This window comes from Talpa europaea, assembly GCF_964194135.1.
Source record: "Talpa europaea genome assembly, chromosome: X".
In the NCBI taxonomy this organism is placed as follows: domain Eukaryota; kingdom Metazoa; phylum Chordata; class Mammalia; order Eulipotyphla; family Talpidae; genus Talpa; species Talpa europaea.
The window spans coordinates 36574515-36718693 of record NC_140081.1 but is presented as its reverse complement, the minus strand read 5'-3'; the positions used below and the strand labels follow the sequence as shown (position 1 = coordinate 36718693).

The 144179-nt window shown below is 40.4% G+C and overlaps 1 protein-coding gene across 2 annotated transcripts; it reads right to left on the bottom strand.

Moving 5' to 3' along the window:
* Positions 1-47383: 47383 nt before the first annotated feature.
* GNL3L (G protein nucleolar 3 like) lies at positions 47384-112316 on the bottom strand (the record flags this gene model as incomplete). 2 transcript variants are annotated; one of them, XM_084258480.1, is made up of 15 exons in its annotated part: positions 47384-47466; positions 48964-49183; positions 63293-63420; positions 65492-65628; positions 65929-66071; positions 66148-66322; positions 66819-66906; positions 68885-69029; positions 84461-84564; positions 88384-88519; positions 88820-88903; positions 89655-89771; positions 90521-90628; positions 91448-91488; positions 112275-112316. In XM_084258480.1, the coding sequence occupies 15 exons, from the start codon at positions 112291-112293 to the stop codon at positions 47384-47386; spliced, it is 1728 nt and encodes a 575-aa protein (XP_084114606.1). The 2 variants fall into 2 exon arrangements, with proteins under 2 accessions (XP_084114606.1, XP_084114605.1); XM_084258479.1 differs by having other exon boundaries at positions 91427-91488; positions 112275-112293.
* Positions 112317-144179: the final 31863 nt, after the last annotated feature.

The window sequence follows — 144179 nt, the reverse complement described above, 5'->3', positions numbered from 1 at the left end:
ATACAAGCACTGGGTACAGTCAGAAGCGCGGGAGGGTGAGAGAATTCACCAGAGCCAGAGTGGGGAGCAGAGCAGGCAGAAGGACGGAAGTACACTGCTGAGGGGAGCAGCGGGCGGCAGGAGAGGTCTGCGCGCCAGGTGGGACCTTCCTCCAGTGGCCAGGGAGGAGCCAAGGATCCAACCGGCGCCGCAGAGGCCTCGGGCAGCTTCGCAGCCCAGCACTCAACCGCTGCACCACAGGGGAGGCCCTTGCTTGCTTGATTTTGATTGTTGTAGGCTGTTTCCATGCCTTAGTGATATTTTTTTTATTTTATTTATTTATATATTATATTATTTTTTATTTTTTACATCATTGTTTGTTTTTAAACAATATTTGCTTCCTCCCACCTCCTCAGGTATAGTCCCCATAGAGTTTCCTTCACCAATGCACCTGTGCACCATCACCACAGTCCCCTGTGCTCCTCCCTCCCTCCCTCTGATCCCTCTTCCTCCTCCTCCCCTGCAGCATGTCTCTGATTTATAATTGTCCATTTTTGCTTTTTTGCGTTTTGTACTGTTAGTATTGTTTTTACACTGATGTCTTATTTGGTTCCCCTATATTCATGCTATTAAGTAAAACCAACCGATATTTTTCTTTGTTCTTCTGGCTTATTTCACTGAGTCCATACCTTAGTTATAAACCCGCAATCTTCTCAGAGTTATTTTGAGCCTATACCATTCTTTGAATATAGGCAGTGACTTTAAGTGTGCCTATATCTGATGTTGATTTTCAATGTCTTCTTCTTTAATGTCTGACTCTCAAAAGGAGAAAAAGAGGAAAATAAAGGTAGGTAAAAGGGGATGTTGACCATGTAGATACACTGGGAGTGCTTCCGTTGGAGAGGAACCTTCAGGGTCAGAGTGCGACAATTACTCCGTCTCTGTGTTTGCACCTCTTGATAAAAAACAATCAGGGCCTCCCTGGTGGCACAAGGGGCTAAGTCTTAACACTATGAAGCTATCTGCAGCCACTGCAGCACGAGTTTGATCCCCACCCAGGGAGCTAATCCATCTGGCACAGCAGACCTCTCCTCTTTCGCCCACTGCTCCCCTCAGCAGTGTATTTCAGTCAGTCCCCCTGTTCTGTTCCCCACTCTGTCCCTGGTGTATCCTCTCACCTGCCCTGGCCCACACCTCTGGTCCATGCCTCTGGCCTACACCCCAGCTCTTGTATGCATAAATAAATAAATATTTTTAAAAAGAAACAACAATCAGTGATCATGAAACAGGAGCAGAGAGGGCCACAAAAGAGGCCACAGGGCAACAGGCCAGATGGAAGGCAGGAACAGCTACCTACCTGGCCAGACTCTGAGACCAGAGAGCCACCAAAAAGCCCCAAAAGGCCAAAAACCAAAATCAAGAGCTATAGCCTAACAAAGGACAGTGCCCAATAAGAGGACAGGACACTGTGGGTTCTCACCCATGTGCACAATTGCAAGAGACCTTAGGCTCCAGGAACAACCATGGGGTTTATTTTACAAGCAGGGGAAACAAAGAGCTTACTGTATCCACAAGTGGCGGCTATGTCACCCAAGCAGCATCAATGATGGTCGCCACGAGTCACCAGGAGTGCCGGACAGCACTAGCCAGTAGTGATGGACACTACTGGCCCTGCAGAGGCGGTGTCAGAGACACCCAGTGTTAACAGCTCTTCATGAGTTGTTGGGTTATACCAACAACAAACAGCTCTTTGAGACACTAGGCCCAGGGTCTTTGGTGTTCCTCTCAGGCAATGTCAGAGACAGGACCGAGGCCCAGTCCATGCCAAAAGTCCTTCAGCTTCTCTTCCCTCCTCAGAAGGCGGCTGCTGGATGCTTCTTTCTTCTTTCTTTGGAGGCTGGAACCATCTTCTTTTCTTCAGGGGCTGGTGCCGTGTCATCTCTTGTCTTTCTTCAGCTCCCTCCACCCTGGCTTATATCCTCTTTCAGGGTACCCTGCCCACAAGTCTGATTGCACTATTTCTCAATCCTTTCAATCCCATAGCACCTGATTGGTCCATTCCACAGTCCAGGAAGTGCACTGTACATAAAAAGGCTCTGAGGAGCAACTGCCACAACTGATTTGTGGTGAGAGGCTGGGTCCAGGTAACAAAGTCTGATTGGACCATTTAGCACCAATCAACTCATAGCTTGCACCTGATTGGTCCATTCCATGATCCAGGAAGTGCACTGTTACATAAAAGGTCTCTGAGGAGCAACTGCCACAACTGACAAAAAGGCAGTTACTGAGCTCTGAGGAGCGGCTGCCACAACCGACTTGTGGTGGAACAGCAGGCTGAAAACACCACTGCTCCTGCCGGCTCCCACCACTGAGACGGGTGGTTTCTAGTAACAATCAGAACACAGATTCATGGTATTTGAAGAACAGGATACTTATAGCCCACTCTGACTCCCTCAAGTGTCATGCAGCTGCTTCAAGTACAATTGACAGCTTCTTGCCATCGCTTTAGGGGATAGGGTATAGGTTTTGGTTGCTAAGAGCTGAACTGAACTGAATTTACCATAATTTGCAATCCACTTCTTCTGCCAGAAGACTTAAGCTTTCACTAAACTTCAGAGTTCTAAAGTGATTACATAGGACAGATTCTGCTAGTACAATTGTCTATGTGGATAGACAGATTCCTCGTGCTTCCTCACCTGCCATATTTCCAGTTTTAGTGAAACATTTTTCTGATTTGTTACTATTCTGATCACCTTTCCTTTGCACATCTTGTTAGGTTATTTACACATATATTTGACATATTATTTTAAATAATGTGATTGTAACTCACGTTATTAATTTTCAGTTGAATATGTTTTCTTTTCTTTTTTTTTCCCCGTGTTCTCTTCTCTTTCTTCCTTTTCTTCCTATCTACTGACAATAGCCATTTACTTTCCCAAGGTCATATGGCAATAACCTAATATACATCTATTTTTCCTAGTGACCATTTAATCGTGCATAGATTTATAAATATATAGATATGCATGTTGTCTTTGTTTTATAAAAGCAGATCATATTATATACAATTATTTGCATCATTCTCATCATGCTCATCAGTAAATTATGAAAAACATTTATCAGTATACCTAATTTATCAGTATACCTCTGATACATTAAAGTGTAAGCTCATGCTAAGAAATGTGCAGTAAAACATCCTTATCCACATGTATTTTTTATGCCCTCCACCAAACCACTCATGCCCATACCCTATCTGCCTCCCTCCTCCACACCTTCCACCCTCCCAACACTATTTATTGAAGAGGGTATAGTTGTGCTAGTGCATTTTCTTGGCCCCTTAGTCATAAATTAACTGTCCATATATACATGGGTTTATTTCTGAGTTCTCAATTCTATTCCATTGGTCTGTAAGTCTGTTTTTGTTCTGGTTCCAGGCTGTTTCAATTATTGTTGCTTTATAATATAGTTTGAAGCCTAGCAGTGTGATACCTCCATTCTCTTTCTTCTTTGTCAATACTGCTTTTGCTATTTGGTGTGTTTTGTGCTTCCACATGAATTTCAGTAGTATTTGCTCCAGTTCTTTCAAATATGCCATTGATATTTTTATTGGGATTGCATTGAATTCGTTATTGCTTTGGGTAGAATGGCCATTTTGACAATGTTTATTCTTCCAATCCATGAGCAGGGAATATTTTTCCATTTCTTTGTATCTTTTCATATTTCTTTCAATGATGTGTTACAGTTTTTCTTTATGTAAATCTTTTACCCCCTTTGTTAGGTTTACTCCTAGGAATTTTTTTTGGTGTAATTGTAAATGGGATCACTTTCTTAATTTCTTTCTCTTCTATCTCATTGTTTGTGTATAAACTAACTTATGTGTGCTGATTTTATACCCTGCCACTTTGTTAAACTGATTGTTTCAATTAGTTTTTCCATGAAAACTTGAGGATTCAATATGTTTATTATCATGCCATCAGCAAATAATGATAGCTTTACTTTTACTTTCCTGATATGGTTTCTTTTTATGTCTTTCTTTGTTTAATTGATCTAGCTAGAATTTCCAATACTTTGTTGAGCAGCAATGGTGAGAGTGGACATTCATTTCCTGTACCAGATTTTAATGGAAAAGCTTTCAGTTTTTCAACATTGAGACTATTAGGTAGGTGGTTGTAGTAAATGGATTTTATGTTAAGGAATGTTCTATTTATCCCTTTTTGAGAGTTTTTAACATAAATGGATGTTGGATCTTATCAAATGCTTTCTCAGCATCTATTGATATGACTATATGGTTTTTATCTTTCTTTTTGCTGATGTGGTGAATTATGTTGATTATTTTTGGATGTTTAACATGTCCTTGTGTTTCTGGTATGAATCCCATTTGGTCATTGTGTAGACTACATTTAATGCATTGTTGGATTTGTTTTGTTAGGATTTTATTTAGGATTTTTGTGTCTTGTTCATTAGAGAAATTGTAATTTTCTCTTTTGTGTTGTCTTTGTTTGGTTTGGGTTTTAGAGTAATACTGACCTCATAAAAGGTTTTTTTTATGAGAAGAAACTATTCCTTCTTTTTTGATATTTTGGAAGAGTTTGAGTAAGTTAGGTATCAGTTCATTTCTGAAAGTTTAGTAGAAATCACTTGTGAAGACTTCTGGTGTTGGACTCTTACTTTGATTACTGTTTCGATTTCTTTGCTTGAGATTGGTTTGATCAGAGTTTCTATTTCTTCCCTATTCAGTCTTAGTTTATTGTATAATTCTAAGAATTTGTCCATCTCTTCTGGGTTATTGAATTGTTAGCACAAAGATGTTCATAGTAGTCTCTAATTTTCCTCTGAATTTCTGCATCTGTCATGATTTCTCTGCCTTCATTTTTTATTCAATTTATTTGAGACTTCTCCCTTATTTTCTTGGTGAGCCTCATTAGAGGTTTGTCTATTTTTCAAAGAACCAGCATTTGGTTTATTTGATACTTTCAACTGTTTTTTTCAATTTCTATTTTACTTACATATTATTTGATTTTTATTACTTCTGTTCTACTGGCTTTTGGATTTGTTTGTTCTTGTTTTTTCTAATTCCTCAAGTTGAAAGAGAAAGTTGTTTGTTTGATCTTTTTCTTGTTTCTTGATGTGGACCCGTATTTCTATGTATTTCTCTCTTAGTATTTGCCTTTGCTCTATCTGATAGGTTTTGCATGGCATGTACTCATTTTCATTGTCTTGAGTGGTTTTTACTTTCTCCTCATTAACCCACTGGTTTTTCAGTAGTGTGTTGTTTAGTGTCTATGTATTAAATTATTCTTCTGCTTTTTTGATTCTTGATTTCTAATTTGATGCCTTTATGGTCAGAAATGCTAGGTATGTTTTTCATCTTTGTGAATATGTTGATACTTGTTTTCTGACCCAGAATGTGATCCTTTCTGAAGAATGTTCTTTGTGCACTTTAGAAAGGTGTGTATTCTGCTTTTTGGGTTTGAAGAGTACAGAAAATGTCTATTAGGTCCATGTGGTCCAATTCTTTGTTTAAGGCTACTGTGTCTCTGTTCACTTCTGTCGAGTTTATCTGCTCATTAGGGAGGGTAGTTGAAGTTGCCTACCACAAGTATGTTTTTTCCAATGTCTGCTTTCAGGGTTGATAATAATTGCCTAATATTTTCTTTATAGTCTGGATTTCTTTCTTTTTTTTATTTAAATTTTATTTTTATATTCCCCTTACAATTATAACCCCCTTATTTTGACCCCAAGCCCTCCTTTCCCCGCCCCCCAGCCCCCATAGAGTATCTCTGGTTCATAGTTGTTTATTGATTTTGATATTTTCTATTTTTTGTGCTCCATTTGGTAAATATACATTGATGACTGCTTTATTTTCTTGGTGTATTGTTTTCTTAATCTTATGTAATATTCATATCTCTTGTTACCATTTTTAACTGGAAATATATTCTGTCAGGTGTAAGTATGGATGCCTCTGCCTTAACTTTGGTCCAATTTGCTTGTTGGGATATTTTTCCAACCTTTTACATTTATCCTATGTTTGACTTTGGAGTTTAGGTGTGCTTCTGGGATACAGAAGAAGGTTGAATTCTGTTTCTTAATCAACCATGAACTCTGTTTTTTAATTGGTGAGTTCAGTCCATTTACATTTAGAGTTGCTGTTGATATATTAAAGTCTGTTGCTGCCATTTTATTCTTAATTTTCATGGTTCAATATATTTCCTTATTCTGTTGTTCGCATATGTTTCCCTTTTCCACTTAGATGTATAAGTTCCTTTCAATATTTTGGTGGGATGATCTAGTGTTCACAAACTCCTTGAGTTTTTCTATATGGAAAGGTCTATATTTCTCACTCATCTCTGAAGGAGAGCCTTGCAGGATAGAGTATTCTTGGCTGGCAGCCAGTTTTATCTTTAACTATTTGGAGCATGTCATTCATTTTCTCCTTGCCCATAGTGTTTCTAGAGAGAAGTCTGATGTTAGCCTTGATTTCACTTCTAAGGATATTCATTTTTTTTCTTAGTTTTCTCAGCATGTTTCCCTTTCTTCGAACTTCTTTATCCTGTCAATTTTGAACTCTGTATCTGATATGAAGTACATGTCTTCCATATCTTTAAAGTTGGGTTTTGAACTTTGTTCTCTGTGTGTTGTATTATTCTCCTGATGACTCATATGGCCATTTGTCTGCCTTTTCCTTCTCCTTAGTATTTGCTTTGAGGCCCAGCTGCTGTAAATGAAGCTTCCTCTGGCATGGCTACTCACCCTTCACTGGTCAGGGGTGTCTCACCAGGCTAGGTAGGTGGCTGGTGGCGTCTCACATGAAATCATGTGTCAGAGGAACACTCTGACTCTTCCATTGGTGTGGGCTCTGGTCTCACTTATCTGAATGGATAGCTACTGGAGTCATTTGGGGGGGTCTTGAAGCCTGTAAGTACTCTAGCACCTCCTCTGGTTCATGCGCAGGGTCTTCTTAGCTCCCTGGGTGGGCACTGGCAGGGTTACAGCAACATTTTATATTACTCAAAGAAAAAATGCCAACCTAGCATTATATGGCTGGCAAAATGTCTTCCATAAATGAAAGTATGGGACAACAGATGTATTTTTCCCTATTCCTCCCATTATGGACAACTAAAAACCTTAAGAGTGTGTGTGTGTGTGTGTGTTTAGTTAGCATAACACTCTAAAAAGTGGATAAAAGAGAGCATATCAACTAAGAACACTGAAATCAAACAAAAATAGTCATGAGTTCCCTGGGTATTTTATTTCTTATATGTTGTTATATTTATTTATTTGTCTTTGATATATATATAAATAATATACAAATATACATATGTTTATATATATAAATATATACAACAAATAATATATATATAATAAATAAATACACACAAACACACAAGAATGAATACTGGGGCAAATAACAACCGAGAAACACCAATGGACACTCCCCAAAAAAGTACCAACAAAAACCTGCTTTGGGGTCGTGTGTTCACATCTCTTCAGATGTGTATTACAACACCATGGTCCACTACTAAACCACCCATAATCCTTCACCATATTCCATTCTCATCCCAGCTCCCTACCACAGATTCCTCATCTAGTAATTTCAGTTCTACAATCAGATTTCTAGTGTTTGTACTTGATTAGTTTTTCTGTTCCTTTTCTGACTTCATTCTTTTACAAATGGCCATCCATTTCCTCCAGCACCATTTGATAAAGAGCTTCTCCTTTCCCTATTGTATAGTCATGGTTCCTTTATCATTATTTAAAGTATTGATATATTTGAATTTATTTCTGAGCTTTTGAATCTCTGCCAGTGTATCACATTTCTACTATTATTGCAATATCACATTTCTTAATCATTGTTACTTTATAGTAGTCTAAAATCAGGTCATGTGATGCCTCCATTTCTCTTTACCTTTCTCAGAATTTCTTTTACTCTTTGAGAACTTTTACGGTTCCATCTAAATTTTAATACTTTTGTTAAACTCTTTGATGACAAGAACGTTAGCAGCCATCATAAAAATGTTTCATTGTATTTTTTAATTTCTTCTTTGATCTCCTCATTAGGCCGGTGGACTTCCAGTAGTGTGCGCTTCAATCTCCATGAGGTAGGAGGGTTCCTTGCCTTCTTTTAATGGTTTATTTCTAGTTTGATGCCTTCATGGTCAGAGAAGATGGCTGGTATGATTTCCATCTTGGTGTACTGTTGTTTCTGTTGTGTCCCAGTAAGCGATCAATCCTGGAGAATGATCCGTGTGCGCTTGAGAAAAGTGTGTACTCAGATTTTGGGGGGGTTTACTGTTCTATAGATGTCTGTTAAGCCCATGAGGTCTACATCCTTATTTAGAGCTTGAATGTCCTTACTTATTTTTTTTTTTGTCTCATTGATCTATATATTGTCAGAAACACTGACCAATGGAACCAAATAAAAAATCCAGAAATAAACCCATAGATTTACAGGCAACTAATCTTTGACAAAGGAGAAAAGAATGTGCAATGGAGCAAAGAAAGTTTGTTCAATAAATGGTGCTGGGAAAACTGGGTCGCTACATGCAAAAGAATGAAGCTTGACTACTACCTCACACCATGCACAAAAACCAACTCAAAATTGATTAAAGAACTAGACATAAGACCTGAAACAATAAAATATTTAGAAGGAAATATAGGCAAAACACTACATGACATGCACCTCAAAAACATCTTTACAGACACATCACCCAAAGCAGTGAAAGTGAAGGCAAAGATATCAGCTGGGACTACCTACATCAAATTAAAGAGCTTCTGTGCAACAAAAGAGACAATAACCAAAACAAAGAGAAACCACACTCACTGGGAGAAAATTTTTGCACACAACACTAATGATAAAGGACTGATCACAAAAATCTACAGAGCTGATGAGACTCAACAAAAACAAAGTAAATAATCCAGTCAAAAAATGGGCAGAAGAGCTAAAAAGACACTTCTCTGAAGAGGAAATGCAAATGGCCAACAGGCATATGAAAAAATGTTTAACATCACTTATAATCAGGAAAATGCAAATCAAAACTACAATGAGATACCATCTTACACCAGGGAGAATTGCACGTATCAAAAAAACTAGCAACAACAAATGTTGGCAAGGATGTGGAGAAAAAGGAACTCTCCTGCACTGCTGGTGGGAGTGCAAACTGGTCCAACCACTATGGAGAGCTGTGTGGAGATTTCTTGACCTACTAAACATAGGGCTTCCATATGATCCAGCAATTCCACTCCTAGGTATTTGCCCAAAGGACACAGAAACATTTATTCAAAAGGGTACCTGCACCCCTATATTTATAGCAGCACTATTTACAATAGCTAAGCTATGGAAACAACCTAAATGCCCAAAAATAGATGACTAGATCAAGAAGATGTGGTACATATACACAATGGAATATTAGTCAGCAGTCAAAAAAGATACACGCATGCAATTTGCAGCAACATGGATGGAGCTGGAAGGGATCATGTTTAGTGAAATAAGCCAGAAAGAAAAAGAAAAATACCAGATGGTCTCACTCATAGCAGGAATTTAGAAAACTTAAATAAGGGACCAGGAAAAAGACTAATTTATAATAAAGAAAAAAGCAAAAGCAACAAGCAACTATAAACCAGACACACAACGCCAGGGGAGAGGGGAAGGGAAGGAGGGAATAGGTTCAAATAAGGGGGGTGGGAATTGCATGGGGAATATAATCAAGATGAAAATCCATATATTGTGCAAAAATGAAAAATGCCTTATAAAAATATATAAAATAAAATAGAGAAGACTCTAAAAACATAAAAAAAAGCAAAAAATAAAAATAAAAGTCCAATCTGGGGCCTCCCTGGTGGCTCAGGCGTTTGAGCGCAGCCTGTGAAGCTGTCCTCAGCCTCTGCAGTGCCGGTTTGATCCCCGCTGGTCCAGAGCAACCCACATGGCATGGCAGACCTCTCTTGTCTCGCCTGCTGCTCCCCTCAGCAGTATATTTCCGTCATTCTGCCTGTTCTATTCCCCGCTCTGTCTCTGGTGAATCCTCTCACCCTCCCACACATCTGGCCTGTACCCTGGTTGATGTATAAATAAAATAAATCTGAAAACAAAAAAAAAAGTCCAATCTGTTGGTCATAATACTGTTATCCCCCTTTTCTTGATTTATCCCCTTTCCCCCCCTTCCCTTCTGGCAATCACTTACTGGTATTATATTCTAAAATTTTATATTTGTTTCATTTAGTTGATCTATTTGTTTTCTCTGTATATGTACATCATATGAGTAAAATAATATGGTGTTTGCTTAGCTTGGTCTGACTTATTTCACTAAGCATAATACCCTCTAGGTACATGACCTTGTTGAAAATGGCAAGATTGCATTTTTTATAGTTAAGAAGTATGACATTGGCATATAGACAACATATTCTTTATCCAATCATCTGTGGACGGGTCCTTACATTTTATACAGCTCTTGGGAAAAATAAATAATGCTGCAATAGGCTTGTTGGGAGGTTATCATTTTGTCCTCAATTCACCAATTATTTTCTTTTCTGTTTGATCCACTGTGTCTTTAAACAATTTTATTGAGGTTAGACATTTTTGGTTATTTTTTTCTAGTTCAAAAATTGCCATTTTTTGCCTTTTTACCTTCTGATACAATATTGAGACTATTTCTCTGAGATATTTTTATTCTTCCACTTGTGTGTTTGTGGTTGCTCATTGAAGCATTTTTTTTTTACATTTCAAATTGATATTTAATAAACCAATAACCACTCCATCTGTTACCCCTCTTTAAATTGGTATCTAATGTTATTTTATTTTATATATATTTTATTTTATTTCATACGATTCTTACATCATTTTTCATTTTTGCACAATGTATGCATTTTCATTTTGGTTATAGTCCCTGTACAATTCCCAACCACCTTATTTTGACCTTAATCCTTCTTCTTCTCCCCCACCCCTGTTAGTGTGTCTCTGGTTTATAGTTGTTTGTTGATTTTGCTTTTTTCTTTGCACTCCCACCAGCAGTGTAGGAGAGTTCCTTTTTCTCCACATCCTCACTAAAATTTGTTGTTAGTTTTTTGATATGTGCCATTCTCCCTGGTGTAAGATGGTATCTTATTGTGGTTTTGATTAGCATTTCCCTGATTATGAGTGGTGTTGAACATTTTTTCATATGCCTTTTGGCCACTTGCATTTCCTCTTTGGAGAAGTGTCGTTTTAGCTCTTCTGTCCATTTTTTGACTGTGTTGTTTACCTTGAGTTTGTTGAGTTTCATCAGTTCTTTGTAGATCTTTGTGGTCATTCCCTTATCATTAGTATTGTGTGCAAAAATTTTCTCCCAAACAGTGGGGTGTCTCTTTGTTTTTGTTAGTGTCTCTTTTGCTGTACAGAAGCTCTTTAATTTGATGTAGTCCCAGTTGTTTATCCTTTCCTTCACTATCTTTGCTTTAGGTAATGTGTCTTTAAAAATGTTAATGAGGTGTATGTCATTAACCTATTTTTTTTTTATGTTTCAGGTCTTCTGTCTAGTTCTTTAATCCATTTTGAGCTGGTTTTTGTGCATGGTGTGAGGTAGTAGTCTAGCTTCATTTATTTGCACATAGTCCAGTTTTCTGAGCACTATTTATTGAACAAACTGTCCATGTTCCATTGCACATTCTTTCCTCCTTTGTCAAAGAATACTTGCCCATAAATCTGTGGGTTTATTTCTGGGTTTTCTATTTTGTTTTGTTGGTCTGTGGGTCTGTTCTTGTTCTAGTACCATGCAGTTTTGATTATTATGGCTTTGTAGTATAGTTTGAAGTCTGGGAGTGTGATACCTCCACTCCTTTCCCTTTTAGTCAGAATTTTTTTGTGATTTCATATGAATTTCATCAATATTTGTTCTATTTCTTTGAAGAATGTCATGGAAATTTTTATTGGAATAGCATTGAATCTTCAGATTGCCATTGGTAGGATGGCCATTTTGATAATTTTAAAAAATATATATTTATTTATGCATACAGGAGCCAGAGGTCCTTCATCTCTTTTGTTAGGTTTATTCCAAACTAGTTGATTTTTTTGTTTCAAGTATAAAAGGTATAGCTTTCTTGATTTCTTCTTCTTCAGATTGATTGTATGCATGTGGGAAGGCTACTGATTTGTATGTTGATATTGTAGCCTGGTTCTTTACTAAACTGGTTGATTATTTCATTTAACTTTTCTGTGGAGTTTTTGGGTTTCTCTATGTATATTATCATATCATTTGCAAATAGTGATAGCTTTACTTCTTCCTTCCCTATTTGGTTTCCTTGTATGTCTTTCTCTTGTCTTATTGCTCTGGCTAGGACTTCCAATATTATATTGAAAAGCAGTGGTGTGAGTGGACATCCTTGTCATGTTCCAGATCTTCAGGGAAAGGCTTTCAGCATTTCATCATTGAGAATGATATTGGCTATTTGCTTGTCATATATGGCCTTTATCATGTTAAGGTATGTTCCTTCTATCCTCATAATTTCGAGGGCCTTTATCATAAATGGATGTTGACCTTGTCAAATGCTTTCTCACCATTAATTGATATGATCATATGGTTTTTATTTTTCTTTTTGTTGATGTGCTGAATTACATTAATTGATTTTTGGATGCTGAACCATCCCTGTGTCCCTGGGATAAATACTACTTGGTCATGGTGAATTAGCTTATCGATGCATTGTTGGATTCTGTTGGCTAATATTTTATTAGGAATTTTGCATCAGTGTTCATTAGAGAAATTGTCCTGTAGTTTTCCTTTTTTGTGTTGTCCTGTTAGGTTTTGGCATTAGTGTAACACTGGCTTCATAAAACATGTTTGGTATTATACCTTCTCATTTTTTTTTTTGAAATTGTTTCTGCAGGATAGGCACTAGTTTATTTCTGAATGTTTAGTAAAATTCATTTGTAAATCCATCTTGTCCTGGCCCTTGCTTTTGGGGACGGTTTTGATTACCATTTCAATTTCACTGCTTGTAATTTGTTTAGGTATTCTATTTCTTTTTTATCTGGCTTTGGACAATTGTAAAGTTTTAGGAATTTGTCCATCTCTTCTATGTTGTTGAATTGTTTCCATATATCTGTTCAGGGTAGTTTCTGATTATTCTTTTTATTTCTGATGTGTGAGTTGTGATGTTTCCTCTTTCATTTATGATCCTATTTATTTGTGCTTTCTCCATTTTATCTTTGTGATCCTGGCTAGAATTTTGTCTATTTTGTTCATTTATTCAAAGAACCAACTTTTAGTTTCATTGATCTTTTGGAGTGTTCTTAACTTCTATTTCATTTATTTCTGCTTTGATTTTTATTATTTCCTTTCTTCTATTAGCTTTTGAGTTTTTTGTTGTTCTTTGTCTAGTTTTTCAAGGTGGAAGGTTATGTTGTTTCTTTGAGTTCTTTCTTGTTTCTTGATGTGAGCCTGTGCAGCTATATATTTTCCTGTTTAAAAGCTTTTGCTGTGTCCCATGTATTCTGGAGAGTTGTGTCCTCATTATCATTCATCTCAAGGTATTTTTTATTTTCTTCTTTGATCCACTGCTCTTCTAGTAGTGTGGACTTCAACCTCCATGAGGTCAGAGGGTTCCTTGCCTTCTTTTCATGGTTTATTTCTAGTTTGATGCCTTCATGGTCAGAGAAGATAGTATGATTTTGATCTTAGTGTATCTGTTGATGTTTGTCTTTTGTCCCAGTAGGTGATCAATCCCAGAGCATATTCTGTGTACACTTGAGAATAATGTGTATTCACATTTTTTTGGTACAGTGTTCTCTAGATGTCTCTTAAGTCCATGAATTCTAGGCTCTTGTTTAGAACTTTATTGTCCTTGTTTATTTTTTGTCTTATTGATCTATCCATTGTTGAGAGTGGGGTGTTGAAGTCTCCAACTTCATAAGTATTTTCTCTAATGTCTGTTTTCAAAGATGATAATTGTCTGATATATTTTGGTGCTCCTTCATTTGGTGAGTATATGTTGATGAGTGTTGTGTCAACTTGATGTATTGTCCCCTTAATATAATGCAGTGACCATCTAGGTCTCTTTTTATCTTTCTTAGTTGGAAGTCTATTTTATCTAAGTATAGCTGTTCCTGCCTTCTCTTTTGGTCCATTTGCTTATAGGATTGTTTTCCATTATTTTACCTTCAGTCTATTTTTATCTTTTGGTGTTAAGCATGTTTCCTGAAGACAGCAAAAAGTTGGGTACTGTTTCTTAATCCAGCCTGCAATTCGTTGTCTTTTTATTGATGAGTTTAGTCCATTTGCATTTAGAGTTAATATTCATAAGCTGGCATCTGTATTTGCCATTTTTTTTGGAGATTTTTATTTTTCTTTCTTTAAAATAAATTTTATTTTATAATAAATTTTATTTATTATTTTTTAAATAATAAATTTTACTATAAATTTTATTTTATATTCCCCATACAATTGCAAACCCCCATTCTGACCCCAATTCCTCCCCTCCCTCACCCCACACCGAAAAGTGTAACTGGTTCATAGTTTTTTGTTGATTTTGATTTTCACTTTCTTATAGTTATTCATTTTCCTGGTCCCTTATTTAAGTTTTCTAGATTCCTGCTATGAGTGAGACCATCCGGTATTTTTCTTTTTCTGTTTGGCTTATTTCGCTGAGCATGATCCCTTCCAGCACCATCCATGTTGCTGCAAATTGCATGTGTTTATCTTTTTTGAATGCTGAGTAATATTCCATGGTGCATATGTACCACATCTTCTTGATCCTGTCATCTATTTTTGGGCGTTTGGGTTGTTTCCAAAGCTTAGGTATTGTAAACAGTGCTGCTATAAACATAGGGGTGCGGGTGCTCCTTGGAATTGATGTTTCTGTGTCCTTTGGGTAAATACCTAGTTGTGGAATTGCTGGATCGTAAGGAAGCTCTATGGGTGTTGCACTTTGTCGAAAGATTTCTCAGCATCGATTGATATTATCATATGGTTTTTATATTTCTTTTTGTTGATGTGTTGGATAACGTTGATTGATTTTCAGATGTTGAACCATCCTTGTGTCCCTGGCATGAATCCTACTTGGTCGTGGTGAATTATCTTGTGGATACATTGTTGGATTCTGATAGCTAAAATTTTATTAAGGATTTTTGCATCGGTGTTCATTAGGGAGATTGGCCTGTAGTTTTCCTTTTTTGTGTTGTCCTTGTTCAGTTTTGGTATTAGTGTAATGTTGGCTTCATCGAATGTTTTTGGTATTGTCCCTTCCTTCTCATTTTTTTGGAAGAGTTTGTGAAGTATAAGAACTAATTTGTCTCTGAATGTTTGGTAGAATTCATTTGTAAATCCATCAGGTCCTGGGCTGTTGTTTTTGGGGAGGTTTTTGATTACCATTTCAATTTCGCTGCTTGTAATTGGTCTGTTTAGGTGTTCTATTTCTTCTTTATCTAGCTTTGGGTGATTGTAGAGTTGTAGGAATTTGTCCATCACCTCTAGATTGTTGAACTTGTTTCCATATAACTGTTCATAGTAGTTTCTGATTATTCTTTTGATTTCTGCTGTGTCCGTTGTGATTTCTCTTCTTTCATTTATGATCCTGTTTATTTGTGCTTTCTCCCTTTTTTCCTTTGTGAGCCTGGCTAGGGGTTTGTCTATTTTATTTATTTTTTCGAAGAACCAGCTCTTGGTTTCATTGATCTTTTGGATTGTTTTTTTAGTTTCAATTTCATTTATTTCTGCTTTGGTTTTTATTATTTCTTTTCTTCTACTGGTTTTGTTTTTTTTTTTTGTTGTTGTTGTTGTTGTTCTTTTTCTAGATCTTTGAGCTTCGAGATTAGGTTGTTTCATTGAGTTCTTTCTTGTTTCTTGATGTGAACCTCTATTGCTATATATTTTCCTCTTATTACTGCTTTTGCTGCATCCCATACATTTAGGATATTTCTGTCCTCCTTGTCATTCAGTTCAAAGAATTTTTTAACTTCTTTTTGATCTCCTCATTAGTCCAGTCTTCCAGTAGTGTGGTTTTTAATCTCCATGAGCTAGGAGAGTTCCTTGCCTTCTTTTTATGGTTTATTTCTAGTTTGATGCCTTCATGGTCAGAGAGATGGTTGGTATGATTTCAATCTCGGTGTATCTGTTGATGTTTTTCTTGTGCCCCAGTATGTGATCGATCCTAGAGAATGATCCATGTGCGCTTGAGAAAAATGTGTACTCTGTTTTTTTGGGGTTTAGTGTTCTATAGATGTCTGTTAAGCCCTAATGCTCTAGGTCCTTATTTAGAGCTTTAGTTTCTTTACTTATTTTTTGTCTTGTTGATCTATCCATTGTTGATAGTGGTGTGTTGAAGTCTCCCACTATGTATGTGTTTTCTCTGATGTCTGTTGTCAGAGAGGACAACAGTTGTCTGATATATTTTGGTGCTCCTTCGTTTGGTGAGTATATGTTAATGAGTGTTAGTTCTTCTTCAAGTATTGTCCCCTTGATCATAATGTAGTGACCGTTGCTGTCTCTTTTTATCTTTTTGAGTTTGAAATCTGTTTTATCTGATATAAGTATAGCTGTATCTGCTTTCTTTTTTGGTCCATTTGCTTGTAGGATTGTTTTCCAATCTTTAACTTTTAGTCTCCTTTTTTTTTTTAAAAGATTTATTTATTTATTTATTTATTTATTTATTTATACAAGCACTGGGTACAGTCAGAAGCGTGGGAGGGTGAGAGAATTCACCAGAGCCACTAAGGAATGAGCAGAGCAGGCAGAAGTACCGAAGTACACTGCTGAGGGGAGCACCGGGCTGCAGGAGAGGTCTGCGTGCCATGTGGGACCCTCCTCTGGTGGCCAGGGAGCAGCCGGAGATCGAACTGGTGCCACAGAGGCCGCAGGCAGCTTTGCAACCCAGCGCTCAACTGCTGCACCACTGGGGAGGCCCTTTTGAGTCTACTTTTATCTTTTGTAGCTAAATGTGTTTCCTGGAGACAGCAAAAGGTTGGGTTTTGTTTCTTAATCCAGGCTGCAACTCTGTGTCTTTTTATTGAAGAGTTTAGTCCATTTACATTTAGAGTTAATATTGATATGTTAGCATCTGTATTTGCCATTGTGTTTGTCTTCCTTTGATTTTATTTATTTATTCTTTTATTAACTCTTTTTTGGCCTTCTTTTGTTGTTATTCGTTCCTCTGAGGTTCTGGCTTTAGGATTCCTTGTAGTATTTTTTGGAGTGGGGTTTTAGTTGTAATGAAATTCCAGAGTTTCTGTTTGTCTGAGAAGGTCCTTATTCTTTCTTCATAGAGGAAGGAGAGCTTTGCGGGATAGAGTATTCTTGGTTGGCCTCTGTTTTCTTGGAGTCTGTTGACTATGTCCCTCCACTCTGTCCTTGCCCGTAGTGTTTCTTCAGAGAAGTCTGATGTCAGTCTGATTGGTTTTCCTTTGAATGTTATCTGTTTCTTCCCTCTTGTCAGCTTCATTATTTTTTTCCTTGTTCTGGATTACTGGGAGCTTTACTTTTATGTGTCTTGCTGTATTTTTCCTTTCGTTGTGGAAATTTGGTGTTTTTCTTTCTTCTTGTATATCAATTTCCAGCTCCTTCTTCACATTTGGGAAGTTCTCTTCAATTATCTCTTTGAATATTTTCTCTGTTCCTACAATTCTCTCCTCTCCTTCTGGTATTCCTATAACTCTTATATTTCCTTTCCTCATGGAGTCAGATAGTTCCCGAAGTCTTTCTTCTCTCTTTTTCCTTCGTACTTCTCTTTCCTTTTCTGTTTTGGTTCTTTTTATTTCTGTGTCTTCAAGAGTACTTATTCGTTCTTCCATTTCATCTTTTCTGCTTTCATTGCTTTTCCCAGAGTTCTTGTTCCTCCATTAATTCTTTGATCTCCTGCGTTTCATTTACTTCCCCCTTTAGGGACTCAGTTTCATTCTTCTGATCGTTGATTATTTTTCTCATATCATTGTTTTCCTTTATGAGTTCTGTCACTTTTTTAATCATGGCAATTTTAAATTCTCTTTCTGGAAGGCTCAGATGTTCTTCCAAGTTACTGTCGTTGTAATCTGGGGGGTGGTTTTCTTTTTGTGGTGTGCTTTTTTCCTGAGGAGTTGCTAGGTTGCGTGTGGTTCTTCTGCTCCCTACTGTCTGTTTTCTAATTGGCCGTATGCACTGGGACACTGTGTTGCTGCGACTGGCCGGCATCTTGGGTGAACTTCTCTGCTCCCCTCTGGCTCCACCCGGAGCCATCTGTGGGTTTCAAGCAGTCTTTACTGAATAAAGGTCCCTGTTCTAAAATTCCGATGTGGAGACACACTCCCCTGTGTGCCTGGTGTGCCCTGGCGGTGGTTTCCCGCTCCCACTCTGGGCTTGGACTGCAGTCCAGAAGGGGCCTGGCATGGGCGAACTTCCCCGCTCACCTCTGGCTCCTGAGGGAGCTTTCTGCTGGTTTCAGGCAGTCTTTATTGAAGAAATGTCCCTGTTCTAAAATGGCGATGTGGGACGTACTCCCTGCTTGTCCGGCCTCAGGCACACTCTTCTGCGTGCCAGGTCTGCCCCGGCCATCGTTACCTGCTCCCCCTGTGGGCTCAGACTGCTGATCGGAATGGGCCTGGCATGGGCTAACTTCCCAGCTGGCCACTGGCTCCTCCAGGAGCCTTCTGCCGTTTTCAAGCAGTCTTTTCTGAAGAAAGGTCCCTGTTCTATGGGGTGTTAGTGATTTTTTTTCTGGTTGCTATGTGGCGCCAGAGATCTTTCCTAATGTCCTTGCGGAGCTGTTTTTTTCACCCCGTGGGACAGGGAACAGAGCAGGAATGGTAGGGTAAACCTCAATGGCTTTGGGGTGCTGTGTCTGCCTTGTGCCCCACCGTCGTGGAGAACCCACGCCCTGAATTTCGTGCCCCAGGTCTCAGTTCCAAAGCCCTCAGGTCCAGGAAGCGGGCTGGAGCCCAGTTCAATGACCACAGAAATGGCGCCTTTTGCACCCCGCTCCTGTGCCTGGGCGCCTGGTTCCTGATTACTCAGTGAAGGACTTTCACCTCAGTGAGGGCCCCCGCGCATCTCCCCGCAAGCCTAGATTGCAGGCACGGGGACCTGGGCAGCCACGATCTGCGTTTACGTTTCAAGTGCACCGCTTTCCTGCGCAAGCTTACCGGCCGGCCCTGGGCTGTGTGTAGATCTCCGGGAGTCTCTGTTGTTCTCTAATGGTGCCTGGAGCCACTTGCTCACCTCTGCGGCGAATCTTGCAGGGTTCTCCACAGCTCCAGTTCACGGGGTGTGGTGGCTGAAATAGTTCCTTTCCACTCACAGTCCCGCTTGATGCATAGTTTGTTCTTGTTGGTCGTTTTAGTTTGTTTTTTTCCTCCTTTCTGTTGTTCGGAGAGTGCCGACTTTTTGGGTGGGGGTGGGTAGAAGGGTTCTGAGCTTTCCTCCCTTCTAGTCCTCTTTTATGGCAACTTTCCTCTTCGGGTAGTTTGTTAGAGTCGTCCGTTTATCTTCCGTGTCCCAGTTCTCACTGGGACCTGCCCCTTTTCCTCCTTATTAACTTTTTTTAATGGGAGATCTTACTTGCAGAGTCTCCTCACTGCCATGTTGATCCGCCTCCTGTATTTGCCATTTTGTTTGTATTTTTTTATTTTACTCCTTGTCGTGTTTTGTTCTTCTTATTAATTTCTCTGTGGTTTTGGCATTAGGACTTCTTGTAGTCTTTTTGGAGTGGGGGTTTAGTCTTAATGAATTTCTGGAATTTTTGTTTGTCTGAGAAGGTCCTTATGATTTCTTCATAGAGGAAGGAAAGCTTTGCAGGATATAGTATGCTGGGTTGGCATTTGTTGTCTTGGAGTTTGTTGAATATGGCCCTCCACTCTCTTCTTGCCTATAGTGTTTCTTCATAGAAGTCTGATGTCAGCCTGATTGGTTTTCCTTTGTTATCTGTCTCTTCCTTCTTGTCAGCTTCATTATTTTTTTCCTTGTCTTAGATTCATGTGAGCTTTACTATTATGTGTCTTGCTGTATTTTCCCTTTCATCATAGAAGTTTTTGGTGTTCTTCTTGTTTCTTGTATGTCTATTTTCACCTCCTTCTTCACGTTTGGGAAGTTTTCTTCGATTATCTCCTTGGATATGTTTCTGTTCCTGTGACTCTCTCCTCTCTTCTGGGATTCCTATGACTCTTGTATTTCCTTTCTTCATGGAGTCAGATAGTTCCCGATGTCTTTCTTCATTCTTTTTCCTTTGTACTTCTCTTTCCTTTTCTGTTTGGTTCTTTTTATTTCTGTGTCTTTGAGAGTACTGATTTATACTTCCATTTCATCTATTCTGTTTTCATTGCCTTTCCCAGAGTTCTTTAGCTCCTCTAGTAATTTTTTAGTCTCCTGCATTTCTTTCCCTTCCCTCTTTATGGACTCAATTTCATTCTTCTGATTGTGATTATTTTTCTCATTTCATTGTTTTCCTTTTTGTTTGTCTTTCAGTTTTTTAATCATGGTGATTTTAAATTCTCCATCTGGCTGACAGAAGAGTTCTTCCATGTCATTGTTGTTGAGTTCTGGTGGCTGATTTTCTTTTTGTGGAGTGTCCTTCCCCTGAGGACTTGCTTGGTTGTTAGTAATTTTCATTTTCCCTGTTGTTTGTTTCCTAATGTGTCCTATGCCTTGGGACACTATGCCACTGGTACTTGTGGGCATCTCTTTGGGGTACTCTACATAGATATACTCCATGACTTGCAGTAATTGTTTCAGGGCTGCACTTCCCCAGTGCCTGGTGCCTGCCCTTGATCTTTGTGGGGGAAGCTCTCTCATCTCCAATTCACAAAGCAATATGGGGCCTGGCTCACATGCTCTTTTCAGCTCACCTCCATCCATGGGATCTGCCTATTCTTGGTACCACAGAGGTTTCCTGGGGGCCCAAACCTGAGATCTCTTCCTTGCCACTTCAGTGCTGGATGCTTGTTTTCCAAACAATGTGTATTTCCGGAATCCACCTAGACTGCATGGAACTGAGAAAGGGCTGCCCCCACAACCAGACGTGAGCTGAAAAGCCCCCACAAGCCAGGCTCCATCTGGCCACCAGTTGGAGCCTGGAGGGGGACCCAGCTACCATCCAGGCAGACTGAGGGCGCAGGGAAGTGCCCTCCTGACTCACCATTTTAAACCAGCTATCTTTGCATCTGGAATCCACCTAGACTGCATGGAACTGAGAAAGGGCTGCCCCACAGCCATAGGTGAGCTGAAAAGCCCCCACAAGCCAGGCCCCGTCTGGCCACCAGCTGGAGCACGTAGGGGGATCCAGCCATCCCCACTGTCAGCACAGACTGTGGGTGCAATGATGTGTCCTCCTGACTCGCCATATTAGACCATGTATCTTTGAGTCCGGAATCTACCTAGATTGTGTGGAACTGGGAAAGTGCTGCCTCCACAGCCAGAGGTGAGCTGAAAAGCCCCCACAAGCCAGCCTCCATCTGGCAGCCAGTTGGAGCTCAGGGGAGGGGATCCAGCCACCATCAGGGCAGACCACAGGTGCAGGGAAGTGCCCTCCTGATGGCAGAAATACTGAAATACACTGTTGAGGGGAACAGCTGGTGAGAAAGGAGAGGTCTGCTGCACCATGTGGGTTAGCTCCCTGTCTGGGAATCAAACTCATGCTGCAGTGGTTGGCCATAGCTTGATAGAGCTGACACTTTAACACCCCGTACCAATAAGGAAGCCCCAATAGATTTTTTTAAATAGGGAAATCTAAAGCATGAAAATGGGCAGACAGCAAACATCAACATGTGGTCACTTAAGATATCAAGGGAATATGACATCACAAAGAGAGAACCTGCCAAAATACAACTACAGAGACATAGATTTTATCTTCCTATCAGAGTTCAAAATTGGTATAAGAAATGAAATCAGGGGGCCTCCCCAGTGGCGCAGCGGTTGAGCGCTGGGTTGCGATGCTGCCCGCGGCCTCTGCAGGGCAGGTTCGATCCCCGGCTGCTCCCCGGCCACCAGAGGAGGGTCCCATATGGCGCGCAGACCTCTCCTGCCGCTCGCTGCTCCCCTCAGCAGTGTACTTCGGTCCTTCTGCCTGCTTTGCTCCCCGCTCTGGCTCTGGTGAATTCTCTCACCCTCCCGTGCTTCTGACTGTACCCAGTGCATGTATAAACAAAACAAACAAACAAATAAATAAATAAAAACATGCCTCTATAAAAAAAAAATGAAATGAAATCAGGGCCTCCCTGGAAGTGCAAGGGGTTAAGCACAGCACTGTGAAGCTATCCAAAGCCCCTACAGCGCATGTTCGATCCCCGGGTGGCCTGGGAGCTACCCACATGTTGCAGCAAACCTCTCCTGTCTCACCTGCTGCTCCCCTCAGGAGTGTATTTCAGTCAATTTGCCTGGTCTGTTCCCCCACTCTGTCTCTGGTGAATCCTCTCACCCCCTGCACCTCTGGTCTCTACTCTAGTTCTTATATGTATAAATAAATAAATCTTTAAAAAAAGCAATCAAAGAGAAGGAAGTAAACAGTGAAAAAGGAAACAATGTTGAAGGTGGCTAAGAAAAAAAGAGGTAATCCATAAAAGCAAGTCAGAGTAATATAAGCAAACTCTGAAAAGCAAACCAAAGAGATAAAACAAAATTCAGAAAAAATAAATTAATGTCCTGAGAAACAGAATTAATGATCAGATAATAAAAACTGAAGCTTTAAGTTAGGCAATATAAGAGGATCAGGATGATAAAATGCAATAGATAAGATAAAAATATATGAAGCTATGAAAGTAGAGTAATCTAAATGAACAAAGACTGAGATGGAAAAGTAAGAAATATGAACAAAAACTTTTAAGAAATATCCAATTCTGGGGCCTCCCTGGTGGTGCAAGTGGTTAAGACACAACTTAGGAAGCTGTTCGCAGCCACTGCAGCACAAGTTCGATCCCAGGTCAGGGAGCTACCCACATGGTGCAGCAGACTTCTCCTGACTCACCCACTGCTACCCTCAGCAGTGGATTTCAGTAGATCCACCTGTTATGCTCCCCACTTGTCTCTGGTGAATCCTCTCACCCCCCCCCCACGCACACTTCCGGCCTGTACCCCAGCTTTTTAATGCATAAATAAATAGATCTTTAAAAAAAGAAGAAATATCTAATTCCTTCAGGAAAGGCAACATACATATAATAGTTGTACAAGAAGGGGAAGAAAGAGAGAGAAGTGGGGCAGAGAGCTTATTCAAAGAAATAATGGAGGAAATTTTACAAACCTGGAGAAGGAACAAAATATACAAGTCCATGAAGCTAAAATAACAGCTGAAGATCTGAACATAACAAGACACAGAGTACTAAAAATACCAAGATTTCAAAAAAGGAAAAAGAATAACTATAAGAAAGTAAAAATCAAAATCAACAAACAACTATGAACCAGAGATACTCTATGGAGGGTGGGGGGTGGGGAGGGGAGGAATTGGGGTCAAAATAAGTGGGTCGCAATTGTATGGGGAATATAAAAATAAAATTTATAATAATAAAAAAAGGAAACAATGTTGAAGGTGGCTAAGAAAAAAATAGGTAACCTATAAAGATTCTCCCATCAGGCTGACATAAGATTTCTCAGAAGAAATGCTAACAGTATCCCCACTTTCCTTCAGGACCCAGCATCATGATCGCCCATACCCAGACACCCAGAGACTGGAACCCAGCCTGGAAAAGATTAAGGTTGAGGTCCCCAGAAACTCAATTTTCCTGGACCCATGCCTGCCCAGGCCCAACCACTCCAGTGAATGGACACCATCCCAGAAGAGTTACTGGGGAGATCCCAGCACCATCCCAGACACCACAATGCCCCAGCTTCTGTGCCCACCACCTTGTATATGTTCAGAACAGTGTGAGAGGCAGACCCACCACAACAGCAACCTCAAGAGCAACAGAGGAAACTGGAAAGCAAACAATGGCCAAACAAGTCCTCAGGGGAAGAATACACCGAAGAGAGAAAACAAATCTCAGGAACCCAAACTCAAAGACAATGAAGAACTTTCCTTCCTATCAGATAGAGAATTCAAAACTGCCATAATAAAGAAAATCAAACAATTGAAACAATAGAAAGAAAACTCACAAAAACAATTCAGTGATATGCAGGAAAACTAAGAAAAGAAATGAATGCTATGAGAAACACAATCAATGAACATAAGTTCAAAATTGAAATTGTAAATAAAAATAATTGAATTGTAGAATGTAAAAAGATCAATGGAGATGAAAAATGTGGAGAAAGCTGAGGAAATAGAAAAGACAAAATACAAAATAAAATCAGTGATCTCAAAGATACAAATGGGGTAGGAATCAAAATAGGATAGGAGAGATACAAAATAAAAAATGAAGAAACACTTTAAGAGTTATCTGACTCCATGAGGAAAGAAAATATAAAAAACATAGGTATCCCAAAAAGAGAAGAAAGATAGAAGGGAGCTAAAAATGTTTTTGAAGACATAATGGAAGAAAACTTACCAAACTTGAAGAAGGAACTGAACATAAAAATACAGGAAGCTAAAAGAAAACCAAGCCTCCTAAATAAAATGAGACATATAGCAAGACATATACTAGAAAAACTTACAATAATCTAAGAAAGAGAAAAATAATGATGTAGATGAGGGAGAAGAAACACCCTATAAAGGAACCTGATTTGACTAAAATCAGTCTTGTCTGAAGACACACTAAGGGCAAGAAAAGAGTGATATATTCAAAATTATCCATGACTAGCCTTGAAAGTGCTACAAGGATGCCAACCCAACCAAACCCACCCCCCATCCAGCCTTGGATGCCAAGATACTTGGATCCCAGCCCTGACCAGGGTGAGCTCCCAGCACCACAACAAACCACATGAGGCCCAGCTGCTGTGTCAACCAACCAGTGAATGTCAAAAGAAATGAGCAAGGAGGACGCTCACACAACAAAAGCTCCAAATATAGCAGAACAAACAAAAGCAAACCATGGGGAAAAGAAAAATACAAATGGCCAAGCAAGTCCCCAGGGGAACAATACAACAAAAAGGCAAAACAAATCTCTGGAACCAAGTCACAAGGATGTTGAAGAGCTTAATTTCCCCAATCAGATACACAATTCAAAAAATGCCATAACTAAGGAAATTAAACAATTGGAACAATAAAAAGAAAACTCAGAAAAACAGCTTAGAGATATGCAAGAAAACTAAGAAAAACAAATGAATGCTATGAGAGAAACAACAAACAGAAGATCAAAATCGAAATTCTAAGAAATAATAGAAATGCAAGAAGTAGAAAGATCTACTAAAGAGATGAAAAATTCTATAGAAAGTCAAGGAAGTAGGTGCATCCACCGCATCGCCAATTTAGAACAGGGACCTTTCTTCAGTAGAGACTGCTTAAAAGAAGCAGAAGGCTCCCAGAGGAGCCAGAGGTGAGCTGGGAAGTTCACCAAGATGCCGGCCAGTACCAGCAACACAGTGTCCCAAGGAATACGGCAAATTAGAAAACAGGCAGTAGGGAGTAGAAAAACCACATACAACCCAGCTAGTCCTCAGGAAAAAAGCACACCACAAAAACAAAACCACCTACCAGATTGCAACGACAGTAACTTGGAAGAACTTCTTAGCCTTCCAGAAAGAGAATTTAAAATTGCAATGATTAAAAAACTGAAGGAAGTCATAAAGGAAAACAATGTTAAGGGAAAAATAATTAACAATCAGAAGAATGAAATTGACTCCCTAAAGAGGGAAGTAAAAGAAATGCAGGAGATCAAAGAATTAATGGAGGCACTAAAGAACTCTGGGAAAAGCAATGAAAGCAAAATAGATGAAATGGAAGAACGAGTAACTACTCTTGAAGACACAGAAATAAAAAGAATCAAAACAGAAAAGGAAAGGGAAGTACGAAGGAAAAAGAGAGAAGAAAGACTTCGGGAATTATCTGACTCTATGCGGAAAGGAAATATAAGAGTTATAGGAATACCAGGAGAGGAGAGAGATGTAGGAACAGAGAAAATATTCAAGGAAATAATTGAAGAGAACTTCCCAAATGTGAAGGAGCTGAAAATTGATATACAAGAAGCAAGAAGAACACAAAATGTCCACGATGAAAGGAAAAATACAGCAAGACACATAAAAGTAAAGCTCCCAAGAATCCAAGACAAGGAGAAAATAATGAATCTGACCAGAGGGAAGAACAGATAACATTCAAAGGAAAACCAATCAGGATGAAATCACACTTCTCTGAAGAAACACTACAGGCAAGGAGAGAGTGGAGGGACATAGTCAACAGACTCCAAGAAAACAGATGCCAACTAAGAATACTCTATCCCGCAAAGCTCTCCTTCCTCTATGAAAAAAGAATAAGGACCTTCCCAGACAAACAGAAACTCTGGAATTTCATTACAACTAAACCCCCACTCCAAAAAATACTACAAGGAATCCTAAAGCCAGAACCTCAGAGGAACGAATAACAACAAAAGAAGGCCAAAAAAGAGTTATTAAAAGAATAAATAAATAAAATCAAAGACAAACAAAATGGCAAATACAGATACTAACATATCAATATTAACTCTAAATGTAAATGGACTAAACTCTTCAATAAAAAGACACAGAGTCGCAGCCTGCATTAAGAAACAAACCCAAACTTTTGCTGTCCCCAGGAAACACATTAAGCTACAAAAGATAAAAATTGACTCAAAGTTAAAGGATGGAAAGCAATCCTACAAGCAAATGGACCAAAAAAGAAAGCAGGAACAGCTATACTTATATCAGATAAAACAGATTTCAAACTCAAAAAGATAAAAAGAGACAGCAACGGTCACTACATTATGATCAAGGGGACAATACTTCAAGAAGATCTTACACTCATTAACATATATTCACCAAACGAAGGAACACCCAAATACATCAGACAACTATTGTCATCTTTGAAAAAAGACATCAGAGAAAACACATACATAGTGGGAGACTTCAACACACCATATCAACAATGGATAGATCAACGAGACAAAAAATAAGTAAATACACTAAAGCTCTAAATAAGGATCTAGAGAGTTTGGGCTTAACAGACATCTATAGAACACTAAACCCCCCAAAAAATCTGAGTACACATTTTTCTCAAGTGCACAAGGATCATTCTTCAGAATTGATCACATACTGGGACACAAGACAAACATCAACAGATACACCAAGACTGAACATATACCAACCATCTTCTCTGACCATGAAGGCATCAAACTAGAAATAAACCATAAAAAGAAGGCAAGGTACTCTCCTACCTCATGGAGATTGAAAACCACACTACTGGAAGATCACTGGACTAATGAGGAGATCAAAGAAGAAATTAAAAAATTCTTTGAATTGAATGACAAGGAGGACACCAATTTCCTAAATGTATGGGATGCAGCAAAAGCAGTAATAAGAGGAAAATATATAGCAAAAGAGGCTCACATCAAAAAACAAGAAAGAACTCAAAGAAACAACTAATCTCGAAGCTCAAAGATCTAGAAAAAGAACAACAACAACAAAAAAAAACCCAAAACCAGTAGAAGAAAAGAAATAATAAAAACCAAAGCAGAAATAAATGAAATTGAAACTAAAAAAAAAATCCAAAAGATCAATGAAACCAAGAGCTCGTTCTTCGAAAAAAAAATAAATAGAATAGACAAACCCTTAGCCAGGCTCACAAAGGAAAAAAGAGAGAAAGCTCAAATAAACATGATTAAAAATAAAAGAGGAGAAATCACAATGGACACAGCAGAAATCAAAAGAATAATCAGAAACTACTATGAACAGTTATATGGAAACAAGTTCAACAATCTAGAGGAGATGGACAAATTCCTACAACTCTACAATCACCCAAAGCTAGAGAAAGATGAAATAGAACACCTAAACAGATCAATTACAAGCAGCAAAATTGAAATGGTAACCAGAAACCTCCCCAAAACAAAAGCCCAGGACCTGATGGATTTACAAATGAATTCTACCAAACATTCAGAAATGAATTAGTGCCTATCTTTCACAAATTTTTCCAAAAAATTGAGAAGGAAGGGATAATACCAAACACATTCTATGAAGCCAACATTACACTAATACCAAAACCAAACCAGGACAACACAAAAAAAGATAACTACAGGCCAATCTCCCTAATGAACACTGATGCAAAAATCCTCAATAAAATTTTAGCTATCAGAATCCAACAATGTATCCATAAGATAATTCACCACGACCAAGTAGGATTCATTCCAGGGACACAAGGAATCCAAATAGGAAAAGAAGAAGTCAAACTATCACTATTTGCAGATGATATGATAATATACATAGAGAACCCCAAAAACTCCACAGAAAAACTAATTCAACTCATCAATCAGTTCAGTAAAGTGGCAGGATACAAAATCAACACGCAAAAGTCAGTAGCCTTCCTATACACAAAAAATAAATCCAAAGAAGAAGAAATAAAAAAAAATCCCTTTTATTATCAAAACAAAAAAAAATCAAATACTTCGGAAGAAATCTAACAAAAGAGGTAAAGGACCTATACAAAAAAACTATAAAACACTGTTAAAAGAAATAGAAAAAGACACAAAGAAATGGAAAGACACCCCCTGCTCATGGATTGGAAGGATAAACATTATTAAAGTGGCCATCCTACCAAAAGCAATATACAGATTCAATGCTATTCCAATAAAAATTTCAATGTCATTGTTCAAAGAAATAGAACAATTATTGCAGGAATCTAGAAAACTTAAATAAGCAACCAGGAAAATGAATAACTATAAGAAAGTGAAAATCCAAATCAACAAAAATCTATGAACCAGGGACACTTTTTGGGGGGTCGGGGGCCGGAGGGGAGGGATTGGGGTCAGAATGGGGGGGTTGCAATTGTATGGGGAATATAAAAATAAAATTTATTATTAAAAAAAAGAAATAGAACAATTATTGATGAAATTCATATGGAATCACCAAAAACCCCGAATAGCCAAAGCTCTCGTGAAAAGAAAAGAAGGGAACGGAGTCATCACACTCCCAGACTTCAAACTATACTACAAAGCCATAATCATCAAAACTGCATGGTATTGGAACAAGAACATACACACAGACCAATAGAATTGAATAGAAAATCCAGAAATAAACCCATAGATTTATGGTCAACTAATCTTTGACAAAGGAGCAAAGACTATGCATTGGAGCAAAGAAAGTCTGTTCAATAAATGGTGCTGGGAAAACTAGGTCGCTACATGTAAAAGAATGAAGCTTGACTACTACCTCACACCACACACAAAAAATAACTCAAAATGGATTAAAGAAGTAGACATAAGACCTGAAACCATAAAATATATAGGCGAAACACTACATGATATGCACATCAAAGACATCTTTACAGACACATCACCTAAAGCAGCTGGGACTACATCAAATTAAAGAGCTTCTGCACAGCAAAAGAGACAATTACAAAAACAAAGAGAAACCCCACTGACTGGGAGTACATTTTTGCATACAACACTAATGATAAAGGACTGATCACAAAAATCTACAGAGCTGATGAGACTCAACAATGACAAAGAAAATAATCCTGTCAAAAAATGGGCAGAAGAGCTAAAAAGAAACTTCTCTGAAGAGGAAATGCAAATGGCCAACAGGCATATGAAAAAATGTTCAACATCACTTGTCATCAGGGAAATGCAAATCAAAACTACCATGAGATACCATCTTACACCAGTGAGAATGGCACATATTAAAAAAACTAGCAACAACAAATGTTGGCGAGGTTGTGGAGAAAAAGGAACTCTCCTGTACTGTTGGTGGGAGTGCAAACTGGTCCAAACACTATGGAGAGCTGTGTGGAGATTTCTTGACCTACTAAACATAGAGCTTCTATATGATCCAGCAATTCCACTCCTAGGTTTTTACCCAAAGGACACAGAAACATCAATTCCAAAGAGCCCTTGCACCCCTATGTTTATAGCAGCACTGTTTACAATAGCTAAGCTTTGGAAACAACCCAAACGCCCAAAAATAGATGACTGGATCAAGAAGATTGTTACATACACACTGTGGAATATTACTCAGCATTCAAAAAAGATAAACACATGCAATTTGCAGCAACATGGATGAAGCTATAAGGGATAACGCTCTGCGAAATAAGCCAGAAAGAAAAAGAAAAATACCGGATGGTCTCACTCATAGCCGGAATCTAGAAAACTTAAATAAGGGACCAGGAAAATGAATAACCATAAGAAAGTGAAAATCAAATTCAACAAACAACTATGAACCAGAGACACTATATGAGGAGTGGAGAGCAGGGAGGGGAGGGATTGGGGTCAAAATAAGGGGGTTGCAATTGTATGGGGAATATAAAAATAAAATTTATTTAAAAAAATACAGGAAGCTACCTAAACAAAAAGAAAACTACAGATAGACATATGGTAGTAAAACTTCCAAGATTCCAAAATGAAGAAAAAATAATGAAGTTGATGCAAGGGAGGGAACAGATAATTTGTAAAGGAACCACAATATGTTTAACATCAGACTTCTCTGAAGAAACACTATAAGCAAGAAGAGAATGGAGGATCAGAAGGAGGGAGGGATGAGAGGATCAATATAGCAGCGGAGAAACACTAAGAGTAAGTTCTCCCATGAAAACGATTAATAGGGAGGAAAAGCAGCAGGTCCCTGTGAGAACTGGGATCCAGAAGATAAACTGGTGACTCTGGCAAACTTCCTGAAGAGGAAAGTTGCAATAAAAGAGAATGAGATGAGAGGAAAGCATCAGAACCCTGTTACCCTCCCCCACCACAAAGCCAGCACTCTCCGACCAACAGAAAGGAGAAAGGAAAAAAAAATCCCAACAAAAACAGAAAACAAGAGCAAACTGGAGATCAAGCGGGACAGTGAGTGGAAAGGAACTATTGCAGGCACTGTACCCCATGAACGGGAACTGTGGAGAACCCTGAGGTTATCACCACAGAGGTGAGCGACCAGCTCCGGGCTCCATTGGAGAAAGATAAGGACTCCAGGGAGAGACCTGCAAATAGCCAAAGGCCAGATGGTAAGCTCAGGCAGAAAAGCAAACCCCTGGGAAAAAGCACAGCCCTGGAAGGATACTAGGAAAGATCTCTGCTGCCACCTAGTAATCAGAACAAAATCACCAACTTCCTAATAATTGGAAGCCAGGGTTTCCCAAACTACCCTCAAGCTCTGGGAGGGGGTGGGCCATGCAAATGGGGATAAGAAGGGAAACAAGGCGCGGAGCAAGATCACATTCTCAAACTGAGAGCCAGGCTTGGGACACGCCAGAACAGTGGGCACTACACAGGGTGACAGCAAGCATTTTGGATCTGAGACCCTGGGATTGAGAAGTAGAGCTCAAAATTCAGGGTGCGGGATCCATACAGCACGGGCACAGAACAGGATAAACACAAGGCAGACAGACACAGCACCCAGCAGGAGCAACAGCCCCTGTGCCTAGGTGCACAGGTTGGCAAGTACAGGTCTCTAGCACCACCTAGTGACCAGAGAAAAACCACCAACTAACTGATTCCTGGCTGGAACTGGGTAATTACAAAGGGAGGGAACTGTAAAAGACAGTGCCCGGCAACACAGGCATAGCATCAACACCCTGGTGGAGTTTTAGCCTACCAGTGCTGATCTCAGTCTGGTAAATAGTTTCTGACACCCCTGAAGGAGCAATCCAAAGAGATGCCCGCCAACACCAGTGGAACATCTCAATGCATAGAACAAATTAGAAAGCAAACAACAGGGAGAAGAAAAAATACAAATAATCAAGCAAGCCCACAGGAGAAGGACATACCACAAAAAGAAAATCACTCACCAGAACTCAACAAAACTGACACAAAGACAAAACAAATCTCTGGAACCAAGTTGCCAAGATGTTGAAGAGCTTAATTTCCCCTATAAGATACAGAATTCTCTGCCAGTAAGATAGAGAATTAATAATCATCATGATTAACAGGTACAATGAGATGGGACAAATAATCAATGAATTGAAGAATGAAAATGGGACCTTAAGAAAGGAAATAAAAGAAAAGGAGGAGACTAAAAGATTACTGGAGGAGACAAAGAGCTTTTGGAAAAACATTGAAAACAGGACTGAGGAAATGAAAGAATGGATCGGACTCTTGAAGATACAGAAATAGAAAGAACCAAAAGAGAAAAAGAGAGAGAAGTGCAAAGGAAGAATGAGAATACCCTTAGAGAATTATCAGACTCCATGAAGAGAGGCAATATAAGAGTTATAGGCATTCAAGAAGGTGAGGAGAGAGACAAAGGATCTGAGAAATTATTCAAGGAGATAATAGAAGAAAAATTCCCAAGCATGAAAAAGGAGAAGGATATAGACAAAAAAGAAGTGAGAAGAACACCCAATTACCACAATGAAAAGAAAACTACAGCAGGACACATAATAGTAAAGCTTGCAAGAGTCCAAGACAAAGACAAAATAATGAAACTGGCAAGGGGGAAGAAACAGATAACCTATAAGGGAAAATCAATTAGGTTAACCTCAGACTTCTCTGAAAAAACACTACAGGCAAGAAGAAAATGGAGTAACATATTCAACAAACTTCAAGACAGCAAATGCCAACCAAGAATACTTTACCCTGCAAAGCTCTCCTTCCTCTATGAAGAAAAAATATGGACCTTCTCAGGCAAACAGAAACTCCAGAAATTCATTACAACTAAACCCCCCACTCCAAAAATTTATACAAGAAGTCCTAAAGCCAAAACTAACGGAGGAATGATCAAGAAGAACAGAATAAAGCAAGGAATAAAATCACAAAAAAGACCCAAAAATGGCAAACACAGATGCCAACATATCAATATTAACTCTAAATATAAATGGATTAAACTCATCAATAAAAAGACAGAGTAGCATGCTGGATTAAAAAACAAAATCCATCCTTCTGCTGTCTCCAGGAAACACATTTAACCACAAAAGATAAACACAGACTGAAAGTAAAAGGTTGGAAAGCAATCCTACAAGCAAATGGACCAAAAAAGAAGGCAGAAACAGCTATACTTATATCAGATGAAATAGACTTCAAATTACAAAAAGCAAAAAGAAACATAGATGGACACTACATTATGATCAAGGGGACAATACATCAGGAAGATATAACACTCATCAACATATACTCACCAAATGAAGGAGCACCAATTTAGACAGTTATTATCAGCTCTGAAAATGGACATTAAAGAAAATACATATATAGTGGGAGACTTCAACACCCCACTCTCACCAATGGACAGATCAATGAGACAAAAATAAATAAAGACACTAGAGCCCTGAATAATGACTTAGAACTCATGGACTTAAAAGACATCTATAGGACACTGCACCCAAAAAAAATCCAAGTAAACATTTTTCTCAAGCGCACACACCATTCTCCAAAATCGATCACATACTGTTCCACAAGACAAACATCAATGGATATATGAAGATCAAAATAGTTCCAACCATCTTCCATGATCATAAAGGCATCAAACTAGAGGTAAATCACGACAGAAAACAAGGAAAACTCCCACTTCATGAAGATTGAAATCCACACTACTGGAAGACCACTGGACTTATGAGGAGATCAAAGAAGATATTAAAATATACTTTGAGTTGAACAATAAGGAAGACACCACTTTCCAAAATGTATGGGATGCAGCAAAAGCAGTAATAAGAAGAAAATATATAGCAATAGAGGCTCACATCAAGAAACAAGAAAGAGCTCAAAGAAACAACCTAATCTCACATCTTCAAGGGCAAGGAGAAGAACAACAAAAAAAACCTAAAGCCAGTAGTAGAAAGGAAATAATAAAAATCAATCCAAAATATCAACAGAACCAAAAGTTGGTTCTTTGAAAAAAATAAACAAAATAGACAAACCTCTAGCTAGGCTCACAAAGAAAAAAAAAGGAGGGGGGGAGAAAACACTTATAAATAGGATTATAAATGAAAAAGGAGAAATAACAGACTCAGTGGAAATGAAAAGAATAATCAGAGATTACTATGAACACTTATATGCAAAAAAATTCAACAATCTAGAAGAGATGGACAAATTCCTAGAATGATATAATCATCCAAAGCTGGATAAAGAAGAAATAGAGCACCTAAACAGAACAATTACAAGCAGCAAAATTGAAGCAGTAATCAAAACACTCCCCCAAAACAAAAGTCCAGGCCCAGAGGGCTTCACACATGAATTCTACCTAACCTTCAGCAATGAATTAGTGCCTATCCTACACAAACACTTTCAAAAAATTAAAAAAGAAGGAATAGTACCATATATGCTCTACACAGTGAACAATACACTAATATGAAGCCAAACAAAGAAAACACAAAAAAAGAAAACTACAGGCCAATTTCCCTAATGAACACTGATGCAAAAATCCTCAACAGATTACTTGCCAACAGAATCCAACAATGCATCAAAGGGATAATACACTATGATCAAGATTCACCCCAGGGGCACAAGGATGGTGCAACATATGAAAATCCACCAGTGTAATCCAACACAGAAACAAAAAGAAAAATAAAAGCCATATGATCATATCAATAGATGCTGAGAAAGCATACGACAAAGTTCAAAATCCATTCATGATGAAGACACTTGAAATTCTCCGATAGAAGGAACATACCTTAACATGACAAAAGCCATATATGACAAACCCACTGCCAATATTATTTTCAATGGTGAAGTGCTGAGGCTTTTCCTTTAAGATCAGGAACAACACAAAGATGTCATCTCTCACCACTGCTCTTCAATATAATACTGGAGGTCCTAGCCAGGGCAATAAGATAAAAGAAAGACATACAAGGAATCCAAATAGGGAAAGAAGAAGTAAAACTCTCACTATTTGCAGATGATATGATAATATACGTAGAGAACCCTAAAAACTCCACAGAAAAGCTACTTGAAATAATCAACCAGTTCAGCAAAGTAGCAGGATACAAAATCAACACGCAAAAGTCAGTAGCCTTCCTATACACAAACAATAAATCTGAAGAAGAAATAAAAAAAAATCCCTTTTATTATCGAAACAAAAAAAAAATCAAATACTTGGGAATAAATCTAACAAAAGAGGTAAAGGACCTATACAAAGACAACTATAAAAGAATAAATGCAAATGGCCAAGAGGCATTTTAAAAATGTTCATCACTTAATGTCAGGAAAATGTAAGTCAAAAACACAATAAGAAAAATTAGAAATAACAAATGCTGGTAAGGATGTAAATAAAGAAAGCACTTAAATTGCTGGTGGGAATGTCAACTGGGTCCAGCCACTATGGAAAGCTGGGTGGAGGTACCTAAAAACACTAAAAATGGATGTACTGAATGATCCCATGATTCCACTCGTAGGAATCTACCCAAAGAACACAAAACCACTAATTTCAAAGGATACTTGCACTCGTGATTATTGCAGTACTTTTTACAATAGCCAAGCTATGGAAACAACTTTAATGCCCCAAACAGGTAAATGGGTCTAGAAGATGTTGCATACATGCACAATGGAATACTACTCAACAATCAAAATGATAAACTCATGCCATTTGTGGCAATGTGAATGGAGCTGGAAGGGATTAAGCTAAGCAAAATAAGTGAGAAGGAAAAAGATAACTATCAGATGGTTTCACTTATATGTAGAATATAGAGAAACCAAATAAAGGGTCAGAAAAAAAGAAGAAGCCTGCAAGCTGATCATACATCTGAAACATATAGAAGTGAAGGAGAAGGGAGAGGAGTCAAAACAGGGGAGGGAACAAGACAGGGGATGGTGAAAGTTGATCATGGTTGCTGTGGTGTGGGGAGAATAATAAAGACTATTCCTGAGGGGAGAAATCAAATACTTTGTTTACAAGAGACTCATTTAAAACAGAAAGATAAAAACAAACTAAGAATAACAGGCTAGAAATAAGGACATTTATTCTAATAACTCAGAAAGGAAAAAAAGGTAATCAGGGACAAAGATGGATACTATACAATAATCAGATGAACAAAAAAAATGAACAACTCACCACAAATATATCTCTTATTAATATTTATGCCCCAAATATAGGATCACCTAGTTATAGAAATCAAGTATTAACAGATCTAAAACAATATATCAACAAAAATACAGTTTTTGTTGGAGATTTCAACACATCATTGACCAAATGGATAGATCATCTATATAGAAAACTAACAAAGGAATAAAAATCATAAATGAAGTATTAGATCAGATAGATTTACTGGACATTTACAGAATTTTCCATCCTAAAAGCAATGAATACTCTTTCTTCTTCATTGCACATGGAGCATTACTACGGCATAAAACAAGTCTCAGAAAATACATGAAAATGGAAATTACATCAAGCATATTCAAGACCACAATTCTATAAAGCTAGAAATTAACATTTAATGAATCCTGGAAAAAAAAAAACAAAATATGCGAAGACTAAACAGAATGCTTTTGAACAACCCTTGGGTCAATGAAGAAATCAAAGAAGAGATAACAAAACAACTAGGCTTAATGAAAAAGAATGAGGCATGCTACCAGACCTTATGGGATGCTTTAAAAACAGTACTACACAGGAAGTGCATAGCAATATAGGACAACATTAAAAAAAATAAGAGAGATCCTAATTTAATAATCTCTTAGTTGAAGAAACTAGAAAAAGAACAACAAAAGCACACAAAAACAAGTAGAAGGGAAGAAATAATAAAAATTAGTGTAGAAATAAATGAAATAGAAAACAAAAAGTCCAAAAGATCAGTGAAACCAAGAGCTGATTCTTTGAAAAATAAACAAATCAAAAAAAAAGATAAAGTTCAAATTAATAGAATCAGAAATGAAAGAGCTAAAATTAAAACAGATACTGGAGAAATACACAAGATCATATGCAAACAAATTGGAAAATCTAGAAGAAATGAACAAATTCTTAGACTCATATAACCTCCCAAGATTGAACCAGGATGAAACAGGCAAAGTAGTCCAATCCACAAGTGCTGAAATTTAAAGAGCAATAAAAAGCCTCCCCAAGAACAAAAGGCCAGGATCAGATGGCTTCACCAGTGAATTCTACAAAACCTATAATGAAGATCTAATACCTATCTTATACAGAATCTTAAAAAAAACTGAAGGAGTGGGGCCTCCCCGGTGGCGCAGCGGTTGAGCGCTGGGTTGCGAAGCTGCCCGCACTCTGCAGCACCGGTTCGATTCCCGGCTGCTCCCCGGCCACCAGAGGAGGGTCCCACATGGTGCGCAGACCTCTCCTGCCGCCCGCTGCTCCCCTCAGCAGTGTACTTCGGTCCTTCTGCCTGCTCTGCTCCCCGCTCTGGCTCTGGTGAATTCTCTCACCCTCCCGCGCTTCTGACTACCCAGTGCATGTATAAACGAAACAAACGAACAAACAAATAAATAAAATAAAAACATGCCTCTATAAAAAAGAAAAAAAAATTAAAAAAAAAAAAACTGAAGGAGTAAATCTCCTCAATATGTTCTGAGGCCAATATTACCCTGATCCCAAAAACAATCAGTACAAAAAAATTTACAGGTTAATATCTCTGATGAAGGTAGGTGCAAAAACTGTGAACCAAACCCTAGCAAACCAAGTACAGTAACATGTCCAGAGAATCATCCACCACAGCAAAAATAACGATCATCTCAATAGAGGCCGAAAAAGAATTTGACAAGATCCCACATCCATTTATGATAGAAAACCCTCAAAAAATGAAAAAAAAAAGCCATATATGACAAATATGCAACCAATATTATACTCAGTGGTGAAAAGCTGAAAGCATTTCCAATAAAATCAGGAACAAGACAGGGATGTCCACTATCACCAGTTATTTAAGATAGTCCTGGAAGTCCTAGCAGAAGCAATTAGACAAGAAAAAGTCATAAAAGTAATCCATATTGAAAAATAAGAAATGAAAATGTCACTATTCACAAATGACATGCTAATATACTGAGAAAAAACAAAAGATTCTACAAAACAAATTACTATACAGGCAGCAATCCCTCTGCCCACCTGTGATTATGCAGTTGCTTCTTTTCACCAATTCTCCCTCTGCAGGACAGCTTTCTGCCTGCCCTTGTGACCTGTACCATGCCAAGGATTCTCTTCACTGACCTCCCTCAGTGGAGGCCACCTGCCTACAACCATGAAGGCCTCTCTTAGCAAACCTGTCCCTTTCAGGGCAGCTCTTCCTGCCCACTTGTGTCTATGCAAGTGTCTTTAACTATTCTATCCCTTTTCTAATAAACCTGCTCTTTAAATATATAAAAAAAATTGGGCCTCCCCGGTGGCGCAGCGGTTGAGCGCTGGGTTGCGAAGCTGCCCGCGGCCTCTGCGGCGCCGGTTCGATCCCCAGCTGCTCCCCAGCCACCAGAGGAGGGTCCCACATGGCACGCAGACCTTTCCTGCCACCTGCTGCTCCCCTCAGCAGTGTACTTCGGTCCTTCTGCCTGCTCTGCTCCCCGCTCTGGCTCTGGTGAATTCTCTCACCCTCCCGCACTTTTGACTGTACCCAGTGCATGTATAAACAAAACAAACAAACAAATATATAAATAAATAAAACACGCCTCTATTAAAAATAATAAATAAATATATATATAAATATATAAAAAAATTACTATACACCAAAATTAGTGGCTTTTCTATATGTGAATAATGTATGAGAAGAAAGGGAAACAAGGAAAACAGTCCATTTACAATCATACCAAGAAGAATAAAATACCTGGAAGTAAACATAACAAAGGAGGTGAAGGACTTATATGATAAAAATTCTAGAGTTCTGGGCCTCCCAGGTGGCACAAGGGTTAAAATGCAACCTATGAAGCAATCCACAGCCACTGCAGCATGAGTTCAATTCCCAGCCAGCCAGGGAGCAACCCACATGGTGCAACAGATGTCTCCTGACTTGCCCGCTGCTCCCCTCAGCAGTGTGTTTCAGTCAGTCTGCCTGTTCTGTTCCTCACTCTGTCTCTGGTGCATCCTCTCACCTCCCACACCTCTGACCTGTACCCCAGTTCTTGTGTGCATAAATAAATAAATCTTTAAAAAAAATTCTAGAGTTCTATTATGGAAATAAATGACACAAAGAAATGAAAAGATATCCTGGGCTCATAGGCAGGAAGAATTAATGTCCACATTACCCAAAGCAATTAACAAATTTAACACAATACCCAAAATACCAATGACTTTTTAAAAAGTAGAACAATTATCAAATCTATATGAACTACAAAAGGCCCTGAATAGCTAAAAAAAATCTTAAGAGTAAAGAAGAAAATTGAAAGCATCACACTTCCTGACTTCAAACAATACTACACAGCAACAGTAATCAAAACAGTATGGTACTGGAACAAAAACAGAAACTGAGAACAATGGGACATAATTGAATACCAAGAAATAAATTCATATAAATATGGATAGCTAATTTTTGACAAGGGAATTAAGGGAATTTATTTAAAAGGACGGCCTTTTTAACAATGGTGCTGGGAAACATGGATAGCCACATGCAAAAAAGTAAAGCAAGACCAATATTTAACACCATACACAATAGTCCACTCAAAGTACACTAAACATTTGGACATAACAACTGAAACCAGGGCCTCCCAGGTCGCACAGAGGGCTGAGCACAGTGCTGTGAAGCTGTTTGCAGCCTCTGCAGGGTGGGTTCCATTCCCGGCCGGCCAGAGACATACCCACATGGCCTGGCAGACCTCTCCTGTCTCGCCCGCTGCTCCCCTCAGCAGTGTTTTCGGTCGTCTGTCTGTTCTGCTCCCCGCTCTGTCTCTGGTGAATTCTCTCACCCTCCCACACCTCTGGCCTGTACCCCAGTTCTTGCGTAAATAAATCTTTTTTTAAATTATAAAAAAAGAACTGAAACCATAAAGTACTTGAAAAAAATATAGGGGACACACTACAGGACATCTACCACAAAAATGGATATGAGAGGCCTTCCCTGGGGGCCCAGGCAGTTGAGTGCAGTGCTTTGAACCTGTCCACAGCCTCTGCAGCGCAGGTTCGATCCCAGCCAGCCAGTGAGATACCCACATGGCACAGCAGACTCCTCCTGTCTCGCCCGATGCTCCTCTCAGCAATGTATTTCAGTCAGTCTGCCTGTTCTGTTCCCCGCTCTGTCTATGGTGAATCCTCTCACCCTCCGCACATCTGGCCTGTACCCTGGTTCTTGTATGCATGAATAAATAAATATTTTATTTAAAAATTGTATATGGGAATATAATCTCAGCAAGGGAAACATAAGCAAAAATAAATAAGTGGGACTGTATCAAACCTAAAAGCATTTGTACCTCAAAAGAAGCCATTACCAAAACAAAAAGGCAACTTACAGAATGGGATAAATATTTACATACCATACATCTGATAAAGGGTGAATCTGCAAAATTTTTAAGTACTTACACAATTCAACAGCAAAGAAACAAATCAAATTAAAAAGTGGGTGAAGGATCTCAAGAAACTTCTTTAAAGAGGACATTCCAGATGAAAAATGTTCAACAACACTTATTATAAGATAAATGCAAATTAAAACCACACTTAGATACCACTTCACCCCTGTGAGAATGGTCCATATAAAAAAGAATGGAATTAACATACGTTGGCAAGGTTGGAATATTACACAGCCCAGCCCTGAAGAAAGATGAAGTGGTGGTATTTGGCACAATATGGATGGACTTCAATTACATTTTGTGAAATCCCAAAAAGTGAAAGAAATTCCAAAAAGTGAAAAAAAGTCATCTTCAGTATATAAATTCCAAAACAATTATGCACAAACATAAAGAAATAAAAATTTGAACTTAGCAAAAACAAAACAAAACAAAAAGACAATTTTTACCAGAGGGAATAGGAGAAAGGGTGTAAGGAACAGGGTACAGAGGTAGATGAGGTATGGCCACATATGGTTTAGTGGAGATAATAAAAAAAAATCCTTACATGGGTTGTAGACCTAAATATAAAACCCAGAACTATAAAACTCAAAAAAGGAAACATAGGAGAAAATCTGTGTAATATTATGTTAGGCAAAGATTCCTTAATTATGACACAAAAAGCATGATCTATAAAATAAGAAAATGATAAATTTAACTTCATTAAAACTTAATTAAAAATTTAATCTTTAGGGGGCCTCCCTGGTGATGTAAGGGGTTAAGCACAGCACTGTGAAGCTATCCAAAGCCTCTGCAGCACGAGTATGATCCCCTGGCCCGCCTGGGAGCTACCCACATGGCGCAGCAGACTTCTCCTGTCTCACCCACTGCTCCCCTCAGCAGTGTATTTCAGTAGATCCACCTGTTCTGCTCCCCACTCTGTCTCTGGTCAATCCTCTCATCCCCTCCCACACACACACCCCTCTAGCCTGTACCCCAGTTCTTATTTTTTTCTTTAAACCATAGTACTCTTTTTTTTTAAGATTTATTTATTTATTTATACAAGCACTGGGTACAGTCAGAAGAGCAGGAGGGTGAGAGAATTCACCAGAGCAAGAGCGGGGAACAGAACAGGCAGACTGGAAATACACTGCTAAGGAGAGCAGCGGGCGCGGCAGGAGAGGTCTGTCGCACCATGTGGGACCCTCGCCAGGGGTTGGGGATCGAACCGGCACTGCAGAGGTTGTGGGCAGCTTCGCAGACCAGTGCTCAACCGCTGCGCCACCAGGGGAGGCCCCTGTACCCCAGTTCTTATATGCATAAATAATAAATCTTTAAAAAACTTTAATCATTAAAAAAGTTAAGACAACTAAATAGTGTTGGGAAAACTGGATAGCTACATGCAAAATAATGACATATATACATATGTAAAAATTAACTGAAAATAGGGCCTCCCTGGTGGCACAGCACTCCATCTGCCCACCTGTGCCTGTGCAGGTGCTTCTTTTCACCAACTCTCTCCCTCCGCAGGGCAGCAGCCTCCTGCCTGCCCATAACCTGTATCTGCCAGAGCTTCTCACTAACCCACTCAGTGGGGGCCGCTCTCCTCAAGGCCGCCCTCCTGCAACCACACAGGTCTCTCTCAGCAATCCTGTTCCTTCGGGGCAGCTCTTTCTGCCCACTGGTGTCTATGCAAGTGTCTTTTACTGTCCTACCCCTTTTCTAATAAACCTGTTCTTTATGTAAATAAAAAAAAAATTCAGTACAATCAAGCTATAGGCAGCCACTGCAGCATGAGTTTGATCCCCAGCCAGGGAGCTAACACACATGGCATAGCAGACCTATCCTGTCTTGGCCACTGCTCCCCTCAGCAATGTATTTCAGTAGATCTGCCTGTTCTGCTCCCCACTCTATTTCGGGTGAATCTTTTCACCCCCTCACATCTCAAGCCTATACCCAAATTGTTGTATGCTTAAATAAATAAAAATAAATCTTTAAAAATTTAACTGAAAATATATCAAAGATCTCAAAGTAAGAGCTAAAACGAAAAAGCTCTTAGAAAACACATGGGGAAAAACTTCATGACTTTAGATTTGGCAGTGGTGTTGTTATATAACAAAAAAAAAGAAAAGAAAAAAATGGACTACATCAAAATTTAAAAATGTGCATTAAAAAACACAATCAACAGAATGAAAAGGCAAGCCATGGAATGTGAGAAAATACCTGCAAATCATACATCCAATACGGAAGGATATATAAAGAACTTCTACAACCTAAAAAATCAGATAATCTAATTTAGAAATGGGCAAAGAAGGTATTATCAACAAAGATATACAGATAGTCAATAAATACATGAAAAGATGTTCACCATCACAAGTCATGCTGTTTTAATTATTAAACAGCTTTGTAGTATAGTTTGAAGTTTGGGAGTGTGATATCTCCATTCTCCTTTGTTTTTATCAGTAGGACTTTGGCTATTCATGGTTTTTTGTGGTTCCATATGAATTTTATCAGTATTTGTTCTATTTCTTTGAACAATGTCATTGAGATTTTTATTGAAATAGCATTGAATCTGTATATTGCTTTTGGAAGTGCAAATTAAAACCACAATGGGATATCACTTCACACCCATTAGGTGTGAAAAAGTAGAAAAAAAAAATGTTGGCAAGGATGTGGAAAAACAGGAACCTGAACAGACCATTAGCGCAAATGTAAAATTGTTCAGCCAATACAGAAAAAAGCATGGCAGTTCCTAAAGAGTTAAAAATAGAATTAGCACATGATGCAGCAATCCCACTTCTGGGTATATACCTGTAAGAACTGAAAGTAGGGACTCAAAGAGATATTTGTACACTTAGCTCAAAGCAGCATTGATCACAATAGCCCAAAATGGAAGTAACCCAAGTGTCCATCAATGGATGAATAAACAAAATATACAATGGAATATTATGCAGCCTTTAAAAAGTAAGAAATGCTGACACATACTACAGCATGGATGAACATTAAAAACTATGCTACATGAACTAAACCTGTCACAAAAGGACAACACTTCATGATTCCACTTATATGACATTCTCCAAAATATCACTGTAAAAACAAACAAAAAATTACGGCACTGCCAGGAGTTATGTGTAGGGAAGATTTTACTAGAAAGTAGGAGGATTAAATATGACAGGAGAGGCAGGGGATAATGGAACTTCCCTGTATTTTATGTTCATTACACACTCTGTTCTTTGAAAACCTGTTAAAGCTTACAGAACTGCACACCAAAAGGAATTTTCCATGGGATATTTTAAAATAAAAATGTTAAAACTTATAGGCACAAAATGACTATTTATATAACATTGAGGCTAAAGCAAAATTATAGGAATGCAAAATAGTTCAGTTGTTGCCAGGATCAGAGGGTGGGGCTAGATGCTTACTACAAAGGGGCCCAGAAATTTGGGGGAGAGGTGATGTAAGTATTCCTAATCTTGATTGTGACAGTGGTTCACTATTGAATATCTTTATCCAAACTCACAGAACTTATTAAAAAGTGTAAAATCATATAATTTTTTTCAAAAAATAAAGGTCTGTTTTTGTTCCAAAGCCATGCTGTTTTAATTATTATTGCTTTGTGGTATAGTTTGAAGTTTGGAAGTGTGATACCTCCATTCTCCTTTGTTTTCATCAGTAGGACTTTGGCTATTCATGGTTTTTTGTGGTTCCATATGAATTTTATCAGTATTTGTTCTATTTCTTTGAACAATGTCATTGAGATTTTTATTGGAATAGCATTGAATCTGTAAATTGCTTTCAGTAGAATGGCCACTTTAATGATGTTAATTCTGCCAATCCATGAGCAGGGGACGTCTTTCCATTTCTTTGTGTCGTCTTCTATTTCTTTTAACAGTGTTTTATAATTTTCTTTGTATAGGTCTTTCACCTCTTATTTTAGGTTTATTCCCAAGTATTTGATTTTTTTGTTTCAATTATAAAATGGATGGTTTTCTTGATTTCTTCTTCAGATTGATTGTGCACAGGAAGGCTACTGATTTTTGTGTGTTGATTTTGCATCTTGCTATTTTACTAAACTGGTTGATTATATTGAGTAGTTTTTTGGTGGAGTTTTGAGGATTCTCTATGTATATCATCATACCATCTGCCAATAGTGATAGCTTTAGTTCTTCTTTCCCTATTTGGATTCCTGATCACAAAGATATACAAAGAACTCACACAACTCAACAAACACAAACTAAACAATCCAGTCAAGAAATGGGCAGAAGAACTTAAAAGACACTTCTTCAAAGAGGAAATGCAAATGGCCAACAGGCATATGAAAAAAAAAGTTCAACATCCCTTATAATCAGGGAAATACAAATCAAAACCACATTGAGAGACCACCTTATACCAGTAAGAAAAGGCACCTATCAAAAAAGCAACAACAAATTTTGGTGAGGATGTGGTGAAAAAGGAACTCTCCTACATTGCTGGTGGGAGTGCAAACTGGTCCAACCATTATGGAAAGCTGTCTGGAGGTTCCTCAGTCTACTAAAAATGGAGCTATCATATGACTCAGCAATTCCACTTCTAGGGATCTACCCAAAGGACACATAAACATTGATTCAAAAGAACACCTGTACCCCTATGATTATTGCAGCACTATTTATAATAGCTAAAACCTGGAAACAACCCAAATGCCCAAAAATAGATGACTGGATCAAGAAGATGTGGTATATACACACAATGGAATATTATTCAGCAATCTAAAAAGATAAACTCATGCCACTCGCAGCAACATGAATGGAGCCAGACGGAGTTAAGCTCAGTGAAATAAGTCAGAAAAAAAAATATCGGATGATTTCACTTACAGGAGGAATATGGGGGAACCAAATAAGATATCGGGGGAAAAATACAAAACACAACAAAACAAAAACAAACAGACAATTATAAATCAGAAACATCCTGCATGGGAGGAGGAGGGAGAGGGATTAGAGGGAGGGAGGCAGGAGCACAGGGGACTGTGGTGATGGTGCATGGGTGCATTGTTGAAAGAAATTCTGTGGGGACTACACCTGAGGTGGGGGGGGAGATAAGCAAACATTGTTTGAAAATGAACAATGATGTAAAACATATATAAATAAAAATAAATATTTAAAGAAAGAAAGAAGGGAAGAGATCCAAGGATCAGTATTTAAAACAAAAAAACTTGTAGCTACGAATCTGGAGCTCCAAATTCTGATCCTGACATAACTAATTATTTTGATTTGGGTCAAATTATGTTCCCATGCTACTTCTTACACATTGAGATGCCGCTTATTTCTAGTACTGAGTTAACATTATCTCTTAGGAATCGTATAAAATAAAGTGCTAAATAAAGTGCTAAATTATGAAATACACATGGTTGTAAAATGACCTAAGCTACCCTGCTATCACTGTAACACTATTATCACCCAGGAGAGTTTGATAATATAGAGCGAAGTTGGACTCGACCCAAGAAGACTCAAAGTGGAATTTTAGCAAAAAATCTATTTTTCAATACCAGAAAAACAAAGAAAATTAAAAGACTTGATAACACAGGCTGACATCTAATATATGTTTAATCAATGTTAAGGAGACAGTATATACAGAGGAAGGGTCTGCATAAAGGTTTTATCACACCTAGGTACCAATCCTGGCACCACCACTTCATATGTCATCGTGGGTACATCCTGACAACTTCCTGCACCTGTTCATCTTTCATATGAGGAGACCAAATCCCTTACTGGCAGAGCTGCACTGAGAATTAAAGAAAGTAACAGGCTTCCAGGGTTTGATACAGTTTGTGCTCAACCAGTACATAATCTCTCATTTGGCTGCCCCAAAATGGAGTAGTCTGTACGTCTCTGCCAATCAGACTTCAGCCAAGCACTTGGCAGTCCCTCAAGTGGTTCATCTGTCAAGATATGAATAGGTAAATTAGGTAGTAATAGCATGAGAGGCAAGACTAAGTATGTAGATATGACTGTGGATCCAAAGATGTAGGAAATTTTTGGTAGGGAGCAGACAGAAGCAACCTAATGCCTACTCCCTTCAAATGTATCCAATCTCAAGTAGATTGCTAGGAACTGAGGTGGTACACATAACCCAGCCCTTGGTAAAGTCATATTGGTGCCCCTGCTGCCATCATTTACCCCAGTCCCTAAGAGTTCCTGACACTTGTTTTGGCCATTGCCCTTATCTGATGGGCTAGGCTCTCCTAGATGAGGTTAAGTAATTATATTTTAATGGATTATAATGGCTTCCAGACACCAGAGTTGGATGCAGTATCCCACAATATAACTCTTTTGAGGATACAATTTGTGAATAGGTAGTAGTAGAACCCTTTTGAATCATGGAATTCAAATGTTGGTGCTAAAAGAGACATGGTCACACAAAGGTAGGGTCCAGCCAGAGCTCTTAATTTAAAGGAATTCCTCCAATTCAGTCTGAATAGAAATGCCCCAAGACAGTGCTTCCCTAACATACTTAGTAACCCTACCAACAGGTGTCTTAATTTTCCTTCATGCAAGGGAAATGCCTACCACACCATAGCAACAACCAGGCTTCTGAGTTCTCTTCTTCCCTCTATTCTATTCCCAGACCTTTCCAGAGATGTAGGAAGCTCATCACTGTTCCACCACCCCAAGTCCCATTGGTCCCCAGATGAGATCTGTGAACTTGGAAGGAAGATGAATAGCTTTCTGGAATGGCTTGCAGTTTGACCTTTTGTGGACTGGTAAAGAAATCATCACCCTCCCTGGGATCCCAAGGTGTACCAGAAACTTAGCCTCTGCTTGTATATTTAATTCTCCAAGAGGGAGCTGTGATAGTTCAGACCTCTGACCAGTCCAACCACAGAGTAAGAGATAAAGTGTTAGCAGCATCAGGTATCTGCTGATTATTTCTTTTATTTCTCTTGTAAAGCACAACAGGGGTTAAATAAAGGATTTGCCAGTTAAATAAAGGTTTGCCAGTTCCAGCCACTTAGGACTCATGCTTTTATTCCTCCTGGAGAATGAGAAAAGAAGTTAGGGGGTCTATTAATATGCAGGTGCTTCAGGAAGATGCAAATCATTTATTTTCTTCTGTATTCCCCCATTTCACTGAATTTAGATGGGCGAAGGAGGTAGGAACAGCAGATCAGTCACTGGCACTGTCATCAGCATTGCCAGAGAGGTCAAGGGCAGACATCATGGAATCAGACAGCTTGCTGGCGAGTTTATCTGCAGATGGAAAAATATATGCAGTCACTTTGTGGATAGCTTGCCAACAGGAGGCCTGCAGAAGTCGGCATATATCCACCTTGGTCTGCACTGAGCGGAAACTGGCTTGCTTACCTCTCAACACTAAAGAAAACACTGGGGAGCTGTCAGTAGCCTCATACGTAGGCCCATCTAACTCTCTGTGAAATGATCACTTCAACATAGTTGCTATCTCTGAGTGTCAGATTCACTGGGCTTCAAGTACTTTTATCCCTTCCTAGTACCAAAACAACAACTTTCTTTTTACTGTATTGAACTTAGCACTCTGCCATTACCCTAAAAGTTCTCACAGCAAAGGGACAGCATGGTTGTAGGGGCTTTGAGCCTGAATGCTCACCTCACATCCTCCAGTCACACCCTATCGTTCCTCAGGATTCCCCTCAAACAATAGTATCTCCAGGATGCCTTCTCTTGTCACCAACACAATCTGCAGGCTACGCTAGGGTCCCTTGCCATGCTTTCTGTGTCTTCATGATTGGTCTGTGTTGCCAATATCTATTCTCTTGTCTCCTCACCACTCCTCAGTAAGTCCAAGAGTTCAACAGCAATTCATCTCTAGATTACCAGGACTCAGTATAGAGCCAGGTCAAGAGCGAATGGTTATAAACAGAGCCTAGTTTTCAAAGAAGATGACTTATGGAGTCAGTCAATCCTAGATTCACATATGGTCTCCATCTAAGTATTACCTTGAGTATGTCCTTAATATCTCTGGGCCTAAAATTCCTCACATACCAAATAAGGATAAGACGTTTACAATGAGTTAATGAAGATTAACATAGCAAGAAGACTTAAATGGGCCAGTCACCTAATGGACCACCATTAAAATGAAGGAGGAAGTTCTTTTGTGAATTGACATGGAAATACCCCTAATATATATTTAATGGAAAAATAATATAGCAAAACTGCTTGGTCATTAGACTAGCATTTATATGGAGAAAAGGAACAAAAAATACATAGATATTTGCCTGTGTATCTTAGGAATGAGACTAAAGAAATTAATTGGTTGCCTCTGAGGGGAGGCATGGATGACTGGGGGATTGGGACATTTTACTCAACATCTGTATTTTCTACCTTTTGGATTTTGAGTGTACTGGCTATCGATAAAGTAAACATTACAAATAGTCTGTAAGTGCCTTAATACATAGAAAGCAACTGATAAATAAAAGGTGGCTACTTTATACACAGAGTAGGACAGTGGTCCCCCAGAGGAGCAGCATCAGCATCAGTTAGGAAGAGGTCAGAAACACAAATGTTGAGTCCCCATAACCAACCTATTCAATTAGAAACTCTGGCCATGGAGCCCAGAAATCTGTTTCAACAAGTCCTATAAGTGATTCTAAGATAAAATTTTCAGGACCACTTTGATAGTGGGTAAGACTGCTGACCCATTCCCTGACCTAGAGCTAGAAAACCTTAGGTGAGCCTTTTTGGAGCACAGAGTGGTTAAACTGCCCCCACCTGTACGCTTCTGCATTTTTTTCTTATTCTTCAAGGCAGATGCCAGAGCCTGGCCCTGCTGTAGGGGGTCCGTTTCCATGATCCTCTGCAGCACTGGGCGACGGTCTACTGGGCAGGTGTGCACTGTGCTGTTGTTCCTGGGGCAGTGGTCCACATTGCGCTTATCCCACCCCATCTGATGACGGTTTGGGTTGGTGCAATACCCAGTGAGCTCTCCAATCTGGTGAGAGAGAGAGGACAATGGTGAGGTCTTGGCCTCCAAAGTACTTCCAAGACTCCTGCAGAGAAGGAAGGGGCAGACTTGCATAAGAACAGAGAGCCTTAAGCCAGGTAGAATAAAGCTCCAAGTCTGGTTCCATCAAAGACTAGTAGATTTGACCTCTCAGCCTCAGTTTGTTCATCTGTCAAATGGGGGTAGACAAAGGGTGGCTTGCATGGCTTTTACAAGAACAAAACGAATGGTTCTTTTGTCAAGAGACCTTTCAAGGTCTTACTCTATTTAACAAATAGTTTCTAACACCTATTAGAAATGCTGGATAAACAAATCAGATGCAATACCATGTTTGGAAACAACTGAGTTTAAGATGATACAACCAAGTCAGAGCATGGTAACTGCCCACCAGAGAGTTGCAGTGATAGAGACTGAGGGGCTGGGGAGGGTTAACATACATCTAATGATGGGAAGGTGATTTCTGACTGAACCCTGGAAAAGCACAGAGCATACTTGAGCACCAAAAAGTGTCTCTGTCTGGCTGTGTGGAAGGCGTATGTAGGTAGTAAGAGCTAATATTGACAGAAAGAGCACTGGGTATCAGGTACCATTATAAGCACATGTGTGTATAACAGGTACACACTCATACATATATATTAACTCATTTAATTGTTATAACAATGCTACAACAAACAAGGCACTTAAGGTCACAAAGCCTAATAAGCAATAGAGTAACCCCAAGCACTCAGGTTCCAGATCCATATGTATGACAGCTTACCACACCCATAGGTATGACCAACTCACTACACTATAGTGCAGGAAAGGCAGGCTACCATACTGTACAACTCTGGGATGTGGAGGTGGGGTACCATTTCACAATATACACACCTACATTGTATCACCCAGAGTTGAGCAATGAAATGGCCCCAGTCAGGGCTCTGAACCTGAATTTGGAACTTGTAATACAGAGTAGGGAACTACTGCAGGTCCCCGAGGAAAAATGGTATGTTCTGGGGCTAATGGGCTCAGTTAGAAATATGCAGAGGGGTGAGGGGGAAAAGACATTAAACATACAATTTTACACTGATGTTCTTATAAGCAACCAGGGAACCTGTGAATCTGTGAAGATGGGACCTGACCTTTACCTCCAGCCCCCAGCCATACTTGGGAAGTGCAACCATCCCAGCATTCAGCCACCAGCACCTCAAGAGCAGACAAATGCCCCAGTTTGAGTCTCACAGGACCATGCCCTACAGGATCTTCAGCAACCCTCAGGTAAGTATCCGTGACCCCAGGCTCAGATAGCAATACCTCAGAAGTAGACACACACCCCATTCTGGGTTGTGTAAGCCCTTGCCCTTCACTGCTGGCCCCTAGCCATCTTCAAAAAGTACAATCATCCTTCAACTAAGACACCAGCACCTTGGGAGCAGATGCACACTGCAGTTCAGGATGTGCAGGTCTTTGCCCAACATCAGGAAAGCATAGTTAACCTCCAGGAAGCACATGTGAACATAGGACAACCCACCAGCGCCTTGGAAACAAGTGTAGGCCCCAGTACAGGTCACAAGGGTCCTGCCTGAAAACAGCAAACCCCAAAAAATACTTCACCTAACCCTCCCAGCCACCAGAACCAGGCCAAGAGCTGCTGCCACCAGGCAAGACAAGGTTTCAGCAACTCGAACCCTCCACCCAGCAACTGCCAACCTGGCCAATGGCCAATGAAACTAGGACAGGAAGTGCTTTGGGGGAGGCCTTAAGACCACTCATATCCTAAAAGGCCCCAGCAGCTGTGCCCAACCATTAAGTAAATGCCCAAAACAGTGGGCGAGAAGGATGTACACACAACCAAAACCCCAACTACAGCAGAACAAACCCAAAGCAAATAATGGGGAGAAAGAAAAATACAAATGGCCAAGCAAGTCCTCAGAGTAGCTATACCACAGAGAGAAAATTAAACCCCAAAACCAAGCCACAAAGACATGGAAAAGCAACTGTAAGACATAAAATTCAAAACAGCCATGATTAAGAAAATTAATTGGAACAATTCAAAGAAAACGTCAAAATAAAACAAGAGAATTGCATGATGTAAAAAGATCAATGGTGGAAAAAAAAATTTAGAAGAGATGGACACTATATAATGATTAAGAGAGCAATACAACAGAAAAACATAACACTCACTAACATATACTCACCAAATGAAGAAGCACCAACATACATCAGACAACTACTATCAAATCTGAAAAGAAATATTATAGAAAATAAATACAGTTGGAGACTTAAACAACCCACTCTCACCAACAGACAGATCAACAAGAAAGAAAATAAACAGACATAATAACCATAAAGAAAGAACTACACCACATGGGTTTAGTAGACACTTATAAGAGACTGTACCCCAAAAAAGCCAAATACATATTTTTCTCAAGTACACATGGGTCATTTTCCAGGACTGACCACATACTGGGTCACAAGAGAAGCATCAACAAATTCACAAACATTGAAATCATACCAAAAATATCTACTCTGAATATAATGGTACTGAATGAAAAATAAACTACAAAAAAACAAGGAAATACTCAATACACAATCACTGGGTTAATGAGGAAATCAAAGAAGATATCAAAAAATTCCTGGAGAAAAATGATAATGAGGACAATACCTTTCAGAGCATAGAGGACAAAGCAAAAGCAGTTCTAAGAGGGAAGTATATAAAAATATAGGCCACATTAAGAATCTAGAAAGAGAGACCAGATCAACATGACAGTGGGGAAATGCTGCGAGTAAGACCTCCCATAAAAAATAAAGTTAACAGGGAGGAAAAGCTCCAGGTCCCTGCGAGAACTGGGACACAGAAGATAAAAGGGCATCTCTGGCAAGCTGCCCAAAGAAGAAAGTTGCCATAAAAGAGGACTAGAAGGGAGGAAAGCTCAGAACCCTGCTCAGAACCCTCCCCCACCCACAAAGTCGGCACTCTCCGACCAATAGAAAGGAGGAAAGAAAAAAAAACAAACTAAAACAACCAACAAGAACAAACTACGCATCAATCAGGACTGTGAGTGGAAAGGAATTATTTCAGCCACCGCACCCTATGAATTGGGTGGAGAACCATACAGGAATCACTGCAGAGGTGAGCGAACAGCTCTGGGCACCACTAGAGAAAAACAAAGACTCCCAGGAGACCTACAAATAGCCCAAGGCCAGCCAGTAAGCTTGTGTGGAAAAGCGGTGAGCTTGAAAAGCATACGCAGGTGGCCACTTCAAAGGTCCCCGCGCCTGGGTCCTACGCTTGCGTCCTAAGCTTGCAGGGTGACGCGCGTGGGAGCCCTCATGGAGGTGAATGCCCGGACACCGGAGCAAGGTGCAAAAGGCGCCATATCTGCGGACATTGAACTGAGCTACAGCCCACGTCCTGGACCTGAGAGCTTTGGAACTGAGACCCGGGGCATGAAATTTGGGGCGTGGGATCCCCATGACAGTGGGGCACAAGGCAGACACAGCACCCCCACACCGTTGAGGCTCTCCACGCCACACCCACTCTGTTCCCCAGACCCACAGGTAAAATAAAGTTCCCGAAGGACACTAGGAAAGATCTCTGGCGCCACCTAGCGACCAGAAAAAAATCACCAACACCCTATAGTTGGAAACAAGGGATCCCAAAAACACCCTCAGGCTCTGAGGGTGGGCCACACAAATGGGGGCTAGGGGGGAAATAAGGAATGGAGCAAGACCCCATCCTGGAACTGAGAGCCAGGCACAGGATCTGGGGTGTGGGACACACCATAGCAGTGGGCACTGCACAGGGTGACAGCCAGCGTTTTGGATCTGACAGCCCTGGAACTGAGACCTAGAGTGCAGAATTCAGGATGTGGGATCCATACACCTGCTGAAACAACATTGGGTGAACATGGGGCAGACACAGCACCCAGCTTGAATAAGAGCCCCTGTGTTGAGGTGTTCCCCTCCGCCCCCACTCCACTACTCCGAGAACCACTGGGGAAAAGCACAGGTCAGCAAGTACGGGTCTCTGCAGCCTCCTCGTGACCAGAACAAAATCACAAACTAGCTGATTCCCTGTTGGAACTGACTAAATGCACAGGGAGGGAACTGTAAGGGACAGAGCCCAGCAACACAGCATCAACACCCAGGTGGAGTTTTGGCCTAACAATGCTGGTCTCAGTCTGGTAAACAGTTTCCGACACCCCTAAAGGAGCACTCCAAAGAGATGCCTGCCAACACCAGTGGCACAAATCCCAACGCATACAACTAATTAGAAAGCAAACAACAGGGAAATGAAAAAATACAAATAACCAAGCAAGCCAGCAGGAGGACATACCACAAAAAGAAATACAGTCACCTGAGCTCAACAATGACATGGAAGAACTTCTCAGCCTCAGATAGAGAATTAATAATCATCCTGATTAAAAAGCAGAAAGAAAACGAAAAGGAAAAAAATGATTTGAGACAAATAATCACTTAACTGAAGAATGAAAGTGAGACCTTAAGAAAGGAAAGAAAAGAAACACAGGAGATAAAAAGATTACTAGAGGAGATAAAGAACTCTGGGAAAAGAAATGAAAACAGGATCTATAAAATGGAAGAATGAATCAGTACTATCAAAGATATAGAAATAAAAAGAGCCAAAAGAGAAAAGGAGAGAGAAGTATAAATGAAGCAGTATGAGGAGACTCTTAGACAATTATCAGACTCCACGAAGAGAGGAAATGTAAGAGTTATAGGCATTCCAGAAGGTAGGGAGAGAGACAAAGGAACTGATAAATTATTCTAGGAGATAATTGAAGAAAACTTCCTGACCTGAGCATGAAAAATGAGATGAATATAGACATACAAGAAGTGAGAAGAACCCCCAATTACCATAATGAAAAGAAAACTACAACAAGACACCTAATAGTAAAGCTTGCAAGAGTCCAAGACAAGGAAAAAATAAGGAAACTGGCAAGGGGGAAGAAACAGACAACTTATAAAGGAAAACCAATCAGGTTAACTTCTGAGTTCTCTGAAGAAACATTACAGGCAAGAAGAGAATGGAGTAACATATTCAACAAACTTAAAGACAGCAAATGCCAACCAAGAATACTTTACCCTGCAAAGCTCTCCTTCCACTACAAAGAAAAAATATGGACCTTCCCAGACAAACAGAAACCCCAGAAATTCATTACAACTAAACCCCCACTCCAAAAAATTCTACAAGAAGTCCTAAAGTCAAAACCAACAGAGGTATGAACAAGAACAGAATAAAGCAAGGAATAAAATCACAAAAAAGACAAACAAAATGGCAAACACAGATGCCAACATATCAATATTAACTCTAAATGTAAATGGATTAAACTCATCAATAAAAAGACACGGAGTAGCACACTGGATTAAAAAACAAAATCCAACCTTCTGCTGTCTCCAGGAAACACATTTAACCACAAAAGATAAACACAGACTGAAAGTAAAAGGTTGGAAAACAATCCTACAAGCAAATGGACCAAAAAAGAAATTAGGAACAGCCATACTTATATCAGATGAAATAGACTTCAAATTAAAAAAAGTAAAAAGAGACATAGATGGACACTACATTGTGATCAAGGGAACAATACATCAGGAAGATATAACACTCATCAACATATACTCACCAAATGAAGGGGCACCAAAATATATTAGACAATTATTATCAGCTCTGAAAACAGATATTAAAGAAAATACATATATAGGGGAGACTTCAACACTCCACTCTCACCAATGGACAGATCAACGAGACAAAAAATAAACAAAGACACTAAACACCTAAATGAAGACATGGAACTCATGGACTTAACAGACATCTATAGGACACTGCACCCAAAAAAATCCGAGTATACATTTATCTCAAGTGCGCATGGATCATTCTCCAGAATCAATCACATACTGGGCCACAAGACAAACATCAACAGATACATAAAGATCAAAATCATTCCAACTATCTTCTCCGATCATAAAGGCATCAAGCTAGAAATAAATCATGAAAAGAAAACGAGGAACCCTCCCACTTCATGGATATTGAAATCCACACTGATGGAAGACCACAGGACTAATCAAAAGAAGAAATTAAAAAAAAAACACTTTGACTTGAATGACAAGGAGGACACCACTTTCCAGAATGTATGGGATGCAGCAAAAGCAGTAATAAGAGGAAAATATAATAGCAATACAGGCTCACATCAACAAACAAGAAAGAACTAAAAAGAAACAACCTAATCTCACATCTCGAAGAACTAGAAAAAGAACAACAAAAAAATCCTAAAGCCAATAGAAGAAAGGAAATCATAAAAATCTAAGTAGAAATAAACTAATTAGAAATTAAAAAAAAAAATCCAAAAGATCAATGAAACCAAAAGTTGGTTCCTTGAAAAGATAAACAAAATAGACAAACCTCTAGCCAGGCTCACAGAAAAAACGGGAGAAAACACATATAAATAGGATTATAAATGAAAGAGGAGAAATAACAACAGACTCAGTAGAAATCAAAATAATAATCAGAGATTACTATGAACACTTATACGCAAACAATTTCAACAACCTACAAGAGATGGACAAATTCCTAGAATGATACAATCATCCAAAGCTGGACAAAGAAGAAATAGAACAACTAAACAGACCAATTACAAGCAGCGAAATTGAAGCAGCAATCAAAGCACTCCCCAAAAACAAAAGCCCAGGCCCAGACGGCTTCACAAATGAACTCTACCAAACGTTCAGCAGTGAATTAGTGCCTATCCTACATAAACTCTTTCAAAAAATTGAAAAAGAAGGAATACTGCCAAATAAGTTCTACGAAGCCAGCATTACACTAATATCAATACCCAACAAAGACAGCACAAAAAAAGAAAATTACAGGCCAATCTCCCTAATGAACACTGATGTAAAAATCCTCAACAAATCCTTGCCAACAGAATCCAACAAAGCATCCATAAGATAATTCACCACGACCAAGTGGGATTCATTCCAGGGACACAAGGATGGTTCAACATCCGGAAACAAATCAACGTAATCCAACACATCAACAAAAAGAAATATAAAAACCATATGATAATAACCAACGATGTTGAGAAAGCATTCGACAAAGTACAACACCCATTTATGATAAAGGCCCTTGAAATTCTCGGGATACAAGGAACATACCTCAACATCATAAAGGCCATATATGACAAGCCCACAGCCAGTATCATTCTCAATGGTGAAAAGCTGAAAGCATTCCCATTAAGATCTAGAACAAGACAATGGTGTCCACTCTCACCACTGCTTTTCAACATAATACTGGAAGTCCTAGCCAGAGCAATAAGACAAGAGAAAGACACACAAGGAATCCAAACAGGCAAGGAAGAAGTCAAACTATCACTATTTGCGGATGATATGATAATCACATAGAGAACCCCAAAAACTCCACAGAAAAACTAATTAAACTAATCAGTTTAGTAAAGTGGCAGGATACAAAATCAACGCACAAAAATCAGTAGCCTTCCTATACACAAACAATAAGTCTGAAGAAGAAGAAATCAAGAAAACCATTCCTTTTATTATTGGAACAAAAAACAATCAAATACCTGGGAATAAACCTAACAAAAGAAGTAAAGGACATATACAAAGAAAACTATAAAACATTATTAAAAGAAATAGAAGAAGACACAAAGAAATGGAAAGACATCCCCTGCTCATGGATAGGAAGAATTAACATTATCAAAGTGGCCATCCTACCAAAAGCAATCTACAGATTCAATGCTATTCCAATTAAAATTTCAATGTCATTCTTCAAAGAAATAGAAAAAGTATTGATGAAATTCATATGGAGCCACCAAAAACCCCAAATAGCCAAAACTCTCCCGAAAAAAAAAAAGAAGGCAATGGAGGCATCACTCTCCCAGATTTCAAATTATACTACAAAGCCACAATAATCAAAACTGCATGGTATTGGAACCAGAACAGACACACGGACCAATGAAACCGAATAGAAAACGCAGAAATATACCCACTGATTTATGGTCAACTAATCTTTGACAAAGGAGCAAAGAATATGCACTGGAGCAAAGAAAGTTTGTTCAATAAATATGGTGCTGGAAAAACTGGGTTGCTACATGCAAAACAATGAAGCTTGACTACTACCTCACACCATGCACAAAAACCAACTCAAAATGGATTAAAGAACTAGACATAAGACCTGAAACCATAAAATATATAGAAGGAAATATAGGCGAAACACTACATGACATGCACTTGAAAGACATCTTACAGACACATCACCCAAAGCAGTGATAGTGAAGGCAAAGATAAACAGCTGGGACTACATCAAATTAAAGAGCTTCTGCACAGCAAAAGAGACAATAACAAAAACAAAGGGAAACCCCACGGACCAGGAGAAAATTTTGGCACACAACACTAATGATAAGAACTGATCACAAATATCTACAAAGAGCTGACGAGAGTCAACAAAAACAAAGAAAATAATCCAGTCAAAAAATGGGCAGGAGAGCTAAAAAGAAACTTCTCCAAAGAAGAAATACAAATGGCCAACAGGCATATGAAAAAATGTTCAACATCACTTACAATCAGGGAAATGCAAATCAAAACTACAATGAGATACCACCTCACACCAGTGAGAATGGCACATATTAAAAACTAGCAACAACAAATGTTGGCGAGGATGTGAAGAAAAAGGAACTCTCCTGCATTGCAAACTGGTGGGAGTGCAAAATGGTCCAACACTATGGAAAGCTGTGTGGAGATTCCTCAACCTACTAAAGATAGAGCTTTCATATGATCCAGCAATTCCACTCCTAGGTATTTACCCAAAGGACACAGAAACATCAATTCCAAAGAGCACCTGCACCCCTATGTTTATAGCAGCACTATTTACAATAGCTAAGCTTTGGAAACAACCCAAATGCCCAAAAATAGATGACTGGATCAAGATGTAGTACGTATACACCATAGAATATTACTCAGCATTCGAAAAAGATAAACACATGCAATTTGCAGCAACATGGATGGAGCTGGAAGGGATCATGCTCAGTGAAATAAGCCAGAAAGAAAAAGAAAAATACCAGATGGTCTCACTCATAGCAGGAATCTAGAAAACCTAAATAAGGGACCAGGAAAAACAATAACTATAAGAAAGAAAAAATCAAAATCAACAAACAACTATGAACCAGAGACACACTATGGGGGGGCGTGGAAAGGAGGGGTTGGGATTAAAATAAGAGGGTTGCAATTGTATGGAGAATATAAAAATAAAATTTAAAATAAATAATTAAATAAATGGCAAGGCTAGTACAAAAAAAAAAAAAAAAGAATCTAGAAAGAGCCCAAATAAACATCCATATCTCCCACCCCAAGGAAACAGAAAAAGAACCAACAAAGCCAAAACTCAGGAGGAAAGTAATAACAAAAATTTAACAGGAATAAGTGAAAAAGAAATCAGAAAAGCAATTCAACAAATCAATAAAACCAAAACCTGGTTGTTTTAAAAAAACTAACAAAATAGACAAACATTTATCAAGGCTCACTAAAAAATATAGGGAGAAAACTCAAACAAATATGATCAAAAATGAAAGAGGAGAAATTACAACAAACACTGCAGAAAATCAGAGGATAATAAGAGACTACTATCAACATTTATATGCAACAAACTCAACAACCTAGATGAGATGCACAGAGGCTTAGAACTATATAATCATCAAAGACTGAATAAGGAAGAAATAGAAAACTTGAGCAAACCAAAGAAACTGGAACAGTAATGAAAACTCTCCCAAAAAACTTAAGCCCAGGGCCAGATGGCTTCACAAGTGAATTCTACAAAACCTTCAAAGACAAACTAATATCTATTCTGCACAAACTCTTTCAAAAACTCAAGAAAGGAATTCTTCCCAACATATTTTATGGGGCCATCATTATACTATAATACCAGAGCCAAAAAATAGATAACACAAAGAAAGAAAACTACAGACCAATACCACTAATGAACAAGCATGCAAAAATCCTCAATAAAATCTTAGCAAACCAAATCCAACAATGCCTGAAAAAGATTATACGCTTTGACCAAGTGATATATACCAGGAACATGATTCAACATCTGAAAATCAATCAACATAATTCACCACATCAACAAAAAGGAAAGAAGAAAACACATGATCATATCAACAGACTCTGATAAAACATTTAATTAGATTCAGCATCCATTTATGATAAAACCCTTGAAAAAATTGGGAATAAATGCAAAGTATCTTAATATAATAAAAGCCATATATAACAAACCCACAAATAGTATCATTCTCAATGGTGAAAAACTGAAAGCCTTTCCACTAAGATCTGGTACAAAACAAGGATGTCCACTCTCACCACTACTATTCAACATAATATAAGAATTCATAGCTAGAGCAATTAGACAAGAGTACAGTAACAGAAACCACAAAAATAACCCAAATAGCCAAAGCTCTCCTGACTAAAAGGGGGAAAAATGGAAGTATAACACTTCAAACTATTCTATAACATCATAATAATTAAAACAGCATGGTCTGGGAAGAAAACAGAGACACATACCAATGGAACAGAATTGAGAGCCCAGAAATAAAACCACCCATTTATGGACAACTAATATATAACAATAGAGCAAAATATATACACTGAAACAAATGCCTCTTCAATAGTGTTGGGAAAGTTGGACTACCACATGAAAAAGAATGAATCTGGATCACCATATTATACCATACATGAAAATCAACTCAAAAAGGCATAAAAGACCCAGATGTAAGACATGAAACCATAAAATACAAAGAAGAAAACAAGCAGAGCACTCCATGACACAAACCTCAGAAGCCCCCTTACAGATTCATCTCCAGAAGCAACTAAAACAAAGGAGAAAATAAACAACTGGGACTACAAACTGAAAAGTTTCTGTACAGTCAAAGAGATAATGACCAAAACAAAAGGGCACCCTACTGAATGGAAGAAAATATTTGCACACCATATATCTGACAAGGAACTAAGATCTGAGATCTACAAAGGGCCCATCTAACTCAACAAAAAGAAAACCCAATAAAAAAATGGACAGATGAGCTAAATAGGCAGTTCTCCAAAGAAGACGTGCAGACTGCCGATAGACATATGAAAAAATTCTCATCACTACTAATCAGGAAAATGTAAATCAAAACCACAATGAGATACCACCTCACACTTGTAAGAATGGTCCACATCAAAAACACCAGAAACAAGTACTGGGACGATGTAGAGAAACAGGAACTCTATTACACTGCTGGTAGGAATGTAAACTGGTCTAGCCCTTATGGAAAGCTATGTGGAGGTTCCGCAAACTACTGAAAATGGAGCTACCATATGACCTAGAAATTCCACTCCTACATATTTACCCAAAGAACACAAACACTAATTCAAAAGGAAACCTGCTCTTCTATGTTTATAGCAGCACTATTTATAAGAGCCAAGATATGGAATCAACCTGAGTGTCCCAGAACAGATGATGAAGATGTGTATATATACAATGGAATATTGTTCAGCAATCAAAATTGGTAAACTCGTGCCACTTGCAGCAACATGGATAGAGCTGGAAGGAATTATCCTAAGTGAAGTGAGCCAGAAGAAGAAAAATACTGGAAGGTTTCACTTACAGATGGAACATAGAGAACAAATAAAGGATCAGACAAAGGCAAACTTTAAAACCCACCCTTGAAATCTGATCATATCTGAAGCATCCAAGAAGGGAAGGGGAGGGAAGGGTGAGGAGAAAACAGGTGGGAAGATGAGCGCAAGGGGCTGTAATGGAGGATTATGGGTGCTTTGGTGGTGGGAAAACTGGTGACCACACCAGAGCAGACAAAACAAGGGGTGGTGGCGCAAGGGGTTAAGATGCAACCTATGAAGCTAGCCCAGCCACTGCAGCATGAGTTCAATCCCCTGGTCAGCCAGTGAGCAACCCATATGGCACAGCAGACCTCTCCTGACTCACCCACTGCTCCCCTGAGCTGTGTACTTTGGTCAAGCTCTCTGTTCTGTTCCCCACTCTGTCTCTGGTGAATCCTCTCACCCTGCACACCTCTGGCCTGTCCCCCAGCTCTTGTATGCATAAATAAATAAATCTTTAAAAAAAAGTTAGTAAAAATAAAACTACTAAAACTAAATATATATATATATATATATATATATATATATATATATGTGAGGATAAATATGACGCGATTGCTGCCCATGCCCAATGCAGGCCTCACTGTCTTTTAAGGAAGACTGGCAACATTTTCCTTCCTGGACTCCCTGCCTCTTCCCTGGCCCTTTTCTCTCTAATCTGATTTTTACCCTCGCTGTCAGAATGATAGCTCTAATACACAAACCTGACTATGCCACTTCCCTCTTAAGAAACCCTTCCTGATATTATATGACCATGAAAAATAAAGGACAACATTTTAAGTAATAATGTGGGTCTACAACATACATTTATAAGTGCAATAAGCAAAGTACAGAATAATACAAGTAGCATGCTACTATTTAAATTAAAATAGATTTCTGTATCAGTGTGCATGTATATATGTGTGTATATATAAAGATGAAAGAGCTCTGAAAGAACATTTAAGTCAGCTAATAATGACTGCTTTCAAGTAGGGGGCAGGGTAAATGGCAGACAGAAACAGGAGACTTACTTTTCACAGCATACACTTTAGTACCTTTTAAATTTTATACCATGAAAGAAAATAAATTTTATAACATATACATATATTACCAAGTCGAAAAATAAGTAAAAACAAAACATATTTAAAATAAACAAAATGGGGCCTCCCCGGTGGCACAGTGGTTGAGCGCTGGGTTGCGAAGCTGCCCAAAGCCTCTGCAGCACTGGTTTGATCCCCGGCCACCCGGCGAGGGTCCCACATGGTGCGCAGACCTCTCCTGCCACCCACTGCTCCCCTCAGCAGTGTATTTCATCGGTCTGCCTGTTCTGTTCTCAGCTCTGGCTCTGGTGAATTCTCTCACCCTCCCGCGCTTCTGACTGTACCCAGTGCTTGTATAAATAAATAAATAAATCTAATTAAAAAAATAAACAAAATGGAAAAAAAATTAAAATTCTCACCAGAAAAAAAATAAACAACTTTCAGTTTTTACCTGTTACTGGTAGTTTAATGTCAAATGCAAGAACTCTGTGGAATGACTCAGATTCATCTTTCCCTGCCTCTACCCTAACTCCAGCCACCCCACATCACTTATGATTTCCCTAAAATACCCGCTCTCTCTCATCCTTTTGGGCCTTGACCTGAATATAGGATGGGCCCTTGCCTGTGCTGCTGTCCCATCTGCTCAGAGAACTCCTCAGCTTTCAAGATGTGGTGCAAGCATCAAGGCCTCCAAGAAAAACTTACCTTACCCACAAAGTAGTGTAGGTTAGGGCCCTTAGATCCATGCTTTTCCAATCTTTACCCCCACCCACAGTCTATATGCTTTGCAGTACAGTGCAGATGTTTAGGTCTGAAATCCACTAAATTGTACCCCCCCGAAGGACAGAGATGAGAGGACTAGCAGAAGAAAAAAGGCTACAGGAGTCATAAAATGCCATGCAGGTCTTCTTAACAGGCCTCAGGCATATTGACTTGATAGTAGGTATTGGAAAGCCATGAAAGGGGAGGTGACATAGTCAGATTGGGCCATTATAAATCTGTTGAGAGAGGAATGGAAACATACGTTAAGGCTATAGGGATGAAAAGGTACCAGTTTCTCAAGAGAGGACAGTTTCTCCTTTAGGAAGAAGAAGCCATACTTGGTGACTGTATGGTTTCCCAGATAGTAGTTAAGGGGGAAGAGTCAGAGATACCCAGATTTGCAACTTGAACAGGGTGGTTAGATAGAGATACCTATTATTTGGGCTGGAGCCAGAACTGGGAAACCTGCTTGAGAGAACTTACCTCCTCCTTGAAACTGCCATTGCTTAGCAAAGAGTGCATCCTGCCAGGACCCCAGGGAACCCACAGGAAATGACACCCAACCATTACAGGCAGACTACATGGAAGCCAGGTGGAAGAGACTGACCACTTTCCAGAGCCCTGGGTAAAGGAAAGTGTTGCCATGAAGAAAGGGGAGAGGTACCTTATAAACCGTGGTTTTATTTTCCATGGCATCTGCTATTTTCACCATCGGAGAATGGAGCCACTTGATATCCATTTCGAGCGGGTCCATGTCACCCAACAGTTCATCAGATTCTCCAATGGCCAAGCCTTTAACACAACCAACACCACTGTTAAGGCCCTAGGCCTCCCTGCTGTCAACCCCCTGGTCAGGACTCAGTGGGAAGGATATATGGTCACTTCACAGGGGAGTTTCCAGGGAAACAGGGAGAGAATTTCATTCTTCTGGGAGGCCACATGACAAGTGGCTAAAGACATGGGTTTTGCAGTAGGTCACTAGCCTGCTGAACCTGGCCTCTAAGCCTCAGCTTCCTCATCTGGAAAATGGGGATGCCACAAGTCCTATAACACAGAGCTACTACAAGTCACAGCAGAGGATGCCTGTAATACACTGACCTGGGACAGTGCTCTTAAAATTGCAGCAACTGTGAGTCCCTCTCTAGAACAAGTCCTATCTCCTTCTCCCCCATGGCCCCTTGCCTAGAACTGTCTCCAGTGCAAACTACAAATGGGCCCTTTGCCCTGGTCTGCACTACTTTCATGCCTGTTTTTAAATTTACCTGGAATGCTAATCTCAATTCACTCTTCAAGATCCAACTCTAGGGCCAACTCCTCTAGGACACACTCACCATTAACCTCTCCTCTTCTCAATATCTCAGACCTCAATCTTTAACCAAAGAGCATATTCAGTATGGGAGCCCCTCTTCCCCTCACAGGCAGCCAGGGTCAAGCATCTTTATAAAAACATAAGCTCAAATTCTTCCAACTGCTTACTCCATAGAAGAGGAGAATAGAGTTCAGAAAGGGGGATGACTTGCCTGAAGCTACATGAGGAATAAACTATGAAGCAGGCAAGTCTTGTCCTTATCTGTAATCCAAAAATACTAAAAGGCCCAGGGCAGGAAAAGTACTAGACCTCAAGAAAAATAGAGAAACTAGAAGCTAAACCAATAAGGGGTTTCTTCACTGCCCCAAAGTGTCCACAGGCCCACAGAGCTTGAAGACCTTTCTTGTGCAGGGTGGATAAAGAAGGAACCATAAGCCAGTGCTGTAGATAGCAGAACAAACTTCCTGCAGGAGTTTCTAAAAGTCACACCTCAGTAGCCCAGCAAATAATCGTCTTAATGATTGCTAATATTTGCCAATCGTGTACTATATGCCAGGCACTGGTTTTTTTAATGTGTTTTTACATACTTTTTTTATTTTAAAACATTTTTTAAGATTTATTTATTTATTATACAAGCACTGGGTACAGTCAGAAGTGCGGGAGGTGAGAGAATTCACCAAAGCCAGAGCAGGGAGCAGAACAGGCAGAAGGACCGAAGTACACTGCTGAGGAGAGCAGCGGGCAGCAGGAGAGGTCTGCGCGCCATGTAGGGCCCTCACTGGTGGCCGGGGATCAAACCGGCGCTGCAGAGGCTGCAGGCAGCTTCGCAGCCCAGCGCTCAACCGCTGCGCCACCAGGGGAGGCCCTGTTTTTACATATTAAATCAATCTTCACAAATATCTTGTTGGGTGGGTGCTATTGTCCCTGTTTTATATATGACATCGAGACATAAACGAGAAGCAGTTTATGTGCAGCATCACAGACTAACAAGAAACAGAACCTGAATTTGAGTCCAGGTAGACCATTCTTTTAGCCACTCAGCTACTCTGATTTGGGAGTCTTGTAGACAACAGGGAGGGAGAACTGGCTTGAATGCCACCTTGCCTGCCATTGATGATGTGCCTTTCAGTTAACACAAACTTTCTGTAACTCACCAATGTTGGTGAGAATAAAAATCTAGGAATGGACATGCAACAGCTAAGGAAAAGCCTAGGGGCAACATGAAAGAAAGGTTTTTGAGGAGTGTCTCAGTTCACTCCAGGTCCTAAGAGATAAGAAAGGAACCTCATATTTCCTGAGCACCTCACTGTGCACCCAGGAGTTTGCTGATTTCTTCCCATCTACCAACAGCCCACAACCACACCATATGACCCATATTAGAATTGTTCACCTTGTGGAAGAAAATAATAAGCTAGGAGCTGGTTAAATAATTTTCCGAAAGCCAGAATAGGGCCAAGGAATAGGAGGTCAATATGGGATTTGCTATCAGGACTGTGTGGCTCCACTAGGGCAAGATCGAGTGCCAGGTAGACAAGTCCTCTCGCCCCCACTTACATTCCATGGTGTCTTCATTGGCCTGCTCAGTATCCTCAATGTCGAAGACCTCAGTCATCTCTTTAACAATCTCAGCACTGAGATGGGCAGGCAGAGTGTGGGTGGCAGGTGGGGGTGTATAGAAGCTGATCTTCCCACTGCATTGGGAATGGGAGGAAATTGGTGTGATGTCATTAAGAAAGCAAATGACCAATCAGAGTGTAAGAAAACCCAGACAGTGGCTTCTGAACAAGCAGTTGAGTTACTGGATAATCACTGGGCATAAATTCCTGAGCAGGAAGTGACCTGGCCCTGGGACTACCCAGGGGAGTTTCCAGAGGAGGGAAACCTCTTTCATTCGTACTGGGAGGCCACAAGACAAAGGACTAACGGTTCAGTGCCACTGCATTGAACACAGATGAGCTCCTTTATGGAGTCTAATGCCCAACAGCCCTCACCTCACCCAGTCAGCCAGGACAGCTTTCGCTGCCTGCTCCTGACTGTATATGCCTCCTTTTATCTTCTTCCCCAAGCGCTGGGCCACTGCTGTCAGAAAGTGTTCAGTGGTCTGGAACTCAGAGATGCCGTAATAATTGGAAACCTGTGACAAGAAGAAATCATGAGAAAGAATGAAGGACCTGTGGAGTGGGGTAGGTTGTGAATAAGAGCCTATGTACCTCCTCCAGATTGCAGCGCTGCAGTATGGTCTCCACTGGGGTCACGGGGTCCGGCAGCTTCTGCACATGGATGCAGTTACGAAGGATGGTGCCCACCTCTGAACTGGGTCCTGGGACAATGCCTGGGGCATCCAACAGTCTGATGAACTTGTCCAGATAGACCTCCTGCATGAACCTGGGTTAGGAAAGGATACAGAAAGCATGCAGAATATCAATGAGCTCAGATATGTTTGGCATCCTCGAGGCAAAGCACATAGTTGGGAGAAGGGGTGAGGTATAAACAGTGTACAGATAGAGGTGGAGAAATGTAGGGGTCAGTGACTCTGGTACCCTACTTATATGGGACTGATTCTAATTTAACTTCCACTATTGCAGCTGAGCTGTAAGACTCTGGGCAAGCTTCTGATTCTGCACCTCAGCTGCTTTATCTAGGAGCTGGAGCCTCTTGTTCATAGCACAATCTTGTATGGTTGTTAGGAGGCTTTAAGGAACTACAGGGACAAGCACCCAACTGAGCATCTGGCACAAACCCAGGGTATGCCAGGTAAATGAGGACTGTTAGAATTGGAGGCTGGTCTGAGATAAGTAAAGGGACAGGGGCTGAAGGTATGGAATTTGGGGAAATGGTAGGGTCATGGAGTTGTGGTGTAAGAGAGCAGACAGGTGCTTACTTGGTGACCCCAGGAACAGCTCCAACACTGCACGCACGGCTGCGCTTCAGGCTATTGATGAGGCTGCTCTTCCCAACGTTGGGAAGGCCTAAAAAGGAAAAGAAGGTGGCTCAGGGCAGGAAGGCCACTCAGGAATATTTGGTCCAATCTGTGTGTAGGAAATCCAAGTAGGAGCAGTGACCAGGCCATAGGGGCCAAAAAGAGAGCCTGGCCTCCTGCCTTCCTGCCCCAGACCCTGACTAAGCCCCTACATGCCCTTTTTACTCCTCTCCTCCACTTGTGAGCACAATGGATAGACACTCATCTCCAGTCTACAACCAGCCCGGGAGAGGTGCTCAACACAAGGCTTCTATGACATGATCCAACAGAGGATAGACATCAGGAAGTATCTGTAAATCAGAGAACCATTTCCTGGTTGGTGGGAAATGGGGCTCATCTCCAGATGCCAGTCTCTCCGAGTAGCTGTCCACCTGAGGGTTTTTCTGTTTGGGCATCTATGAGTACCTCTCAACCTACAGATGTCTTTATAGGTTTCTCCTTCACCAGGTCTTACTCTCACTGTTCACTTTTCTCTGAGTGTTAGAATTCACATGTAGACTTCTCTCTCATGGGTGTGCCTTTGTGTGTGGAGGTTCTGCCCCTACCTGTCTCTTGTTGTTTTGGTTCTCCTCATTCTAAACAATGCTGCTTTTTGTCTTTTTGTCTTTCTCGCCTACTCAGTCTTTTTCTTTATCATTTTTCTGTGTATGTATCTAATCACTCTTTCTTTGCCAGTTTGTCTCATTGTCTCTCACTCTGGCAACTATACTTTCTAATTCTCCCCACCCCAACCAATTCTGTCTCTTTTGAATTCCCTCTATGCCAACTCCTCTCAGTCTCCTTCTGTACCTGTCCTTCTCTTTGTGGACTTACCTTTCTACATGTATGCCTCTCTGTGTCTTTTTCTCTATCTGTATCTCCCTAACCCTCTTTCTTTCAGTCTATTTCTACCTCTGTACATATCTACCTGTCTCATGATATACATGTCTGTGCATTTGTCTCTGTCTGTGACTCTGGGTACGAGACTGAGTCTGAGGGTTGAGTGAACGTGGGCACATGTATCTATCTCTGTTGCTTGATTTGCTTAGGGCGGGGGCGGGGAGCAGAGTTGGGGGGAATAGGGGAAAGGCTTGGTCTACATGTGTTTTTCTTTGGGGTTTGCCTCTAAGTATGTCTCCAAACATGTAGGTCAGTCACGTCTGTGGCTCCGTATGTGGATACAGTCCTGTGTGTGAGTTCCTGTGTCAACACATTGTTCCTAACTGTTCTTTCATGCATGTCTCTGAAACTGTATATCCCTGTGTTTGTCTCGCTCTCATTCTTTCTTCGGGTATACACATCTACCTCTCTACATGTGTTGTGTCTCTACAGACTTGTGTACATATTTGTCTCTACGTTCCTTTTGGTATTCTTTCTGATCATATCTCCCTCTCTGCATGCCTCTGCCATTTAAATGTCTCCCCTTTCCACTCCCTACCAACTACACCATTTGGCTTCCCAGATCTTTGTCTATTCAGGCATATGTATCTATACCTTTTCCCTCAGTGCCCTACTCTTACCAATTGCTTCCTCTCCCTGATGGTCTATCTCTGTCTCTCTGCATTTCCCTGTTCCTTTTCCACCATATCTCACCCAGTGCTCTGATATCAGACAGGCCCAGCTTTGAGCATCCATTTTGCTGCCTTTCCCAGGGCTGAGTTTCACAAATCCTTTTTCCCTTCTCTAGACCTCAGTGTTCTTATCTATGAAAAGAAGCCATTCACCTCTCCTTCCCACAGCTATGACAGGATGAGATGGGGCCAGCACCAAGTCTAGCTCCTAGCATCTGGTCCATGGTTTTAACACTCAGTGCATGGTAATAATTCTGACTATGCCTTCCCATGCCCACAAATTCAAATTACAAATCACATACTAAATCACTCCTTGCTTCTTCAAAAAAAGTAGTTATCAAATTCCCAGAATCCTTTCCCTCAGTAAGCCTCTGCCCAAGGAAGGAGGCCAACCCCCATTACCTCCCCAGGCCTTACCAACAACACCCACACGGATATGGGTGCGCACTTCACCAAGGCGGCAATAGTTCCCCAGAACCCTCATGAGGTTTTCAGCTCCAAAGCAGGCTTTGCTTTTCAGCAGTGACTCAGAGGCCTGCTCCACCGGCACATTGCAACGATTCTGGAAAATAAGGGGTATTACAGAAGAGGCATCAGGTGGGAGATGTGACCTGTGCCCAGCTTTGTTACTTTCAGGGAAACTTTCAGGACCTCCCTATAATCACCAAGACCCTCAACTCAAAGCTTCTCATATAAGTGAGCTTCTCATACAGGCCTTGAACACCACCATTTCTCTGACCCATAGGACTATTTGTCCACTGTCTTTGCATTTTCAGTCTTCTCTATCCCTGTCACTACCTAGACACATGTCTCTTGCCTCCCTCTTCCTCCCTCATCCTGGCCTCCACAAAGGGCAGGTTTGTGCTCCAGCTCTGCCTCTCACAGGCATATGCCCAGCAAATTATTCTTCCCTTCTCTAGACTTCGTGTCCCTATATGAAAAATGGGAACATCCACTTTCCCTGCTTGTGGAAGAAAAAGATGATACCTGGCCTACCTTCTCTTTATTCCTCACATACATGACAAGGACATTCCATTCTCCTATCTCCTTGCTCCTGAGGCCATATCCCCTGCCCAGAATGCCCTTCCATCTCATCCACTTTCCTTACTACCACAGGACCCCAAAATAGGAATTAACCTAAATAGCCATCAATAAAAACCAGACTGGGCCTCTCTGGTGGCCTAGGGGTTAAGTCTCAGCACTATCACTGCTATGGCCTGGGTCTGATCCCCAGCCAGGGTGCTAACCCACATATGGCACAGCAGACCTCTCCTGTCTCACCCACTGGTGCCGTTAGCAGTGTATTTCAGTAAATCTGCCTGTTCTGCTCCCCACTCTTTATTAGTGAATCCTCTCACCCCCTGCACCTCTAGCCTACACTCCAGTTCTCCATGCAAAAAAAAAAAAAAAAAAAACAGGTTAAAGGAACCAGTGGATAATAAACAAATCTACAAGAAGGTAGATCTGAGCATTTCAAACTTATGTTCTTGGTGTCGTAACAGGGAGAGACAGAAACCAAAAGTTGGAAACAATGGGTAAAAAAGTCTGAAATATGATACCACCAGACACAGTATTGGGGCACAGGGATAGGCACCCACCCCGTCCCTAACCAGGCTCTAGGTCCTTCCAGAACTCATCGACCTACTGTACCAGGTTAGCATGATTCCCTGAGAACTCAGTATGCAGGAATGATGGAGAGGGTAATGACAGGAGCAGCCAGGGGTACTCTAAGATAACATTGGTGTTCCTAAGAAGTATTCATCCCTCCTCCTCTGTCCAGACTCCCTGGCCTTTCTGTAGCTTGTATGATTACCATAGTCAAGAGAATACATGTTTCCTTGAGAAAATACCGGCTGGACTAAAGTGGAGTAGATGTCACCTGGGGATGCTTGTAGTTAAATCAGTCATCCCCCAAATCACCCACCCTTCCACCATCTGGGCTTGACAGGTCTCTGAACAGTCTATCTACTAACCAGACTGCAATTTCACACAGTGCCTTCCTGCGGCCTAGGCCCATAGCCCCCTGGTCACTCTGCTTTGCCTGTGCTTCAGGGGAAAGACTATACCCACAAAACCCACCGAGAGCAGAACTAGGCTGAAGTTGAAATGTGACTCGCAGTCTGGAGCTTCTAGGAGAACATTTAATGTTCTGTATAAGTCGGTTTTGACCTGACAGGAAATTGCAGGTTCTTCCTTTGGGCCAAGCAGCTACAGTACCCAAGGAGGCTTATGACCTTGAACTCCACTGGAGTGACCTCCTTAACCACCAGTATCCATGGCCCCTATTCTGTAGTCTGGGTACCTGGACCATTCCCCCACTGCTGGCTCCTTAGATATAGTCATTTTAATGGTTATGAGGCTTCAACCAACACCATAACTGAAAAGCACAGCATCCAAAACCAATACCCTAGGCCAATAACATGTGACCTTCAATTCTAACACAAGACCATTACAGCAGGACTGGGAGAGAAGCAGTCTAGCTCGATCTACAGAAATAATCAAAGAGCACCAAATAGAATGAGAAGGCAGAGGAATGTGCCCCACTGATGGATCAAGACAAAACCCTGGTAAAAAACCCCAATGTAACAGAACTGACCAAACTACCAAAAGACTTCAGAGCAATAGCCTTAAAGATGCTGACTAATTATTGGGCCTCCATGGTGGTGCAGGGATTAAAGACACAGTGCTATCAAGCTATCACCAGTCACTGCAACAAGAGTTCGATCTCCAGCCAGGGAGATAACCCACATGGTGCAGCAGAATTCTCCTGACTCACCCGCTGCTTCCCTCAGCAGGGTATTTCAGTCAGTCCATCTGTTCTGTTCCCCACTCTGTCTCTGGTGAATCCTCTCACCCTCCCACCTCTGACGTACACCCCAGTTCTTGTATGCATAAATAAATATTTTTTAAAAGATGCTGATTAATTATTAAGAGAGCGATGGATGAACAAAATGAGAAATACAACAAGGACATAGAAAATGTGAAAAGTTCCAAATGGAAATAAAGAATGCAATAGTTAAGATTAAAAAATAATATAACAGAGGGGTTTAACAGTAGACAAAATGAGGCAAAGAAACTAATCAGCAAGATAGAAAATAGTGTAGTAAAAGCAGCCAAAAACACCAACAAAAAGAATAAAGTATTTTTAAAAATAAAGAAAACAGGGCCTCCCTGGTAGTGCAAGGAGTTAAGATGCAACCTGTGAAGCTGTCCACAGCCTCTGCAGCACAAGTTCGATCCCCAGCTGGCCAGGGAGCAACCCACATAGCGCAGTAGACCTCTCCTGACTTGCCCGCTGCTCCCTTCAGCAGTGTACCTAGGTCAATCTGCCTGTTCTATTCCCCACTCTGTCTCCGGTGAATCCTTTCAACCCCCGCACCTCTGGCCTGTACCCCAGCTCTTGTATGATAAATATTTTTTTTTAAATAAAGAAAACATGAGACAGCATCAAGAACAACAACATTCACAACGTTCCAGGAGAGAGACAGAAAGGTGCAGAATACCTATATAAATAAATAATAAGAAATTAGTGGAGGAAACAAACGTGCAGATTCAGGAAGTCATAGAATTCCAAACAAAATAATTCCAAAGGACACATTATGATTAAAATGGCAAAAACTATGAACTTACAGAATCCTGAAAGCAACTAAAGAAAAACAAACTCACACAGAAGTAAAGTCCCCATAAAACTATAAGTATAATTCTCAGCAAAAATAAAAAATAAGCAACAACAAAAAAAAAACCTTAAAGGCTAGAAGGGAATGGTATGATACATTAGAAGTACTGAAAGGAAAAAAAAAAAACATAGAACCAAGAGTCCTTGACCTTGATCTAGGTCAGAACTGAAGAAGCAATAAAGAATTTTACAAACAACAGTTAAAGGAATTCATCTCCTCTAAACTAACTTTGCAAGAAATATGAGAGGGACTTTGATAAAATGGAAAAAAAAAAAAAAAAAAAAACTTCAACTAGAAGTAACAAGACACCAAAATCAAAATATGGGGTGGGAAGGGAAGTAAAAATGGGTATTAGGGCATCCCTGGTGGCGCAAAGGGTAAAGTCTCAGCACTATGAAGTTATCAGCAGCCACTGTAGCCTGAGTTCAATCCCCGGCCAGGGAGCTAACACACATGGCAAAGCAAACCTCTTGTGTCTTGCCCGCTGCTCCCCTCAGCAGTGTATTTCAGTAGATCTACCTGTTCTGCTCCCCATTCTGTCTCTGGTGAACCCTCTCACCCCTCCCCCCACACCTCTGGCCTATACCCCAACTCTTGTATGCATAAATAAATAAAATAAATCTTTTTTTAAAATGGGTATTGGGGGGCCTCCCCTGGAACAGGCGGTTGAGTGCAGCGCTGTGAAGCTGTCCGCAGCCTCTGCAGCGCCGGTTCGATCCCAGCCTGGCCGACGAGGGTCCCACATGGTGTGGCAGACCTCTCCTGTCTCACCCACTGCTCACCTCAGCAGTGTATTTCATCAGTATGCCTGTTCCGTTCCCCGCTCTGTCTCTGGTGAACCCTCTCCCACAAATCTGGCCTGCACCCCGGTTCTTGTATAAATAAATAAATAAATCTTTAAAAAAATGTGTATTGGTGGGAAAACCTTAAGATTAACTGTCTTTCAATTTAACATAAGTTATAAGCTTATAACTTAAATTTATAAACCTAATGGTAACCTCAGAAGAAAAATTCCCAGAAAAACAAAAAAGATAATCCACACACTAGAGAAAAAGGCAGCTATTAAAATAAAAGTGAAGAAAACATAAACAAAAGACAGAGAAAAATCGCAAAAACCTCTAGAAAATAAATAATATATATATATATATATATATATATATATATATATAAAATTTCCCTAAATCTCAGTGGTCTGAACTGCAATCAACTGGCGTTCCAACGATAAGCACAGACTCAAAGTAAAAGTTTGGAAAACAACCCTACAGGCAAATGGGACCTTAAAAAAGGCAGAGACAGGGCCTCCCTGGTGGCACAAAGAATTAAACACAGCACTATGAAGCAATACGCAGCCTCTGTAGCAAGAGTTTGATCCCTGGCCGGCCAGGGAGTAGCCCACATGGTGCAGCAAACCTCTCCTGACTCGCCCACTGCTCAGTCTGCCTGTTCTGTTCCCCACTCTGTCTCTGGTGAATCCTCTCACCCCACCACCCCCCGCACCTTTGGCCTGTACCCCAGCTCTTGTATGCATAAATAAATAAATCTTTTTTAAAAAAAGGCAGGGACAGCCATGCATAAATAATATAAAATTGACTTCCATGTAAAAAAGGTAACAAGAGACAGGGATGATCATTATATAATGATTAAGTGAACAATACATCAGGAAGACAACACTCATCCATATATATGCACTAAATGAAGGAGCATCAAAATATATAAAGCAACTATTAACAGTTCTAGAAACAGACAGCAACACAACAGTACTAAGGGATTTCGATACCCACATATCAATAAGGCAAATCAAGCAGACAGAAAATCAATACAACAGACATAAATAAGGAATTACACCATATGGACTTAATAAGCATTTTTCAAGGAAGTGCACCCCAAAAACCTGAGTTCACATTCTTTTTAGTGCACATAGTACATTCTTGAGGATAGAAAACATCTTGGATCACAAAACAAGTGTCATTAAACTCATGATGATTCAAATCATATAAAATATCTTCTTACAATGGTATCAAATGAGAAATCAACCACAAAAAAGGGAAATCACTGCAAATATGTACAGGATAAACAACATTCTACTGAATGTTTACTGAATTAAAAAATACCTGGAGAATGAATGAAAATGAAACATGAGCTATCAGAATCTATGGGATACAGCAAAAGCTGTACTAAGAGGGAAGTATATAAGCAATACAGGCACACATCAAGACACAAGAAAGTGCTCGAATAAATAATTTCATCTTATACCTTAAAGAACTAGAAAAGGAATAACAAACAAAAAGTCAGAAGAAGGAAAGAAACAAGAAAAATTAGAGCAGACATAAACAAAACAGAAAAAAAAAGGCAGTCCAAAAGATCAATGAAACCAAAAGCTGGTTCTTTGACATAGGAGTCAGGAATGTATAACTGAGAAATGAAAGTCTATTCAACAAATGATAATGGGAGAATTGGACAGCCACATGCAAAAGAATGAAACTAGACCACAAAGTCATAGCACACAGAAAAATTAACTCAAAATATATCAAATACTTGGAGGTAAGAACGGAAATCATAAAATACATAGGAGAATACAAAGCTGTAACAGAATAGTTAGACATACAGATGGCCAATAAGCATAAAAAATGTTCATCATCCTTACTATCAGAAAAATGCAAATCAAAAACACAATGAGACACTATTTCACAACTGTAAGAATGGGCAATATCCAAAAGATCAGAAACAAGTGTTGGCAATGACATGAAGAAAAAGGAATTCCAGTACACTTTAAAGGAACTCAAGTACACTATTAACAAAATAGCATGGAGCAAAAGAATGAAGCTTGACCACTACCTCACACCATACACATAAATCAACTCAAAATGGATTAAAGAACTAGACATAAGACCTGAAACCATAAAATACATAGAAGGAAATATAGGCGGAACACTACGTGATTTGCATATCAAAGACATCTTTACAGACACATCACCCAAAGCAGTGATAGTAAAGGCAAAGATAAACAGCTGGGACTACATCAAATTAAAGAGCTTCTGCACAGCAAAAGAGACAATAACAAAAACAAAGAGAAACCCCACCAACTGGGAGAACATTTTTGCACACAACACTAATGATAAAGGACTGATCACAAAAGTCTGCAAAGAGCTGATGAGACTCAGCAACAACAAAGAAAATAATCCAGTCAAAAAATGGGCAGAAGAGCTAAAAAGAAACTTCTCTGAAGAGGAAATGCAAATGGCCAACAGACATATGAAAAAATGTTCAACATCACTTGTAATCAGGGAAATGCAAATCAAAACTACCATGAGATACCATCTTACACCAGTGAGAACGGCACATATTAAAAACTAGCAACAGCAAATGTTGGCGAGGTTGTGGAGAAAAAGGAACTCTTCTACACTGTTGGTGGGAGTGCAAACTGGTCCAACCACTATGGAGAGCTGTGTGGAGATTTCTGGACCTACTAAACATAGAGCTTCCACATGATCCAGCAATTCCTCTCCTAGGTATTTAACCAAAGGACACAGAAACATCAATTCCAAAGAACACCTGCACCCCTATGTTTACAGCAGCACTATTTACAATAGCTAAGCTGTGGAAACAGCCCAAATGCCCAAAAATAGATGACTGGATCAAGAAGATGTGGTACATATATACAATGGAATATTACTCAGCATTCAAAAAAGATAAACACTTGCAATTTGCAGCAACATGGATGGCGCTGGAAGGGATCATGCTCAGCGAAATAAGCCAAAAAGAAAAAGAAAAATACCGGATGGTCTCATTCATAGCAGGAATCTAGAAAACTTAAATAAGGGACCAGGAAAATGAATAACTATAAGAAAGTGAAAATCAAAATCAACAAAAAACTATGAACCAGAGACACTTTTTGGGGGGTGGGGGCTGGGAGGGGAGGGATTGGGGTCAGAATGGGAGGTTTGCAATTGTATGGGGAATATAAAAATAAAATTTATTATTTAAAAAAAAAGTAAATAAATAAATCTTCCTCTCAAAAAAAAAATAAAAATAAAAAAAAAGAAAATAGCATGGAGTTTACTCAAAGTGTTAAAAAGAGACCTATCATATAGTCCAGTAATTCCACTTCTAGGGATTTATCCAAAGTATACAAAAACACTAATCTGAAGGGATATAAGCACTCCATTGTTCAGTGAAACTCTATTTACAGTAACCAAGTTATGGAAACAACCTAAGTGTCCAACAAGATAGTGGATTAAGAAGATTGTGTGTGTGTGTGTGTGTGAGAGAGAGAGAGAGAGAGAGAGAGAGAGAGAGAATACTACTCAGGTGTAAAAAAGATAAAATCTTGCCATTTGTGACTTTATCAATGGAAGTGATTATATAAGTCAAAGGAAAAAGACAAATACTGGATGATTTCACTCGTCCACTTTTTGTCTTTATATTGTCTATAATGAAACAAAGCAAAAGAACAGAGAAAAATCTAACTAAAACAAACCCTTGAAATTTGATCACAAAACTAAGACTACCAGAGGAGGTTGGGGATGACGGGGGAGGGAAACCAGTGGACTATAGTGGAGGATTATGGGTGCTTTGCATAGTGTGATTACATTTGAAGAGGTGTGAACCTATACAGGTACAGTACGTATGCAGTGTTATAGCCAAAATTACCTCAATAAAAATAACATAAAGATTCACATACACCTATGTACATAGTAGAATTGTCCACAAATGCTAAGTCATGAAACCAACCTAATTGCCCTAAAACAGACAAATGGATAAAGAAATTTTGGAATATATACTCAATGGACTATTCTGGGGGAAAAAAAGACAGTGTCTTTTGGGATAAAATGGACGGACTTCATGATGATTATGTTAAGTAAAGTAAGACATAAAGTGAATGATAAAAGCAGATGGCTTCACTAACCTATGGAATATAAATACCCAAAAATACAACAGGAATAAATCTAGGACTTAGTGAAAGAATTTAATGGTTACCAGGGGGAACGGGGAAGGGAGGAAAGGGAAGAAAGGAGGGAAACAGAGGGAATGTGGTTTGGTGGAGGGTGAGAGGAATGTGCACATATGAAAAGCAAAACTGTAACCTGAAAATTCAAAAAAAATAGTAATTTTCAAAAACCTTTTAAATAAGGATCAGGTTAAAGAAAAATAGCTTGAAAGTGGAATGCAAATGAGAGAGGGTAATTAGAAAAGGATACCAATGACATTTTTGCCATCAAACAACCAAAGCATTGTAAATGAAGTATCATGCTTCTCCCAGAATAGTAAAGATTAAAACATTTAATGATATCAAATATTTGTAAGGGTGTAGGAAAGTAGGCTCTCTCACACATTCATCTACCCCACTGGTGAGAAAATAATTAGTATAGATGTGGGCAGGGGTGACAATTTGTCAGTACCTAGGAAAATGTAAAATAAATGTAAAATGCATAAAGCTCATGACTCAGACACTCCACCTACCTCTCAGTAAGTGACCTACACATTTGTCCACCAACAAAAAAAAGACATTTGTGTTGAAATACTGGTTCAATGATAAAAAAAAAAAACATGGAAACTAATCTTATTTAGCATCAAAAAGGTAGACATAGAAAATCTCCAAGAAAATAAAGCCAGGGGTACCGGTAGAAAACGGTTTTTAAACCTTATCTATTATTGGTTTTATTTTTGCTATTTTATTTTTCAATAAATATTAAGCTTTATATCGGGTGAAAAAATAGAAAAAAAAAGTCTCTTAAGAGTGGGCTTCTCTCCTCAAAAGTAATCAATGTTTCTGAATACTTTAATATTTTACAGTGAAGATGTATTGCTATATTATAAAAATTTAAAGTAGTATGATTTAAAGAAAAAAATGAATGAAGGCATATGTTTTTAAAAGTTAATAGCAGCTTCCTAAAGTGATAATATAGGAAGAAGTAAAATGATATTAAGAAGTTATCTAGGGGGGACTCCCCTGGTTGCACAGGCAGTTGAGAACAGTGCTGTGAAGCTGTCTGCAGCCTCTGCCTCGCCGGTTCAATCCCAGCCGGCCGGCGAGGGTCCCACATGGCGTGGCAGACCTCTCCTGTCGCACCCACTGCTCCCCTCAGCAGTGTATTTTGTCAGTCTCCCTGTTCTGTTCCCCACTCTGTCTCTGTTGAATACTCTCAAACTCCCGCGCATCTGGCCTGTACCCCAGTTCTTGTATAAATAAATAAATCTTAAAAAAAAAAAAAGAAGTAATCTAGGGGCCTCCTTGGTGGCGCAAGGGTTTAAGATGCAACCTATGAAGATATCCACAGCCACTGAAGCATGAGTTCAATCCCCAGGCAGGGAGCTACCCACATGGCACAGCAGACCTTTACTGATTCACCAGCTTCTCCCCTCAGCAGTGTATTTCAGTCAATCTATCTGTTCAGTTTCCCACTGTCTCTGGTGAATCGTTTCACACACCACACCTCTGGCCTGAACCCCAGTTCTTGTATGCATTAATAAATAAACCGTAAAAAAAAAAAGAAGTGTCAGACCAAATGCACAGGAATGTGCGTCTCTGACTCACCATTTTAGAACAGGGACCTTCCTTCAATAAAGACTGCTTGAAACCGGCCGAAGGCTACTCGCTGAACCAGAGGTGAGCTGGGAAGCACCCCCACGACAGGCCCCTTCTGGCCAGCAGTCTGAGCCCAAAGGGGGAGCGGGCATCCAAGGCCAGGGCAGACCGTGTGTGCAGGAAAGTGCATCTCCGACTCGCCATTTTAGAACAGGGACATTCCTTCAATAAAGACTTCTTGAAACTGGCAGAAGGCTCCCCACAGAGCCAGAGGTGAGCTGAAGGACCCCACAACCCTGGTCCCCCCTGGCAGGGAGTAGGAGCCCAGAGGGGGAGCCAGTGATTTGGAGCCCAGAGTGCAATCCAGCCACCCCACCTCCAGGGAAGTCTGTGGAACTTCAAGACACACCTTTGGAATTAAACAAACATAGAAGGAGGAGATATTCTGTGACAGTGACCATTAACATACTCAAAGTACCACTGCCTCACCGGACTTCTGGCATAACGGTATTTGACTGGTTTGGACCACCAGTTTCCGAAATCACAGAAAGAGCACACCAAAAAGATGCTGGCCAGTACCAGTGACACAGTGTCCCAACACATAGGGCAAATTAGGAAACAGGCAGAAGGGAGAAGAAAAACTAAATGCAACCTAGCAACCCCTCAGGAAAAAGACACACCACCAAAGAAAACAACCCACCAGACTGCAACGACAGTGACTTGGAAGAACTTCTGAGCCTTCTAGAAAGAAAATTTAAAATTGCCATGATTAAAAGACTGAAGGAAGTCAAAAATGATATGGGAAAAATAATCAACGATCAGAAGAATAAAATTGAGTCCCTAAAGAGGGAAGTAAAAGAAATGCAGGAGATCAAAGAATTAATGGAGGAGCTAAAGATTTCTGGGAAAAGCCGTGAAAGCAGAACAGATGAAATGGAAGAATGAACAAGTACTCTTGAAGACACGGAAATAAAAAGAATCAAAACAGAAAAGGAAAGAGAAGTATGAAGGAAAAAGACTGAAGAAAGACTTTGGGAACTATCTGACTCCATGAGGAAAGGAAATATAAGAGTTATAGGAATCCCAGAAGGAGAGGAGGGAGATCTAGGAACAGAGAAAATATTCAAGGAAATAATTGAAAAGAACTTCTCAAACGTGAAGGAGCTGAAAATAGACATACAAGAACCAAGAAGAATATCAAACTTCCATGACTAAAGGAAACATACACAAGACACATAATATTAAAGCTCCTAAGAATCCAAGACAAGGAAAAAATAATAAAGCTGACAAGAGGGAAAAAACAGATAACACTAAACCCAAAAAAGTCTAAGTACACATTTATTTCAAGTGCACACAGATCATTCTCCAGGATCGATCACATACTGAGACAAAAGACAAACATCAACAGATACACAAAGATTGAAATCATACCAACCATCTTCTCTGACCATGAAGGCATCAAGCTAGAAGTAAACCATAAACGAAGGCAAGGAACCCTCCTACCTCATGGAGATTGAAACCCACACTACTGGAAGAGCACTGGACTAATGAGATCAAAGAAGAAATTAAAAAATACTTTGAGTTGAATGACAAGGAGGACACCAATTTCCTTAATATGGGACACAGCAAAAGCAGTAATAAGAGGGAAATGTATAGCAATAGAGGCTCACATCAAGAAATAAAAAAGATCTCAAAGAAACAGCCTAATCTGGAAGTTCAAAGAACTAGAAAAAGAACAAAAACAAAAAAAAAACCAAAACCAGTAGAAGAAAAGAAATAATAAAAATCAAAGCAGAAATAAATGAAATCAAAACAAACAAAAAAAAAATCCAAAAGATCAATGAAACCAAAAGCTGGTTCTTCGAAAAAAATCAATAAAATAGAAAAACCCCTAGCCAGGCTCACAAAGGAAAAAAGGGAGAAAGCACAAATAAATAGGAGCACAAATGAAAGAGGAGAAATCACAACAGACACAGCAGAAATAAAAAAAATAATCAGAAACTACTATGGACAGTTATATGTTAACAAGTTTTACGATCAGAAGAGATAGACAAATTCCTACAACTCTACAATCACCCAAAGCTAGATAAAGAAGAAACAGAACACCTAAACAGACCAATTACAAGCAGCAAAATTGAAATGGTAATCAAAAACCTGCCCAAAAACAAAAGCCCAGGACCTGATGGATTTACAAATGAATTCTACCAAATATTCAGAAACGAATTAGTGCCTATACTTCACAAAATCGTTCAAAAAAATTGAGAAGGAAGGGATAATACCAAACACATTCTATGAAACCAACATTACACTAATACCAAAACCAAACAAGGACAACACAAAAAAAGAAAACTATCTCTAACAAGAGGTAAAGGACCTATACAAAGAAAACTATAAAACACTGTTAAAAGAAATAGAAGAAGACACAAAGTAATGGAAAGACATCCCCTGCTCATGGATTGGAAGAATTAACAGTATTAAAATGGCCATCCTACCAAAAGCAATTTAAGATTCAATGCTATTCCAATCAAAATTTCAAGTACATTCTTCAAAGAAATAGAACAATTATTGATGAAATTCATATGGAATCACAAAAAACCCCGAATAGCCAAAGCTCTACTGAAAAAAAAAAAAAGAAGGGAATGGAGGCATCACATGCCCAGACTTCAAATTATACTACAAAGCCAAAATCATCAAAACTGCACGGTATTGGAACAAGAACAGAACACACAGACAAATGGAACCGAATAGAAAATCCAGAAATAAACCCACAGATTTACAGGCAACTAATCTTTGACAAAGGAGCAAAGAATATGCACTGGAGCAAAGAAAGTTTGTTCAATAAATGGTGCTGGGAAAACTGGGTCACTACATGCAAAAGAATGAAGCTTGACTTCAACCTCACACCATGCACAAAAACCAACTCCAAATGGATTAAAGAACTAGACATAAGACCTGAAACCATAAAATACATAGAAGAAAATTCTGGCACACAAAACTAATGATAAAGGACTGATCCCAACAATCTACAAAGAGCTAATGAGACTCAACAAAAACAAAGAAAATAATCCAGTCAAAAAATGGGCAGAAGAGCTAAAAAGAAATTTCTCCAAAGAGGAAATGCAAATAGCCAACAGGCATATGAAAAAATGTTCAACATCACTTGTAATCAGGGAAATGCAAATCAAAACTACCATGAGATACCATCTTACACCAGTGAGAATGGCATATATTAAAAAAACTAGCAACAACAAATGTTGGCAAGGTGTGGAGAAAAAGGAACTCTCCTGCACTGCTGGTGGGAGTACAAACTGGTCCAACCACTATGGAGAGCTGTGTGGAGATTTCTTGACCTACTAAAGATAGAGCTTCCATACGATCCAGCAATTCCACTCCTAGGTATTTACCCAAAGGACACAGAAACATCCATTCCAAAGGGCACCTGCACCCCTATGTTTATAGCAGCACTACTTACAAAGCTATGGAAACAGCCCAAATGCCCAAAAATAGATGAGTGGATCAAGAAGATGTGGTATATATACACGATGGAATATTACTCAGCAATCAAAAAAGATAAACACAAGCAGTTTGCAGCAACATGGATGGAGCAAGAAGGGATCATGCTCAGCGAAATAAGTCAGAAAGAAAAATACCAGATGGTCTCACTCATAGAAGGAATTTAGAAAACCTAAATAAGGGACCAGGAAAAAGGCTAATTAGTACAAAGTAAAAATCAAAATCAACAAGCAACTCTAAACCAGAGACACACTTCGGGGTGGGGGGGAGAGGCAGGGAGAGGAAGGACTAGGGTCAAAATAAGGAGAGGGTGCAATTGTATGGGGAATATAACCAAAATGAAAATGATGCATACATTTTGCAAATATGAAAAATGATGTAAGAATTATATAAAATAAAATATTAACTAAAAAAAAAGTTATCTAGTAAATAAAAAGCTTTGGGCCTCCAGACAGCTTTCCATAGTGCTTATACTAGTTTGCACTCCCACCAGCAATGTAGGAGAGTTTCTTTGTCACCACATCCTCACCAAAATTTGTTGCTAGTTTTTCTGATATGTGTGTTTCTTACTGGTGTAAGGTGGTATCTCAATGTGTTTTTGATTTACATTTCCCTGATTATATGGGGTGTTGAACTTTTTTTCATATGCCTGTTGGCCATTTGCATTTCCTCTTTGCAGAAATGTCTTTTAAGTTATTCTGCCCATTTCTTGACTGGATTGTCTACTAAAATTGGAGCTACCATCTGACTCAGCAATTCTACTCCTAGGGTTCTATCCAAAGGACACAAAAACACTGATTCAAAAGAACACTTGAACCCCTATGTTTATTGCAGCACTATTTATAATAGGTAAAACCTGAAAACAATGCAAATGCCCAAAAATAGATGACTGGATCAAGAAGATGTGGTATACATACACAATGGAATACTATTCAGCCATCAAAAAGACAAACTCATGCCATTTGCAGCAACGTGGATGGAGCTAGAAGGAATTATGCTCAGTGAAATAAGTCAGAAGGAAAAAGAAAAATTTCGGATGGTTTCACTTATAGGAGGAATACAGAGGAACCAAATTAGACATCAGTGTAAAAATTAATAACTACACAACACAAAACAAAACCAGACAATTATAAATCAGACATCCTGCAGGGGAGGAGGAGAGAGAGGGATCAGAGGAAGAGAGGGAGGAGCACAGGGGACTGTGGTGATGGTGCACAAGTGCATTGGTGAAGGAAATTCTATAGGCACTGCACCTGGGAGGAGGGGTCATAAAGCAAGTATCATTTAAAAATGAACAAAGAGGGCCTCCCCTCCCCGGTGGAGTAGCTGTTGAGCGCTGGGTTTCGAGGCTGCCCACAGCCTCTGCAGCGCCAGTTCAATCCCTGGCCACCAGGTGAGGGTCCCACATGGCACGCAGACCTCTCCTGCCGCCTGCCGTTCCCCTCAGCAGTGTGCTTCGTCAATCTGCCTGCTCTACTCTTCCCTCTGGCTCTGGTGAATTCTCTCACCCTCCCGCGCTTCTGACTGTACCCAGTGTTTGTATAAATAAATAAATAATTCTTTTTAAAAAATCAATAATGATGTAAAAAATAAATTTTTAAGAAATTATAAAAAAAAATTATAAAGATTAAATAACAAATGTCTGGGTGCACAGCAAATGTTTAATAACAGTTTATTCATTCATAGGACCAAGAAAGAATAAAGTAGAGTAGCTCTGGTAGTTATTTTTATTTTCATTATTACTTAGCTCTGTTTTAATTTGTAATGGTTGTATAATATTTTATATTATAATATTTTATTTATAATGTATAATATTTTATTTATCACATTAATTGTGATAAATAAAAATTTTTAGCCCCAAAAAAAAGAAGAAAAGAAAAGAAAAAGCTCGTGGGCTCCCTGGTGGTGCAAGTGGGTAAACACTGCACTATGAAGCAACCCGCAGCTACTGCAGCACAAGTTCAATCCCCGGCCAGGGAGTTTACCCGCATGGTGCAGCAGACCTCTCTTGTCTCACCTGCTGCTCCCCTCAGCAGTATATTTCAGTAAATCCGCCTGTTCTGCTCCCCACTGTCTCTGGTGAATCCTCTCACCCTCACACTTCTAGCCTGTACCCCAGTTCTTGTATGTATATATAAATCTTTAAAAAAAAAGAAAAAGCTCAAAGTTGAAGGCCAATTACCAAAGAGCTAGAGGCCCAATCCAAGCCATGCCCCAACCCCTACCCTGGCTCTAGCCTACCCTGAAAGACACTAGCCAACAATGGCCCCAACTTACCAGGTTTTTGACCTGATGCTGAGTGCTAGCCTTGAAAGCCACAGTTGGCAGCTCGTTTCGTAGGTAATTCAGCCACTTCTCCACAATTTCCTTGGGGACAAGGTCTGAAGAAAATAGGAATAGACAGGAGGTAAGGAGAACATCACCTTACAATGGCTCACTCCAAAGATCTCCACCACCAAAAACTAGGCCCAACTCTTATCAACAACTATCTCCCTAGCCCTGCCAGACCTTGCTGAGTCCCCAGAGGTCAGAGTTGGAAAGGACAGTATAGCCTAGGGTACCAGGTAGTGCTCCCTGAGGGAGCTCTGTTCCTTTGGGGAGAAAAGGAAAATTAGCTGTTTCTTCTCAGATACTTTTCTTCAAAATCAGAATGCCAGAGTGTCTGACTGCCTGAGAGCCAGAGTTCCATAGGCCTCCCCCAGATTATTGTCCATCTTCTCTCTGGACAAATCTATGCTGTGCCAAATGTCAAGAATAACCATGACAAGAACGGCTACCATTTGTGAAGTGCAGGCCACATAGGCCACATGTCAAACATTTATCATTAATTCTCACAACCCTGAGGTTGGGACAGTCACAGACCTTTTTCCATCCAGATAATAAAAAAAAAAAAAAAGATCTCTGAAAAGAGATATGATTTGTCCAAGATCACAGAGAAAATAAGACAGCACAACTGGTATAAGAAATAGAATTGAGTGACTCTTCAGTCCATGCACTCTTCTGATCAAGACTGGTTCCAGCTTCAGGGAAACAGAAATTCTCCAGGACTAGCAACTTACAGACAAGGTTCAAAATGCAAGAACAGGGGACTGAAAGGTAGATAGATTTGGGCTCCATTCCCAACACTACACTGTGTGTGTATGTATGTATGTCTATATGTCTGTATGTCTGTATGTCTTCTGTCTGTCTTTAGACAAGTGACTTTACCTCTCAGATTCCTGGCCTCAAACACAAGAATTCATATCTTGAAAAGCTGAAAGGAAAGCCTTTCCTTTAAGACAAGGATGGGATGTCCACTCTCACCACTGTTTTTCAATATAACTCTGGAAGTCCTAGCCAGAGCAGTAAGACAAGAGAAAGACATACAAGGAATCCAAATAGGCAAAGAAGAAGGAAAACTATCACTATTCGCAAATGATATAATAACACACAGAGAACCCCAAAAACTCCACAGAAAAACTAATCAAAATAATCAATCAGTTTACTTAAGTACCAGAAATAAAAATCAACACACATATATCAGCAGCTTTCCTATATGCAAACAACAAATCTAAAGAAGAAGAAATCAAGAAAACCATCCCTTTTATAATTGAAACAAAACATCAAATGCTTGGGAATAAACCTAACAAAAGAGGTGAAGGACCTATACAAAGAAAATTATAAAACATTGTTAAAAGAAATAAAAGAAGACACGAAGAAATGGAAAGACATCAACTGCTCATGGATTGGAAGAATCAACATTTTCAAAATGGCCATCCCACCAAGGGCAATTTACAGACTCAATGCTATGCCAATAAAAATTTCAGTGACATTCTTCAAAGTAATAGAACAAATATTAATGAAATTCATACAGAGCCACAAAAAAACCCAAATAGCCAGAGCTCTCCTGAATAAAAAGGAAGGGAATGGAGGTATCACATTCCCAGACTTCAAACTATGCTACAAAGCCGTAATAATCAAAAATGCATAGTACTGGAACAAGAACAGACACACAGACCAAAGGAATCAAATAGAAAACCCAGAAATAAACCCACAGATTTATGGGCAACTAATCTTTGACAAAGGAGCAAAGACTATGCAATGGAAAAATTAAAGTCTGTTCAATAAATGGTGCTAGAAAAACTGGGCTGCTACATGCAAAAAAAAAAAAAATGAACCTTGACTACTACCTCACACCATGCACAAAAATCAACTCAAAATGGTTAAAAGAACTAGACATAAGAACTGAAACCATAAAATATATAGAAGAAAAATAGGCAAAACACTACATGACATATACCTCAATAACGTCTTTAAAGACACATCACCAAAAACAAAGATAGTGAGGGAAAGGATAAACAGATGGGACTACATCAAATTAAAGAGCTTTTGTACAGCAAAAGAGACATTAACCCAAACAAAGAGACACCCCACTGATTGGGAGAAAATTTTTGCACCCAATACCACAAAGATCTACAAAGAGCTGATGAAACTCAACAAAACAAAGTAAACAACCCAGTCAAAAAATGGGCAGAAGAGCTAAAAAGACACTTCTCCAAAGAAGAAATGCAAATGGCCAACAGGCATATGAAAAAATGTTCAATGTCACTCGTAATCAGGGAAATGCAAATCAAAACCACAATGAGATACCACCTTGCACCAGTGAGAATGGCACATATCTATTTTTAGGTATTTGGGTTGTTTCCAAAGTTTACCTATTGTAAACAGTGCTGCAATAAACATAGGGGTGCGGGTGTCCTTTTGAATTAATGTTTTTGTGTCCTTTGGGTAGATACCTAGGAGTGAAATTGCTGGATCATATGGAAGCTACATTTTTAGCGGTTTTAGGAAACTCCACACAGCTTTGCACAGTGTTTGCGCCAGTTTGCATTCCCACCAGCAGTGTAGGAGAGTTCCTTTTTCTCCAAATCCTCACCAACATTTGTTGTTGCTAGTTTTTTTAATATGTGCTATTCTCACTGGTGTAAGATGGTATCTCATTGTGGTTTTGATTTTAATTTCCCTGATTAGAAGTGATGTTGAACATTTTTCTCATATGCCTATTGGCCAAAAGAGATGACTGGATCAAGACAATGTGGTACATATACACAATGGAATATTACTCAGCAATCAAAAATGATAAATTCATGCCATTTGCAGCAACATGGACAGAGCTGGAAGGGATTATGCTCACTGAAATAAGCCAGAGAGAAAAAGAAAATACCAGATGGTTTCACTTAAAGGAGGAATGTAGGGAATCCAAATAAGGAATCAGTGGGCAAAATGTAATTAAAGTAAAAATCAAAATCAACAGGCAACTATAAACCAGAGACATTCTGCAGTGGGGGAGAATGGCACCTATCAAAAAAAAACTAGTAACAACAAATATTGTCGAGGATGGAGAGAAAAAGGAACTCTCCTACACTGCTGGTGGGAATGTAAACTGGCCACTATGGAAAGCTGTGTGGAGGTCCCTCAAACTGCTAAAAATGGAGCTTCCATATGATCCAGCAATTCCACTCCTAGGTATCTACCCAAAGGACACAAAAACATTAATTCAAAAGGACACCTGCATCCCTGGGTTTATTGCAGCACTATTTACAATAGGTGAGCTATGGAAACAACACAAATGCCCAAAAATAGATGACTGGATCAAGAAAATGTAGTAAATATATATACACAAAGGAATACTAATCAGCAATCAAAAAAGACAAACTCATGACATTTGCAGCAAAAATGGATGGAGCTGGAAGGGATCATGCTCAGTGAAATAAGACAAAGAAAAAGAAAAATACCAGATGGTTTCACTTATAGGAGGAATGTAGAAGATTCAAATAAGGGATCAGGGTAAAAAAGTTATTATAATAAGGTGAAATCAAAATCAACAAGCAACTATAAACCAGAGACATACTGCAAGGGGTAGGGGAGATGGGAGTAGGCTCAAAACAGGTAGGAAGAACACAAGGGACTATGGTGATGGGTGCACGGGTAAACTGGTGGTGGGAATTTCACGGGGACTATAACCAAGATGAGAAAGCATATATTGTAAAATAATGAGGAATGATGTAAAATATATATATATAATATAAAAAAAAGAATTCCTACCTTATACAACTGCAATGAATAGCACTGTACTGCTGAGTCTCAGTGTCCACTCTGAGCTAGTCTTTGAAGAAGGCCTAACCCCTCCCCTACTTTACTCATTCCTGCCCAATACCCACCAATCTTGTTCAACACTAAGACCAGCTTCTTATTGCCTTCTGCCCGTAGGACAGCCTCCTCCATTTGGAAGCACCGGCAGCCCAACGGGTCCCTTGCATCCAAGACTTCCAGAATTACATCAGAGTATTCCACCACCTGCAGGCAGAGGACAGGGGAATAAAGGCAAGGAAAGGATTGAGTACCAGTCACACACACTCATGAAAGAAAAGGTCTCCATCTTAGAAAAAAGAGAAATATAGAGGAGATGGGACTGAATGTGTACCCTCCTTAAAGAGCCTTCAGAAACAGGTGACCATAGCCTAATGAACTGTGGTCAAAGACTTTGGGTGCTTTGGTGGTGGGCACATAAATCTGAGGAGGTGTGAACCTATTCCACTAAATCATATACAATGTTGTAAACCAATATTCCCTCAATTAAAAAAAAGGTCCCCTTACCTTACAGAACTCCTTATAATAAGCCTTCCTTGTGGCCTCATCATCCAGTTGAGGAAACATATTTAATTCCTGCATAACTTCCTCCTAAATGAGAAAAAGAATGAATGACCCAGGGGAAGAAAGAGAGCGAGTCAGGGGTTTGGAAATCTCAGGAGATTGTGGGAGTCATGTGAGTCCCAGCTCACCAAAAAGCAGCTGTAACAGTGGGGGAACTTGAAGAAGAATGAATAAACCCATATGGTACATGTATGTGTGTATGTGTAAGTGTGTGTTCATGTAGCAGCTAGAGGCCTGCATGTGCAGATGGATCTGTAAGAGAGGAATGTTAAAGGGAGGTGTGAGAAAAATAATTTAGGCGGGGCAAGAGATAGGAGAGGAATATGTATTATATATTGTGAGTTGGAAAATGACTATTCTGTGAGATAAGAATATATGCCAGAAAAGCAGTAAGAACCCCTAAAGGAAGATAACATCCATCCTTCTCACGCATACTCCTCTCTTCAACCCTCCCCTCATACTAACTCCCTGTTTCCCTCTGTACACTAATCCTACATCTCCTGCCCCCTTTTCCAAGCCTCAAACTTTGAGCTCCAACTTAAGAGAGAAGACCTACGCACAACTGTCCAATCATATGTAAGACATAAAATGGCCCTTTAGCTCCCTCTCATGCTCCTTCCCTTTGTCTCTAGGGATCCTGAGCCTTTCTGCACTTACTCTCTACTTCACTTCCAACAATCTCATATCCTTCAGCTTTCCCTTTCACACAGCAATGACAAAAGCTGCTGCTGAGCAAATACACACCAATCCTACCCAAGGGTAAGGACTGCTTGCTTACCTTGCGCTCAAACTCCTCCTGGCGTCTCAGGACATCCTGACAGTAACTTTCGATGGTCCTACGTCTGTGTTTCTCTTGCTCCCGGGCAATCTTCTGCTTTTCCCTCATATCCTCAACCTTACAAGTGAACATACATAGGGATTATAGCTAATTAGGTCTGTAGTCTGAGAAAAGGATGGAAGACCAAGAGTAACAGGGAGCGGGATGACAAAGGGAGGAAACAGTGTGACACACTAAGATAGGAGGAGTAGAGACACAGGGAGAGAGCAGATATGACTGAAGCACGTATGTGGCTTGAGAAAAAGAAAAGAAAAGATGAAGAAAGGGAGAGAGTAACAGTGAATAATAAAAATAGGGTATGTAGAGCTCAAAGAGATGTATCATAGACAGAGGAACCACTGAAGACCAGAGGGAGAAAGAGGACAAGGTTCTGGTATACTCCATCATTTTAAGGGCAGAAGGGAAAAAAAAAGTAGAGAAACTGGAGAAGAAAGAGGACAGCCAGGCGTGAGGATGTGAAGAAAGTCAAAGGGAAAGAGTTTTAATTAAAACATGGTTTCAGATACTGAGAATTCAGATAAGGGAAGAATTATCCATGAGTGCAATATCCAAGAACGTGCTGGTGAGACTGGCAGGGGTTATCATTTCAGTGGAACAGTGGACCATAAGCTTGACAATAACTGAATGGGCGTAGGGAGGATATGAGCAAAGGGAAAAACCCTAAAGTATCAAAGTGACCACCCTCTCCCCGCTCCACAAATAGCCTCAACAGCCCTGACAGTTCTGGCCTCTGCCCTTCCTTCAATGCTTCTGTGGAGCTGGCAGTCCAGCCAGGACCTTCCCCTCCTTCAAGGTAAAGGGCTTACCCTCTTCTTCTTTAATTCTGCCTCCCAATTGGCATGATCACTGGAATGAACAAACTGGGGAGCAGAAGGCACTTTGGAGGCTGATTTCTTCCCATTCTGTTTTGCAGGCTGGTCACCACACAAGAAGGGAAAAATATCAAACAGAGATAATGAACACATGGAAATTATCCCTCCTGGGATGTTAAAGTTCTGAAGTGGTTTATTTTGGGGTTGTGGGGGAGTCGGAGGGAGGAAGGGAAAGGGAAGAGAGAAGTGTAAGTAAAAAGAAGAGCTCTGTGCCTAAAAGTCTGAATATCTAGTAGAGAGCAACCCTCTCTCTGCCGGTCAGGCAGAGCTGACTGAAAAACTGTAGGAAAAAGGGGGTGGATAGGGAACAACTAAGAAGGTATCCCAACTAAAGGTCAAGGGATAATCTTTCTAGACAAACAGTTCTTAATTGTGGTCACTGAAGAAGCAGCAGCAGCAGCACATAGAAACCTGCCTAAGTCTTACATGTCTACATCTTTCCCAGCAAGATCAGGAAGTCCAAGAACTGGAGACAAAGATTATGTTTTTGCTTCCTTCTTCTTCATGAGTGATAGGAAGAAACTTGGGGATCAGACAGACTCAACTTCTAGCTGAATTACCCTGAACCTTAAAACTTGAAAGAAATTTAAGTTTCTTCATTTAAAAAATGGGGATGATGCAACCTCTACCAAGGTAAATCAAGCACAAAGCAGAGTATGGCTTATGATGGCACCTTAATAAGTATTGCTGATTCTCTGCTGTAGCCACTCAGAAAGAAAGGAGAAGTTAGACATGCTGATTCTGATGTGATATTCTGTCTAAGGTTACCCAACATGTACTGGGTTTTGTCAGCCTCTGCTAGGGCAGGGCACCTGTTTCCCAACAATGGGCATAACTTACCTGAGAGTGGGGCTTACTTACCTTCTTGCATCCTTTGGAACTTTTACCTGGCTTTTTATTTTCTACAAGAGAAAAGAAAAAGTGCTATCATCCACCTATCCAATATTTGTTGCATAGGCCTCCCTGGTGGCGCAGGGGTTAAAGTCTCAGCACTATCAAGCTATCACCAGCCACTGCAGCCTGAGTTGGATCCCCAGCCAGGGAGCTAACCCACATGGCACAGCAGACCTCTCCTGTCTCGCCTGCTGCACCCCTCAGCAGTGTATTTCAGTAGATCCACCTGTTCTGCTCCCCACTCTGTCTTTGAATCCTCTTGAATCCTCTCACCCCCACACCTGTGGCCTACACCCCAGTTCTTGTATGCATAAATAAAAACAAACCTTTAAAAAAATATGTTGACACTTTCATCAAGGCCAGGCCATACTGACAATATAAGGAAGCCTCAGACACTTATGTCTAGGTCAGCATAAGACAGACACTCAGATGGCAAACACTCACAAGTCAGACTGGATTTAATGTCTGAAACATCACCATAAACTCAAACAATTCTTAAGGGAATCCAGTAAGAAGGATGGCCAGAATGTGCACTTGTGATACCTCAATTTCCCCAAACTTACTTCTGGAGGCAACTCAACAATTTTGTACCCAGGCTGAAGTGGGTAAGTCGGCAGCATGGCAAGGTATTCTGAGGTGTCCCAGGTATCTAAACCAGAGAAGATGCCCTCAGCAAGTACAGAGAGAACAACCCATTCCTGTCAACCCTGCTCAGGGCTTACTCACCTAATGGTAGTTTCCATTGCATACAAGGAGTAGAGCGCTCACCTCCAATCACACCTTAACAAAATCCAAGCTCTTAAGAGGGCTTTAACCCTTTTACCAAGTACTGACTGTCATCCCTTCACAGCTAGCCTCTTCCCCTAAACCTTATAACCCGCAAAGGGGAGAAAAGAATTAAGTTCAAAAGGGGGAGGTTCTAGAAGGTAAGACTATATCTGAATATAGGTGCAGCTTGACATTACCAGATAGAAAAGGCTCCACAATCACATTAGGGGTTTTCCACCAAAGAAGAGATCATGCAGGAAATACCATTATAATACCATTTTAAAATCTTGAGATACTTCCAAAGAAATGTGAGAAAAAGATTCCTAAAATTTGATATTGAATAAAAATTCAATATGTGTAGTGAAAGAACAGATATCACTAACAACCAAAGCAATAGCTAGAAGATCAATGGAACAATTTGCTTAAAACAAAAATCTAAAAAAACAGAAATTATGAAGAAAAACAGGACATGGAGAATGAACCCATGAAAGCTAATATCCAAATACCAGAGTTCCAGAAAGAGAAAAGGGCAAAAATAGAGGTGGAATTTTTAAAAATAATAGAAGAATGCACCTGAAGTTGAAAACAGACTTGAAATTTCAAATTAGAAAGACTCACTGAGGATCAAGATTAACAAAGACATACCCTGGGCATAAGCTGGTGAAATTTCTGAACTCCAGGGATAAAGAGAAAATCTTACATGATCAAACAAAAGGAGTTTCCAATAAAGACAAGAAAAGCAGTCTTCTCAAATCTACAACTTGAACTCTTAAAACAGAATAACCATTATAAAGTTTTGAGACAAGGGACTGTGTTCCAAACTGAATTCCTATACCTGAACAACAGATCACATTTATGTGATAGTAAAATACAGACATGTTGATAGATACGAAATTACCAGCTGTGTTCACATTCAAGAAAAACTATTTGAGGGCCTCCTTGGTGGCACAGGAGGTTAAGATGCAACCTATGAAGCTGTCCACAGCCTATGCAGCATGAGTTCGATACCCTGGTCCACCATGGAGCGACACACTTGGCACAGACCTCTCCTGATTTGTCCGCTGCTCCCCTCAGCAGTGTATTTCAGTCATTCCGCCTGTTCTGTTCCCCACTCCGTCTCTGGTGAATCCTCTCATCCCCCATGCCTCTGACCTGTACCCCAACTCTTGTATGCATAAATAAATATTTTTTTAAAAAGAAAGAAAAACGGGGGGGCGGAGCAGCATGGCGGCGAGGAGACGCTGCGAGTAAGATCTCCCATTAAAAAAAGTTAATAGGGAGGAAAAGCGGCAGGTCCCAGTGAGAACTGGGACACGGAAGATAAACGGAGGACTCCAGGAAACTGCCCGAAGAAGAAAGTTGACACAAAAGAGGACCAGAAGGGAGGGAAGCGCAGAACCCTGCTCCCCTCCCCCGCCCACAAAGTTGGCACTCTCCGACCAGCAGAGAGGAGGGAAACAACAAACCAAAACGGCCAACAAGAAAAACGGACGCAGCAAGTGGGACTGTGAGTGGAAAGGAACTATTTCAGCCACCACACCCCGTGAACGGGAGCTGTGGAGAACCCTGCAGGATCCGCCGCAGAGGTGAGCTCCAGGCGCCATTAAAGAGAGCCCCGCCCCCCAGGAGGAGACCAGCACCAGCACACAGCCCCGGCTGCCCGGTAAGCTTGCGCAGAAAGCTGCGCGCTGATCCTGATAGGATCGCAGCTGCCCAGGTCCCCGCGCCTGTGACCTAGGCTTGCGGGGAGACCACGGAGGCCCTCCCTGAGTGAGCAGGAACAAGGCGCCCAGGCAGGGAAGCGGGATTCAAAAGGCGCCATTCCCGCTCCACTGATCTGGGCTACAGCCCGCGTCCTGGAACTGAGGGCTTTGGAACTGAGACCCGGGGCACGAAATTAGGGGCGTGGGTTCCCCACGACGGTGGGGCACAAGGCAGACACAGCACCCCAAAGCCGTTGAGGTGTACCCTACCATCCCCGCTCTGCTCCCTGTCCCACGGGGTGGAAAATCAGCTCCCAAAGGGCTCTAGGAGAGATCTCTGGCGCCACCTAGCGACTTAAAGCCAGCAGAGGCTCCTGAAGGAGCTAGTGGCCAGCTGGGGAGTTAGCCCACACCGGGCCCCTTCCGAACAAGTAGTCTGAGCCCACAGGGAGAGCGAGCACCCACAGCCGGGGCAGACCAGGCGCGCAGAAGAGTGTGCCTGAGACCAGACGCGCAGGGAGTGTGTCCCACATCACCATTTTAGAACAGGGACATTTCTTCAGTAAAGACTACCTGCAGAAGGCTTCCTCAGGAGCCAGAGGTGAGAGGGGGAAGTTCGCCCACGCCAGACCCCCTCTGGCCTGCAGTCCAAGCCCAGAGGGGGAGCAGGAACCCACCGCCGGGGCAGACCAGGCGCACAGGGGAGTGTGTCCCCACATCGGCATTTTAGAACAGGGACCTTTCTCCAGTAAAGACTGCTTGAAACTGACAGATGACTCCTGGAGGAACCAGAAGGGAGCAGAGAAGCCCACATAAGATGCCGGCCAGTCCCAATAACACAGTGCCCCAACGCATACGGCAAATTAGAAAACAGACAGTAGGGAGGAGAAGAACCACACGCAACCTAGCAACTCTCCAGAGAAAAAGCACACCACAAAAAGAAAACCAGCCCCCAGATTGCAACGACAATAACTTGGAAGAATTTCTGAGCCTTCCAGAAAGAGAATTTAAAATTGCCGTGATTAAAAAACTGACAGAAGTCATAAAGGAAAACAATGATAAGGGAAAAATAATCAACGATCAGAAGAATGCAATTGAGTCCCTAGAGAGGGAAAACAATGGTCAGAAGAAAGAAATTGAGTCCCTAAAGAGGGAAGTAAAAGAAATGCAGGAGATCAAAGAATTAATGGAAGAACTAAAGAATTCTGGGAAAAGCAATGAAAGCAGAATAGATGAAATGGAAGAACGAATAAGTAATCTGGAAGACACAGAAATAAAAAGAACCAAAACAGAAAAGGAAATAGAAGTACGAAGGAAAAAGAACGAGGAAAGACTTCGGGAACTATCTGACTCCATGAGGAAAGGAAATATAGGAGTTATAGGAATACCAGAAGGAGAGGAGAGAGATGTAGGAACAGAGAAAATATTCAAAGAGATAATTGAAGAGAACTTCCCAAATGTGAAGAAGGAGCTGAAAATTGATATACAAGAAGCAAGAAGAACACCAAACTTCCACGACGAAAGGAAAAATACAGCAAGACACATAATAGTACAGCTCCCAAGAATCCAGGACAAGGAAAAAATAATGAAGCTGGCAAGAGGGAAGAAACAGATAACATTCAAAGGAAAACCAATCAGGCTGACATCAGACTTCTCCGAAGAAACACTACGGGCAAGGAGAGAGTGGAGGGACATAGTCAACAGACTCCAAGAAAACAGATGTCAACCAAGAATACTCTATCCCGCAAAGCTCTCCTTCCTCTTTGAAGAAAGAATATGGACCTTCCCAGAGAAACAGAAACTCCGGAATTTCACTGCAACTAAACCCCCACTCCAAAAAATACTAAAAGGAGTCCTAAAGCCAGAACCTCAGAGGGACGAATAACAATGAAAGAAGGCCAAAAAAAAAAGTTATTAAAAGAATAAATAAATAAAATCAAAGGAAAGACAAACACAATGGCAAATACAGATGTTAACATATCAATATTAACTCTAAATGTAAATGGACTAAACTCTTCAATAAAAAGACACAGAGTTGCAGCCTGGATTAAGAAACAAAACCCAACCTTTTGCTGTCTCCAGGAAACACATTTAGCTACAAAAGATAAAAATAGGCTCAAAGTTAAAGGATGGAAAACAATCCTACAAGCAAATGGACCAAAAAAGAAAGCAGGAACAGCTATACTTATATCAGATAAAACAGATTTCAAACTCAAAAAGATAAAAAGAGACCCCAATGGTCACTACATTATGATCAAGGGGACAATACTTCAAGAAGAAATAACACTCATTAACATATACTCACCAAACGAAGGAGCACCAAAATATATCAGACAACTGTTGTCCTCTCTGAAAACAGACATCAGAGAAAACACATACGTAGTGGGAGACTTCAACACACCACTATCAACAATGGATAGATCAACAAGACAAAAAATAAGTAAAGAAACCAAAGCTCTAAATAAGGACCTAGAGCAATTGGGCTTAACAGACATCTATAGAACACTACACCCCAAAAAAACGGAGTACACATTTTTCTCAAGCGCACACGGATCATTCTCCAGGATCGATCACATACTGGGGCACAAGACAAACATCAACAGATACACCAAGATTGAAATCATATCAACCATCTTTTCTGACCATGAAGGCATCAAACTAGAAATAAACCATAAAAAGAAGGCAAGGAACTTTCCTACCTCATGGAGATTAAAAACCACACTACTGGAAGACCATTGGACTAATGAGGAGATCAAAGAAGAAATTAAAAAATTTTTTGAATTGAACGACAAGGAGGACACCAATATCCTAAATGTATGGGATGCAGCTAAAGCAGTAATAAGAGGAAAATACATAGCAATAGAAGCTCACATCAAGAAACAAGAAAGAACGCAAAGAAACAACCTAATCTCGAAGCTCAAAGATCTAGAAAAAGAACAACAAAAAAACCCCAAAACCAGTAGAAGAAAAGAAATAATAAAAACCAAAGCAGAAATAAATGAAATTGAAACTAAAAAAACAATCCAAAAGATCAATGAAACCAAGAGCTGGTTCTTTGAAAAAATCAATAAAATAGACAAACCCTTAGCCAGGCTCACAAAGGAAAAAAGGGAGAAAGCACAAATAAACAGGATCATCAATGAAAGAGGAGAAATCACAACGGACACAGCAGAAATCAAAAGAATAATCAGTAACTACTATGAACAGTTATATGGAAACAAGTTTAACAATCTAGAGGAGATGGACAAATTCCTACAACTCTACAATCACCCAAAGCTAGATAAAGAAGAAATAGAACACCTAAACAGACCAATTACAATTAGCGAAATTGAAATGGTAATCAAAAACCTCCCCAAAAACAAAAGCCCAGGACCTGATGGATTTACAAATGAATTCTACCAAACATTCAGAGACGAATTAGTGCCTATCCTTCACAAACTCTTCCAAAAAATTGAGAAGGAAGGGACAATACCAAACACGTTTTATGAAGCCAACATTACACTAATACCAAAACCGAACAAGGACAACACAAAAAAGGAAAACTACAGGCCAATCTCCTTAATGAACACTGATGCAAAAATCCTCAATAAAATTTTAGCTATCAGAATCCAACAATGTATCCATAAGATAATTCACCACGACCAAGTAGGATTCATTCCAGGGACACAAGGATGGTTTAACATCCAAAAATCAATCAACGTTATCCAACACATCAACAAAAAGAAATATAAAAACCATATGATAATATCAATAGATGCTGAGAAAGCTTTCGACAAAGTGCAACACCCATTCATGATAAAAGCCCTTGAAATTCTTGGGATGCAAGGAACATACCTCAACATCATAAAGGCCATCTATGACAAGCGAACAGCCAGTATCATTCTCAATGGTGAAAAGCTGAAAGCAATTCCATTAAGATCTGGAACAAGACAAGGATGTCCACTCTCACCACTGCTTTTCAATATAATACTGGAAGTCCTAGCCAGGGCAATAAGACAAGAGAAAGACATCCAAGGAATCCAAATAGGAAAAGAAGAAGTCAAATTATCACTATTTGCAGACGATATGATATTATACATAGAGAACCCCAAAAACTCCACAGAAAAGCTAATATAACTCATCAATCAGTTCAGTAAAGTGGCAGGATACAAAATCAACACGCAAAAGTCAGTAGCCTTCCTATACACAAACAATAAATCTGAAGAAGAAGAAATCAAAAAAAACCATCCCTTTTGTTATTGAAACAAAAAAAATCAAATATTTGGGAATAAATCTAACAAAAGTGGTAAAGGACCTATACAACGAAAACTATAAAACACTGTTAAAAGAAATAGAAGAAGACACAAAGAAATGGAGAGACATCCCCTGCTCATGGACTGGAAGAATAAACATTATTAAAATGGCCATCCTTCCAAAAGCAATATACAGATTCAATGCTATTCCAATCAAAATTTCAATGTCATTCTTCAAAGAAATAGAACAATTATTGATGAAATTCATATGGAATCACAAAAAACCCCGAATAGCCAAAGCTCTCCTGAAAAAAAAAGAAGGGAATGGAGGCATCAGACTCCCAGACTTCAAACTATACTACAAAGCCATAATCATCAAAACTGCATGGTATTGGAACAAGAACAGACATACAGACCAATGGAATCGAATAGAAAATCCAGAAATAAACCCACAGATTTATGGTCAACTAATCTTTGACAAAGGAGCAAAGAATATGCATTGGAGCAAAGAAAGTTTGTTCAATAAATGGTGCTGGGAAAACTGGGTCGCTACATGCAAAAGAATGAAGCTTGACCACTACCTCACACCATACACAAAAATCAACTCAAAATGGATTAAAGAACTAGACATAAAACCTGAAACCATAAAATATATAGAAGGAAATATAGGCGAAACACTACGTGATTTGCACATCAAAGACATCTTTACAGACACATCACCCAAAGCAGTGATAGTGAAGGCAAAGATAAACAGCTGGGACTACATCAAATTAAAGAGGTTTTGCACAGCAAAAGAGACAATAACAAAAACAAAGAGAAACCCCACCAACTGGGAGAACATTTTTGCACCCAACGCTAATGATAAAGGACTGATCACAAAAATCTGCAAAGAGCTGATGAGACTCAACAACAACAAAGAAAATAATCCAGTCAAAAAATGGGCAGAAGAGCTAAAAAGAAACTTCTCTGAAGAGGAAATGCAAATGGCCAACAGGCATATGAAAAAATGTTCAACATCACTTGTAATCAGGGAAATGCAAATCAAAACTACCATGAGATACCATCTTACACCAGTGAGAATGGCACATATTAAAAAAACTAGCAACAACAAATGTTGGCGAGGGTGTGGAGAAAAAGGAACTCTTCTGCACTGTTGGTGGGAGTGCAAACTGGTCCAACCACTGTGGAAAGCTGTGTGGAGATTTCTGGACCTACTAAACATAGAGCTTCCATATGATCCAGCAATTCCACTCCTAGGTATTTACCCAAAGGACACAGAAACATCAATTCCAAAGAACACCTGCACCCCTATGTTTATAGCAGCACTGTTTACAATAGCTAAGCTTTGGAAACAACCCAAATGCCCAAAAATAGATGACTGGATCAAGAAGATGTGGTACATATATACCATGGAATATTACTCAGCATTCAAAAAAGATAAACACATGCAATTTGCAGCAACATGGATGGCGCTGGAAGGGATCATGCTCAGCGAAATAAGCCAAAAAGAAAAAGAAAAATACCGGATGGTCTCACTCATAGCAGGAATCTAGAAAACTTAAATAAGGGACCAGGAAAATGAATATAAGAAAGTGAAAATCAAAATCAACAAAAAACTATGAACCAGAGACACTTTTAGGGGGGCGGGGGCGGGAGGGGAGGGATTGGGGTCAGAATGGGGGGGCTGCAATTGTATGGGGAATATAACAATAAATTTATAAAAAATAAAAAAATAAAAAAATAAAAAGAAAGAAAAACTATTTGAGAAAAATAAAAATTAAATCAGAATATACAGGTCTACCACATTTTGTTTCACTTCACAGATGAAGTCCTGACTTAACATCACTGATAGATTCCTAGAAACTGACCTTAAGTGAAAAACTTATGATGAAAGCTGGTTCTTGAATAACATTGGTTCACTCAAAGTTTTTTTTTCATCAAGGTTATAATGAAATGACAATATTAAAAAACCATTATTAAAATGACAGCAGGGCCTCTCTGGTGGCGCAAGGGGTTAAGACAGCACTATGAAGTAATCCGCAACCACAGCAGCATGAGTTTGATCCCTGGCCAGGAGAAGGAACTACACATACAAGTCCACAAAGCTAATGAAACACAAGGTTCTTTTAAACAGAATGATAACTACACCATGACACAGAGTAGTGAAACTTCCAAGATGTCATGCAAAAGAAAGAATACCGAAGCTGGCAAGGGGGGAGAAGCAAATAACCCATAAATGAAAGCCAATCAGGCTTATATTAGACTTCTCTGAGAAAACAATTTGGGCAAGGAGAGAATGGAAGGATGTGATCAAAATACTGACAGAAAAAAAAAATGTCAGTCAAAATTACTATGTCGGGCCTCCCTGGTGGCGCAGGTGGTTGAGTGCCACACCGTGAAGCTGTCCACAGCCTCTGCAGCATGGATTCGATCCCAGCCAGCCGACGAGAACTCCACATAGTGAAGCAGACCTCTCCTGTCTTGCCCACTGCTCCCCTCAGCAGTGTATTTCATCAGTCTGCCTGTTCTGTTCCCCACTCTGTCTCTGGTGAATCCTCTCACCCTCCCGCGCATCTGGCCTGTACCCCAGTTCTTGTATAAATAAATCTTAAAAAAAAAAAAAAGATTACTATGTCCTTCAAGGCTCTCCTTCGGAAATGAGGGAGAAATAAAGGACTTCGCAGAAAGACAGATGCTGAAGGAATTTGCAAACACTAGACTCCCCCTCCAAGAAATGTTGAAGAATCTCTCATATCTAAAATGAACAAAAATTCACGAAGAACTTAGCCAGGAAGTAGACAGAAGCACAGTAACAGACATTCATATATCAACAATCATTCTAAATGTTAACAGACTGAAATCACAAGTTAAAAAGATATAGAAAATTTGGTTGGATTAAAAATTTTTCTGCTATCTCCAGGAAATATATCTGGGCTCCAAAGATAGACATAATCTCAGTTTAAATAAAGGGTTAGAAAACAATCCTACAAACAAACAGGACCCAAAGGAAGGCAGGGCCAGCCATATTAATATCAGTTAAAATACATTTCCAGTTCAAAAAAAGGCAACAAGAGACAGGGATAGACATTATATGATGATTAATGGAACAAAACATCAGAAAGACAGAACACTCATATCTATCTATCTATCTATGTATCTATCTATAAGCAAACAAAGGAGCATCAAAATCTATCAGGCAATTATTAACAAATCTGAAAAGAAACACTGCAAAATTACATTCATGGCAGGGTATTACAATACCCCCAATTTCATGAATGGGCATATCAACCAGACAGAAACTAAAGACGCAATAGTCTTAAATAAAGAATTAGGCAACATGGGCTTAATAGACATTTGTAGTGCATTGCACTGCAAGATGATAAATACACATTCTTTTCAAGAGCACAAGGGACATTCCCCAGGATTGACAAGACATTTGGTAACAAGTAACAAAAAATTCATGAAGATTGAAATCATACCAAGATTCTTCTTTGTCCATGAAAGTATCAAACTATTGATAGAAAACAACCTCAAAATGGAAGCAGGGAAAACCTGCAATATGTGGAAAATAAACAATACACTACTGAATGGCTATTGGGTTAATTAAAAATCAAAGAAATTTAAAAGGGCCTCAAGACAACCTTCCAGAACTTATGATACACAGCGAAAGCACTAAGAGAGAAGTACATAGCAATGCAGGTCCACATTAAAAAAAAAAAGAGAGAGCCTCCCTGGTGGTATAAGGGGTTAAGTCTCAGCATTATCAAGCTATCACCAGTCACTGCAACATGAGCCCGATCCTGGTGCAGGAACTAACCCACATGGCACAGCAGACCTCTCCTGTCTCACCCACTGGTCCCCTCAGCAGTGTATTTCAGTGAATCTACTAGTTCTAGCCCACTCTGTCTCTGGTGAATCCTCTCAAACCCCCCCCCACCCCGGCACAACTGGCCTAAACCCCAGTTCTCTTTTAAAAAAAGAGCTCAAATAGCACTAAACTTAAGGAAATAGAAGAGGAAAAACAAGCAAAACCAAAAGTAAATAGAAGAAAGGAAATAATAAAATTTAGAGCAGAAATAAATGAAATAAATCAAAAAGACAGTTTAAAAGAATAATGAAATCAAAGGTTTTTTTTTAATTTTTTAAAAAAATTATATGTTTCTTAAACTGTTGTTCATTTCTGTACATTGTTGGATTTCTCCTTTCAGGTGTAATCCCAATAAAATTACCACCACCAAGACACATGTGAACCGTCACCATAGTCTCTTGTGCTCTTCCCTCCCGTTTTTTTTTTCCTGTTTGTCAGTTTTATTTTTTTAATTTTATTTTTTATTTATATATATTTTACATCATTGTTCAATTCCAAAAGTTTTTTTAAAAATAGACAAACCTCTAGCTAGGCTCACAAAGAAGAGAAAAAACACAAATAAGATCAGAAATGAAAGGGAAGAAGTTACAACTGATAGCAGAAATTCAAAGGATAATAAGAGATTACTATGAACATTTGTATGATAGTAATTTCAACAACATAGAGAGTTGGACAAATTCCTAGACTTATACAACTATCCAAGACTGGATATGGAAGAAGTAGAAAACCTGGTAGACCAATCACAACAAGGAAATTGAAACAATAATCAAAACTCTGCCAAAAAACTAAAGTTAGACAGCTTTACAAGTAACTTCTTCCAAACTTTTAAAGAGGAGCAAACACTTATCTTACTCAAACTCTTCCATAAAATATAAAAGTGGGACTACTTCCAATCACATTTTCTGAGGCCATTATTCTGATACTAAATCCAAACAAAGATAATACACAAAAAAGAAAACTACAGACCAATTTTCCTAATGAACAGATTCAAAATCCTCCAAAAATCTAGCAAAGGTAATTCAACAATGCAATGAAAGGATTATATATATACCACGACCAAGTAGTATTTATAAGAGGGAAACTGGTTTGACACCCAAAAATTAACATTATTTACCACATAAATAAAAGATGAAAAACATGATCATATAATTAGATGCCAAGTAAGAATTTGAGGGCCTCCCCAGTGGCACAGTGGTTGAGCGCTGGGTTGTGAAGCTGCCCGCAGCCTCTGCAGCACCGCGGCCACCGGGTGAGGGTCCCACATGGCGCGCAGACCTCTCCTGCCACACGCTACTCCCCTCAGCAGTGTACTTCATCAGTCTGCCTGCTCTGCTCTCCGCTCTGACTCTGGTGAATTCTCTCACCCTCCCACATTTCTGACTGTACCCAGTGCTTATATAAATAAATAAATCAATCATCTTAAAATAAATAAATAAATAAATTTTACCCCCAAAAAAATTTGATAAGATTCAACATACATTTTTTTTAAAGATTTATTTATTTATTTATACAAGAACCAGGGTACAGGCCAGATGCACGGGAGGGTGAGAGGATTCACCAGAGACAGAGTGGGGAACAGAACAGGCAGACTGAGGAAATACACTGCTGAGAGGAGCAGCAGGTGAGACAGGAGAGGTCTGCCACGCCATGTGGATTCTCGCCAGCTGGCAGGGATCAAACCCACACTGCAGAGGCTGCGGACAGCTTCACAGCACTGCGCTCAACAGCCTGTGCCACCAGGGGAGGCCCTCAACATACACTTATAATGTAAATTATCAAAAGCTGGGGATGATGATATCTCAACACAATAAAGACTACATATGACAAATCTTCAGCTAATATCATTATCAATGGTGAAAAAATGAAATTTTTTCCACTAACATCTGGTACAAGACAAGAATGCCTACTTTTCCCACTACTATTAAACACAGTATTGAAAGCTCTAGCTAGAACAATTAGGCAAGGGAAGGATATAAAATGAATCCAAATTGGGAATGAAGAAGTAAAGCTATCATTTATTTGCGGACAATATAATATACATAGAGAACCCAAAAGACTCCACTAAAAAAAAAAAAAACTATTTGAAAGAATAAACCAGTTCAGCAAAGTGGCAGGTTAAAAAATCAATACCCAAAATCCACTCACTCTCCTATACACAATGAGCTAAAAGAGAAAATTTAGAAAGCAATCCCATTCAGTACCTAGGAATAAACTTAACAAAAAGTGAAGTAACTCTACAAAGAAAACTATAGAAGACATTGTTAAAAGTTAACAGAAAATGACAAAGAAATGCAAAGATATTCATTGCTCAAGAATTGGAAAAATTAACATTGTCTTAATAGCCATTCTACCCAAGCAATATACAGATTCAATGCAGTTTCCATCAAAGCCTCAAAGGAATTCTTCAAAGAAACAGAACAAACCAAAGTGAAATTTACATGGAACCACAAAAGACCCCAAGGGCAGCCAAAGCAATCCTGACAAAAGAGGTAGAATGGTGACATCACACTTCCAGACTTCCAATTTACTACAAAGCTATAATAATCAAAACAATATGGTACTGGAACAAAAACAGACATAAAGGCCAATGAAATAGAATTGAGACTCCAAACCTAAACCCACACTTGTGTGGACAGTTAATCTATGACAGCAGAGCCCAGAACATAAACTAGAGCAATGAAATTCTCTTCAATATATGGGGCTGGGAAAACTGGACAGCTGTATGCAAAAGAATGAAACTCGAGTACCATCTCACAGCACCATCCACAAAAATCAATTCAAAATGGATGAGACTTAGATGTAAGACCTGAACCATAAAATACATAGAAGAAAACAGTCAAAACACTTCACAACGTAAATCTCAGATATGTCTTTGTGGATCTGTCTCTAACGGAAAGTCCTTTTTTCTTCAAAAGAGAATATAAACAATTGGGATTATATCAAATAAAAAAGCTTCTGTACAGCAAAACAAACTCACTAAAACAAAAAGGCATCCTATTGAATGGGAGAAAAGATTTATAAACTGTACATCCAAGAAGGGGCTGAAATCCAAGATCTACAACGAACTCATACAACTCAACAAAAAGATGGCAAATAACCCAATCAAAAAAATGGACAGAAGAGCTAATTAGACACTTCTCCAAAGAGGACATATAGATAGCCAACAGGAACATGAAAAATGTGTCTCAAATCAAAACCACTTCACACAAGAATGGCCCATATCAAAAAGACCAGAGTGGCCTCCCTGGTGGTGCAAGTGGTTAAGACGCAACCTATGAAGCTAATCACAGCCACCACAGCACAAGTTTGATCCCTGGCCAGGGAGAAAACCACATGGCACAGCAGACCTCTCCTGACTCACCCGCTGCTCCCCTCAGCAGTGTATTTCAGTCAGTCTGACTGTTCTGTTCCCCACTCTGCATCTGGTGAATCTTCTCACCGCCCGCACCTCTGGTCTATACCCCCATTCTTATATGCATAAATAAATAAATCTTTAAAAAAAGACCAGAAATAACAAACGCTGGCAAGGATATGAAGAAAAAGGAATGCTCCTACAGTGTTGATGGGAATATAGACAGCTCCAGCCCCTATGGAAAACAGTGGCCCTCCCTGGTGGTACAAGGGGTTAAGTCTCAGCACTATGAAGCTACTAGCAGCCACTGCAGCATGAGTTCAATGCCTGACCAGTGAGCTAATTCTCATGGCACAGCAGACTTCTCCTGTCTCGCTCACTGCTCCCCTCAGCAATGTATTACAGTCTGCCTGTTCTGCCCATCACTCTGTCTTTGGTGAATCCTCTCACCCACCCACACCAATGGCCTATACCCCAGTTCTTGGATGTATAAATAAAATAAATCTTTAAAAAAATAAAATAAAATAAAATAAAATAAAATAAAATAAAATAAAATAAAATAAAATAAAATAAAATAAAATAAAAAAATGGATGTACTATATAACCCAGTAATTCCACTACTAGGTATCACCCAGAGAATACTAGAATACTAATCTAAAGGGATATATGCACTGATACGCTTATTGAAGTACTAGTTACAATAGCAAAACTATAAAAATAACACAAATGTCCAAATACAGAGGAGTGGAACAGGAAGATGTGGTATAGATACACAATGGAATACTACTCAGCAATCATAAAAGGAAGCGTCCCATTTACAGCAATGTGGATGGAGCTGTAGGGGATTATGCTAAGATAAAGCAGGATGAGAAAGACAAATACTGGAAGGTGTCAGTAATAGGTGGAATACAGAAGCCAAACAAAGCATCTGATAAAGCCAAACTAGCAACGAACCCTAAAAATCTGACTACAGAACTGAGGCTACCAGAGGGAAAGGGGAAAGGAGAGGGGCAAGAAGGAAGCGGGGAAGGTGCACAATGGGGAGTGACTATGGGTTCCTTGGAGGTGGGTTTGGTGTTTTAACAAAACCCAAAGGGGGAATCCTATACCTCTAAAACATAAACAACAATGTAAACCAACATTACCACAACTTTAAAAGAAAGCATGCCAGAAAACCCAGAGGGAAAAATGTTAAGACCACAGGCACACTTGCAACATTGGCCCAGTAGAAAGGGGTAGGAAAAAGTTTAATTGTACTTTGTTTAGAGTGATAACAGGGCAGTACAACCCACAAAAGGCAAAAGTGGCTGTTATGCATCGATAGCAACTCACCTGGGCACAAGCCGGAGGATGCCAACATCAGGAATTCTGAGACCCCATATTTCACTAGATAAGTATATATGAGCAAGCACCCAGGATAAAAGGTACCCTGCTGGAGAGCTGCAGGATTAGGGGCACACAGAGAGAACTATTGTATTGAACCTAAGGTTTCCAATATAGAGAGCTATAGCCTGAATCAGAGCCCTTAGGTTTCCTTATAGAAGAGGTTACTACTCGAAGTAGAGTAGAGAACAAATTAGAGCTCAAATACCTACCAATAACAGGAGCAAATACCCCAGGCCTGTGACTGCATATCAGGTACTTTCAGTACCCAGTGCTGTATCTACCATTCAAAAATACCCTATAGTGTAAGTATAAGAGACACTTAAGATCAAGAAGTTGTCCTACAGGAGGGGATCACTGTGGAGGCCCCAACCACACAACTCTGGCACCCATAGCACAGTAGGAAGTTCAAATTCCTGAGTCTACTGGAGATTATCGTTTAGTGTCCTACTGCCCCAGTCCTCTTTTAGAACTACTACCCCCTCGCCAGTACTAGTCCTTAGATTACTTCAATAGGTGCAAAGACAACAGTCTGCAAATTCACCCTATTACAGTCCATAATAAATTTAAAATGAGAAGATAGAAGAATACAGAGCAAAAATACCCTGAAAGGAACCCTGACTCAGTGGCACTGGGGAACATGACACAAAGGGAGTTCAGGGCAACAGTTCGGCAACACTTATAAAACTCAACAAAACAAAAAAGGAGGATATAAAACAACAGGATAAAGATAAGAAAAATACTAGGCAGCTATATCTAGAAATAACAGAGCTAAGAAATACATTCACTCATTTAAAAAAAAAAAAACAGTATTGGAATGTTAAAAGGACTCTTTATAGGGCCTCTCTGGTGGCACAAGGGGTTAAGACACAACCTATGAAGCAATCCGCAGCCTCTGCAGCATGAGTTCGATCCCCAGCCGGCCAGAGAGAAACCCATATGGCGCAGCAGACCTCTCCTGTCTCACCCGCAGCTTCCCTCAGCAGTGTATTTGTCATTCTGCCTGTTCTGTTCCCCACTCTCTCTCTGGTGAACCTTCTCACCACCTGCATCTCTGGCCTGTACCTCAGTTCTTGTATGCATAGGTAAATAAATCTTTAAAAAAGGAGTCTTTATAAGCCACTAATGCTTGATATTTATTAGCCCTTTTAATTGCAATGGAGGAAAAAATGAGAAACCCTACATTTGTGAAACCCTACATTATGAGTGCTGCCACAACTTTAAGGAAAAACTGAAGAATTTCAGAATTTCGTCTACTAAAGTATTAACTCTGAATTGATGACTGAGATCATCAGACTTTAGGGTTTTTTAAAAAGATTTGTTTTATTTTATTCATGCATACAAGAACTGGAATGTAAGCCAGAGATGCGGGGAGTAGGGGGTGGTGAGAGGATTCACCAGAGTGGGGAGCAGAACAGGCAGACTGACTGAAATACACTGCTGAGGGGAGCAGCGGGCAAGACAGGAGAGGTCTGCAGCACCATGTGGGTTAGCTCCCTGGCCCGGGATCGAACTAACTCATGCCCTGTCAATAGCTTGATAGCACTGAGACTTTAACCCTTGTGCCACCAGGGAGGCCCCCACACTTCAGGTTTTAAGAAACATCAGCACAAACTTCTTTACTGTCAATTAAAATGAATCTACTAATAAAGAAAACTGTGCCTTAAATTCAAAATAAGGCTTCAAAAACTGTGAATGTGCTATTTTCACACGTCTAGAATTTGACCACTAAAGACAATATATTTTAACTGAGTTTAGGAAAAAAATTACAGGTGTATATGGCAGGTGGATACAGGTTTTGGCAAAAATTGACATTCAAGATGTACTACAGCAGTCACCACCAAACATCAACAGACCTGTCCACAATTGTGAAAAACAGAACATTTGATTCCAGTTTATCTTGGTTTCTGACAATATGAATGTCATTAAAGATTGTTTTCTGAACATACAGAGGTTCCTTGGCTGTCAAAGAACTGTATTCAGCTGTACCTAGGGATAGAACAACCCTGATTTTGGAACATCAACAAAAAATGGATCTGTACTTTAAAATTTCAGAAATTGGGGTCTCCCTGGTGGCACAAGGGGTTAAGCACAGCACTATGAAGCAATCCGCAGCCTCTGCAGCACAAGTTTGATCTCCAGCCAGCCAAGGAGCAATCCACATGGCGCAGCAGACCTCACCTGACTCGCCTGCTGCTCCCCTCAGCAGTGTACCTCGGTTGATCTACCTGTTCTGTTCCCCACTCTGTCTCTGGTGAATCCTCTCAAACCCTGCACCTCTGGCCTGTACCCCCCAGCTCTTATATGCATAAAAATAAATATATTTTTTTAAGATTTATTTATTTATTTATTTATACAAGCACTGGGTACAGCTAGAAGCGCGGGAGGGTGAGAGAATTCACCAGAGCCAGAGCAGGGAGCAGAGCAGGCAGAAGGACCGAAGTACACTGCTGAGGGGAGCAGCGGGCAGCAGGAGAGGTCTGCGCGCCATGTGGGACCCTCCTCCGGTGGCCGGAGAGCAGCCGGGGATCAAACCAATCGAACCGGTGCTGAAGAGGCTGCGGGCAGCTTCGCAACCCAGCGCTCAACCACTGCACCACCAGGGAGGCCCCATAAAAATAAATCTTTAAAAAACTTTCAGAAATTGAAACTTTCAGAAAAATGTAAAAAACAAATCATTGAAAAGACTATTTCAATCTGGGAAATGAATCAGATGATGAGGTTCAAAAGGCACAGAGTTCCAAAAAAAATAATAATAGTAATACACATACCAAAACATATTATAAAACTGTTGAAAATGACAAGGACAGAATATTAAAATATCAAGAGAAAAAAGGGTAACCTAGAAGGGAATAAGAAACAGACTATCATTGGACTTTTCAATAGAAACATTCAAACATTAAAAGCATGAAGGAACTAAAAGGAGATATTTAAAGCACTTAGAGAAAAAGACTTCCAGTCCAAAATCATTTACACAGCAAGACCAACATTAAGCAAAAACGAGTAAGAAGCTTCACTGAAAAGTAGAAACTGAAAGAATGCATCAACACCAAGTCTCACATGAAAGAAATTCTAAAGGGGTTATTATAAAGTGACAGAACAATAAATATTGAAGCATCAGACACCTAGATGAGGAAAAGGAAAGTAATAATGTGGTCCATCAGAACCAGTCAGAGACCAGACAATCCAATGGGTCACACAAATAGCCCATCATATATTAACCTCAGAAAACCCTCAATCAAAAAATAATAGAAGTAACACATAAGAGTGAACTTAAACAAAACAGGAAGCCCTTGAAAATGAAAAACAAATAAAAACAAAAACATAACAATAGTGGGCACTTATATCTCACAATAACTTAATCGAAAATAGTCTAAACTCACTATTCAAACGATATAGAAGAATGGATTTCAAAACAAAGTCCAGCCTTCTGCTGTTTACATGAAACTCACCTTACCAACAAAGACAGACACAGAGTTAAAGGCTGGAAGATAGTTATACAAGCAAATGACAACAACAACAACAAAAAAATCAGGAACAAGTATACTTACACGGTAAAATAGAATCCCAATTAGAAAGGTAATAAGGGCCTCCCCTAGTGGTGCAGCGGGTTGAGCACAGCGCTGTGAAGCTGTCCACAGCCTCCGCAGTGCCGGAACTGGCTGGCAAGCGAGATACCCACATGGCAATGCAGACCTCTCCTGTCTCACCCACTGCTCCCCTCCACAGTGTATTTCAGTCAGTCTGCCTGTTCTGTTCCCCTCTCTGTCCCTAGTGAATCCTCTCACCCTCCAGCATATCTGGCCTGTACCCTGGTTCTTGTATGCATGAATAAATAAATTTTTTAAAAAAGGTAATAAGGGGCCTCCCTGGTGCACAGGGGTTAAAGACACACTGCGATCAAGGTATCACCAGCCACTGAAGCATGAGTTCAATCCCTAGCCAGGGAGCTAACCCACATGGGGCAGCAGACCTCTACTGTCTTGCCCGTTGCTCCCCTTAGCAGTAGATCTGCCTGTTCTGCTCCCCCTCTGTCTCTGGTGAATCCTATTACCCACTCCCACCCCCCCATTTCTTATATGCATAAATAAATAAATCTTTTTAAAAAGTATTTGCTTTTGGTATTAACATAGCCACAATCAAACTCTTTTTTAAGATTTTATTTATTTATATAAGCACTGGGGCACAGGCCAGAGGCACATGAGGGCGAGAGAATTCATCCAAGACAGAGCAGGAAGCAGAACAGGCAGAAGGACCGAAACACACTGCTGAGGGGAGCAGCAGGCAAGGCAGGAGAGGTCTGCCACTCCATGTGGGAATCTCCCTGGCTGGCCGGGAATCGAACAGGTGAGGCTGAGTCTGCGGACAGCTCCACAGCATGGCGCTCAACCGGCTGTGCCACCAGGGAGGCCCCACAATCGAATTCTTAATCAAATTTTGTATGATTATATAAAGTAAACATACTGGATTTTTTTTTTCACCAACTCCTACATAGGCAGGGCCACAATTCACATAGAATATGGTGTCACTAGGTTACATAATTCTCATCCCATCTACCCTGTGTGTTATACAAATGTTACCATTTTATACATGGACTATTGGCAGAATAAAAGCAGGGAAGCACAGACCTGGATTTACCCTAACACCCTTGTCTTCCCTTTTATAAGGCAGAGTCCATGTACCTACCACATTTGACTCCTCCCTCTAGGTTGTAAAGTATGGTGGGAGGAGAAAGAATTAAGTTAGCATTAACAATTGAAACACGCTAGTGCCTGGAACACAGAAAATGCCAAATAGCAATGGTCCATAGTCATCCTTGGTCCACGGAACACAAAGATGCAGCAAATGTGGCTCACAGAGAAGTGAACAGTGTAGTGAGAGAGCCAGACCAAAACACACAAGGTCAATAGCCCCAGTTCCTATGGGTACACAGACAAGAGGAAACCAAGGAAGGAGGTTAGTAGAGAAGGTGTCCCAGAGGAATTGATGTGTAAATTGAAATCTGAAAAACAGCAAGAATTAACACTTGAACAATGATGAGGGTAGGGAAAGAGTCCTGAAGGCAGGAAGAACAGCAATTTATTCATATTGTTTATTTTACAATTAAGAAAAATCCAAAGTTCAAGAGAGGTCAGATAATAACGTGATGACAAGACAGAGTATGCATCCTCTGCGGGGGCTACATTCCAAAGAGAAATACAAGGCTAAAGGTTTCAAGTCAACATTTACAATACTTACAGAGTTTATGTTCCAGGCACTGTTCCCAGTATTTTAGCTATTTTAACTCATTAAATCATGACCTGTACAATGGGAATGGCGGATAAGGGAAGCACTGCCTCAAAAGGAAGTGAGAAACACAACAATGATACCAGGTGTAAAAGACAGACAATGGTGTGGTAAATACTGAGCAATTCTTAAAAGTTGCCCTGAAATACTAAGAACACTCCTTAAAGCTTAAGATTGGGAACAAGTGGTAGAAGAAACTCACTGTGTCTAAGTTTCATCATGATAACCAGTTGAAAGCAAGTAGATTCAAATTTGCAGACTTTCTACCTGTAGAAATGGGAGAGAACTAATTTGAAGACAGAGAACCACGATTACACATGCCTGCTAAGAAAGCCCAAAAATTTAGAGGAAATGGGAGAAGGGGCAATACTGGAACTAGGGCCTGGTAAGCCTACACAGAGAAGGAAGCTTCACAATACCCAAAGGGAGGCAAGTCTTTAACCTCTCTTCCTCTATGGAGTTACTACCTCAATTCATTAGATGGGGGTCAGTGATCCCCAATCCCCCATCCTATAGTGTTATATACCCTAGGTAAGGGCCTAGCATTAAACCCCTCTATGCTGAGGGAAGGGAGGATGCAAGGAAGATCTATTTCTACATAGGGTGTTAATAGTACCTCTTTTCCCAAGTAGAGGGTTCTGTGTCTCATCTACTCTGGAAGGGGTGGGGAAGACAAATCCCTGGAGGAAAGGGACCTCAGCACAGGGCTTTGAAACCTGTGTGTCTATGTGGACTGAGATCAGTACAAAATCTTGGAGAGGGAAAAAAATTTGTGCCTGCAAGTGAGATTGGGGTTTAGTCCTTGGTGACTGGGGCAAAGGGGAGGGCATAAGATGCTTTTTGTCACTCTACTCTGTGGTGTAGAGAAACTGGGAAAACTGGTACAGTGGGTGTTTGCAGAATTGTACACAGGTTGGTTCTGAGTCTCTTTACCCTGGAGAGGAATGCAGAGTGGGAATGAAATGCCTGCTTCCACCATAAGGTAGCATTAGTGCCACACTAACACAGGGGGAATTATGCAGCTTTGCTTGAGTGGAGTATGTACCCTGCCTGCAGTGAGCCATTCTAGACCATTCCACAGGAGATAAGATGGGGAAGATCTGCCTACTTTTATATGGGCTGAAGTCAGCAGTGAGCTAACATCAGAGGGAACAAGACCTTTGGTTCTCTGTGGGGGGGGGGGGTGCTACTCAGCAATAAATTGAAAGGATCAGCTCTTGGGGGGTGGGGAAGAGGTAACCTGGGTGTAAAGAGATCTGAGCTCGTCCCCCTTGGGTAAGGGAAGAGTCCACATGCTTGAACTATAGAGTGATTGGTAATATCACCACCTCCCAACACTGCAAGGAGAAGGAGCTGCATCTCCCTGCTCCCTTAGGGTCTCTCCCTTGCTACATTCAGGGATTCTAAATCCTGGGGGGAGGGATGATATGTGCCTAGCTCAAAAAGAGAACAAATCTTATCCTCTGCATGGGGCACATGAAGGCCAAATCTAACGGTCTCTCTGGAGTTAAGGTCTGTTTGTCCTTACTGCAGGGCCTTCATAAATTCTGTAAACCAGTGCCTGTTGGCCCAGGGGGAGGAGAGAAGTCGGTTCTGCTTTTCCACAATGGGTACTTACTCTGGGCTAGGAGAAAGGGGATATCTGTGTGGCTCTGTGCAGCACCAACAACTTTGGGGAGGGGGTGCTCCATGGTCACTGCAGGAGTGGGGGCGGGGCCAGTTACTCTGGGGTGAGACAGGGAGGTCTCTACTTCATGACAGGAATGGTAGGCGGTTCCCTCACTCTGTATATTAAACATTTCTGAGGCCCTCTATTCTGAGGAGGAATATATCAAAGTCTCTGCAATAAGACCGAGGTGGGTGGAGGCAGGTCAGTGTACCTTAGCGCCAGCAGAGGACTCCACCTCCAGCCTTACGAGGAGGGAGACAGGTCTATATGGGTGGATGCCAGAGTGAGCAATGGGATCCTCACTTAACAAAGGGTGGAAGGCGACGGTCTCTCTTCCACTGAAGCGGGGTCTGTGACTATCTACACACTGTGTCTAGGGTAAACACCTGTCTGGATGGGGTAGGTTCCCGCAAGACTGCATCTGGGCGCATCTCCACGTGCTAAGTGATTCCTGCCCCTTACCTAGGCCCTTCTACCTTGGAAGAGAGCCGATTTTTTTTACCTCTCTGTTCCAGGATGAAGGACGTCTCTGGTTTCACCTCAAATAGACAATCTATACCATGCGGCAGGCTGGTTGGGCGAGCGCATAGCAAGAGAAAAAACAGAGCAGGCTCTTACCTCCACTTCCGGCGGAGATCAGAAAGGAAAGGCTATCACAACACAGTTGGCCCAGGAGCTGCGCTTGCGCCGCTGGGCTCTGACTTCCGGATCCCAGCTTTGAGGCGTGCGGCTCCGCCCTCTGGGCGTCTCGGGGGCGGGGATTCTGATTGACAGCTCGAGCCCGCCGGTCCCTTCCTGGCAGAGGCGCGGGCCCCGCCTCCAGGCTGCGGGGGAAGGTAAGGAAATAGCCAAGGGGGGAGGAGGGAGGCTGGGAAGCTGTGGGGAGGGCGGCAGCGGTTCCACTTGTGTAGTTTTGAAACTGATTTATAAGCCTAAGAACTTGCCGGCAGGCCTTTGCCTGGGCCTAAATTTTGGTGTTCCCGAATCTTAGCGAAAAGGCCATCACCATTAGTGAATCAGACAATGGTGGGGAAAAGTGTCTTTGTCTGTGTGGAAGATGGCGACGTTCAGGGTGTGAGAAAATGGCTGCCCGGGTCACAGGTCTTGCTGAGTACTCCTCACCTAAAGTGACTTAGCTAGCTGTTCCCAACAACCTTCCCAGCTTGCGGGGTCCCAGATAAACCCCATGGCAGCCACTTTGAGCTCTTTCTGCATAAGTTCAGAGTCATTGCCAGACCCATTGTAACAGGGTGGTCCCCAGGAAAGGGGGAGGTTCCCTGCCCCACCCAAGGGAGGGTGGAGCTGAGCAGGAAGAGGAGAAGCTGCAGAAGAGACTGAGGAAGGAAGCAGGATGGAGCCAGAAGACCTGGAGGAGGCGCGTGGAGCCTAGAGACACGTGAAGAAACTGCGCTTGTCTTTTGGTCGTGGACTGGGTGACACAGATGTGGGTGAGACCCGTGGAGAGGTGACCATGGCAGCTTTTATCTTGATGTTGATTTTGCTCTTTTCCTTCCGGGCTTGTTTGGTTGTTTCTGACTCTTTTCTGTGGGTCCCCACTGGAAGATGCTTTAGACTTGTGGCAGGCCTTGGGGCCTTGCTCTGGGCCAATCCCATATGGATGGACTTTTACCCACGAGGGAACGGGTAACTTTGGGTGCTTCATTTAGAAACTAGACTCTTTGCCTTACCTGCATTGTTTCCTAGTTTTATTAAAGTTCCTTCCCATTAAAGTCTCATGTGTTTTGTGTTGATGCGGCGGATGGCAGAACCCATTTAGAATAGGCAGGGTTGCGGGGTTTTGGGCTGCCCCTCTCCCTGTTCTATAACACCATGAGTGGCATAACTGGAAGCCTTACCCACATGTTTTTCCTCTCCCCTTCCTCTCTGTTTCCCTCAGGCCCAGGGGTAGCATCTGCAGTAGGGAATGAAATATCTCTAGAATGGGGTCAAGTAAGGATTTCTTAAGCCATCTTGAGGAACTCCTGACCTGGCTAGAAACTTAAAAACAGTAAATATTTGTAAATAGAAACATCTATTTACTGATAGTAGTTAAGTCCTCCAATTCAGGTACATCCAGACAGAAAATGAACCCCCTCTACCTACTCTTTTTTTTAAAAAAAGATTTATTTATTTTTATACAAAAGCTGGGGTACAGCCCAGATGCGCGGGAGAGTGAGAGGACTCACCAGAGACAGAGTAGGGAGCAGAACAGGCAGACTGAGGAAATACACTGCTGAGGGGAGCAGCGGGGAGGTGGGCGGACAGGAGAGGTCTGCTGCACCATGTGCGTTGCTCGGCAGCTGGCGGGGATCAAGCTGGCACTGCAGAGGCTGCAGACAGCTTCACAGCACTGCGCTCAACCGCCTGTGCCACCAGGGAGGCCCTCTACCTACTCTTACATCTAACATACAAAGGGCTCACTGCCTCTACATTTGTGGAAGTCTTCTGATCTCTCATCTTAGACACAAGCAAAACCCTGGATCCCACACCAGCGCTGGCCACTTTCACCTTTCCTCTCTGAGTTAGCATGTTCTTTGTGTTTCGTTAAGACCTAGAACTTGTGACTTCTGTGAACGTTCCCAGCTGGCTTAGAAACTCAGCACTTTGTCACACTTATGACTTAATACTGTAATCATTTATGTGACTATTTCCACAGGAGACTCAAATCCCTAAGACTAGGAGCCATATAACTTGGATTCCTCAATAAGACCCAGCACAAGCCTGAACAAGTCAGGCTTCAGCAAATTTTTGTTATATGGGTGAGTTTATAGGTCTGCACCATGAATCGATGGGAAATAGACATTTTGGTAGATAGCATAAGGAGAAAAATAAAGGTGGGTCCCTACTTACTTCCATATAAGAGGGTGAAGAATATCGTTTCACCTACAACTCTGAAAGGATTTTTTACACAAAGTTTCAAAGCTATAAGAGAAAAATGAGACAGATAGTAGATAGGTAGATCTCGCCTAGACTTTAAGTCCTAGAGAAATTTTGGTACATATGCACAGGAGGCATGTGCAAAAATATTCACTGTGACAGTGCAATGAATAAATGAAGGTCCAACCACATGGCAGAATACTATACAACAGTGGAAATAAATGAACCAGACTTGCTGTATCAACCCAGATAAATTTTTTTTTTTTAGTATTTATGTATTTATGCATACAAAAACTGGGTACAGGCCAGAGGTGTGGAGGGGTGAGAGGACTCACCAGAGACAGAGTGGGGAACAGAATAGGCGGATTGACTGAAATACACTGCTGAGGGGAGCAGGGGGTGAGTCAGGAGAGGTCCGCTGTGCCATGTGGGTAGCTCCCTGGCTGGGGATCAAACTCGAGTTGCAGTGGTTGCGAACAGCTTCATAGGTTGTGTCTTAACCCCTTGCACCACCAGGGAGGTCCCAACCCAGATGAATTTCAAAAGCAGGGCCTCCCATGGTGGCGCAGGCAGGTGAGCATAGTACTGTGAAGCTGTCCGCAGCCTCTGCAGCGCCGGTTCGATCATGGCCGGCCAGCGAGGGTCCCACATGGTGTGGCAGACCTCTCCCGTCTTGCCTGCTGCTCCCCTCAGCAGTGTATTTTGTCAGTCTGCCTGTTCTTTTCCCTGCTTTGTCGCTGGTGAATCCTCATACCCTCCCGCATATCTGGCCTGTACCCTGGTTCTTGTATAAATAAATGTTTAAAATTTTTTTTAAAAAAAATTCAAAAGCACATGCTGAGATAAAATACAAGTTGCAGAGGATACATGAAGTATGAGACTATATAAATTTTTAAAATCTAGAAAACAATGTACTATGACGTATATAAAGTATATATATATATATATATAAACAATATTTTTTAAATGGAATTGAATCCAGATGCAGAATGGAGATTATCTCTGGGGGAAAAAAAGGAACAAAATGTTTGATATTTTATCTGAGCAATAGATACATGGATATGATTATATTTATATATATTATTTTTATATTATTCTCTGTAATTATTTGTATGCCTGAAGTTTTTGATAAAAACTGTGAGGAACTGCAATAAAATTAATGGTGATTAGGGCCTCCCTGGTGGCGCACAGGTTAAGTCTCATCTCTATCACTGCTGTGGCCTGAGTGCTATCCCCAGCCAGGGAGTTAACCCAAATGGTGCAGCAGACTCTCCTGTCTCACCCACTGCTCCCCTCAGCAGTGTATTTCAGTGGATCCACCTATTCTGCTCCCCACTCTGTCTCTGGTGAATCCTCTCATCCTGGTTCCCCCACCACCTCTGGCCTCTACCCCAGTTCTTATATGCATAAATAAATAAAATAAATCTTTAAAAAAATAATGGTGATTAAATCTATGCCAGTGGTTCTTGGACTTTGGCCTGCATCAGAAACAACTGTGAATACACCAGTTATTGGGCTCCACACTCAGTTATGTCTCGGTAAGTCTGGTGTGAGGCCCAAGAATTCAAATATCCAACAAGTTCTCAAGTGATGATGATGAAACTACTGCTGCTAATTCAGGTACTACATTGTGAGAACTACTGACAGAAAATGAAATTATTGGTGAATTTAGTTTTCTTTATTGTGTTTATCTCTGTTTTCCCAGTATTCAGTGAATATGTATTATTTTAGGGAGAGGTTTTTGTTGCTTTTAAATTGCTTTTATCTCTACTTCCTACTCTCATTTCCCTCCTTATAGGCAACCATTCTGTGCTGTTTTATGTGTATCTTTTTGTTTATATGTGTTCTTGAAAAATGTGTATTATTGTTCTAAGTGCATGTATTTCACCAAAATTTTTATATTTCGATTTTTCAAAATTTAGAAAAGTTGAAAGAATAATACTGTGAAAGCCCATATGCCTTTAATATTTTGCCAGATTGGCTCTACTTCTCTTTATATGCATATGTATACATTTTTTAAATATTTTTTTAGATTTATTTATGCATACAAGAACTGGGGTACAGGCCAAATGTATGGGGGGGATGAGCGGATTCACCAGAGACAGAGTGGGGAACAGAACAGGCAGATTGACTGAACTACACTGCTGAGGAGAGCAGCGGGCAAGTCAGATGTCTGCTGCGCCATGTGGGTGGCTCCCTGGCTGGGGATCGAACTTGTGCTGCAGTGGCTGAGGATAGCTTCATAGGTTGTGTCTTAACCCCTTGTGCAACCAGGGAGTCCCTGGATACATTTTATTTTTGATGAACCATTTGAAAGTTGAAGACAGTATAATACTTTACCTCATAATTCAGCAGGCATCTACGAGAATAAGAACATTCTCCTAAATAACCACAAAACTATTATAACTCCTATCAAAATTTAATAATAATTTAATAATTATAGCAAATATACCCTATATTCAAAGTTTTCAGTTGTGCCAAAAATGTTTTTAGATCTGCTCTTAGTTTTTGATCTCAGGAGCTATCAAGGTTAGCAGTACCCACATATGTTCTGTGTTTTTATTACACTGATATTTTTGAAGAGTCCAAGTTTAGAATGTCCCACATTGTGGATGTGTCTGCTCTTTTTGTAACAGGGTGGTCCCCAGGAAAGGGTGAGGTTCCAGGTTTCCTGCCCCACCCAAAAGGAGGGTGGAGCTCAGCAAAGAGAGAAGAAGCTGCAGAGGAGACTGAGAAGGAAGGAAGCATGATGGAGAGCCAGAAGGAGACCTGGAGGAGGCACATGGAGCTGAGAGACACATGAAGAAACTGTGCTTGCCTTTTGGTAATGGACTGGTTGACATGGATGTGGATGAGAGACCCTTGGGGAGGTGACAATGGTGGGTTTTGTCTTGATTTTGATTTTTCTATTTTCCTTCCAGACTTGTCTGGTTGTTTCTGATCCTTTCCTGTGGGTCCCCACTGGAAGATGGTTTAGACTTGTGGCAGGCTTTGGGGTCTTGTTCTGGGCCAATCCTGCTTGGGTGGACTTTTACCCACAAGGGGGATGGGTAACTTTGGGTGCTTGATTTAGAAACTATATTCTTTGCCTTTCCTGTATTGTTTATTAATTGTATTAAAGTTCTTTTTCATTAAAGTCTTATATGTTTTGTGTTGATGTGGCAGATGGCAGAACCTATTTAGTGCAGGCAGGTTTGTGGGGTCTGGGGTGCCCCTCTCCCTGCCCTGGAACAATTCCACATAACTAGATTCAGATTAAATACGTTCAGTAATAATGCATATAGAACCTACAGTAGAGTAGATATTACTTACTTCATATTGTTTCAACCTTAGGAGACACATCATAATCAGGTTGCCACTTTGGAGGATACTCTGTGTGTTTATTTTATATAAATGTCATCTCTCATTCTGTTTCTTACTGTTTTTCATTCAACCTTGTATTTGTAAGGTCTATCCATGTTACTGTGTATAAATCTAGTCCACTGCCTCTGACTATTCATGATAACCACAGCATGCCTTTGCCACATTCTCCTGAACATTCCCCCAGTAATGGACAGTAAGATTGCTTCCAGCTCCCCAATATCACAAATAATACTGTGATGACATAGTTGTGCATGTCTCCTTATTGGCCCATTAGGATAATTTCTTTTGGAACATACATACAGGAGCAAAGTATTGAGTCATATAGTGTGAATGCATACTTAGTTTGACTAAATGCATCAGTACTGCTAGATGGTTCTCAGGAATGGTTACACCAGTCCACACTTACCATCAGCATGCAAGGAGCCCTGTATCCCTACATCCTCACTAACATTTGACATTTTCCAGCTTTCTAGTTTTTGCTAGTCTATCAGTATAAAGTTAATATTTTGTTATAGTGGCCCCCCTGGTGGCGCAAAAGGTTAAGATGCAGCACTATGAAGCTATCCACAGCCACTGCTATATGAGTTCAATCCCTGGGCAGGGAGGTGACCCACATGGCACAGCAGACCTCTCCTGACTCCCCTGCTGCTCCCCTCAACAGTGTATTTAAGTCAGTCTACCTGTTCTGCTCCCTATTCTGTCTCTGGTGAATCCTCTCACCCTCCCATACCTCTGGCCTGTATCCCACTTCTTGTATGCATAAATAAATAAATCCTTAAAAAATATTTTGTTGTAGTTTGCATTTCTCTAATAAATGTTAACATCTTGTATGTGTGTTAAATGCCTCTTCTGTAAACTGCCTGCTTGTAGAGTTGGCCCATTTTTTCTATTGGGGTTCTTCCTATCTTTCCTGTTGATTTGCTAGATTTCCTTATAAAGTATACATGTTAGTCCCCTGTCAGTTTCAGACATTGCAAATATTCTCTCCCTATTTTAAATTTGCTCATGATAGTCTTCTTTGAACAGAAATTATTAATTTTGTTGTAGTTAAATTCATTAAATTTGAGGGTTTGGGATTCTATTTAAAGAGTAAGTCCCTCCTAGATCACAAAGATATTCTACTTTTTTTCTATTAACTTTATAGTTTTACCTTTCACCTTTAGTTTTTAATCCATCTGGAATCCATTCTCACATGTGGCAATAGATAAGGATGCAGTTCTATTTTATCCACATCATAAACTGTATTTTCCACCATCAAATACTAAACAATCCCTCCTTTTTCCTTAATTTGCCATGCCATTTTTTTCATATATTATGAAACACACACAGGTCAGTTTCTGTTCATGCACTAATATTTTGTGATATATCTTAATATCTGATAGGACAAGTCCTTCCTCTTTAGTCTTAGCTATATCGCTACATAATTTTTATTTTTCTGTTTTGTTTTGTTTTGTGGGACCCTCGCCGGTGGCGGGGGAATGAACCAGCGCTGCAGAGGCTGCGGGCAGCCTCGCAGCCCAGCGCTCAACCGCTGCGCCACCAGGGGAGGCCCTCTACATAATTTTTAAAAAGTTTACCAATCTCTTAAAAATCCCAACTGAAAGTTTGATTAGCATCACATTGAATTTATAGATTAATTGGGGGAGTTGACATCATATTAGCTTGCTCCATCCACGGGCTATCTCCCTATCTGTTCGGTTCACCTTTTACTTTATTAAGTATACTTTATTATAAAGTATACACCTGTACACTTTATTAAGAGTTTAAAATTGTCTCTGAAATTGGTATGTATTTTTACTCATTTAATTCATAGTTGCTTTATAGTATTTTTAGTTACTATTTTGAATAATTTACTTATATTTATTTTTAAGTATATAATATACTTTTGAATATCCAAACTACATAAAATGTCATTGTGGACACCTGTCTATTCCACCCAGTTGCAACCATTTATGCCCCCCCTTATCAATTTTATTAGTTTATTTTGTATCCTTCCATTGTTTCTTTACACAGATACAAACAAATTTAAATGTATCCTATTCCATCTCCCCCTTTCCTACACAGGTGACATAATATCCATATTGTTACACATGTTGCTTTTGTCACTTAATAATACATCCTGGAAGTCTTTCTAAATCAGAGCATTAGAGTTTCTAGTACACAGAAAGTCACTCTATGAAGGTACATAGAGTACTTCCTCAATGCCTAACATTATGTGGATGTGCAGTATTTAGCGTCCATAGGTCCCATATTGATGGATACTTGGGATATTTTTAGGTTTTTGGTATTACAAACAGTGCCACAGTGAATAGATACTTCATACATTTGCAGATATTTCTTTAAGATAAATTCCAAGAGTTACATTTGTAGTTTTGGTAGATATTGCTAAAATTTCCCTCCATAGGTGTACCATTTGCACTTACTATCCAAGTGTGAATTTATCTGTTTCATCTGTCTCTCACCAATAAAACGTATTTTTTTTAAGATTTATTTTTATTTATTTATGCACACAAGAACCGTGGTTTAAGCCAGAGGTCGGGTGGGGGGGGAGTGAGAGGATTCACCAGACACAGTGGGGAACAGAACTGGCAGATCTACTGAGACATACTGCTGAGGGAAGCATCAGGTGGGGCGAGAAAGGAAAGGTCTGCTGTGCCTTGTTGGTTAGCTCCCTGGCCTGGGATCAAACTCATGTCAGAGTGGCTGGCTATAGCACTGAGACTTTAATCCCTGTGCCATGATGGAGGCCCCAATAAAATGTATTGTTAAAGACATTTTAGATTTTTGACAATGGGATAGGGGAGAAATGGTACCTTGTTGTAGTTTTAATTTACATTTCTCTTATAGGTAAGGTTGAGCATATTTTCATATGTTTAAGGGTCATTTTGTGACTTTTTCTGTGAATTGTCTGTTTATGTCATTTGTCCATTTTTTCTCCTGGGTTGTTGGCCTTTCCTTAATTTCTAAAACTTTGTGCAGAAGCAAAGAACTATAAGTCACTGTTTATATAATAAAAAAAGATAAGACCTTTGTGAACATCAGTTGTCTTTTTTTTTTTCCAATTAGTCATTCTTTAGTCTTTGTTAAAGGATTTTTCCCAAGCAAATGCTGTTTTATTTTTATGTAAACAAAATTTCCTATTTTTTTATGGATTCTAAATTTTTGAGTCATAGTTTTGTAATACTTTGTATTTATGATTCCAATATATCCTGTCTCTGTATCTCTTTTGGTAGTGCCTTCCTATACTGAGTTTTGCTTTAACTAAGGGAAAAGTAGCAAACTTGATATAAACAGAAACTTGAAAAAGCTCTTGCATTTTCTGCTTCCTCTCTTGGGTCCCTGCCACTGCTATGAGAATATACCCTTGCTTGCCTGCTGAAGGGACATGACAGACATGTAGAACTAAGCCTGATCATCCCAGCCAAGGCATCCTATCACAAATCAACCTCCAGCCAAACCACCAACTTCAAGAAAAAATCATGAACTAGCCCACTTGAGGTCAACTGCCTATTACCGATAGTAGAACCTCCCAGATGACCCATAAACTCTAAGTTTTGGTACATAAATATTCATTTTGATTTTTTACTTAACATTTATGTAGCAATAGACCCCCATTGTTGTTCTTCCTTTTCAGAGATATCCTTACCATCCTGACTGTGCTTGGTTGGTTTTTTTCCTGATGTGGACTTTAAATCAATTTGTCTGGTTTCAGGGTCTCCCTGGTGGCACAAGGGCTTAAGACACAACCTATGAAGCTCGCCACAGCCACTACAGCACGAGTTTGATCCCCAGCCAGGGAGCAACCCACATGGCGCAGCAGACCTCTCCTGACTCACACGCTGCTCCCCTCAGCAGTGTATTTCAGTCAGTCTGCCTATTCTGTTCCCCACTCTGTCTCTGGTAAACCCTCTCACCACCACCCCCCCAACTCTGACCTGTACCCCAGTTCTTGTATGTATAAATAAATAAAATCTTAAGAAAGAAATTTGTCTGGTTTCAGAAAAAGAAAACAGGCATTTTAATGAGTTTATGCTAAATTTATAATTAGTTTGACATCTTCATGATTTTGAGTCTTACTGTTAAAGAATATGAGATTCCTTTCTATTTGTCCCTTCAGAGTCTTGGAAATGTTTTCTCATAAAGGTTTTGGATATTTCTTATTAAGTTTGTTTCCAGGTATTTTCCATAGACTACATATTTGTTTGCCCCAAAATTCATGAAGATGAAACCTAATCCTCAATGTGATGGTATTTGGAGGTGGAGCCTTTGGGAGGAGGTGTTTAGGTCATGAGAACCTTAACCTTTTAATGGGATTAATGTCCTGAGCAAGGAGACCCTAGAAAGCTCCCTTGTCCCTTCCACTATATTAGGACAGAGCTAGAAAATGGCCATCTATGAACCAGGAAGATAATCCTCATCAAATTTGCCAGGGTCTTGATCTGATCTTGTATTTGATCCCAGCCTCTAGGACTATGAGAAATAAATTTCTGTTGTTTGTGAGCTACCCAGTCTATGGTATTCTGTTGTGGCAGCCGCAACTGACTCAATATTTTATCTTATTTGTTGCTATAATAAATATATTTTATCTCATTTGTTATTTGTTCTCTTCTGTATATCTTTTAATTAAATGATTTTCATACATTAATTTTGTATCAGGCTGCCTTACAGAGTTCTCTTGTCTGTAGTAATCTTTCTATTGGTTTGCTTGGGTTTTTTGATTATATAATCTCATCTATAAGTAATGATAGCTTTCCCCCCTCTATTATTGGAATATTCTTCCAATTTTTATCCCTAATCTAACTACAATGCTTGCTACCTCCAATACAATATTAAATTATAATGTAGAGAGTAGATACCCTTACCTGTTTTTTTTTATTTCAGCATGTAAATGTTGCAAGTATTTCCTAGTTAGTAAAATGCAGGCTTGCTGGATTTGAAGATATGTAGTGATAGATATAGATATAGATGTAGTTATAGATAGTTATGGATATAGATATAGATGTAGATATAGGTGTACACATACACACATAATTATATCAAGGAAAGATCATATACTTCTCTTAAAGTGATTGTTTTTATGAAAATTGGGTGTTGAATTTTGTCAAATGATTCTTTGGCATCCTGAAAGTGATATGATTTTTCTCCTTTAATATGTTGGATTTCATTAATGAATTTTCTAACATTGAATGATTTTGTGTTTTTGGAATAAATTCCACATAGTCATGGATTCCGTATTTAGGATTTTACACTGATATTCCGTATTTAGGATTTTACACTGATATTCATAAGCGAAGTATGGTCTATATCTTTTTTTTTTCTTGTGGAATCTCTGTCAGATTTTGGTATCAATATTATACTCACTTCATAAAAAAATTGAAGATATTCTTTCCTTATCTTGTTCCAGAAAATAAAAATTAAAGATTTATTTATTTATGCATAAAAGAACTGGGGTACAGGCCAGAGGTGTGGGGGTGGGGGGAGGTGAGGGGATTCACCAGAGACAGAGTGGGGAGCAAAACAGGCGGATCTACTGAAATATAGCAGAGGAGAGCAGCAGGTGAGATAGGAGAGGTCCTCCATGCCATGTGGGTTGCTCCCTAGCCGGCCAGATATCTAACTTGTGCTGGAGTGGCTTGATAGCACTGTCTTTAACCCCTGCATGACCAGAAAGGCCCCAAATTTTCTAGTTTTTAATATTAATAGACTTCCCTCACGAAAGCTTTCTGGCCTGGTACTTTAGGGGGAAAGTGACTCTTTATAACATTATAGTTTCTTCCATGGAAATTGGTCTGTACAGGCTTTCCTCTTTTAGAGTCAGTTTTTGTAAATTATACTTTTCAAAGATGTTATCCATTTCTTCCAGGTCTGTAAAATGATTCTGTAAGGAAGTATTTTGTAATATTTAAAATGTCCTCTAACTGTGGTTATGGCCAATTAATTGTTCATTTCCTTTTTTATTTGTCCTTTCCTCTCACCTCCACCCCCCAGCACCTCTGTCCTACACCTCAGCTCTTGTATGCATAAATGATATCTTTTTAAAAAAGTTGTAAAGATAGTACAGGGGGCCTCCCTGGTGGCGCAAGGGGTTAAGCACCACACTATGAAGCAATCCACAGCCTCTGCTGCATGAGTTCGATCCCCAGCCAGCCAGGGAGCAACACACCTGGTGAGGCAGACCCTTCCTGTCTAGCCCGCTGCTCCCCTTAGCAGTGTATTTCAGTCATTCTGTCTGTTCTGTACCCCACTCTGTCTCTGGTGAATCATCCCCAGCTCTTATATGCATAAATAGATAAATAAATATTTTTTTGAAAAAGAAAGATAGTACAGTTTCCATATACTCTTTACCTAGTTGCCCCTCATATTAATAGCTTATATGATTACATTTGTCAAAATTAAGAGATTAATATTGTCATGTTGCTGTTAACTGAACTGCCGACTGTATTTGGATTTCACCAATTTTTCCACTGACATCCTTTTTCTCTTCCAAACTCCAATCCAGGATCTCACATTGCATTTAGTCATCTTATCTTCTCCAATCTATTATACTTCCTCACTCTTTTATTTCTCATGACCTTGACAGTCCCTTAATGCAAGTTACTAACTTGTCTGATACAACCTCTGCTTTCTTTATTTGCATTTTACTGATGTAACTTGGCCCTTTCTTATATATTTTTAAAGATTGATTTATTTATGCATACAAGAGCTGGGGTGTGGGCCAGAGGTTCGGAAGGTGAGAGGATTCACCAGAGACAGAGTGGGGAGTAGAACAGGAGGACAGGTTAAAATACACTCCTGAGGGGACTGGTGGGCAAGGTCTGCTGCACCATATAGATTAGCTCCCTGGTTGGGGATCAAACTTGTGCTGCAGTCGCTACTCTGCTGCCCTGTGGGTAGCTTCATAAGTGCTGAGACTTAACCCCTTGTGTCACAAGGGAGGCCTATATATCTATCTGTCTATCTATCTATCTATCTATCTGTCTATCTGCACATATATATTAAAGATTTATTTATGCATACAAGAACTGGGGTACAGGCCAGAGGTGTGGGGGGTGAGAGGATTCACCAGAGACAGAGTGGGGAACAGAGCAGGCAGACTACTGAAATACACTGCTGAGGGGAGCAGTGGGTGAGGCAGGAGAGGTCTGCTGAGCCATGTGAGTCAGCTCCCTGGCCTGGATCAAAATCATGCTGCAGAGGCTGTGGATAGCTTCATAGTGCTATACTTAATTAACCCCTTGTGCCATAGGGAGGCTCCCCTTTTTTATATTTTTAACTTTTCTGAATCAATTTGTTTTAGTTCTCTCTTGTGAATACATCACTTAGGTTTTGCCCAGTGATCTGACAGGAAAGTAGTTTTCTTTAAATAGGGGAACTAAGACCATCTATATTTATTGATATGAAAGAAGTTTTGTTTTAATATTGTCATATTATCTTAAGTTTATTTTCTGTTTAGCTATATCTTTATTACATAAAAAGCATTGCACTATAGGAGGCCTCCCTGGTGGCCCAAGGGGTTAAGAGGCAGCACTATGAAGCAATCTGCAACTACTGCAGCAAGAGTTCGATCCCCAGCCAGGGGGGTGACACATCGTGCAGCAGACCTCTCCTATCTCACTCACTGCTACCCTCAGCAGTGTATTCCATTCGATCTGCCTGTTCTGCTCCCCACTCTGTCTCTAGTGATTCCTCTCACCCTGCACACCTCTGGCCTGCACCCCAGTTCTTGTATGCATAAATAAATATTTTTTTAAAATTTAAAAAAAATAAAAAGCATTGCACTATACAGTCTTGGGGGGGTTGTAGCAAATATTGACACTTGGAAAAGTTTAAATTTTGGTCTAATGATGAATTTTAGGTATCTTAGTTTTAATTACATTTCTCTAGTTTTTTTATTACTAATGTAAAGAAAGACTATTGACTTTTATAAGTTAATTTCATACCTGATAAGTTTGCTGAACTGTTTTTAATTCTAATTTTATGTCTATTAAACTGGTTGGTTTTATCTCATCTGTTCCAATCATTGCACCTTTCATTCCTTCTCTTCCCTTTATAGTAGTATAAAGGTGCTCCAGACTTCCAGGTCTGTGTAAACAGTAGTTGGTGAGAGTAAGTATGTAGTCTTATTTTCAGTCTTCAAGGAAATATAAAGTTTCTCCACTTAGCATAAAATATGTTGTAAGTTTTTGGTATGTGACTTTTACCAAGCTAAGACTGTTATCCTCAGGCCTCCCTGGTGGCGCAAGGGATTAAGACGCAACCTATGAAGCTGTCCGCAGCCTCTGCAGCATGAGTTCGATCCCCGGCAGGCCAAGAAGAAACCCGCAATGCACAGCAGATGTCTCCTGTCTCGCCTGCTGCTCCCCTCAGCCGTGTACTTCAGTTAATCCACCTGTTCTGTTCCCCACTCTGTCTCTGGTGAATTCTCTAATTTCCCTGCACCTCTGGCCTGTACCCCAGCTCTTGTATGCATAAATAAATAAATCTTAAAAAACAAAAAAAGAGGGCCTCCCCGTGGCGCAGCGGGTTGAGTGCAGCGCTGCAAAGCTGTGCGCAGCCTCTGCAGCGCTGATTCAATTCCTGGCAGGGCAGGGAGAAACCCACATGGCACAGCAGACCTCTCCTGCCTCGCCCCCTGTGCTCCTGAGCAGCGTCTTTCGTCTGTCTGCCTGTTCTATTCCCCGCTCTGTCTGTGGTGAATTCTCTCAGCCTCCCACGCCTCTGACCTGTACCCCAGTTCTTGTGTAAATAAATAAATCTTTAAAAAAATAAAAAAGAATGTTATCCTCTACACCTAGTTTGTGAAGAGTTTTCATCATAAGTAGGCATGTGACATGCTTTTTCTACATTAAGTAAGATAATCATATGCTTAGTTTCCTCAAATCTATTAATGTGGAAAATTATACTGATAGATTTTCTGAGGTTGCATGAATTCACCTTGCATTCTTGGAATCAACTCCATTTTATTGTGATGTATTTTTTAACATACAGTTGGATTTGATTAGCTAATATTTTATTTAGGGTAAAGACAACGCTATCAAGCTACTGCCAGCCACTACAACATTAGCTCGATTCCCAGGCAGGCCAGGGAGCTAACCCACATGGCACATCAGATCTCTCCTATCTGGCCCACTGTTTCCCTCAGCAGTTTTCTGCTCCCCACTCTGTCACTGGTGAATCCTCTCATGGCCCCCCACCTCTGGCCTCTACCCCAGTTCTTGTATGCATAAATAAATAAAAAATAAATCTTTAAAAAAAGAAAGATTTCTGTCTACATTCATAAGTGAAATTAACCTATAATTTTCGTTTCTTTTATTGTCCTTATTTGGTTTTAGAATCAATATTTCAAGATTGTATTAAGCTAATAAAATGAGCAGGGCAGCTTTCTCCTCTGTTTTCCGAAATAACTTCTATAAGAAGAGATGTAACTTTTCCTTGAGAATCTCACATAATGTACCTATTAGCCCACCTGGGCCTAGATTCAGGGGAAAGGGAGGTCCTAGTCTATTATTTCAATTTCATTAATACTTAGAGGCCTGGGGACCTCCTGGTGGCACAAAGGGTTAAGTCTCAGCACTAGGAAGCTATCAGCAGCCACTGCAGACATTTAGATCCCTGGCCAGGGAGCTGACCTTCATGGTGCAGCAGACCTCTCTTGTCTCGCCCACCGCTCCCCTCAGCAGTGTGTTTCAGTAGATCCACCTGTTATGCTCCCCACTCTGCCTGTGTTGAATCCTCTCAACCCCCACACCTCTGGTCTGCACCTGAGCTCTTGTATACATAAATAAACTTTAAAAAAATACTTAGTACCTTATTCAAGTTCTCAACTTTTTCCTATACCATTTTTGTCTTTTCATATTTTTCTTTTTTAAAAGATTTATTTATGCATACAAGAACTGGGGTACAGGCCAGAGGTGTGGGGATGAGAGGATTCACCAGAGACAGAGTGGGGAACAGAACAGGTGGATTGACTGAAATACACTGCTGAGGGGAGCAGCAGGTGAATCAGGAGAGGTCTGTTGTACCATGTGGGTAGCTCCCAGGCCGGGGATCAAACTCGTGCTGCAGTGGCAGCGGATAGCTTCATAGGTTGTGTCTTAACCCCTTGCACCAACAGGGAGGCCCTCTTTTTATATTTTTCTAGGGAAATATTTTTTTAAGATTTATTTATTTATTTATACAAGCACTGGGTACAGTCAGAAGTGCAGGAGGGTGAGAGAATTCACCAGAGCCAGAGCAGGGAACAGAACAGGCAGGCTGATGAAATACACTCTGAGGGGAGCAGCAAATACTGCAGGAGAGGTCTGTGTGCCATGTGGGATCCTCGCCAGTGGCTGGGGATCGAACCGGCACTGCAGAGGCTACAGGCAGCTTCGCAGCCCAGCGCTCAACCGCTGTACCACCAGGGGAGGCCCATTCTAGGGAAATCTTTTATCTAGATTTTCTATTTTTTTTCCATCTAGTTCCTAGCATTCAGGTTTCAAGCTTGAGTTTCTGGTAGTGCCTTCAAAGAGAGGGAAGCCAAGAGAGTTTTACTACCTTTGCATTTCTCACAACGTAATGGCTATGTGTGATTTCCCGTTACTTTGGATATTTGTGATTGCATATGAATGTACACATTTCTATAAATATTTGTTTATATATGATGCTTTGGTGTGTTACTACTTATACACGATATCGCACTGAAAAACACTGAAAAGAACAGGTTTTTGTTTTTTATTTCAAAGGGATGATGCCCTGTGTAGATATCTTCCTGTATCTGTGGATCTCTGAATGTTCTGGTGTACATCTGAATCTGCCAGCAGATTGCATGTACTTTTTCATTGTATTTACTTTTTCATATCTCAGAGTATTTACAATATAATATTTACAATACTCTGAAGAGTTGTGATTCTCTGTGTATCTTTATGTCTTTGCACATGTCTGTGTCTCTAAGTGCAGGGCATTCTGTATGCATCTCTGTGTCTCACTGTAGAAATATATGCATGGAGTGCACATGCTACGTGGCAAGTTCCCTCTCCAGTCTGGAAGAAACATTACAACAGGAAATGCTCTGGATTCCAGCTTCCGGATGGAATTTCACTCAGAAAATAAAATACCCCTTCCTGGTCTTCCCAATAACTGCAGCATTCTTTGTCTTTCTTCAAGAGGCTGAGTTGAGGGGGTTTATGCTAACTTTGACCTCAGAGGCCACTTTTTTAAAGGATTTGGCAGAGCCATGAAATTCCACACCCTGCCACTTGCCTCTTGCCAGGCCTACTTCGTCTTCCTAAATCCTTTTATAGTTCCACATTATCAACCAGACCAATTCCAATCCAAGTTGTCCAGAGAGGCCAAAGGAAGACCCAGAGAAATGAAGATAACAAAACAGAATAAGATTTTTTAAAGGTAATCAGTAACATTAGATATGAAAAGAGAAACTTATTAGAGAAAATTGGACACAGAAATATAGATGCAGAAACTGAGAAATGGGGCCTAAAAGGTAGAAACAAATAGTCAAAGATAGGTATAAAAGATAGGGACAGAGATACATACAGAGAGGTGGAATAGGCAGAGTGGGGAAAGAGGAACTGGCCAAGGTGAGGCAGGAATGTAGGGAGAGAGAGATGGAGACAGAAGCAGATGGAATCAGAGAGGCAGCTACATAAAAGACAGTACAGAGAGAGACACAGAGATAATAATAGCCAAGTAGATAGGGAGGGTGTGACTGGAATTAGGTAGACAAAGATGGACACTGATGTGATAAGGAAGAGAAGAGGCTGATGATGTAGCTTACAGTTTTAAAAAAGATTTATTTTTATCTATTTATGCATATAAGAACTGGGGTACAGGCCAGAGGTGTGGAGGTGGGGGTGAGAGGATTCACCAGAGACAGAGTGGGGAGCAAAACAGGCGGATCGACTGAAATACACTGCTGAGGGGAGCAGTGGGCAAGACAGGAGAGGTCTGCTCTACTGTGTGCTTTAGCTCCCTGGCTGGGCATGGAATTGGTGCTGCAGAGGCTAGTGATAGCTTGATAGCACTGAGACTTTAACCCCTGCACCACCAGAGTGGCCCCAAAGCTTACATTTTTGAGCATTTATTAAAGCACTGTCTGAGGCCTGGTTCTAAAGGGCAATGCGTATATTAGCTCATTAAATTCTCATGTTATCAGACTGATTTTAGAGATGAGGACACTGAGGCACAGCAAGTCAGTGGCACAACTAAGATTGGAATCCAAACAATCTAACACCAGAGAGCATACATACTCTTCACTACTCTTGTGACAGAGAGAGACACAGGGGTGGGGAATTGGGGACAAGATAGCAACAGACAAAGCATAGGGAAAGAGAAATTGAGACAAGAGACAAGCAATAGAGATAGAAAAAAATGATAGAGGGCCTCTCTGGTGGCCCAGGTGTTGAGTCTCAGCACTGTCACTATTATGGCCTGAGTTCCATCCCTAGCCAGGGAACTAAACCACATATGGTGCAGCAGACCTCTCCTGTCTCACCTGCTGCTCCCCTCAGCAGTGTATTTCAGTAAATCTGCCTGTTCTGCTCCCCACTCTGTCTCTGGTGAATCCTCTCACCCCCTGCACCTCTGGCACACACCCCAGCTCTTCTATGCAAAAAAAAAAAAGTGATAAAAGAGAAAATCAAATAGGCAAACAGGGGAAAGAGGAGGAAACAGAAGGGAAACAGAGGTGTATGTGGTGTGTGTGTGTGTGTGTGTGTGTGTGTGTGTCAGAGAGGGGGGAGGTAGGAAATAGACAAAGAATATAAATCTTATGGGGGAAAAGAAGTTAGAAGTTGGAACAGAAAGGAGAAAATAGGGAAGATCATTGGGGAATAGAGACATATGAATGAAGCAACACAAATAGAAGGATAAAGACTTGGAAACAGGCAAAGATAAGATAGATAGAGACAGAGTGATGAGGATGGACAGGCAGACAGAAAATAACCCACAGAGCCCAACGAAATTGAAAAAGAAAAAGAAAAGACAAAAATTTAGAAACAGACAAGGTAGAGCAATATGGTACTATATATGTGAGGACAGAGAGATACAGACCAAGAGGAGAACCATAAGTTTAGTAGAGACAAGTCACAATGAGAAAGAGATAACAATAAAGAAAGAGAGCAATAGAGAAAGAGAGAACAAATAGGAGAGTGAAAAGAGAAACCACCAAAAAGATATAAACAGGGCCTCCTTGGTGGCACACGGGTTAAAGTCTGACCACTATCAAGCTATCACCAACTGTTACAGGGCAACCCCAATATGAAATAGGTTGCCTGACTGTGGGTCTTCACCCGCGCTTTAAAGGGACTTATAATAAGACTCAACTGCAGGCACACACAAAAAGGTTAATAAGGGGTTTATTTACAAAAGAAGGGGAAATGAAGAAATTAATAAGTCAGGGAGAAAGAAAGGGAGATTAAATTGGTGAATGCATCCTACCAGTTCCGCTGAGCTGGAACCCCAATAGCATACTGAAAGCCAGTGAAAAATCGAGAGAGGTCCAAGGCCCACATGTTTAGTTATATACCATACCTGGTTGCTTACCTCCACCCTCAGTTCCTCCGCCCTCAGTTCTTTGGTGATAATGACATTAAGGGATTTGTAGTTCTTGGCATCTTGAATCAGTTTGGTGGAGTGGGGGTGGAGTCCATAAAGTCTGTGTTTGTGGAGTTCTTTCAGGGCATCCATTCCCCCCAACACAGCCATTGCAGCCTGAGTTCGATCCCAGGTCAGCGTTATGCAGACCTCTCCTGTCTCACCCACTGCTCCCCTCAGCAGTGTATTTCAGTAGACCTGCCTGTTCTATTCCTCACTACCTCTGGTGAATCCTCTCACCTCACCCGCCACCCCACACCTCTGGCCTACAGTCCAGTTCTTGTATGCATAAATAGAAGAAAATAAATCTTTAAATTAAAATATATAAACAGAAGGGCAAGAGAAAGGAAAAGAGACAAAAGACAGGGGGTGTCTGAGAGGTAGTAACAATGATGGTGAACTGTGGGAGTGATTGGGGAGTAAGAAAGGAATATAGAGATAAAAGAACGGCATCGTTTTGACCAAACAACCGTACACAAGTTTCTCGGGGATGTATCAGGGCTGGCATTGGACTATGTGGTACCTATGGACTGTGAGTCCAGGCAGGGCCCTGGTCTTTGTTATTCACTACTACATCCTACACCCATAGTCAAGTAGAGGGCTATAATTTATTAAACATTAGTTACCTGCGACTTTTCATGCATTTGCATGAGTTATATCATCAAACCCTCTCAACTCTGATGTGATTGTAGGTATTATTATCATCCCCAGCATACAGATGGGGTAACTGAGACTCAGAGTGATGTATAACTTGTCCAATGTTGCACAGAGGAGACAAAAGTGTAGGCCCAACCTAGACCAAGAATTAGGATGAATCTTGTTCTATGCACCCAAGGTACAAAAAAAAGCTCCAGTCTGCCTAATTCAGCTCCAGTCTGCCTACATGTTTGACCACTGTGCCACACTTCTCCAGTGAAGGAGGCTGACCTAGCTAGTTCAGAGAGCTTAAAGCTGGATTTCCTTGGAGCACAGTCATGGGATCCTCTTACTTTCTATTTGCTCTGTTTCAGACTGACCTCTTTTCTCATGCCTTTTATTTATTTATTTTTAAAGATTTATTGATTTATGCATACAAGAGCTGGGGTATAGGCCAGAGGTGGGGGGTGGTCATGAGAGGATTCACCAGAGACAGAGTGGGAAGCAGAAAAAGCATATTGACTGAAATACACTGCTGAAGGGAGAACCAGGCAAGACAGGAGAGATGTGCTGTACCATGTGGGTTACTCCCTGACTGGCTGGGGATCAAACTTGTGTTGCAATAGTTGCAGATTGCTTCACAGTGCTGATGCTTAACCCTTGACACCACTAGGGAGGCCCCTCTCATGTCTTTTAATGTCATCTCTATATTATCAATTCCCATTCATATCTGAAATCTCTCCCCCTGGGATGTATATACCGCTACCTACTTAACTTCTCTACTTGCCTAGAACGGAACTCTTCATCTTCCCCTGAAAAATCCATTCCTCTTTCTGCCTCATCTCAATGAAGAATTGAAAATGTCCAGCCCTGTTAGTGTGCAGACTTAGGGGTACCCCTGGACCCCCAAACTTGCATTCTCTAAAGAGGTTCTGTCATCCATCACATAAAGACAAAGCATTCTCTTAGTAGGAAAGAACTTTAATAGGAGTAGTGTGCATAATGAGAAAAGATAATAGTTTCCCAATAAAACACCCAAAGTTACCCATCCCCTTGTGGGTAAATGGCCAGTCAAACAAAGTTGACCCAGAGAGGGGCTGCTGAGGCCCAAAAGCTTGCTTTAAGTCTTAAGCACATTCATAAGCATAAGTCATAAGTCATAAGCACCTTCTGGCAGGGAACCACAGGAAAAGGGGCAGGAGGGACCAGGCAAGTCTGGGACGAAAGGAGAAAATCAAATCAAGATAAAGGCTGTCATTATCAGCCTCTCACCCACATGTATTCCAAGTGTTTCTTCACGTCTTGACTTCATGTGTCTCCTTCCATGTCCTCCAGGCCCCTGCTATGTATCTAAAGCTCAGAAACAAGTAGAAATACCTCACATCTCTCTGTTCCAAGTGCCTCCTCCAAGTCTTCTCTAAGTCTACTCTAGCTTCTCAAAGCTCAGCTCCACCCTTCATTAGGTAGGGCAGAGAACACAGAACCTCCCCTTTTTATGGAGATCACTCTCTGTAACAGCCCCATGTCAGATCCCTAGGGGGCATCCTTGGTTTATCCCTCTCCATTCCACCTGCAAGCCACCACTCCAAGTCCTTTCAATTCTAAGAATCTCTCAAATCTGTTCACACCTTTCTCCATCTGTAACAGGTTCGTGCCCAGGAAAAGAAGCTCCAGGTTCCCTGCCCCACCCAAAGGAGGGGGTTGCTGAGAGAGAAGAGAAGAAGCTGAAGAGGAGACTAGGGAAGGAAGGAAACAGAATGAAGAGTCAAAAGGAGACCTGGAGGAAGCACATGGAGCAGAGAGACTTGTGAAGAAGCTGCGCTTGCCTTTTGGTCATGGACTGGTTGGAACAGATGTGGGTGAGAGACCGTGGGGAGGTTAACAATGGCAGCTTTTATCTTGATTTTGATCTTTTCCTCCCAGACTTGTCTGGTTGATTCTGATCCTTTTCTGTGGGTCCCCGCTAGATGGTGCTTTAGCTTATGTCAGGCTTTCAGGCCTTGCTCTGGGACAATCCCATTTGGCTGGACTTTTACCCACTAGGGGATGGGTAACTTTGGGTGCTTAATTTAGAAACTATATTCTTTGTCTTTTCTATGTTGTTTACTAATTGTATTAAAGTTCCTTTTTATTAAAGGTCTTATATGTTTTGTCTTGATGCAGCAGATGGCAGAGCCTATTTAGAGCAGGCAGGTTTGGGGGTTCTGGGGTGCCCTCTCCCTGCCCTGTAACAGATTTGGCACCCAATATTGGGCAGAGCCATCCCTGGTAAGTGCGGCCCCATGGGGAAGGTTGAATTCCCCATGGCACTGGCTACCATAAGAGCAAATGTGTTTTTTGGTTTCTCTAGTGTGTTTGTTTCAGATGTAGAATTGCTGTTGAAAAAAACTGGCTTGTGCCTTGTGATAACTCTGTGTGTCTGTGTGTAAGTATGTAGTCACTTGCTAAGATGTTTGATTTTGTGAAAAGTTTTCTATGTAGGAGTTTCACTCAAAAGATGGTAGTATGGGGCCTCCCCTGGTGGTGCAGTGGTTGAGCACTGGGCTGTGAAGCTACCCACAGCCTCTGCAGCGCTGGCTCGATCCCTGGCCACCAGCGAGGGTCCCACATGGCACTCAGACCTCTCCTGAAGCACCTGCTGCTCCCCTCAGCAGTGTATTTCATCAGTCTGCCTGTTCTGTTCCCCACTCTGGCTCTGGTGAATTCTCTCACCCTCCCGCGCTTCTGACTGTACCCAGTGCTTGTATAAATGAATAAATTAATTTTAAAAAAAGGATGGTAGTATGTTGGGCCATGTGGCCAGATTAAAGATGGGGTCTGAGTCCAATTGGGCTCTTCTAAAACTCAGAGGTTCTTGTTGCTAGGACTTTGGAACTTTTTTTGTGATCTCTGCTGTCTCATTAGCATTTCTAAAGGCAATAAATGGTTCTTCAGTGATATGTTGCTTTGACTTTGACCAATTTCTGATCTCTGCCTTAGGGGTTTTGCAAGCCAACAATGGAGCAATATTGGTTTAAATTAGCAAATGTATGCTTGGTGCTAAGGAAAAAGTAGCCTTGACCAACAACTGATAATTACTGGTAGCCTTGATGGATTCTTGAAAATAACTTGAATTTTTGCAAAGTCTAGATCAGAAAAATTAAAAAGATTATGTCAGAGGCTGAAAGGATTTGCTGCTGTGAATTTTGACTCCACAAGTTGTTTTGAACATGTTTGCCATTTGAATTCTGGATTTGTTTGATTGCTGGTGTAAGTCAAGATTCTAAGAATCTAGGGCCTCCCCGGTGGCACGGTGGTTGAGCGCTGGGTTGCGAAGCTGCCCGCAGCCTCTGCAGCGCCGGTTCGATCCCCGGCTGCTCCCCGGCCACCGGAGGAGGGTCCCGCATGGCATGCAGACCTCTCCTGCCGCCCGCTGCTCCCCTCAGCAGTGTACTTCGGTCCTTCTGCCTGCTCTGCTCCCCGCTCTGGCTCTGGTGAATTCTGTCACCCTCCCGTGCTTCTGACTGTACCCAGTGCTTGTATAAATAAATAAATAAATAAATCTTTAAAAAAAAAAAGATTCTAAGAATCTATTTCCCACTGAGGAAGGTCTGTTGTGGAAAGCACTCTTTATGGTGCATGATGTAACTGTACCAAGTTTTCATACCTGTGTTGTTGCTGTTCCTCCCCAGTGTGTAGGAGGTATAATCTCTACTTTGATGTTGAATCTGCTCTTTCAGCTCAGTCCCAGAGTGGCTAACAGAAATAAGGAGATGGATGACTCCTTTCGATTGAAAGTTAACTGCTGATGTTTTGATTTTGCTTTTTCAGGTTCTCTTCCAGGAAACCCAAGGACTGCCTGTTTGGTAGAAAACGAGAGATGACTCCTTTAATCTAAAAGTTAACTGTTAATTTTGCTCTTTCAGCTGCTGTGCAGGATACCCCAGGATTGACTTCTAATAAAAAGGCTTGAACACCGAAAACCCTGAAGTGATAAACAAGGTCGTATAACTCTTGTAATTAATAAAAACTTTTTCCCCCTATTTCCAAAGTCTTCGGTTTGTAGGATGACAACTAGAACCTGTGATTTCTGCCAGGAACACTCCACGTTTTGAGGGGTTTTTGTTACAGGGCAACCCCGATATGAAATGGGTTACCTGACTGTGGGTCCTCACCTACACACTTAAAAAGGACTGATTAATGCTCAACTGCAGACACACACAAAACGTTAATAAAGGGTTTATTTACAAAAGAAAGGGAAATGAATATCTCAAGGAGAAAAAAGAGGGAGATAAATTCGTGAATGCTTCCGACCAGTTCACTGACCTGGAATCCCAATGGCACGATGATAGCTGGTGAAAAGGCTGAGAGCTGGCAAAAAGCCAAGAGCCTTGGGGCCAAGAGAGTGAGCTAAGGCCCACATGTCTGGTTTTATACCAAACCTGGCTGCTTAACTCCACCTTAAGATCCCAGCAACCCTCCCTTTGGTGATGATGGGATTTGTCATTCCCAATGTCTTGATGGCTTTGGTCTGGAGTGGGGGTAGAGTCCACAAAACCTGTATGGAGTTTGCTCAGGACATCCTTTCCCCCTAACAGTTTGAGATTTTTTTCTGAGCCTATGGAGTAAAACTGCAGTTACATAAGATATTCCATGTGGCATAACTAAGAAAACGGTCTGTGTCTATATATTGTATGTCAGTAGGTCCATTCCTTGTGCCTAACTGTCTTGGCCTCGTAAAACTGGTTGAGATGGTGCCTATAGACATTGTGGGAAAAAAATGTAATAAAAACTGGTGCAAGTGTTTTGAGAACACATGATCTAAAATAATTCTTGATTAATAATAACTAATTTGTAATGTAATGGGTTGTTTTAAAACAGGCACTTACAAGGTTGTATTGGGTATAATTTTATCTATTGTCTGGGTTAATGATGTTGGGTACATGTCTTCTAATTGTCAGAAAAATGGGAGTCTGGAAAATTCAAGGTTTTTGGACTGAGCCAGAGCTTTCATAGAAATCAAATATTGTTGTAGCTGCTGTTTTCTGATATTTATGGCAAAGCTTCCCAGAAATCTAAATTCAAGCAAAATTTTGGTAATCTGTCATTTGGTTGATCAAAGGAAATTTTATGGAACCTCAGTAGAGCTCCAGAGACACTCCATAAAATTTCCCTTCCTCCTGGGAAAGGTATTAGATGAATTTGTCCTATTTGGCTTACCTAGTAAAGTAAAACTGGAAAAGGGAAGCATTGTCACTTGGAAAAAAGGTAAAACTTTGGCATGTACAACAATGTTGACATTGGGGCCTCCCCTGGTGGCGCAGCTGTTGAGCGCTGGGCTGCGAAGCTGCCCGCAGCCTCTGCAGCGCCAGTTCGATCCCCAGCCACCAGCGAGGGTCCCACATGTCACGCAGACCTCTCCTGCCACTCCCGCTGCTCCCCTCAGAGGTGTATTTCAGCGGTCTGTCTGTTCTGTTCCCCGCTCTGGCTCTGGTGAATTCTCTCACCCTCCCACGCTTCTGACTGTACCCCAGTTCTTGTATAAATAAATAAATAAATCTTTAAAAAAAATGTTGACATTGGTTTTCTGAAACATATAAAACCTTTCAGTATCTGATATGTATGTAAATTTTCAATTTTGATTGTCCTGCAATACTGGGTATTTCAATGGAATGATATCTGCAGAAATTGTTTCTGGAGAAATTAAGGCGGAAAAGATCTCAACTGATGCCAATTGAGGGAAATTTTGACAGTGAAAATTTCTTACAACAGACTGAATAGACTATTGGAGATAAACCTGATTTTTACTAAGTTTTGTTTGACATAATACTGGTAATTTTTTGCATTTTGTTTTGTATCAAAGAAAGTTTTCTTGTTTTGGCTGACCAGGAACTACAGCAATGTTGCGTTTTTTTCCAGCAGAGCTAACTTGCATTTTCTCTCCCCTTGATACCAACACAGTATGTAAAATAGTGGTAATAATTTTTACTACTCAGTGCAGTCTATTTTTGCATAACTTCAATAGGGAATTTTGTCTGTTTAAACTAGAAAATTGGAAATGTGTTTCATTCTGTGACTTTGATTGGAATTCTTTCAGGAAGTTGAATTTGGGCTGAACCAAGAAGAGGAGAACCTGCTATTTTTGTTTGTAGGGTTCCAGAGACCTCAAAGAAAGGTGAGGAAGCTGCCTCCATTGGCAGGACTGAACAACCCAGAAAAAGAAAAGCTCCTGGTAACCTCGAGAAGAGGAAACCCCAGGTGGAGTCTGGGAGTATCGACTTTGTTCCTGAAGCCTGCACAGACCTGATGTCAAGAGTTTCACTCTGGGGCCTCCCCAGTGGTGCAGCAGTTGAGCGCTGGGTTGCGAGGCTGCCTACAGCCTCTGCAACGCTGTTTCGATCCCTGACCGCTCTCTGGCCACCAGAGGAGGGTCCCGCATGGCGCGCAGACCTCTCTTGCCGCCCGCTACTCCCCTCAGCAGTGTACTTAGGTCCTTCTGGCTGCTCTGCTCCCTGCTCTGGCTCTGGTGAATTCTCTCACCCTCCCACACTTCTGACTGTACCCAGTGCTTGTATAAATAAATAAATAAATCTTTAAAAAAAAAAAAGAGTTTCACTCTGGTGGCCTCCCTGGTGAAGCAGGGGTTAAAGGTAGCTCTCATCAAGCTATCACCAGCCACTGCAGCAGGAGTTAGATCCCCAGCTGGCCAGGGAACAATCTACATGGCGCAGCAGACCTCTCCTGCCTTGCCCTCTGCTCCCCTCAGCAGTGTATCTCAGTAGATCTGCCTGTTCTGCACCCCACTCTCTGGTGAATCCTCTCACCTCCCTGCATCTCTGGCTTACACACCAGTTTTTGTATGCACAAATAAATAAATCTTTAAAAAGTTTCACTCTGATCCTATATGGAGTATTACAACAAAGCCAGCTAAAATTTCTGTTTGGTTATTCTGCCCTGTGACTTTATGCAAAAAATAGGTAAAATGGTCTGAAAGTAAATTTAGTTTGTAAATTTTTGCTGTACTGTTGGATAAAATTGGGATCAAGGTGGAAAGAACTTGTTTTTAAAAAAAGTTAAACTAAAGTTTTTAAGAAAATTTTTCTTCCTGTGATTTTGATATATTTGCTGTCTTGTTTTGGCTAGTGCCTCCAGATGTTTTTCTTTTGGCATGGACTGACAGACTATTTTCCAGTAATGGAGGACTGTCATACTGGACATACATGGACAAGGCTCCTTACTTATTGTTGCTTCTCTTACATACATTGGGACCCTGAAAAAGACTGTCTCCTAAGACTGCACCTTGAGATCTGTGGCATCATAGATATGGTGGTATAAAAATTAAAAGGGGGTATTGTAACAGGGTGGTGCTCAGGAAAGGGGGAAGTTCCAGGTTCCCTGCCCCACCCAAAGGAGGGGGGAGCTAAGCAGAGAGAAGAAGAAGGAGAGGAGACTAGGGAAAGAAGGAAGCAGGATGCAGAGCCAAAAAGAGACCTGGAGGAGGCACATGGAGCAGGGAGACATGTGAAGAAGCTGTACTTGCCTTTTGGTGGTGGAATAGTTGGAACACATGTGGGTGAGTGACCTGTGGGGAGGTTAACAATGGCAGCTTTTATCTTGATTTTGATCTTTTTCTCCCAGACTTATCTGACTGATTCTGATCCTTTTATCTGCATCCCCACTGGAAGGTGTTTTTTATACCATTTGGCTGGACTTTTACCCACTAGAGGATGGGTAACTTTGGGTGCTCGATTTAGCGACTATATTCTTTTTCTTTTCTATATTGTTCACTCACTAATTGTATTAAAGTTCCTTTCCATTAAAGGTCTTCTATATTTTGTCTTGATGCGGTGGATGGCAGAACCTAATTAGAGCAGTCAGGTTTGGGGATTCTGGGGTGTTCCTCTCCCTGCCCTGTAACACATATCCACTGCTACCACCTTAATTCATCATCTTTGACTTCAGTAGGCTCTTACCTTGTCCATCTCCAATCCAATCTACAGCAGCCAAAATAATCTATTTTAATAGTTAACCCTGTCAATCCCAAATTTAAAGCATTTTAGTGTCATGTTATTTCAGCATTGGGAGGATGTGAAGTACCTACTAAAAGATACTATTTCCTTGTGTTAAAATAATACCAAACTGAGATAAAAGTTTCATGAAACATACTTACCTTTCCTACATTACCCTGTGATATATTTTGATATTTTCTATTTTCTTTTTTTTTTAAAGACCCATTTATCCATGCACAGAAGAACTTGGGCACAGGCCAGAGATGCGGGGCGGGGGGGGGGTGAGATTCACCAGAGACAGAGTGGGGAACAGAACAGCCAGACCAACTGAAATACACTTCTGAGGGGAGAAGCAGGCGAGACAGGAGAGGTCTGCCTCGCCATTTGTGAATCTCCCTGGCCGCCCGGAGATCAAACTCGTGCCCCAGAGGCTGTGGACCACCCCATAGTGCGGCAATCAACCCCCTGAACCACCAGGGAGGCCGATATTTTCTATTTTCTCAAATTCATTTCAGTATCTTCTGCAGTTTGACTCACTTAAAGAGCACTGCTTCAATGCCTTTCAATTGCTCATAGAATAATATCCATCCTTTCTACCATGGCCTTTAAATCCCTCAATAATCTGACTCCTACCTACCTCTTCCACCCCATATCCCACCCATCTTGCCCTCAGTTCATGTGCTCCAGCAACACTGGCCTTCCTGTGGTTCCTACATGTACCATGTCCCTTTTTCCCCAGGACTTCCCACTTGCTGTCTTCTGCGTGGAACACTTTCGCTTTCACTCATCATCTGCTAACTCCCATTCCTTCAAGTCTCAGTTGAAATATCAGGCCTTGCTTAACTACCCAGGCTAAATAGCCCCCACCCTATTATTCTCTTATCACCCTGTTATAGCCTTTTATAACTTTATCACAATTTGTGATTGTGTGTTTATGTGTAATTATGTTTATTTACTTCACATTCTCTCCAGGACCAGAGGGTAAATTCTGAGATCCCTGAGAGTCTTGTTCATGTCTATTTTATAAACTACTGCATAACCAGTGCCTCACCTGGTACCTGGTCCATAGTGTGTGTACACAAGACACTCATCAAATGAGCTGAGATCTAAAGAACAAATGAAGTGGAACTGGGGAGATGTGGAGTTTCCCGCAGAAGCAACAACATATGCAAAGCCTCAGAAGCTAGAGACACTAAGGAATAGTCTATGAAGTTCAGCTTTTACTTAGGTGTGGAGTCTAGAAAGGCTGGCAGGAGTCAGATCATGAAGACTTGGTTAATCATCACTGTTGGGGATGGTAGGTTTCTTTTCGAGCCAATGGGGACTCATTGTTCTAAACATGACAGTGATATAATGTTCTAAACATGACAGTGATATAATTTGATATACCTTTACACAAGATCACACTGTCTATAGCATAGAGAATAAATTTCAGAGGACAGGACTGAAATAGGGAAGCTGTGACAGTATTGCAGTTTAAAATGATGCTGGCCTAGACTAAGATAGTGGCCATGGAAATGAGACTACATAATTAAATTTGGGAGATATTCAGGAGGTTAAAAAAAGATGGGACTTGGTGATTGCATAGGGGTGGAGGAGAGAGAGAGAAGAGATGGTGTAGCTCAGGTTTATGCTTTGACTGGGGTTATTCACTTAGGTAAAGTACAAAGGCCAAACTGGTTAGGAGGATGATGCCTCGAGTTGTGGTCCTCTGGAGTATTCAGTTAAAGCTGTTTAATTACTAGTGGAATGCAGTGTCAGAAATATCTGGACTTGGGGTATCAATTTGTGAGTCATCAGCAAAGAGATGATAATTGACCCCACGGGAGTGAATATAATAATGGAAGAAAGAGAACAGGGAAGCCAGGAGAGCTGCAAAGAATACCCACATGTAAGGATTGGATTGGCCAAAGAAGAACCTGGACAAGTAGAAAGGAATTACCAAGGAAGTAGTAGAAAAATCAGAGTGCAGTGTCATGGAAGT